The 132,835-nt window shown below is 32.8% G+C and overlaps 2 protein-coding genes across 5 annotated transcripts; one reads left to right on the top strand and one right to left on the bottom strand.

Moving 5' to 3' along the window:
• Positions 1–33,095: 33,095 nt before the first annotated feature.
• TGS1 (trimethylguanosine synthase 1) lies at positions 33,096–81,323 on the bottom strand. 3 transcript variants are annotated; one of them, XM_074278510.1, is made up of 15 exons: positions 81,195–81,323; positions 76,486–76,553; positions 74,463–74,629; positions 73,638–73,917; positions 73,089–73,196; positions 69,622–69,739; positions 67,309–67,395; positions 66,652–66,708; positions 57,491–57,665; positions 55,694–56,006; positions 53,718–53,873; positions 52,352–52,495; positions 49,766–49,982; positions 47,177–47,255; positions 33,096–33,865 (listed from the first exon to the last, which is right to left on the bottom strand). In XM_074278510.1, exons 1-15 carry the CDS (start codon positions 81,296–81,298, stop codon positions 33,707–33,709), a joined length of 2,232 nt encoding a protein of 743 aa, XP_074134611.1. In that variant the 5' UTR covers positions 81,299–81,323; the 3' UTR covers positions 33,096–33,706. The 3 variants fall into 3 exon arrangements, with proteins under 3 accessions (XP_074134611.1, XP_074134594.1, XP_074134601.1); XM_074278493.1 differs by having other exon boundaries at positions 73,089–73,917; XM_074278500.1 differs by lacking the exon at positions 66,652–66,708 and having other exon boundaries at positions 73,089–73,917.
• Positions 81,324–81,689: 366 nt separating this feature from the next.
• Positions 81,690–113,894, top strand: TMEM68 (transmembrane protein 68). 2 transcript variants are annotated; one of them, XR_012484238.1, is made up of 7 exons: positions 81,690–81,874; positions 85,161–85,546; positions 98,196–98,363; positions 102,337–102,530; positions 107,104–107,210; positions 107,687–107,826; positions 112,478–113,894. XR_012484238.1 is itself a non-coding variant. In XM_074278524.1 (7 exons), the coding sequence occupies exons 2-7, from the start codon at positions 85,222–85,224 to the stop codon at positions 112,580–112,582; spliced, it is 993 nt and encodes a 330-aa protein (XP_074134625.1). In that variant the 5' UTR covers positions 81,690–81,874; positions 85,161–85,221; the 3' UTR covers positions 112,583–113,894. The 2 variants fall into 2 exon arrangements, 1 of the variants encoding a protein (XP_074134625.1); XM_074278524.1 differs by having other exon boundaries at positions 107,104–107,164.
• Positions 113,895–132,835: the final 18,941 nt, after the last annotated feature.

The raw sequence follows: 132,835 nt of genomic DNA, 5'->3' as shown, positions 1-132,835 counted from the left end.
AATTGAGAAATTTCCCATCATAGGATAATAAACAAAGAACTGGAAGGGCTAATAGAGACCACCTAGTCCCACCCCTCATTTGAGAAAAGCAGAACTTTGACAAGCTAAAAGTGGTTCCATGGTGTGGTGCTTAGCATTCTGTTCTTTGAATCCAGAGATCTGAGTTTAAATCTCTGTGGGACTTTTAGGCAGCTATAAAGCATTGGGTGTGGAATAAGGAAAACCTAATTCAAATCTGGCCTTAGCCACTTATGAGATGTGTGAACCTGGATAAATCACTTAATTTCTCTCTCTCTCTTTCTCTCTTTCTCTCTCTCTCTCTCTCTCTCTCTCTCTCTCTCTCTCTCTCTCTCTCTCTCTTTCACACACACACACACACACACACACACACACACACACACACGTAATAGCTTTTTATTTTTCAAAATACATGCAAAGATAGTTTTCAACTTGTGTTCCAAAATTTTCTCCTTTCTTTCCTCCTTTCCCCCTTCCCTAGACAGCAAATGATTCAATATAAGTTAAACATGAGTCACATAATTTCTCTTTGCCTTATTCCATTGGAGAAGAAAATGGCAAACCACTCCAGTATCATTTGTAATTACATATTATTTTGTATTGTTTAAATTTCTGAATACATTCCTCTACCCTCCCCTTATCATGTCATACTCGTAACAAAGAATAAAAAAGACATCAGGAATAAAAGGAAGTTAGCAAAACTGATCAGAATGTGACAATATATGTAATATTCCAAACCTATATAGTCTCTTCCCTTGACAAAGGAGGGAGGGTGATGCATCTTCTCAGTTCTGTCTGGGGTAAACTTGACCATTATAATTACAGTGTTCACTTTCAGCTTTTTTGTTCCTTCAATTTATATTGTTTTAATCAAAGTGTATAGTTTTCCCTTTTTTTGCTTACTTTATTCTGCATCAATTAACACTTTTTTCTATTCTTCTTTGGATTCTTCATTTTCATCAGTCCTTCTTGTGCAATAATATTCTATTAATATGTTACATTTTTTTGGTCATTTCCCATTCAATGGACATCTACTTTATTTCTATTTTTTTGCTACCACAAAAAGTACTATGACTATCTTGATGCATCCACAAAAATAGACACATTAATCACTCTTTTAGCAAAATTTAAAATTGATTTCAAGAATGATTGAAAAACTTTATAATTCTACCATGAGTATTTGTTTTCTTTTGATAGAAAATCCTATTGAATATTTTTAAGACTAAAAGTATCTTTGCTGAAATTTTTTTTGAATTTATCTGCTTGTAGACATGTTTCACTGTCCCTTCCATATTTGCTGTACCAGTCCAACAGAAATCAGTTATCCAGCTAATCAAAATGTCTCTCTTATGAATTGTGCTTTGGATTTCTTATAAGGTTTTTGCTTGTCTGTAGCTTGACTTCTTTTACACATAGACTGATTCCCCTCAGGTTAAGGGTGTATGAGCCTTTAATAATTGTCATGGTTACTACATGTAGCCACTCATGATTGTATCAACTATGCAATTGCTTAGTTATTAGAGAGCTGGTGGTATTATTGTGTTTGCTCATGAATAAACAAGTTCCTTAAGGCTTATACTTTTGGCAAGAAAAAAAGAAAGGAGCATACCCATTCAAAATTCCAGTAGTGGGAGCCTGGAATCACTTCATTAAGATTTCTGGGCACATCTTACCTTTGGAAGAGTTTGTTGAAATATCTAAGGCTGATGAACCTTTGAGCACCAAATTATGATTTAATATACTAGCTAAGTCTGTACAACTCCCTAGGCAAAGTAGGGAATTTCTGCAATGATTCCCCTCCTATTAGCTTAATTTAAAATTCAAACTCTATTTTCTGCTATTGTATACTGCCCCTCTATTCAACAGCAAGAATATTGTGGGCAGTCATAGATTCTCAGTTATACAGCAAAGGCAAACTAATATAGTTGAACTCTGAGGCTTTTCATCTTAGTCACTGTAGATAAGTTCTAAATTGAAAATAAAAATTTCAGTTTACTTTAGGATTTTAAAGGAAGTTTAGAAATTTATCATGTGGAAATGAGAGAAAAATTCTGTACTTCTTTTTTTGTTTTTATGGTAGTAAGAAATGTCAAGGCTTTTAGCTTGCTGTTACTAGTATAGTTGTCTTTAATCTAAATGCCTTTTAGAGACCAACATCTTTGTGATAAATTAAAATAAATCTAACCCTCCCTTCCTTTAAAAAAGCAACAAAAAGGAAACTAGTTAAATAAAAAAAAGTTCTTAAAAAAAGAACAAGTTCATAAATCTAAATATCCCTCCTACAGAGGTAAGGACTCACTATTTAACACAAATTTTGAGGAAGATTGGACTATGAAAGTGAAGGAGCATTATTGTGCTCTAAAATTAAGAAAATAGATAATTTCAAAAAAAAAGATATCAAAATATGAATTAAAGCAGAGTGTATTGAGCAGAATCAGAAATCATTTGTGCTATAACATCAGTATTACAAAAATGAACTATTTTGAAGACTTTTATAAACTGATGAATGAAAAGAGCACAACTAGAAAAACAATTTATACAATAACAACAGCATTTCAAAAACAAACAACTTTGAAAGCTGAAAGAACTATGAGAAATCCAATGACTTCATAATTCCAGAGGACTAATGATGAACATGCTTACAGTGAGCTGATGGATTTAGGCTGCAGAATAAGACATAATTTTTGTTACATCCCCTAAGGGAATTTGTTATGCTTAACTCTGCACATTTGCTTCAAAGAATTTGGTTTTCTTTTCTTTTCTTTTTCAGTGATTTGTTGAGCAGGAGAGAGAGAAAATAGAGTTCTTTTTTTAAACTAGAGAAGTGGGAGGAATAGGTGGAGAATGTTGCATGTTTTTTCAGAGGAGGTCACTATATTATTAGATTTACTAATTATTTTGCTTTGTTATAAGAGACCTCATGAAGTAGAAATAATATGCAAAGGTTTGTAATATAAAACCAAAACATGAATAAGAATGTTTTTTAAAACTTAGCAGGGTCAGCAGTAGCAACATTCTTCATTTAAATGTATGTATGGAGGGTATTGTGGAAATTTTCACATCTTCATTCATTTACAGGAAAAAACATCAGAAATGTAATGCTAATGACCTAAATTTTTATATTCCTGTTATCATTTCCTGTAAATGAATATAAGTTATGAGAATAATATGTCCCTTTGGAACATAATTTATCTTTTATTTCAATATAATTTTTTTTAATAATCCATTAAAAAACACTAATCTGAGAATGAGTTTCATCAGATTCCCAAAGGGATCATGACACAAAAAGGGAATTAAGAACTTACCCTAAAGGTAAATGAGAGAACAGATTATCCATATAAATTCCTAGTCTTTCTGTTTTCAACCATTCTTCAGTTCCTGGTTGGCAACTGAACATTTGGATGCAGTGAGGCTTTCAAGAAGGCCAAGAATATGTTTTGCATGAGAAAACACCTGCTTGCAGTGACAACTAGATCTTAGATGGAAAGCATAGTCAATGAAAACTTTTGCCATCCCAGGAGGTTTCTCTTAAAGCAATGAAAAATTTGTTTTTAGGTTTATGTTTGCAGATACTGCATGGTAAATGAACTTGTTCACCCATATTTCAGCACTCTATTTTAAAATCTAGTGAATATTTTTTATTACCTTTATAACAAATTTATTTTTGAACACATTCTTCTTACTTTCCCCTATCTGGTGAGACTTTCATCCCTTATAAAGATTTTTTTTTAAAAAGTTGTAAAAAAATTACCATATTACCATAGTAAGTTTGATAGTTTATGTGACATTCCACATATAGTCCCTGATGTAAGTATTTTTTCTGGAATCAAGTTTACACAACATTACATTTCCTTGAACTTCTAATTAATGCATATTGTTTTCTAAATTCCAGTTCTGATTTTTTTTAATCAGTCCATTTTATGCTATACTCATTGCAGTAGAGTATCCACGAGGGAGAGAAAACCAGAAAATGATCAGAGAACTAGTTTCAGGCACACTTCATACAGCCACCTTTAACATAAGTCTCATAACTGAAGTCTGTTTTTCATAATATACTTTTAGATATCAGACTACCACAGAAACAATGTGGTCAGGAAGGAAGGCATTGACTTGGGAATGAAAGCAGCTGATAGTTCTAATCTCTCAGCCTCTAAAATTGCCTCATGAAATGAAGTCAGTTTTGTGAATTTTTGTGGCCTAAATTTCTCCCCTCAGCTTCATGATGGGGAAAAAGGCAACATGTTTAAGTGAATAGTTTGTGCGTTACAAGTATAAGTTTTTGCTTGAGCAATTCTGACAATTGTTCTTAATTCCCACTTTCTCTTAAGTATGCCTGAAATTCCTCCTTCCCTCAATTTAGTTATGTTTCTAACAACTGCTATATAGAGGCCACCAAATCTGGAGGCACTAGACAAATATTATGAAATAAATATCACTGTTTTTAAAGAAAATAGAAGCATACATTCTCCTTTGGCTTTTAAATTTATAAATGGTGCTAAAGATGGCAAATGAAGTTTTGAGAAAATGAGGTCTATTGGAAATCTATGTTTTTCTAAATTGTTTCCATATGTTACTTGAAAAATTCTATCTCAAAGTGAAAAAACTAATTTTGAATACTTGGCCTACCAGTGTCTATGATCATTTACTAAAAAGTTCTGGAATTCTATTTCAAATAGAGAGAGAATTTAAAGTCATATGCACATGACAACATTTCTTGTAATATTGAGCAAGTTAAAATGATGGAAAAGATCAATTGTTTTTGGAAAGTTCAAAGCTGTGATCTTTTCATGTGCTTTTATGAGGAGCAAGGAAGAGGAGAAGGAAAACTATTAGGATTGCTCCCTAGTATGTACCTTTTTGCATTGGTCAATTTCAGGCCTTAAGAAACAAGCAAAATCAAGGGCTAGTTCAAGAAAATAGATCTTTTAGGTCTGTTAAATTTATGGATTGGGATTTCTGTTAGATCTTGTACAAGAAAAAGATGACTTTGCCTTTTACCTCCCATTAAATTACTAAGTTTTAAAGAATTCCTTTGTTCTGTTTCTCAAATTATATTGCACACTGCAAATTCATTTAATAAATTTATTATTTTACTACTACAAGATTATATACAAGGACAAATACAACAATAAATAATATGTAATACCTTATCTTAAGGAAGTTACAATATAATATAATGGGATTGGTGGGGTGGGGAGACTGACCAGTGGGAGTTTGGACCTAGAGAAAAGTGCCCTACTTTTAGGAAACATGGAAAATCCCAGAAGCCTGCTTCCAGAAAGGTGTGAAGACTTGTAATGAAAGGGCCTTATTCCCCATTTCAGAGCTTGTGAAAATATTATTATTTCTAGTCTGTTTATGTTATAATGGAGAAGGGATACTGAAGTAGAACTGAGAAGTAGGCAAAAGAATCTTAAAGCAGAAAGAGAAGGAACAACTTTCTGTCATTTCTATCTGGCTGTAACTGAAGAAGAAAGAAAAAAGTACTGCTGTAAGTCTATAGGTAAGGAGTGGGAGTAGAAAAAGATAGAGACAGAAACAGATACAGAGAGAAACAGAGTCTTACACAGACAAAGAAAGAGACAGAAAGACAGAGACAGACAGAAGACAGAGACAGAGAGGTGGAGAATGAAAATTAATGGTAGTGTCCTACTTTTGCTTCCTGGATAAATATGAAACATAGGCATATAGCCCTGGTGTTGTTTCTGTGTCTGTTATGTCTATTCTTTCCTGCCTGACTAAAGTAAAATAGGATTGGCAATGAAACAGACTACTGTGATCTCATGAGCTGCAAAGTTTTGGAAAAGACACCAATTAATCTGGGAGTTCTTGCCAGTATTTGTAACCACTTAAGCCTGATCTACCAGGATAGCTCTAGGAGCCAATGGGAGTTAGTTCCACAATAAAATGAATGTACAACTCTGGGTTCAGTAAGAGAGAGCATTTAAATTTTATTTAGTAGTAGTAGTAGCAGTAGCAGTAGTGATGGTGGTGGTAATAGTAATGGTAGTGGTACTGGTAATAGTAGTCGCATGTATGTGTGTTTGTGTTTATGTGTGTATGTGTTGATGCTTTGTAGCAGCTACTATATTAGATAGAGTCCACTTTCTTAGACAATAAGGTAATATGAAGATATTGTGCTTTCTGGTATACTAAGGAATGCAGTTGGATCCTCTTAGGAGGAAGCAGCTGCCTGTCCTTCAAGGAATAATGATATGTATATACAAATGTTGTTAGAGGGAAGAGATCATCCTATAAGGGTTAGAAGAAGAGATTAGTAATGGTGGTTGATTGCTAAAGGGAACTAAAGCAGCTATCTGTTGACCTGATATCAATGATGTTGTGGTCTGCTATATTGTCATAAAGTAAGTATAGTAAAGTGGAAGAAAATCTCCCAGAATCTGTCAAACCTGCTAACTACTACATACTTCTGGTGATTCGTCTGTTATCAGAGAGATTTTGTAATAGCATACAGATACAATTTCCTAAAGGAAATCAACCCTGATCTCCTTCTGCCACATAATTCTGAGCCACGCTTGTTAACCATTGCTATTTGCCCAAGATAGGCATATTGATGAATTAAAAATAACTTTCCCTCCTTTTTATCATAAATTCAATAACCATGAACAAAAATAACTTTCCATATATAAAGAACAGGAAAAGAGTCTTATATATGGAAACCACAAATCTCTTTTATATACAGTTTGGGTCCCTTCCCCCATTTAAAAAAAAAGTGAACAACAACAACAACAAAACCCAACAAAACCAGATCATGATTTTATCTGCAAAGGTATTTCCTATGGTGAAGTCTACCTACCAATATAGATTAGCACCTGATCTGCACATTTTGGTACTGAAGTGTTCTAAGAGGTTAAGTGGGTTACCCCAGGCCACAGAGCCAGAATGCATCTGAGGCAGACTTGAAATTAAGTCTTCTAGGCTCCAGCAGCAACTCTTTATCTATGATGTCACACTGCCTCCAGTTTGATTTTTTTAATTACATATTAAATTTGATGTAGTAGTACCAACACTGACTTGTTTGTATGTATTCCTTCTTAATTCTCTTCTATATTAAAAAAGTTTCATCAAAGCTTATTTCTTTCCCTCTCTTTTTTTCTCTCTCTCTCGTCTGTCTGTCTTTTCTTTTAATTGGTATATATATTTTCTCTATTGTCTCATAAAATTCTTTTCCCACTTCTTTGTAAGAAATAAATAATCAAACAAAACCAATTTGTGTTGTATTGGTCATATCTGAAAATGTATGTCTCACTCTATGCCTACTCTTCATCACTTCTCCATCAAGAGAAGGGAAACAGGCTTTCTCAATAGTCTTTTGGAGTTGTAATTGGCCATCACATTTCTTAGAGTTCTTAAGAATTTTAACATTGTTTTCCTTCTGGGACACTAATATATTGTTGGTGGAGTTGTGAACTGATTCAATCATTCTAGTGAGCAATTTGGAACTATGCCCAAAGGGCTCTCAGACCGTACATACCATTTGATCCAGCTGTGTCTGGCTATATCTCAAAGAGATCATAAAGGAGAGAAAGGGACCCACAGGTGTCTTTGTAGTGGCAAGAAACTGGAAACTGAGTTGGAGAATGGCTGAATAAGTTATGGTATATGAATGTTGTGGAATATTATTGTTCTATAAGAAATGATCAGCAGGATGATCTCAGAGAGGTATGGAGAGACTTAGATGAACTGATGCTGAGTGAAATGAGCAGAACCAGTAGATCAATGTACACAGCAATAGCAAGATTATATGATGGATGTGGCTCTTTTCAACAATGAGATGATTCAGACCAGTTCCAATGATCTTGTAATGAAGAGAGCCATCTACACACAGAGAGAGGAGTGTGGGAACTGAGTGTGGATCATAACATAGTATTTTCACTTTTTGTTGTTCTTATTTGCTTGCACTTTGTTTTCTTTCTCATTTTTTTCTTTTTTGATCTGATTTTTCTTGCACAGTATGATAAATGTAGAAATATGTATAGAAGAATTGTGCACGTTTAACATATATTGGATTACTTGCCATCTAGGGGAGGAGTGGGAGGAAAGGAGGGAAAAAATTGGAACACAAGGTTTTGCAAGAGTGAATGTTGAAAAGTGTGCATATGTTTTGAAAATAAAAAAGCTTTTAATAAAAAATTAAATTGTTTCCTTTACAGCATTGTGGTCATTAGGTAAATAATTCTCCTGGTCACGTAACAACTATTCACATGAATCTTCCCAGGTTTCTCCGAATCTCTTATGTTATTTTTTATGGTACAATAATCAAAAGAAATATTTGTAAAATGCTTAGTACAATGTACTAAGTAGTACATAGTAGATGTTGTGATAAATGTTTATTCTTTTCCCCTATGCTTCCCCAATAACATTGTATCATATTCATATACAACAATTTCTGAAGCCAATCCCTAGTTGATAGGTACCTCATTAATTTCCAGATATTTACAAAAAATACTGCTACTATAAATATTTTGGATTGTATGCATCCTTTCTGGCTGTTTTTGTCTTCTTTGAGGTATCTTCTCAGCAACAGTATCACTAGTTCAAAGAACATTTAGAGTTTAGTAACTTTAAAGAATAGTTCCAAATTGTTTCCCATAAGTGGAAAAGTATCTGGGCTACTTGATAATTTCATGAACAGTGCCTTGGTATGGCTATTCTCCCACAAACCTTCTACCAATTGCTTTTGCTCCTTTTGACATCTTTGCCAAGATGATAAATTTGAATTAGAACCTCATAGTTATTTTCAATAGAAGTTTTATTAATGGTTCAGACCATTTTTTTTCATACAACTGTTAATTATTTGCATTCTCTCTTTAAAGAACTCCCCACTCATATCATTTGAGGAATGGGTCCTGTCCTTACATACTTTTATTGAGTCCTATAAATATCAGACATAAACCTTTATTGGAGAAACTGCTTCAAAGATGTTTCCCCAGTTAATTATTTCTTTTTATATTCTAAATGCATTAATTTTATTTGTGCCAAAACCTTTTTAATTTTATGTAATCAAATTATTGATTTTACCTCCTTTGATTCTCTCTCCTTTGGTTAGTTAAGAACTCTTTCCACAAAGGTAAAAAAGGCAGTTCTTTCCCTTCTTCTATAATTTGTTGATAATTTGCCCTCATATATCTAGGTTATGTGTTCATTTATTTATTTTTTAAAATAATAATGAGGAGATGCTTTATTATAGTGCTTTACATACATTTTCCCATTTGGAATGAATTGTTAACAGAATTAGTGAGAGGTACAAATTGTGCATGTTTATTTCTTTTTTTCTTTATTAAAGCTTTTTATTTTTCAAAACATATGCATGGATAATTCTTCAACATTAGCTCTTGCAAAACCTTGTGTTTCAATCCCCCCCTTTTTCTAATCCCTTCCCTACCGTCTCCTCTAGATGTCAAGTAATCCAATATATATTAAACATGGTAGAAATATATGTTAAATCTAATATATGCATACTTTTTATACAATTATTTTGTTGCACAAGAAAAATCAAATCAAACCAGAAAAAAAATTGAGAAAGAAAATAAAATGCAAGCAAACAACAACCAAAAAGAGTAAAAATGCTATGTTGTGAACTCAGTTTCCACAGTCTTCTCTCTCTGGGTGTAGATGGCTCTCTTCATCAATGACAATTGGAACTGGTTTGAATCATCTCATTGTTGAAGAGAGCCATGTCCATCAGAATTGATCTTCTTGTTACCATGTACAATGATTCTGCTCCTGATTCTGCTCATTTCACTTAACATCAGTTCATGTAAATCTCTCCAGGCCTCTCTGAATTTATTCTGCTTATCATTTCTTATGGAATAACAATATTCCATAACACTCATATATCAGATTATGTGTTCATTTAGAACTAACCATACTACATAGTATAGGATGTTGGTTAGTCTAAATTTCACTCAGACTATTATTATTTTTCCTCACAATATTTTTGAAATAGTAAGTTGTTGCATCAATGGTTCCTTCAAGATTTACTATATCTAATCTATTACATTAATCTGCATTTCCATTTAAAAAGTACCAAATTGTTTTGATAAATTACTGATTTAGTGTATATTTTGAGATTTTGTATAACCAGACTAGTAGTTTCCCCTGCTTTTCATTATTTTTCTTGAGATTAAAATTTTACCTTTTGTTTCTCCAGATGAGTTTTGTTATTATTTTGTATGCTTTTATAGCATTATCCTTTGATACATTGGTATGTTAATTTAGTTAACATTATAATTTTTTATGTTGCATGGCACAATCATGAACTATTAATAGCTCTCCGATTGTTGTCTTTATTTCTATAAAGAGTATTTTGTAGTTGTATACATATTATTCCTATGTATGTCTTTGTAAGTGAACTCCCAGGAATTTATGTATTCTACAGATTTTTTAACAAAATTTCTTTTTCTTTCTCTTTCTACTGGAATTTGTTGGTAAAATATAGACAACCTGGTGACTTTTGTGGGTTTATCTTATATTCTGCTACTTATTCAAGTTATTGACTATGTAAATTAATTTTAGTTAATTCTCAAAGTAAACAATTAAAAGACATCTGCAAAAAGGAGTAACTATCTCTTCTTTCCCTATATTATTAGTTTGTTTGTTACTTATGGGGTTTAAATGAGATCAATTTTTCCCCTTCTTTTTATGTCATAGGTATTTTCTCATAACAGTAAATGCACAGTGTCTGATTTAATTAATTAATGACATAATCTTGCAATTTTATTTGGTATATATCAATTACATATAATTACTGTTTCATTATTGCTATAAAATATATGACTATATTTGTGATTTTCCAATTTCTGTAAAATCTTTCAAAAAATTGTTTTCATGTTGTCTTTCTCATCAGATTGTGCCTCTTAAATACCGAGTGTTTCTGCCTTTCTTTGTATCTCTAGCATTTAACCTGATACAAAGTTTTAATAAATACTTGTTGAATTTAATTGATATAATTGATTATTAGTTTTGCATAATTTATCTACTAAATATAACATTTTTAAATGAATACTAATAAAATATCAGGATATTTTGGGACTAAAATGTTTAAAGATTTACTAAATTGAGAAGTGGATCACTGAGTAAAAATAGGGACATTATAAAAGTATCAGCAGCCACTATTTTTCATACCCCAAAGTAATCCCAGTTGTAAAATATTTGACAAGTGGTCATTCACATCCTGTTTAAAATTCTTGTAGAAGGTGAACCCTTCTACTCAATGCTTCTGATTCTGCCTTTTGAGGCTAAGGAATAAGTCTAATTTATCCTTCAGATGATAGCCTTTCAAATAATCAGACAGCCATTGTGTTCTCTTTATATCTTCTTTTCTCCAAACTAAACATGCCTAGCTCCTTCAACCAATCCTTATATGCCATGACTCAAGATTCTTTATCATCCTGGTTGCTAATTTCTGGTCATTCTCCAATTTGTCAAGAACCTTAAATAGTGGCAGACAGAACTCAGCACAATTCTTCAGATGATGGGGCAAAATATAGTGGGAATATCACATCTATATTCCTCAAAATTATCTCTCCATTTAAATACAGTCCTAAATTACCTTAGATTATTTGGCTGCCATATCACGACTGGTTAAGATTGAACTTACAATCAAATCTACTAGATCTCTTTGAGAATTCCCCCCCCCCCATCTTATACTTGTGAAGTTAATTTTTTTGTATTTGTACTCAAATACAAAATACTTTATAGTTACACTTATTGAATTTTATCTTTTAGAATCAGACTAATGGTTTAATCTATCTAGATTTTATATATATATATATATATATATATATGTATATAAAATCTATCTAGATAGATAGATTTTTGGATCTTGACTGTCATCCAGAGTGTTAGATATTCCTCTTAACAAACCCACTAGATGCTTTGTGATATATGCAAATTTATCCAAATCATTGATAAAATGTCAAACAACATAGTGGCCATAGGAGCCCATGAAGGCTCTCTTAGGATTCTGCTGTCATATTGACATTGAAGCATTAACAATTTACTCTTAAGTCTGATATTCTAATCAGTTTTAAATCCATCTGATTTATTTTAATGATTATATTTTAATTATCAACTAATGATTACATTATTATTCACATTTATGGAATAGATTACATAATATATCATTATTGTTCTTTATAAGAATAGCATGAGATACTTTATTGAAAATTTTGATAAACTATAGATAAACTAGCACAGGCTATTGGGTGATGGAGTGAATAGAGCACTAGGCCTGGAGTCAGGAAAAACCATTAAGTTAAAACCTTTCCTCAAACTCTTACTAGCTTTGTGACTCTGGACAAGTCATTTAACTTTGCTTCAGTTCCTTATGCATAAAATAAACTGGAGAAGGAAATGGCAAATCATTTCAGTATCTTTGCATCTTTGCCAAGAAAACTTCAAATGGGATCACAGAGAGATGAACACAGCTGAAACAGTTGGCCATAGCTGAAAAAATATATGCACAGTGTCTAATAATTTAGTAATCTTATTTTAAAAAAAGGAAATGTCGTTAGTTTGACATAACCTATTATTGATGAAGTCACACTGAGTTTTTTTTTGTGTGTGTGTGTGTGATCACAACTTTCTTTACTACATGACCACCAATCATATCCTTAATAATATATGCTAGAATATTCCCAAGAATTGAAGTCATGATCACCGACTTATAATTTGTATTGCTCCCTCCAGCCTTTATTTTAAATTAGGGCATTTGTCTCTAAACTTATGGTACATGTCACCTTACAAAATATCAAATGGGATCACAGAGAGATGAACACAGCTGAAACAGTTGGCCATAGCTGAAAAAATATATGCACAGTGTCTAATAATTTAGTAATCTTATTTTAAAAAAAGGAAATGTCGTTAGTTTGACATAACCTATTATTGATGAAGTCACACTGAGTTTTTTTTTTTGTGTGTGTGTGTGATCACAACTTTCTTTACTAGATGACCACCAATCATATCCTTAATAATATATGCTAGAATATTCCCAAGAATTGAAGTCATGATCACCGACTTATAATTTGTATTGCTCCCTCCAGCCTTTATTTTAAATTAGGGCATTTGTCTCTAAACTTATGGTACATGTCACCTTACAAAATATCAAATGGGATCACAGAGAGATGAACACAGCTGAAACAGTTGGCCATAGCTGAAAAAATATATGCACAGTGTCTAATAATTTAGTAATCTTATTTTAAAAAAAGGAAATGTCGTTAGTTTGACATAACCTATTATTGATGAAGTCACACTGAGTTTTTTTTTGTGTGTGTGTGTGTGATCACAACTTTCTTTACTACATGACCACCAATCATATCCTTAATAATATATGCTAGAATATTCCCAAGAATTGAAGTCATGATCACCGACTTATAATTTGTATTGCTCCCTCCAGCCTTTATTTTAAATTAGGGCATTTGTCTCTAAACTTATGGTACATGTCACCTTACAAAATATCAAATGGGATCACAGAGAGATGAACACAGCTGAAACAGTTGGCCATAGCTGAAAAAATATATGCACAGTGTCTAATAATTTAGTAATCTTATTTTAAAAAAAGGAAATGTCGTTAGTTTGACATAACCTATTATTGATGAAGTCACACTGAGTTTTTTTTTGTGTGTGTGTGTGTGATCACAACTTTCTTTACTAGATGACCACCAATCATATCCTTAATAATATATGCTAGAATATTCCCAAGAATTGAAGTCATGATCACCGACTTATAATTAGTATTGCTCCCTCCAGCCTTTATTTTAAATTAGGGCATTTGTCTCTAAACTTATGGTACATGTCACCTTACAAAATATTATTGAGAGTGGATTAGCGATCATAGCTACCAGTTCTTTTACAATTTATCATCTGGACCAAGTGACTTGAAATGATCAAGGACAAGTAGATATTTCCTTTTTCTTTTTTTTTTAAAGTAATATCTCTTTACTTTCAAAATATACGCAAAGACAATTCTCAACATTCATCTTTGTAAAACCTTGTGTTACAAATTTTTCCTCCCTTTCTTCTCCCTGCCCCCTTTCCCTAGACAACAAGTAATCCAATATATGTTAAACATGTGTAATTCTAAACATATTTCCATATTTATCATGCTGCACAAGAAAAATCAGATCAAAAAATAAAAAAAAATGAGAAAGAAAACAAAAAGCAAACAAACAACAAAATAGGTAAAAAATACTATGTTGTGATCTACAGTCAGTCCCCACAGTTCTTTCTCTGGATTTATATGACTCTCTCCATCACAAATCTATTAGAACTGGCTTAAATCACTTCATTGTTGTAAAGAGCCAAGGCCTTCACAGTTGGTTATTGCATAATGTTGTTGTGTACAATATTCTCTTGGTTCTACTTCAATATAAATCTGTCCAGGCTTTCTGATCATTTCTTATAGAATAATAATTCAGATTTTGGATGCAATGGTTTTGTTTGTGCAAAACCTTTTAAATTTAATATATAATCAAAAATTTTTACTTTTGCATTTCATAATTTGACATAATTTCCATGTTTTGGAAAAGCAGGTTTTAAAAACTTTAGAGGAAAGATAGGTAGGAACTCAGGAATAAAATGCTTTGGGGGAAAAAGTCTAGAAGAGAGAATCTATGCCATAAATTCTTTCCTTCTCTACAGATCTGAGAGGTAGACTATTCATTGTTCTTCTAATTTGTTTATATTATCACTCTTTATATCTAAATAATGAACCCATTTCGACCTCATCTTGATATAGGGTGTTAGGTGTTGGTCACTGCCTAGTCTGTGCCATTTTCCAATTTTCCCAGCAAATTTTGTCAAATAGTGAGTTCTTATCCCAGAAGCTGAGATCCTTGCGTTTATCAAACACCAGCCAGATTACCACAGTCATTGATTATTGCATCTTGTGAACCTAACCTATTTTATTGATCTCTATTTCTTAGCCAACACCAAATGGTCTTGATGACTGGCAGCTAGATATTTTCTTACTATTTCCTTACTTTTATTGGATAGCAAGTCTTTATTAGTAATTTTTGTTTTGTAATTTCCAGTATTAAGGTAATTTTCCTTTGCAGAGAAAATAGAAACAAAATAAGAATTGAGCAGCTCTGACTTCTCTTTGTTGTTGTTGTTGGTGTTAGTAGTAGTAGTAGTCCGAGTGGTAGTAGTGGTAGTAGTAGTGGTGGTATAATGGTATAATGGTGATATTAGCTAACACATCACATCTCATGTGTCAGACATTTAGCTAAATTAGCTAAAATCTCTATTATATAATTACATTTTTAAATGACCTAGGGAGGTAAGTGCTATTATTATTCCCACTTTACAGATGAGCAAACTGAGACAAACAGATGTTATATGACTTACCCAGTATAAGATAATAAGTATCTGAGAACAGATTTTAGCTTGGGTTGATCCTTCCTCCAGGTCAGGTGCTATATCCATTGTGCCATATATGTATTTCATAGTCCTCATTCTCTTTACCCTGAGCAAAATTTCTTTCATTTCTTTGATCCTCCTTTTCTTCCAATTTAGTTAAATGAACCTCTTTTGTGTTTTTTGTTGCTTCTTCACTAGTTTCAGTTCATTCTAAACCTCAGTTTTCTTCACAAAAATTTTACAACACTATATTTAAAGTATCATGTTCTTATGTAACCTTTGTTACCTCATCTTGCTTCCAATCATCTTTATATTGGTTGGTGAGTTCTCTGTGTATTTATATAGGTCTTTTCAGATACATATAATTTGTATTCCTCATTAGAACTGTTTTCTTTTTTAATTTAAAACTTTATTCATGAGCATAGATTCTCTCTTCTAGACTTTTCCCCCCAAAGCATTTTATTCCTGAGTTCCTACCTATCTTTCCTCTAAAGTTTTTAAAACCTGCTTTTCCAAAACATGGAAATTATGTCAAATTATGATCAGGTTTTCTTTCCTTCTCTTTCTCATATGCCAGTATAAAGTCATTGTTTTCTCCCAAGATTAATTACCATCATTTCCACCCCAAGAATAAATTTCTACCTGTTATCAAGAATCTGATCCAGAATAGAGTTGTGTTTTGTTAGATGATATTATCACTAAAGCAAGCTAAGAAATTATTAGTTTCTCTATTTTTGGCAGAATGAGAGTTTCAACAAATGTCTAAATAAGAGAAATTCTTCATCAATTTTATATTATCTCTTTCTCAAACCCTCATTTGTTTTCTTTTTCTGTTTAGGTATATTTTAGTATGTTACAATGACATAAATCACCTCTCTCTCCCTCCTGTGATATATATCCAAATACATTGTCATGTTTCCCTCTCTGATTCCTGCATTTCATACATGAGCTTACCCTTCTCAATATATACTATTGATATTCCTTGACAACTCTTCCCCTTTACCTCTTTACTTACCTTATTCTTTTTGAATAAAGTACACCCATTCAGAGGCAGAACCCAATCTTGAATTTCATTCCACCAATATACCTATGAAATCAAATTATTTCTCTTATATCAGGACCTCTAGTTCATATTACTTAATGACTAAATTTTGGGTAATCTGTGAGTAAAACATAAAGTTAGATTATTGTACCTCAAAAGGATGATTTTGGTCAAAGGATATGAACAGACAATTTTCAGACAATGAAATTGAAACTATTTCCACTCATATGAAAGAGTGTTCCAAATCACTATTGATCAGAGAAATGCCAATTAAGACAACTCTGAGATGCCACTACATACCTATCAGATTGGCTAAGATGATAGGAAAAAATAATGATGAATGTTGAAGGGGATGTGGGAAAACTGAGACACTGATACATTGTTGGTGGAGTTGTGAAAGAATCCAACCATTCTGGAGAACAATCTGGAATTATGCCCAAAAAGTTATCAAACTATGTATACCCTTTGATCCAGCAGTGCTACTACTGAGCTTATATCCCAAGGAAATACTAAAGAGGGGAAAGGGACCTGTATGTGCCAAAATGTTTGTGGCAGCTCTTTTTGTAATGGCTAGAAACTTAAAAATGAATGGATGTCCATCAATTGGAGAATGATTGGGTAAGTTATGGTATATGAATGCTATGGAATATTATTGTAAGAAATGACCACCAGGATAAATACAGAGAGGATTGGAGAGACTTACATTAACTGATGCTAAGTGAAATGAGCAGGACCAGGAGAAAGTTGTACACTTCAACAATGATACTGTATGAGGATGTATTCTGATGGAAATGGATATCTTCAACAAAGAGAGGATCTAATTCAGTTCCAATTGATGGACGGAATCAGCTACACCCAGAGAAGGAACACTGGAGAGATGAGTATAAACTGTTTGCATTTTTGTTTTTCTTCCCAGGTTATTTTTGCCTTCTGAATCCAATCCTTCCTGTGCAACAAGAAATTCGGTTCTGCACACATAAATTGTATCTAGGATATACTATAACACATTTAACATTTATGGGACTTCCTGCCATGTAGGAGAGGGGGTGGAGGGAAAGAGGGAAAATTCGGAATAGATGTGAGTACAAGGGATAATGTTGTAAAAAATTACCCATGCATATGTACTGTCAAAAAAAATAATAATTATAAAATTAATTAAAAAATGTAAAAAAAGGATGATAGGGTCAAAGGATAACATATGTCCTCTATGGGGAAGATTTCTGATTCAGGCACATGGTGTCTCTATGCTATATCATATCTCATCTCAATTCTATAATATCAGTAATATCACAGAATTAGCAAGAATTTGATCTAGAAACAAAGAGACATAATAGTGAAGACTGAGAGAATTGGTTTGTGGGCTTTTACTGGATTCAAAATAGTGTTTTATTTATTTATTTTTATGATGGTGCTTTATGATGGGCAATAAGCAATATGGTAATTTTGTTATTGCAGTTATTGCAGGCAGCTTGTAAAAAATGTTCAAATGAAGGAAATAATGCCTTCTGATTGTGAGATTTTCTAATTGTCTATACATAATATAGTACTACTTGAATAAAAACATGAATAAATGAATGAAAAATAATTTATGAAGACTCAGTATATGCCAGGTATTATAAAAAAGTTTAGCATACCAATAGAAAAAATTAGTCTTCACTCTCTACATATTTTTTTTCTCTTTTTATATTTGGTAGTTTTCTCCCAATGAGGAAATCCTTTTCACCAACATACTTTCTGTTCAACTTATGGGCTTTAGAAAGTTAGATTAGAAGATAAATGATTTGTCCAGGAACACACAGTTAATAAGAGTCAGAGTCTGAACTTGAACCCATGTCTTTTTTACTCCAAATCCTCCACTGGTTCTTAGTATCTTTTCATCTGAGAGGAGAAGACAGCATATCAAAGGGACTGATTTTAAAGAAAAACTATTTTGCTTTGAAAAATCATGGGGTAGCAAGTACAGCCATACTGTAGTTGACTGATAGTAATATTGATTTGACTACATTTCCTAAAGCAAGAAGTAGAAAGGTTCCATTGGAAAGATATGATCATAGGAACAGAGTGGCCACAGAAAAACATGGTAGGGAAGTGGGTTGGGTTAAGCATGATTAAGAGTCTGGGACTGGTTAGGTACAGTGAAAGGAATCACCCAGAAAATTGCAAACTGCACATTTTTAAAAGTCCTTACATTCTCTTTTTGAAGTGTAAATTGCATAGAGTTGGGGAAAATTAGGAAGTAAACTAAAAACCAGAACTTTACTTAATATTGATACTGACCTTATCAGAGCTATGAAAATACAACAATTTTTGATAAATTTTTCCAGTTAAAAATATATATGCCAACACTTCCTCATTAGAGGAATTTGATATTTCTATGTAATTTAATATTTTTAGAACTAAATTGGAAAGTCTTATGTAAAGACTCATGCTAATAGTGAATTTGGATATTGTGTGAGAAAGCTAATACTGACTGGGTGTTACTGTTCTCACAGACAAAAAAGGAGAAATGCTGTGTAAATGAAAATGAGTATAGAGAGGAAGTGTTAATTAAAGCATTGGGTATAAAAACTCCTGAAATGAAACTATAGTCCTGGCATTTATTCTGGTGAGGCTATTTGCGATGAGAATCTTTGAGATATTTTCTGACAGAGAAAATCAAAATATTATTATTAGAAGGTATCCATTAAGTTTTATCAGAGTGCCAAAGAGACTCCCATGTTTCATGACATATGTGTGACACAGTCCATGACACAAGATTAAGAACCTCTGATTTAAAGGGAAGGCATGCCATGACTGAAAGGATACTTTAAATATCATCTTTTCCTTGGAAGTCAGGATGATTGAGATGGGTGTGAAGATGGAATTCCTTTTATCATTTTGTTAGTGGTCTTACAGTTTTACATCAAAAGCACTGGGTTTCAGATTCTTTATGTTTAAAATATAGTTTCTCAATGTTTACTACTTTAAAATATTCTGGATTCAAAAGGAGAAAGTTTATATATTTGCAAAACAACTTTGTTGATTATCATTGTTAATTGCTATTCACTTAATGATATCCAATGATATCTCAGAGAGAAACTTTTCATCACATGTGGGATGTTTATATATATTCCAACTTGTCTTTTTTTTTCTCAATAGTATTTTATTTTTCCAATTACAGGCAAAGGTGATTTTCAATTCCAAATTTTTTCTCTCTCCCTCCTTTACTTCCTTCTTCCCCAAGATAGCAAGCAATCTGAAAGAAGTTGTATATGTACAATTATTTTAAACATTTTCCCATATTAGTCATGTTGTAAAAAAAAAATCAGAACAAAAGAGACAAAATCATGAGAAAGAAAAAGCAAACAAACAAAAAAAAAGTATGCTTCAATCTACAGTCAGTCTCCATAGTTCTCCCTCTGGATATAACATTTTCCATCCCGAGTCTATTGGAATTGTCTTGAATTGTTGTACTGCAGAGAAGAGTTAAGTCTGTCATGGTTGATTATCACATAATCTTGTACTATGCACAATGTTTTCCTGGTTCTGTTGACTTCATTTAGCATCAGTTTAGGTTTTTCCAGGCTTTTCTGAAAGCATCTATCTTGTCTTTTCATATCTTGTTTGTTTGTTATATTTTCATATCTCACTATCTATTAAAAGAGATGTGTCCCACCAATTATGGCACAAAGCAATTAAAAATTATTTCTTTCTGGAGACAATCACAATATGAAATAGAGGCATCTCCATCAATCTGACTGTTGCTTATAAAGTTTATATTTGTGGAGAGTTCAGAATTTAGTTGCTAGAGGGAAGCAGGGGGAAAGTTACCATCCTTTTTAAAGTAATCTGTTCAGGTTCCTTGATTTTCATAGACCCTATGTTGCATGGAGAAACAGTAATATAACAACTGAAGAGAAGAACAAAATATAGGTGGAGGCTCATGACCTATGGCTTTCAGTAGAAACTACTTCACAATATGTCTTCAATCCAAAGTAGATTTAAGATACCCACATATGAGAGTGCCTTTGTTACTACACAAATACAAGAAACAAGTCAAAATCCAGTTTAGCTGTGTCAAACACAATTGCTTTAAAACATTATTGGAATTCGTCATCTATTCTTCATCAACAAGTTGATTCCATATGAGTGGATGCAAAAGATAATGTTGGCAGGGAAAGTCTCTAGTTTCTAAAGGAATTAAAGTGAGATTGGAGTTCAAGGATTGTCATAGTTGATTTAATTCTTGTGTAGCAAGCACACCCCAAAACTGAGAATTCAATAGTCGGACAAAAGTAACTGAATCCTCTAAGAAAGTGCCTGCTTTTTCTACAATGCTGTGGACCAATGTATATGAAAAAAAAAAAAAAGGAAGGAAGGAAGGAAGGAAAGAAGGAAGGAAGGAAGGAAGGAAGAGAAAAAGGGAGGGAGGGAAGGAGGGAGAGACTCCTAAAGATAAGCAAGGGAGGCAGCTAGATGGTGCAATGGATAGAGCGCTGGCCCTAAAGTCAGGAGGACTTGTGTTTAAATTCCGACCTCAGACACTTAACACTTGGTAACTGTGTGATCCTGGGCAACTCACTTAACCCTAATTGCTTACCAAAAACAAAACAAAAACCCAAGATAAACCAGTCTTGCTGAGTAAATTACTTAGTGAATTCATCTTGCTGAGAAGGTATTCTAATTGACTGAGGCAAAAAATAAAATTGTGGAAGTAGTCAGTTGATAAGAAATCCACAGCACTTACTATGTGTCAGGCTTAGCTTATGCTAAGCAATGAAGAAACAAAGAAAGGCATAAATAGACCTTAACTTTATGAAGTTCCAATTGGGAGAGAGAACATATAGTAATTAAGATATGAATGAAGTAGAAAGATCAAAGGATAGTAATCTCAGAGAAGAGGTACTAATAGCTAGGGTCCCCTAGGAAAGATCTCCTGCAGAAGCTGGGCTTTGAATTAAAGGAAGCCTGAAAAACTAGGCAATAGAAGGGGAAATGGGGAGCATTCTACACATGGAGAGATAGTGGAAACTTTTGGAGATGAAAGTGTCCTATGTAAGGAATAGTAAATAGATCAATATGACTGGATTGTAGAAAGCATTCAGGGAAGTCAAGTATAAGAGGATTGGAAAGGGAGGAAAAAACAAAGGAATGAAGAACTTTAAATGCCAAACAGAGGACTTTATATTTGATCCTGAAGGTAATAGAAAGTCATTGAATTAGGATAAGGAGGTTAGACTTATATTAAAAAACATCCAAAACACACAACAAAAGCTGCTGAGTGAGACAGAGAGATCAATTTGAAGATTATTGAAATAGTCCAAGTGAGAACTGATGAGGGTTTGAGCTTGGTTGTGTGGGAAGACTTACTGAGAAGTGACAGAGATGAAAAAAAAATTAAAATAACTACAAACATACATAAAAGAAAACAAAAAGAAGTTCAGATGGAAACAGGACAATTTTGTTACTACCTTGTTAATTTAATAAACACTTAAAATGTATGTATAGTCACTGCAAATAGCAACAAATAGCATGAACTGATCACTGATTTTCTTTTAATCCCATTACAAGATTAGTACATCTTCCTTTCCAGTCAAACACTTCAATGATGGTATCCTTTATGACACTTTTCCTGTGCAATTCTTATCTATGTGTGCTTAACTAGCAATTTGAATGAGATGATAATTCTAAATGATAGATTAAAATTATATGCTTAACTTAAGAAAAATGAAATCTTTCTTTCTTTGTAATATGTTGAAGCTTACCCATTTCAATTCTGACCTCTAGATTTCCTATGAATGGTGGGCAGGCTCAAAACTTTAATTGTTTGGAGATTATAGTATTGTATCACTCAGCCAAAGAAAATATCACTAGAAGGATGCCCACATTAAAAAAGATAGGCTTTGGTAAAATAACCATTTTCCCAAGAAAATCCAGTTCAATTTTCCTATTCATTTCTGAAAACCAGTGGAAAGTCTAGTATGCTCCATTCCTATCTCCAGTGAATTTAGCCTATCTAGCTTCTACATACTTATCCTCCAAAACAAAACAAAATTTCCCCCCAAAACAAAAACAACAAAAAGCCAAAAAAAGAAAAAAACCCCTACCCTCCTCCCCCCAAAACCCCCCAAAACTTCTCTTTTTATTAATTACTTTTAAAGGTTCTATTCTTTCAGGGTACTGGTTCAAGACTTAGGCAGAAGGCTGAAATGCAAGAGGTTAAATCTCTAATTTCAAAGGCAATCCTCTCAGAAATGAGGTGCTTGACCTTATCTCAGCTGGTGTATGATCAACCATTCATAGTATGGGAAGAAGGATCCAGCTGTCATAGCTAATCAAGGGAGCTTGTCTTCAACATAACTACATTTTCTCATCTCCAGCACTCTGACATTCCTCTGGCTGTTGCTATTCATGGTAGCAACCTCCATCTCCCACTTTCTGAACCAGATATCTTCCCCTCAGGGCTTCCTTGGAATCCAGCAACAGCCTCAGTGTCACTGGGAAATTTCTCTCTCTCTCTCCAACTCCCAAAATACCTTGTGGCTGTGTTGTCACATTGGTAGGCAATCTCTGTGCTTAGAGGACGTGATTGGTAAAAGTCTTTCTTGTATACATCTCCTTGCTTCCCTCAGTTCCTTCAAGTCTAATCTAAAATTTCATCTATCCTGATTACATTTAATGTTCAAGCCTTCACTGTTTATTACTTTTAGTTTGTCCTGTATATATTTTGTTTGTCCATAAGTTGTTTATATTAAATTGCCAGCTCCTTGAAAGGAGGGCCTTTTTTTTTGTATCTCCAGTGTTTAACATAATATTTGGAATACAATAAGTATTTAATAAATACACATTAACTGATTGACTTTCACCTCTTGGTTTTGGATAGGACAGAGCAAGTCAACAAGATGATATAGATGGATTATGATCTGCACCTCTGGTGTCATTACATCATCTTTCCTCCAAATCCCCCCTCTCCACCCCCAGCATCAAGCTTTTCTAATATTATTAAAGGTAACACATTTCCCTGGGTTCTCATAATCTTATCATCATCCTCAACTTTTCTTTTCCTCTTATCCCTTCCCTACATTCAATCACTTTTAAAATTTTGCCATTTTTACCCTCAAATCTCCATCAGTCCCCTTTTCTCCATTAAGACAGCCATGACATAGCTAAGTTCAGGTCCTTATTTCCCAGTCCTTCTCAACTGGCTTATTACAATAATCTCCTTCCTGGTTAGTCCACCTACTTTAAGACTCTCCACTTCCCCCCATCCCAACCAATTCATCTTTCACACTACTGTCATCTTTCACACTACATTAAATTGTAATTGTTTCCATTAACTCTAGCATCAAACATTATTTCATCCATATCTCATCCTTTAAAAATGTCTTTTTTTGCATAAGCTTTATAATAAACATAATTTTAGTGCAGTAATAAATATACATAATTTTATAAATAAGTAAATATATACAGATTAGGGACACATGGTTAAAAATTATTACTGATGGGGTGCTTTGACAAAAAACCCTCTTAGATAAATCAAACCATTCTCCAATTGATAAATGGTCAAAGGATGTGAACAGACAATTCTTAGATGATGAAATTGAAACTATATCCACTCATATGAAAGAGTGTTCCAAATCACTACTGATTAGAGAAATGCAAATTAAGACAACTCTGAGATACCACTACACACCTGTCAGATTGGCTAAGATGACAGGAACAAATAATGATGAATGTTGGAGGGGATGTGGGAAAACTGGGACACTAATACATTGTTGGTGGAGCTGTGAAAGAATCCAACCATTCTGGAGAGCAATCTGGAACTATGCCCAAAAAGTTATCAAACTGTGCATACCCTTTGACCCAGCATTGCTGCTATTGGGATTATATCCCAAAGAATTACTAAAGAAGGGAAAGGGACCTGTATGTGCCAAAATGTTTGTGGCAGCTCTTTTTGTTGTAGCTAGAAACTGGAAGTTGAATGGATGCCCATCAATTGGAGAATGGTTGGGTAAATTATGGTATATGAAGGTTATGGAATATTATTGCTCTGTAAGAAATGACCAGCAGGAGGAATACAGAGAGGCTTGGAGAGACTTACATCAACTGATGCTGAGTGAAATGAATAGAACCAGAAGATCGCTGTACACCTCAGTGCTGTATGAGGATGTGTTTTGATGGAGGTGGATATCTTCAACATAGAGAGGATCCAGCTCACTTCTAGTTGATCAATGATGGACAGAAATAACTGCGCCCAGAGAGGGAACACTGGGAAGTGAATGTAAATTGTTAGCACTACTATCTGTCTACCCAGGTTACTTGTACCTTCGGAGTCTAGTACTTGATGTGCAACAAGAAAATGGTATTGGCACACATATATTGTATCTAGGTTTTTCTATAACACATGTAGAATGTATGGGATTGCCTGTCATCGGGGGGAGGGAGTGGAGGGAGGTGGGGAATTTTGGAGGGATGAATACAAGGGATAATGTTATGGAGAAAAATTGTTCATGCATATATACTGTGAAAAAAAATTCTAAATTAAAAACAAAACAAAACAAAAAAAAACCTCTTAGATGCAACTGCCTTAGGGTGATTAAAATAGCTTGAGGGAAAGAATCATTCTCAAGGAAAAGGGAATGGTGAAAGTTGTTATTAGAAAAAGGATAACATGCCATATAAAGCCACATTTCAATAGACAGACAAACCTCAAGGAGGTAGTAGTGAAGTGGTGGGAGGGATTCAGTACTAGGAATAGGTCGGAGAAAACATCAAAGATTATGTTGGGAAAGTAACAATTTGTGACATTAAATTTGTCTGCTCCATAATTTTATGGTAACACAGTGTTACCATAAAGGTAAATTACTTCTTCATTCTTCTAACTTCTCATTGAAGGCCCAGATACCCAAAGGAATTAAAACAACTTTTAAAGGCATTTGGACAAATAATGACCTATGCTCTGTGAGAAGCTAGTGTAACAACAATAACACTTTAGTATAGCATTTAGCATATTTAGTCTTTATTCTATCCTGCTTTTCATATTCCACTGGATTATGTGTTACAATTTTATGAATTTGAATGATGAATATATTCAGGCATTGCATTTTTAAGCCCCTAGCATAATGTATGTGTTATTGCCATAGTTTTTTTTTAAAGAATTATGGTAAATGGAAAAAATACTATAAAATTGGAAGAAGGGCAAATATCCCAGTTTTTGTAAAAAGAAAGAAGGTAAAACATCTAAAAACAGCTGGTGAACTTGACTTCAATTTCTAGCAAAATTATAGACCAATCTCCCTATAAATATTGATGCAAAAATCTTAATCAAAATAATAGCAAAGAGATTACAGGAAGTCATCCCCAGGATAATACACCATAACAAAGTAGGATTTATACCAGGAATGCAGGGCTGGTTCAATATTAGGAAAATTATTAGCATAATTGACTATATAAATAACCATAGTAACAAAAACCACATTATTATCTCAATAGATGCAGAAAAAGCATTTGATAAAACCCAACACCCATTCCTATTAAAAAAAAAAAAAAAACACTGGAGAGTATAAGAATAAATGGATTTTTCCTTAAAATAGTCAGTAGCATCTAAAACCATTAGCAAGCATCATATGTAACGGGGATAAACTAGAACAATTTCCAATAAGATCAGGGGGAAACAAAGTTGCCCACTATCACCATTGCTATTTAATATTGTATTAGAAATGCTAGCCTTGGCAATAAGAGAAGAAAAAGAGAATAAAGGAATTAGAGTAGGTAATGAAGAAACCAAATTATCACTCTTTGCAGATGATATGATGGAATACTTAGAGAACCCAGAGAATCAACTAAAAATCTGTTAGAAATAATCCACAACTTTAGCAAAGTTGCAGGATACAAAATAAATCCACATAAATCATCAGCATTCTTATACACATCACTAACAAAATCCAATAGCAAGAGATACAAAGATAAATTCCATTTAAATTAGCAGTTGAGAATATAAAATATTTGGGAATTTATCTGTCAAGGGAAAGTCAGGAATTATATAAGCAAAACCACAAAACACTTTCCACACAAATAAAGCCATATCTAAGCAATTGGAAAAATATCAAGTGCTTGTGGATAGGAAGAGAAACTATAATAAAGATGACAATACTCCCTAAACTAATATATTTAGTGATATACCAATCAAACTCTCAAGAAACTATTTTACTGAACTAGAAAAAATAACAACAAAATTCATCTGGAAGAAAAAGAGGTCAAGAATTTCAAAGGAATTAATGAAGAGAAAAGCAAATGAAGGTGGCCTAACTGTACCAGATCTAAAACTATATTATAAAGCAGCAGTCATCAAAACCATTTGATGGTTTTGGCTTAGCCATTTGATGGCTAAGAAATAGACTAGTTGATCTGTGGAATAAGTTAGGCTCACAAAACAAAACAGCCAATAACTATATAATATTTGACAAACTGAAAAGCCCCACCTTTTTGATAAGAATTCACCATTTGACAAAAACTGCTGGGAAAATTGGAAACTAGTATGGCAGAAAGTAGGCATAGACCCACACCTAACACTGCATACCAAGATGAGGTCAAAATGGATTCATGATCTTGACATAAAGAATGATACTATAAACAAATCAGAAGAACATAACATAGTTTACCTCTCTAATTTGTGAGAAGGAAAGAATTTATTACCATCAAGAATTAAAGATCATTATTGATCATAAAATAGATAATTTTGATTATATTATTAATATTGATTATATTATTAATATTGATTATATTAAGTTTAAAAAGGTTGTGTACAACAATGCAGACAAGATTAGAAGGGAAGCAACAAACTGGGAAAACATTTTTACATCCAAAGGAACTGATAAAGGCCTCATTTCTAAAATATATAGAGAGTTGATTCAAATTTATAATAGTTCAAGCCATTCTCCAATTGATAAATGATCAAGGGATATGGATAGACTTTTCAGATGAAGAAATTGAAACTATTTGTAGCCACATGAAAAGGTGTTCCAAATCACTATTGATCAGAGAAATGCAAATTAAGACAACTCTGAGATACTCTGTCAGATTGGCTAAGATGACAGGAAAAGATAATGACGAATGTTGGAGGAGATGGGAAAACTGAGACACTGATGCATTGTTGGTGGAACTGTGAACAGATCAAACCATTCTGGAGAGCAATTTGGAACTATGCTCAAAAAGTTATCAAACTGTGCACACTCTTTAATCTAGCAGTGTTTCTACTGGGATTATATCCCAAAGAGATCTTAAAGGAGGGAAAGGGACCCACATGTGCAAAAATGTTTGTGGCAGCCCTTTTTGTTAGTGGCAAGAAACTGGAAACTGAATGGATGCCCATCAATTGGAGAATGGCTGAATAAATTATGGCATATGAATGTTATGGAATATTATTGTTCTGTAAGAAACAACCAGCAGGAAGATTTCAGAGAGGCTTGGAGAGACTTACATGAACTGATGCTGAGTGAAATGAGCAGAACCAGGAGATCATTATATATGGAAACGACAAGACTATATGATGATAAATTCTGATGGACATGGCTCTCTTCAACATTGAGATGATTCAAACCAATTTCACTTGTGCAGTGATGAAGAGAGACATCTACACCCAGAGAGAGAACCATGGGAAAGGGTGGAACACAACACAGCATTCTTACTCTCTCTGTTATTATTTGCTTGCATTTTGTTTTCTTTCTCAGGTTTTCTTTTTCTTCCTTCTTGATCTGATTTTTCTTGTGCAACCAGATAACTGTAAAATATGTATACACATATTGGATCTAACATGCATTTCAACATATTTAACATGTATTGAACTACTTGCCAGATAGAGGAGGAGGTGGGGGGAAGAAGGGAAAAATTTGCAACAAAACGTTATACAAGGGTCAATGTTGGAAAAATTACCCATGCAATGCTTTGTAAATAAAAAGCTTTAATAAATATAATAATAATAATAATAATAATAATAATAATAATATTCACTTTTGGAAAAAAAGAATTAGAAATATCAACTTCCTGTGTAGGAATGAAAAGTTTAACTTTATTGAATCCCTAGTGTTTTCTCTTTCATGTTTACCTTTTTATGCTTCTTTTGAGTCTTTTTTGCATTTGAAAATAAAATTTTCTGTTCAATCCAGGTCTTTTCATTAGGAATGAATTAAAAGTTCTTTATTTCACTGAATATCCATTCTCCCCTCTTTCCATCTCCTGAAGGATTATTATATTGAAATATATATTTCAATGGGGAGACGATTCTTAGTAATTCTTGGTTCCTTTGCCTGCTGGAATTTCATATTCCAAACTCTATTCCTTTAATGTAGAAGCTGCTAAATCCTGTATAATCATGACTATAACTCTTATGATATTCACATTGTTTCTTTCTGGCCATGTGCAGTGTTTTCTCCTTGGGAAAAAAAGACTTGGGGTTCTGTAATTTCACTATATTTCTGGAAGTTTTCATTTTGAATTTTCTTTCTGGAAGTGATCAGTAGATTCTTTCAAATTCTGGTTTATCCAGGTTTTAGGATATCAGAGCAGTTTTCCTTGATAATTTTTTGAAATATAATGTGTGGACTTTTTGTTTTGATCATAACTTTCAGATAGTTCAATAATTTTTGTATCATCTCTCTTTGATCTATTTTCTAGATTAGTTGTTTTTCCAATGAGTTAGCTCACTTTCCCCTCTCCCCCTCCCATTTTTTCATTCTTTTTGATTTTGTTTAATTTTTTCTTGATGTCTCATGAAATCATTAGTTTCTACTTGCCCAATTATATTTAGGGAATTTTTTATTCATTGAGCTTCTCTTTTCTTTAGTGGATGTTTACACATCTTTTCCCATTTTTGTGCTTTTGTTTTTCCCTATTGATTTTTTTTTTTTTTTCAAAATCCTCTTGCATCACTCTCATTTCTTTTGCTGATCTTTTTTCTACTTTTCTCTGTGGATTTAAAAGTTCCTCTTCTTGGGACCTGAGACAAATTCACATTTTTTTTTACACTTCTCATGTAAGCATTTTGACATTGTAGTCTTCTTCTGAGTTTGTGTTTTGATCTTCCCTGTTATCATAGTAGCTTTCTATGCTGAGGGTCTTTTTTTTTTTTTTTTTTTTCCTGGCTTGTTTTTCAGGCCCTTTTCATTCTTTTTAAAGTTAAGTTCTGCTCCTAGGGTGTAGAGGCACTGGCTCAAGCTTCTTACACTGCAAGCTTGGGTCCTGGCTGCTAGCCTGCTGTACTAAGAGTATGGACAGCTGTGCAGCTGTCCTGCTATGTTGGGGCATGGCTTGCTGGCTTGCCCAAACACTTTCTGCACTAGATGGTGTTTCCTTTACTTGAGTGAAACAGATCTGGAGCTGGAATTTTTTTTTTTTTTATTCTTTTGTTGGTTCTGCTCTCCCAAAATTCATTTTGAGTTGTTAATTTATAGTTGTTTAGAGGTGAATTTGGGATAGTTTAGGTGAATTACTGCCTTACTCCACCATCTAGATTGTGTCTTCAAGAATGAATAATTAATGATGTTGACCTATAGTTTTCTTTTTGTATTTTATTTTCCAAGGAGTAGGCATTAGGGCCATAGTTGTCTTATAAAAGGATTCTTTCTTAGTTTTTGAGATTAACTTGTGAAAAGTGGATTCTGTAATTTAAGTTTGGTAGAATTACCCTATGACTCTATCAATACCAAAAGGTTCCTACCTTCTCAACCCCAAACCCCACTCCCCAGCCAAACATTTATTTTATAGGTAGATTGATTAATTTTCAGAAATTGATTTATTTAGGACTTCTATCTGGTCTTCTGATTTTGTTTAAGTATTTCCTATTTTTTGAAGGAATTACCCTACTTCTTTTGTGTTGTTTTGTTGAATCATAATATATTCTGAATATTCTTTTTATTCTATATCCTCCCTTCTCCCCCCCCATCATATTTCATCTCACTCATTTGCTATTTCATTAATTTTTCTTCTTTTTAATCAGATTAGCTAATTTATAAATTTTATTAATCTTTTTAAACAACTAAGTTTTTTTTATCATTTATCATTTATGAATTTGTTTTCAATTTATCTCTTCCCCTTTCTGATTTAATATTTTCTATTTTGAACATGTTCTAGGTGTAGTTTTTGATTTTCTAATTTAACAAATGCATATTTAGTTCATTAACTTCCCTTTTCTATTTTTTAATGTAGGCACTAGCTGAATCCTCTAAAATTTAGTATGTTGTTTCATCATTATCATATTCTTTTTATTGTTGTTCAGTCATTTTTCAGTCATATCCAATTCTTTGTTACCCAATTTGTGTTTTTCTTGGCAAAGACACTGGGGAGCTCAGTAACTTATTTAGGATATATTTCCTTCTCTAGCTCATTTTATTTTATTTTATTTTTTATTTTTCCTGAGGCAATGGAGTTAAGTGATTTACCCAGGGTCATACAGCTAAGAAGTATTAAGTGTCTGAGGCCATATTTGAACTTAGGTCCTCCTGAATTCAGGGCTGGTGCTCTGTCCATTGCACCACCTAGCTCCCCCTAGCTCATTTTATAAATGAGAAAACTGAGGCAGAGTTAAGGGACTTGCTCACATAATGTATGAGTCCAGATTTGAACTTGATTAGTCTTCCTGACTCCAGGTTTGACACTATCCATTGCACCATCTAGCTGCCCCACATTTTTTTTTTTTACTAGATATTATTTCTATGATGTTTTTTGACTCATGAAGATTCCATTCTTAGATCTCTAATTGGGTCTGTATCTTTTATTTGTGGTTCCTGAACCAATCTCTAGTTTTATTGCATTATGGTGTGTAAAGAATGTATGATTTCTGCCGTTTTCTGTTTGCAATCTCTATGCCCTAGAACATGGCCAATTTTTGTATAAGTTCTATTTCTACAGAGAAACATGTCTTTTATTTTGTCCCATTTAGAGGTTGTCTTTAAACTGTAGTTTTTCTAACTATTTGTTCAGCTCAATAGTTTCTCTTATTTTCCTTATCAAAAACTGATAGCATGACATTATCTCTTGTCACTGCTATTTTATTGTCTGATTCTTCTTGAGAGTCAGATGTTTTCTTCATGAATTTGGATGTCATGTCAGATGTTTGGAGCATATACATTTATAACTGATTATGATAATGTTTTGTTGGCTATGGTTCATTTCAGCATAATATAGTTTACTTTGTTTTTCATTTTTGAACTTTGATAGTATTTGATAGTATTATGTAATTTCCTATTTTTTTGAATTAACTTGACAATAAAATGATAAACTCAGCTGATTTGGAAGGAAGTATCTCATGGAATGCCCTAAAAACCTATTTTTGGTACTATACTAATTGACAAATTAGTTAACTACAAACTCAATAATAAAGTATTAGGTTATAATTTTTAAAAAATTCATCAAATTATAGGCCACCCTAGAAGCATAATGTTCAGCGAGAGGAAGAGGATTCTGACACTATTAGTCTCCTGCATACATATAGTACCAGTATCGGGTATCACATTTTAGGACATAAAAATCTGAATGCCCAGGAACCATCAACCTCACAGGGTGGTTGTGAGGATCAAATAAGACATTTTTTAAAAAATCCTATTTGACAGGCAATATCCTTCATAATCTGGCCTTTTGCCTTCCCAGTCTTGTTACATCGTAGTTTCCTCCAAGTACCCTGCAAATCACTGATTTTTCAATCTTGGATGACTCTCATCTTTACCAGTAAACCATTTCTGATGGCCTTTAATATAGTTCTTTCTGTGATTATCCCCAATGCATCCTGTCTTTATCTGTTTATAGCTGTTCTTTGGGAGAAGGCACTATTTTTTGCCTTTCTTCATTTCCCCAATGTGTCTGGTACATAGTAGGTACTTAATATATGCTCGTTTTGATTCTCCTCTTCTGAAATCTCATATTATTTTATTACCTTGATTTCATCCTTTACAACCTATTGCCAAATCTTGTTAGTTTTACCTTATACAATATTGTGTATATCCCCACTCTTAGACCACCTCAGTTTGGGCTCTCAGCTCTCACCTGGAATATCACCAACAATTGCCTTTCTTCCCATTTCATTGGCTGTTTCCTCCAGAATGAAATATTATGATCTCTATTTGGAATTCAAAGCTCTTTCTAACCCACACACTTCTTACCTTTTTAGTCATCTTATTCTTTTCCATGTACATTATGATCCAGCTATGTGGGTCTATTTAATGTTCCTTATATATGACACTTTCTCTCTTTTCTTACTTTTTTCACTAACTTTTCTCCCTCCCCACTCTCATTCCTCCCCCCACCCGAATTCTTTCCCTGATCTCCATGTTGTATTTTTAGCTTTGTCTAGAATTCAGTTGAAATCTCACCTTCTGTAGGGGATCTTTCCCTCTGTGTATACTTATTTATGCTTTATATACAATTTATTACTTCTCTGTTGGAATTGGCATGGACTAATCATTTTGGCCCTTCTTGGTAATAATTATCACGGAGCCTCGAACCTAGTACATTATAAGTATTTGTTGACTGACCATAAATGTCTCTACTTATTTATTCTTTGTTGTGATATTTTACAAATAATTCTTTGCTGGTCAGTTCTTCTTTGGTTACTGATTTTTTATGAAGACCAAAATTTCTCCCTGCATTTGCTTTACTATAAGAAATTAATAAGGAAGAACAATTGCTGTGAAGATGGAACATTTTATTTATAATTGGAAGATGTTTGAAAAATTGACGTTGAAATATTAGGATACAGTAATACTTCCATTATTTAAAATATTCTCCCTCAACCCACCAACATTTTAATCAACTGATTTAAAGATAATTTTCACTTGCTTATGAATGGGCATCTTGACACAATTTAAATAATAAAATCAGTTTTTCTGGTCAGTGTAATTAACCCCCTCCCAAAAAATGCAAAAAAACCTTTAAAAAAACCTGTAGTAACAAAAAAAAAAAAAAAAAAAAATCAGCTTTTCAACACTGCATTTAAAATACTGATTAAAAAAATAAAAGGCTGCTAAACAAAAGCAGACAAAAAAGCTTAAACATACTATAAGTATATATCTGTGAGGTACACAGGCAAATTGACCTTCTTTACATTAAGAAGTTCAAGATTCCAATGAATTCTCAGTATTTACTAAGTTATTTAATCTCAAAATTATTGACAACAGCACGTAAAAGAGTCAAACCCTATTTTATATGCTAGAAATAGACTCCTAGTTGCCAAAAAGAATTCATGATGGATAGAGGAATAAAATGGAAGTTGTCTGACTGGAATGAATTTAGCTGCTACTCTATATTTCCTTCTTTTAAGTCATTTTTAACTGGTATTTCAGATGCTGTTCTTCGAATCAAATCACCAAAATAAGCTGTGATTGTCTTCAATTTATTGTTAAGAAAGTTTTGCTCTATTTCAACTTGTCCTCCAGGTCCGGCTAAAGATGCCACCTAAAAAGGTAACAAAAGAAACATATACATAACTGGAATTTCAGAACAAATCTTTTGTTCATAAGATTTGCAAATTAGAAAGAAATTGCTCTTTGTGCCCTTAAAAAAAGCATGTCCAATACTCATTGCTGATTCTTAATAATTAATAGCTACTAATCATTTTCCATGTTACAATGTAATGGGTAAAGTTTTGGTTAGTCACCTTGTTGAAGAATGATACCATTAAGTCATTAGTATAATTCCTGCAAATAAATCACTAAAACATGGTGTAATGGATTTGGTGTCAAGAAGACCTGGATTCAAATCCTTCTTCAGATACTAATGAAATCTGGGGAATAGCACATAATTTCCTTGTGCCTCAGTTTTTTTCATTTGTGAAATGAGGGGAGTTAAACTTCATGGTCTCTAAGCCATGTTATCAGCTGTTAGTGTTCTCTTTCTTCTTAAATTAGAGATGGAGATCAAAATTGGATCTATTACTTTATTGCTACAGAGAATTAGTAGGTGAGGGAACCACCTCAAGTCAGTCAACAAGCATTTATCAGACCTGTAGGATACAAACACAAAAAACAGAAGCAGCTCTATATATAAGGAATTCATGTAGTATCTCTACAAATGTCAAACAATTTCTTGAATACTGAGAATTTAGGTGACTTTCTTAGTGCCACACAGCCAAGTATCAGAGGAAGGATCTAATTCAAGTTATTCCTTGCTTCCAAGACAGCTTTTGATCCATTATACCACGATTCTCAAATTATCTGATATTTATTTATAAATAATAGGTAATATAAGTGAAAATATTATAATGTAAATGAGTCCCTGAATCTTTCCATTGTGAATGACTTCCTAACAGCTGCTCTATTATTAGGGAGACTTCTGGGAAGCTCAGAAATGCTAACCAACTCCTACTAGTGTATAAGAAGATTGTCTTTTGACCCCCCCTCCCCCTCCAAGTTGTAAGACACTATTTATCAGCATATTACTTACTAGTTTTAGTGTGTGAAAGTCATAATCTTTCTGAGCTTCTTTCCTCATCTACAAAATGTGGACAATACCATTGCTCTTTCATAAGGTTGCTATATGAGGATTGACTGAGGCAATGTATTTAAAATACTTTGAAAATTTTAATGTACATGTAAACATTTGCTTTTTTTACCATGCACTATACCACCTATATAATAAACTAAGATCCTTGAAGGATAGACCTATTTAATTATTTCTTTTTATTCACAGTGCTTCTAATACTTAATTTGTTTGGACTGGAGATTTCCTCTCCCAATTTACAAGGGCAACTTTTGCAAAATTACAGTTTTAGAGATTTGCCTAAGGCACAAAAGGTTAAATGAATCACCGGGCCAACTCTATATTACTATTCCACATTGCTTTTCAACTTGAACAAAATACTTAAACATGTATCTACTTGAATTATATTTAGCTCCAGGGTAAGGCACAAAGAGACAAAACTGAATAAATACATCCTTACATGTCAGATTGAAGTTTCATGTAAAATACTTCAAAAATCATTTTATTATTAAATTAATTTAAAAAATAATTAAATTATTAAATTAAATATAAATATTAGCTATTATTATTGTTATTAAAAATAAAATAATTGAATGAAAGTATGGTAGCTGAATAAGCATTAGAGGTGTCAGCTTGTAGAAAACTGATAATTTGTGAATTTAGCCCTTTTATGAATGGATATAAAGATTTCATTTTTTAAATTATGTTAAAACAGAAATGCTTGGAAATTAGTTCTAATGGTGGACAGTTTATCATTGCAAGGCTTATCTGCCTCTAAAAAATTTTCTTATTGGTTTTTGAATGTCTGCAAAAGATCCTTCCCTGATAAAAATGTTAAATGAGGTCAGCATATCAAGATAGAAGAATGCACCCCCCCAATAGTATTTTGTTTTTTTCTCCAATTACCTATAATGTTTTTAATATTTATTTTTATAAGATTCTGAGTTTCATTTTTTTCCTCCCTCCTTTCCTCTCAATCCCCCCCAAGACAGCAAACAATCTGATATAGGTTACACATGTATAATCATATTAAACATATTTACACATTAGACATGTTGTAAAAAAAGAATCAGAATAAAAGGAAAAAGGAGAAAGAAAAAACAAAAACAAAATCAAAAGAAAAAAGTGAAATAGCATACTTTGATCTGTATTCAGACTCCATAGTTCTTTCTTTGGATATGGATAGCACTGGAATTGGAATCATTGTATTGCTGAGAAAAGCTAAATCTATCTTCTCAGCAATACAAGCTGATCATCACATGATGTAAGCAGAAAGAATGTTAAGGGCATGGGATAACGCAGGGATAACGCAGTGAGGAGCGCAAAGCAGCCAGAAGATGGCAAGAAGGCAATGAGTAACTTCTGACATGGGCAAGAGACACATTGATGCAGACCATTTCAAAAATTTGCCCCAAGGATCTGAGCATGTTTGATTATAAACAAGAGCATATACACATTTTTTTCAAGTGTGATGGCACAGCATCACTACACAGAAACAAATGAACTAGCTGGAAAAACTGTGATTGGTTGCATTTACAAAGAAATTATGGCTTAATTTGGTTTACCTGGATAGTAAGACTTTATAATTTTTTGTTTCTACACTTTGCAGAAATTATAACTAACCAACACAAAAATAATGTTAATATGAACTAAAAATAGATAATGAGCCTGAAGTGCCAAATTCCCATAGGAGCAATTGCTGGAAGGTAGAAAAAGTTCATTATACATTACTAGTATGTATATTTAAACCTGTTTAACTTATTTTAGGAGGGAAATAACCGGCAGTTACAGAAATAAGGAAGACATATATGACCCTACATTATATTCTCAACTTTTCAAAGATTGTAATTACACAGTAAAAGCTGCCAAACAAGAGGACAATCATGGAAAATAAGTTTAACTACAGGCAGAAATAAATGAAGAAAGGGAGATATGAAGAGTGCATATAAATACATGAAGAAAAGCCTACCTAGAGCACCATGGGAAAATGCACTAAATATTGTACTCAGATTAGGAATGATCAAAGTATCAAATGATAGGATCTTTAATACTTATAAGATGAAATTTTGGAAGCCTGATAAAAATAGTCTTAATGAACCAATGTTTTTATAGGAAAAAGTCTATGGCTAATAAAGAATTTTTAAAAAAAGAAAAAGTTTAATTTAAAATACAAGACTCTCAAAGATCCTTGTTAAAAAACAGATTGGTACTTAAAAACATTAATATAATGACCAACCCTGGTCCTAGAGGGATATGGGAATGCTATTTCCTTCCCCCCTCCTCTTTTTCATTAATAGAAGGATGGGGAAGCTATATTTGTAAAACACTTCATATATATACACTATTAGACCTATTGGATGTATTGGTTGGTTTTACTGAATTGTCTTTTTATCATCTTAATTTTTTTTTTAAATAAAGCTTTTTATTTTAAAAATATATGCATATTTTTCAACAATCACCCTTGCAAAATCTTGTGTTCCAAATTTTTTTTTTCTCTCTCTCTCTCTCTCTCCTAGATAGCAAGTAATCCAATATATATATATATATCATCTTAAGTTTTTGCTACAAAGGAAAGCTTCCTGGATAAAAGTATAGTAGGCAATAGTCCTTAATTTTTACAAAACTGTATGGTCATAGTAATACAATTTAAGGCATTATATATAATATGTTTGGAGTTGAAAGTTTTTCCACTTGCTACCTATGTGCTTTCCTTCTTTATTTCCCCATCTTTAAAAAATAATAGTGGAGAGAATGAGTGTTAGATTTTGTTGACTTCCAAGGATTCTTAGCTATAAATCTATGGCCTCTTTGAGATGATCTAGTCCAAATCAATAAAGAATTGTTTTACAGCAAACTTTTGCTTTTTACCAAGCTTCAAGTTATCCTTATCTTTCCTCTGCAGACTTAACTGACTATGTATTGTTTAGTTCCTTCCCCCTTTTCTTTTCCTTTTTTATATTTTAATGATTTTAAAAATACCTTTTTTTTTTAGTAAGTTGGTGTAAAATCACATGGAATATAAACTAACACATATGAATGGTATGTAGTCAATTATTTTTAGCAAAAAAAAAAAAAAAAATTTCCATGAGTTTGGAAAGGACTGGGAGCTCACCTGAGTTTTGAGGAAATTATTATGTAAGAGCAGAGAGATAGTTTTTAGCTTTAAGTTTTTTTTTTTTTTAAATGTGGGAATATCAATTTTTTCCACAAACTGGAACAAAAGAAAACACTGAACTTCAGTTTCTGATATGATCTAAGTATAGGATATAAAAGAATGAATGCAAGGGTTATGTGAAACAACTCAAAAGTACTTATAAAAAAGTAATCTGCAAGTGAAAAGTTGATGAGAGAAATGTTTTTTGGTTATATGAACAGAAGTGAAGATTTTAAGAAGAAAAAAACCTCTCCTATTTGAATCCTAAATAGTTGGGGGGGGAAAAAAAAAAAGTACTGTGCTATAAAGGCATTTTACTACCAGCGGCAGAAAAAAGGAGTAGAGAATAAAAACTATTTCACAAAAGATTATTAAAATCAAAATATGTAGGAATCAAGTTAGAAATAAATTTGGCAAGAATGAAATAATGATTATTTTATATTGTCTATAGACTTCATTATTACAACATCAGAAAAAATCTGAAATAACAGTTGTGCTTAGGAATGTACTGTTAAAAAAACAAAACAAAACAAAACAAAACAAAAAAGGAAGCAGAACACTCCTTCCTTTCCAATATTTCCTTCGAAACATGTAGCTAATAATTACGTAGGGGAAAAAATAAGCTGGAAACAGGAATTTCTGGTGAATCATTCTTTGGGATCCATGACAGGAAATGATGTTTCTTTCAAAATTTTCCTGATAACTTTTTGATACTACCTCTCATTTCTTTGTTCAAACATTCCTTCACAGATCAATAAAATGAGGGTATCTTGAAAGACAACATAAATTGAACTTATTCTCCTTTCCAGTGAAAAAGGCAGTACCACTAATATACATGGACACCTCCATAGTTGTAAAAGGAAGGTCAAATCTACTTTTCTCCTTATTTTCTGTAGTTAAGCATGTTAATATTGAATGATTTCATTGGTCAAAGAGCTTTTCTTTCTTACAAACTCCTCAAACTGGATACACCAAGAAAAAAATGTCTAATATTTAATAGGTTAGACCATGAGGAAACTTCTGGCTATTCAAATAGGGATTATATTCATCAAGAATAACTTTGAAGCCTCTCTCATCTCACTGGTATTCTTCTGACATTAGTAGATTTCAGTTACAGAAAATCCATTTACTAGCACTTGACCAAGAAACTGAATTTCAATTTTGGTACCCAGACTTACTATTTTCTTACCTTTTACCTTTTGAACCTCATTTCCTCACATGTAAAATAAGAAGATTGGCACAGATAAACTCTAAGATCCTCTAGAGCTATGTAACATTCCATTACTTTTAAATAGGGGTTCTTAACTTTTAAATGGGAATTCTTAAAATTTTTTTTTATCATGGACTATTTGGCAATATGACAGAGCTAATAAGCAACAAAGCCAATACTCAAATTTAGATAGTTTGATTCCAAGTTCAATAATGCTTCTGCTGTACTGTGTAAATAAAGCAAGAATTCTTAATCTAAGGACCATGAGCTTGTGGCATTTTAAAAAAATATATTTTGGTAACTAGATTAAGTAAAATAGGTTTCAAAAGCAATTCTATATCTTATTGTATGTATTTTATAAGCTTTATTACCAAAAGGGCCCATAGACTATCATATTTTTTTATTTGGGATTTTCTTAATGTTCTTATTTCACATTTTTCCCAATACTTTTCCACTTAGTCCAGCAAAAAAGCAGATCAAAATCTGACTGTTTCATTCTTCCATTTCTACTTAAACGTAGTTCAGGCATCAATTCATACAGTTCTTCTCAAGTTTTTCTGAATTCTTCATATTTATTCATGTGCCATAATTTGTTCATTCATTACCAAATGAGAAGGAACCCTCACCAAAGATTAAAAAATAATTTCATGTGGTGAACCTCTGTCAGAAATTGATCTATGTAATAATGCCCTTTCTGTTTTTCTTTCACCCTCCCAAAAATGTGGTTACCACCCTTTTCAGTATTTAGTCACTCCATTAAAATCATATGCTGATCTTTTATGTCTTTGTACCTTTATTAATAGTGGAACTGGGTAGATTTTATTACAGGTAGTAATAGGATTTTTCAGTGTCTTAAAAATGCAAAAGAAACTCATCCATTTATTACCATAGTAGTTTGCCCACCTGAAGAGAATAATCGGTGAGTACAGTTTGGATAATGCCAAGAAGATTGGAGGGCAAAAGTGTAAGACTACTCTATTTTTGTGCAGTGAAAAGTATTTCAGAATTTTTTTAAGTCATCAAAACAGAAAGCGTATATTTCTGAAAGGAGAGGAGGTGGCTTATTGTTATGTATAACAGTTTATGTTATTTATACTATTTTATATACATATTTTATATAAATTGATACTTAAAACAACTATGCAGCAGATACTATATTATTTCATGGTCATGAAATGAATCAGAAGTTAATTTTCTTGTCCAAGAGAACATTAAGAAAATCCCAAATAAAAAAAATGTTTAAAGTAGGTTATATGGTATGAATATTACTCAAATAAGAATTAGCTACAGAAAACATTCTTTTCAATTAAAGAATTTTCACTTAAGATTTTATGTGGTTACTACCTTCTTTAGGCCACTTCTGCATGGTGGGCAGAAGATAGTGATCCTAGGATGGCAGGAAGCCATTGCCAGGAAGGGTGCCTCTAGATAGAGGAAGTATCTGGCAGTTTCCTATTTGAAATAATTCTGAAAATTCAGTGTTTGTTTTTTTTAAATTTGAACTACTTATTTTTGCTAAATAGGCGTTAAAAGTGGTGTTTCTTCACAAGAAGCCATCTAAGACAATTACTGAGCAGCAGAACAATTAGTTTCAATTACTTAGCGGTAGAACAGATGATTTGAGGAGGGGGCTGAAAGAAAGTATAAAGCCAGTTCCTCTTTGACCTTCAAAGAATTCTGAAAGAGTGGTAGACTTGGAAGAGACATTAGAAATTACAGTAAATTTTCATCACTAATGGTAGTTATGTTCTTTTGAGCTACTGTGAACTCTAATCCATTGCTTCTTCTAGGAGAAATACAAGGTTAGGTTCCTGTGAGTCTTTGGTCAGAACATTTACATTAGCAGTTTCCGGAGTGGTCTCATGTACAGATTGATAAACTTCCTCTTCCTTTTTCTGGATACATCATATTATTGACTCACTAACATTGAACTCGTGGTCAAAGTACATACAAGTCTGGATGAAGTTTATCTAACACATGTATTTTCTCTGTAATACACATTACAACTTTCTTAGGCTTTGGACAGCAGTATATCATTATGCTGGGCGTCATTTTAAAAAGTAAAATCACTAAGAAAAAACATTAAAACATAAAAAACATGGCACTATATAAAAAGTGGTAGTGATTCAAATTTTTTGCACTCTAAGCAAATCTGCAAATGATCATGAAGGCAACAAAAGCATTTATTTTGGGGGTTAAAAATAAATCTTAATAAGTAGATGAATCTACAAAAAACCAAAACCTGAGAATAATGAGGAATGACTTTATTTAGTCTAGCATCTTCACTTTACATATGAGGAACCTGAGCCCCAGAGGAGTCCAGTGAGTTACCAAAGGTCACAAAGAACAGCTCATTCTACTCTTACTGAAAATAAAGCCTAATCAAATTTCATGGAATGAAACCCAAATCTCAAGTATCCAAAGACTCCTAGGGATTAAAAGGGATTTAGAAACCACTTTGTTACACTCCCTTAAAATAAGGGAATGTAATGGTTAAGAGAGAAAACGGTTCAGTTAGTTTCAGAGTATGGACCAAAAACTTAAGTTTCCTGTCCAACGTTCTTTGGTCAGGTTGGTGAAATATGACAAGGATCACTTAGGAGCACTGAACCCCTCAATTCTATCTAAAAACACTTTCCTTTCAAACTGACCTATCCCAAGAGCCTCTTCCGTGTCTAGATTAAGTTTTCCTGAATTTTGTAATGTGTCCAAAGCACAAAACACCCTCAAAATTGGTATGATCTGTTGTTTAGCCTTTATTTTTTTCTGCATGGTTATCTCCATATTATAAGCCATTTTGTAGGAACAAGTAGTCATGTAGTCTTATAAGTAAGTAAATAATATTTCTCTAATAGCTTAATGGGCAATATGAGAACTTTCTCAAATATGAATTTAGTTTTCCAATTAAGAATATTTGGTACTTATACCTTCGGAATCCAATTCTTAACGTGCAACAAGAAAATTGGATTTACACACATATATTGTATCTAGGTTATACTGTAACACACTTAATATGTATAGGATTCCCTGTCATCTAGGGGAGGGAGGGGAAAATTTAGAAAAATAAATACAAGGGATAATGTTATAAAAAAAATTACTCATGCATATGTACTATCAAAAAAAATTTTATAATTATAAAATTAAAAAAAAAATTTGGGAGGGGCATGTGTATGTGTGTGGCCAAATTTTGTTTGACTGTATGTTTATAATGGAAGCTCTACTTTTCCCTTCTTTTTCAATAGGGGATGGGGGAAGTGGGAGATGGTATTTTGGTTGATTGAAAAAATTTAAAAATTAAAGACAAGACATTCTTGAGACTAATGAGGCAAGAGATCCTATAGCAGAATAACAAATCACACTGTCATAATTTAAAATGCACTAATTTTGCAGCAATTTTGCTATTATATTTACTAGTAATATTATACTAATATATTACTAAAATAAAATTTATAATACTGCAAAGAATAAATTACTTAAATCCCTGAGAATTATTAAGATGTGTTCGTATTGAAACTTTAATTTCTGAATCACATTTAGAAATAAAACCAAATATTGTTGTTTTGCCTTTTTTTTTTAAAAGATTGTTCAGAAAAATTAGTTTAGACTAAAATTATATTAGAAACATGGGTGATAGAGGACTGGATATCCTACACTGCAAAATATGACTTTAAAATAATGACAATAAAACAAATTGTTTTGAATAATAATTTGGCAAAGAAAAATATCTAATTCTCCTACATCTTAAAATTACTCCTGTATATTCATTAGGAATTAGCATCCTTCTTCATACAGCAAAAAAGATAATACAAAACTTATTTAGGGGCTGGACAAAATTATATAGTCTTTGATACCTGAAAACCATGGAGACAGAATTCCTAAATATATTAGGTTGCTATTTATGAAACCAAGGAAATGGACTCAGCAAGTCCGAAAAAGCACTCTCCTTCCTCCTCATTTCCACCCCCCTCCAATTATCCAGTGCATTTAGAAACTTCCCTTAAAGCACAGTCACCAGCATTTACTCTATCTGTATAGCTGACTGAGAAGAAACAGACCATGGCTTCAAGAAATTTTGTTTTAAATTTGTTCTAATTTTGCACCATTGTATGGCAAAATGAGCATGTTATAGTACAAAAAGTAACTATCAACTTAAGTTTCTTAGGCAAAACAATATATTAGGAATGCCTGGTCAGTAATATTTCTGGTCTTAAAAAAATTAACTTGAGTTTTTGAAAGAAGATACTTAAAATTTGGATCTTAAAAGATTTTATATATGCATACAAAAGTACATACATGCAAAGTACTTCAGATCAAAGTTTCCTTCAACATTTATTTAGGTTACTTAAAAAATAAAATAGCAGTGAAAAGAAAAAAGCTTTGTATTTTTCCTAAATCCATGGCAGATTTAGTTTTAAAATCTCAGATTTTTTATGGTTTTTAACAGAGTCTAATATAAAGACTGGAATGCAAGCAAGGGTTTAAATAAAGCCACATGGTATTAAACATTTTGATAGGAATAGGATATGCATTCCAAGAGAGATTTTCTCGGCACTCCAATGTAGAAATCCCACCCAACTATTACTGTAAAATGGGAATTTGTCCCACAGTTTGGGTGTCCACATTTAAATATATACTTAAATTGAAGGTAGTGAGTTTGACCTAAATGTAGTGAAAACTATTAACTATCAATGTTAAAAGACTAATTTTGTTGCTATTTATAATCTATGGCATATTTCTGATAAAATATCTGTCTCACCATTCGATCAGAGCTGGTAACTGTTTCTTGTCTGATATATTTTTCTGATTTTTAAAAATTAGTGACTTCTATAGTTCTATCTACTACCTCTAGGTCTAAGCAGTGTTTGAATAGATAATAGGGGAAAGTAGGGAAAAAGTAAAACAGGGAAAGGAAATTAAGAAAATAAAATATAAACAGGGGTGAGAAGGGAGAAGTAAATGGCTAAGTAGCACGATGCCATTATCAACAATCTTTGGTGCCAGACAGTGGTAGCAGGGTTAAAGGTAACCTTTAATCCAAGACTAGAATAGTCAGATGATGTCAGTTTAAGTTCTAATACTTCCTGAGTACTACTGGGTAAATTATATCACTTTTCTGTTCCTTAGTGTCTTATTCAGTATATTTCTGAGGGAAGTTCTAAAGTAGTCTTGAGATAAGACAACAAAAACAAAATAAAATCAATCAAATAAAAAAAAATTATTTCCCTGATATATTTCTCTATTGGAAATATGATTGTTGACTCGAAATTAGGAGTGAGGCCATAGTAGTCTTCATTGATAATATATTCAACTATCATCAACCATTTTTCTTTACTAGTTTGTGACTTTTGAGATATTTTTCTTTTATGGTTGATTTTAATAAAGATGGGTTTTAGATATGGACAAATTAAAAAACAATTTCAAAATATTAAAGGGGATGAAATCAACATAATTTTAAAAGAAATTGTTTGTATGTCACATATGCAACCAGTGACATTTTTGGGGTAGAGGAAGAGAAGCAGAATCAAAGTGAATTCTTTCTACTGAAATTTCTCTACTTGAATTAAACCTTAACCAAAACACTTGAAAAAAGTATATACTTTCATCTATGCTTCTCAATGATTTATTAGTACTGCTACTCCCTCTAGAGGCAGAAAATATAATTAAACTATTAAGTCCTAAGGCTTTTTGCAAACAAAAACACATTTTTATTTCCCAACATAATTAACTAGTAATTCAAGTAAAGACAAATTACTATTTGTACTAATCTTTTCTCCCAACTGCAAAAGTTCAAATAATTTATGTAAAAATGATTTTGCATTGTTTAGTACTGTTATTACTACAATGAATAGAATATTTCCTAGAATTAACCTAGCATTCAAATAAGCTTATGCATTTTCATAACAAAATAGCATAGCAGACATTTTTAGCAAAGTTTATATAATCTCTTCTAAGATTATTTAATGTATATAGATAGGAATGAAATACCAGAATACATAAAGGGTCTTGCTAAAGCATTCAAGACCACAAAATTATTAGTGCAGTGCCCATGTACAGTATTTTGTAGTAGCATACAACATATGTTGTTAGGTAAGATCAGTTGTAACTGCTTTCTTGAAATTTTGCATAGCACTTTGATACTGAACTGAAGATATTCTTAAACTTAGGCTGAATATGACCCTACTATATGCTTAAGCTCTTTAAACTCCTTTCAACTCCAGATGAGTATATTTATTGGAAACAGCACCAAAAAAAAAAAAAAAAAAAAAAAAAAAAAAAAAAAGATTCCTGATCAGTTAAAAGTTTGACTAGATCAGAGGGTTCTTGACCTTGTGTGCCACAGAAGTCTCTGGCAGTCTTTGAAGCTTGTAGACTTCTCAAAATAATACATTTAAATGGAAATGGATAAAATACAGAGAATCAGAAGAAAATAAATTACATACAAAGATGTTTTCATCATCCAATTTCACAGACATTACTCTTTCCCCACAAAATGTATACAAGAACTCTGGGAAAGTTCACAGATTCAAGGCCTAGAAAGTCTCCAAAGTCCTTCTTTTTCTAAGATTCTGTCTGAGGAACAAAGTGGTTCTTAGTCAGAGAAGGATAATCACCTTACAGAAGGGTTCTATAGAAGTCATAATTATATAGCATTCAAAAATTTACAAAATGCTTTATACATGCCTCATTTTAATTTAAAAACCCTATGAAGTATGTAAATAGTTATTATCCATATTTTACAAATGAGGAACTAAGACTCAGCTAGATTTAAGTGACAGAAGAAAGAATCGAATCCCTGTCTTGATTTCAAGCTCAGTATTCTTTTCACTACACCACAATCTATTAACAATCAAGCAATAATCATTTATCAAATAGCAGTAACTAATAGGCACCAGACACTATGATAGGCACAGCAGATACAAATATAATAAATGATAAAATTACTACTTTCAAGAGCTCATTGTCCCAGAAAAGAACAAGAAACAGGGACACATCCACACACATACATGTGCATTTGTAGAATAAAAATAAAACAGTAAAAAGTATACAAATATTTACATAAAAGGCAGTTTGATGAGGCATTAACTAATGAAGGGGACTGAATCAGTAAAACTTCATGAGGAAGTGCTGCTTGAAGCAAGTCTTAAGAAAGATTTTATCAGGTGATGGTGAAAAGGGAACACACCTGAAGCCTGGGAGACAGCAATGCAAATAAATGGAAGTGGGATATGTAATGTATAAGTAAAAGAGAGAGGAAGAAATGAACAGTAGAGTATGAAATGTTATGAGTGTGGAGAAATAGCTGGGGCAAAGAACTAAAAGGACTAAAAGCTAAACAGGCAAGTTTATATTAGATTTTAGGGACAACAGAAAGTCAGAGGAACTGAAGAGAGGATGGCTATAATCAGATCTGTACTTAAGGAAAACCATTCTAGCAGCAATAAGAAGGAGGAATTGTTGTAATGAAGAAACTTGAGGGAGAGAGGACAGTTAGGAGGCCAATGCTATAATCTAGGTATGAGGTGATAAGGGCCTGAACTAAGTTAATAATTGTGAATAGACAGAAAGGGACAGATTTGAGATGGTGTGGAGATAGAAATGGCAAAATTTAACAACTGATGTTATATGTGAAAAATAGGAGAAAGCACATAAAAGTTTATCTCATCAAAAAAATAATGATCTGCAAGGTTCTTTTCAGTCTGGGATCTTATTAACCTCAGTTACATATTTACCTTTTTAAAACAATATGTAAAATTCATTATATATACTGCAATAAGAGTAAGTATACCTATAACAATGAATCTACAAAATCTAGAACAGAAGGTTGGGAGAATACTATCTTAAATGATAATCAAGGCATCTTTGAAACTAAATCAATAGTTAAACCAGAGACAGGCTCATCAACAGTCCTTCAATCATAACCTACCTGGTCAATATCAGCATTTCTTGGGAGGAAATATACAATATTGTTTGTGATCATCTGAGACAGTCTGAAAATTTCAAATGTTGAAATAAGTTAAGGATAAATAACTGACAACAATTAATTTCTACTAATTGTTACTTAATTAAGCCAGTGAAAAGATGGTCACCAATGTAGGACATGAGATGCTTTTAATTTTGAAATTTAATAATAAATAATAATTCATGAATAAAGTAAAATCTTACTATAGAAACAGTATCATCTCATTTTAAAAACAAAAATCTCTTCGAAGCCACCAGCATATGTGCTCATCCCTGCATGAATTCAAATAAAATTTTAAATTTATAACATTAGTCATAGATTGATATGAGAGGCTCAGTGGATAGCAGCTGGCATTAGTATTGGAGACTTGCCTCATACATGCTCATTATATGACTCTGGGAACATCCCTTAACCTTTTGGTTCCCTAGGCAAATTACAAATACAGAAAAGACACTAATTCCTTGTATGAATGAAATCATGTCTGCTTCCAAAAAAAACAAAACAAAACAAAAACTAAGAAAAAGAGGAGAAAAAATTAATAATGTTTCTTTGTAGAACTTTAATTTACAAAACACCTCTTTTATTTGATCATGCTTACAAGGAATTACTTCATTTGATTCTATCACACAGTTATACTCTACTAAGAGGCAGAGAATGATTTAATGGAGAGAATGCTGGGTTTGGGACTTAACAGATATGGGTTCTTATTATGCATCTGACATTTCAAACCTGTGTGACAATGAACAAATCACAACTTCTTGGTACCTCAATTTCCTTACCTGTAAGAGGAATAATGAAACTTGTAACTATCTACCTTACAAGGTTGTTGTGATGACATTGTAAACCTTCACAGGTTACACAAATGTGATTAGTAATTATCATAAATAAGCTAAGGTCCAGAAATATTAAGTGCTTTGTGCCTTAGTTGCTTTTGCCTAAGAGTTTTATTTTTTTAAGGGGAGAGGACAATATAGGACTTAACATCCATAATGCCCATAATCACTTATGTTAAAATTAAACATTAATATTAAAATACATATTAAAAATGACAAAATTATTCAAAATGCTACAAAGACCTGTTCTCAATGTGGCACTAGAATAATTTAATTAAAAGGCTACAGAAAATTTGAAATTACTTATTATCCTAAACCATAATTTAGAGTGTCACAACCAATATTACTATTTAAAAATGAATATGTCACCAGCCCTGAAGTCAGGAGGAGGACCTGAGTTCAAATCTCTCCTCAGACTTAATGCTTCCTGGCTATATGACCCTGGGTAAGTCACTTAACCCCAATTGCCTCAGCTAGGAGGGGAGAGGGCGGGAGAAAGGCTATGGGTATATGTGTATGTTATGGAAAGAGAACTGGTTCTGGAGTAAAATTCTACCTCTGATGTTCATTACTTATGCCTGCTCCTGGTGTGACTTTAAGCATGTCATAGGTACTCCCCTGGTCTCAGTTTCTCATTAGTAAAATGAGAGGGAAGAGGGGAAAAAGTAGATGATAAAGCCTTAAAAAATTCCTTCCATAAATGACTATCAGTGACTGCTCCTTTGCTCACTCATTGTCTAGGAAGAATAAAAGTACCAACAACCTCTAAGAGTCCAAAAAAAAAAAAAATTTCCTGTTTATGAAACAAGGCTATCTAATCTATTCCTTATTTCACATATAAGAAAACTGATGCTCAGAATAAGTAACTTGGTCACCTAGAGAGCAGGTGGTAAACCAAGGACCCCTGATTCCAAATCTATTATCCTCACAGAGAGCTTGCTGTTATATCACCAAACAAGTACAAAGCAAGTGAGTCACGCTGGGTTATTAAGTCTATGAGGCACTGTGGCAGGGCTGCCTAGGTTGTATTGATGGATCCCACAGGAAGCTAGAATTTCCAATGACAAGAACAGTGGTCCTCAAACTTTTTAAATAGGGGGCCAATTCACTGTCCTTCAGACTGTTGGAGGGCCAGACTATAGTAAAAACAAAACCTCACACTCTGTTTCCGCCCCTTGGCCCATTTGCCATAACCTGGTGGACCACATAAACGTCCTCAGCAGGCCGCATGTGGCCTGTGGGCCATAGTTTGAAAACCTCTGGACAAGAACCTTGAATTTCTGTGGTTTAATCTGTCAATATAGGATATCACCTACAAATAGTGCAAAAAAAAAAAAAAAAAAAAAAAAAAAAAAAGGGATACAAATTTGGAGCTAAAGGAACCGGTTTTGAAATCATACCTCTGCCACTCACTATGTATAACCTCTGGACTTCAATTGTCACTTATAAATTGGAGGGGCTGGATTAGAGAAGCACTGAAATTCTTTTCAGCTCAAAATCTATGCTCCTGTGAACTGACAGCTTCAAAAAGTGTATTACAGCTTCACTTGTTCCATTCCATTTAGGCAAGAACAAAACAAAACAAAAAAACCCAAACAAGTATATAACAGATATGACACAGAAAACTTGACACTTTTCTCCCAGAACACCTTAGCAATAAAATGTCAACATTTATCACCATTTATAAGTTAAAATCACAACAAAGACTTAGAAAGGATATCCATCTGGAGACATCATGGTTCTAATATCAAAGGTTTCCGCAGTAGCATAGTCAGGCCCTCCCCAAGGAGGACTGAGAAATACGACGTCTGCCTTTAAATCTGAGGCCAAGAGCATGAAGTCTCCACAGATGAACTCTATCTTATCTGCTACTCCATAAACTTCTGCATTGTTATGAGCAAGATCAATTTTAGTAGGATCAATATCGATGGCAATCACTGGGAAAAAAACAAAATGAGTTGATTTTATGAGCCTGGTGAAGTGACGTTTTATTTTTGCAATGATCTGAATAAATCCTTTAAAAGATTCTTATAGAATAAAAGAAAATTTTGCTTATAGTTAGATTATTCAGTTATTTAAAAGTAAGAACTGTTTGAAAGCAGTAGAGATAATAAGTACTGATTTTGGCCTGTGAATGAAGTGCTGACAAATGCTAAAAACTGAATCTCTACTGGAATACTGAAAATCATAGCCATGTGCAAAACTTCCTAAGTACACAAATAGGTGCATATAAATAAATGTGTATGTTGTTTAGACAGTTCTCTAAATAAGAAAAATACTGGCATAAATGCAAAAGGTATTTTCAACACTACTTACTTAAACACAAAACATAATTTTTCTTCAAATGCTTCCAATACCCCAGAAATTCAGCATATTCTTTTACTGGGGGGAAGAAGGAGAGAAGAACAAGATGGATAGATAAGCTCTCCTTAGATCTTTATTCTTCACACCAAAACAGTGTTACTACAAAGTATTAAAATACCCTGAAATTACATTCACTGATTATCCTTTTTCCCATTCACTCTGACACCAGGAGATGGAAAATTAAGAATAGGATTTGGATAATTCTTCTCTCAGTAGTCTTGGCTTTTTTTTTTTTTTTTTTTTTAAATTTCTCATGATGTAGGCCATCATTACACCTGTTCAACTTATGCTAAAAGGAACAGTCTGTAAATATACATCTGTTTAACTGGCTGATCTGAAGTTGATACTGAACAGATACAAGGTGATATACAAGGTGACAAAAATATTCAACTTATATAGAAGTACTCTCTCTCATATGGAATGTTCCTAAAACACCTATGAAAACATTTCTCAGTTTGCTATCTTTGCTAGATATTTCAGCAGGAATCAAGGAAAACTTAATTTTCTTTTGGATTGAACAATGAGTAAGGAAACAAAATTTTACGTCCAGAAGCTATCATTCTGACAGGTGTAAAAGTGACTTTAGCTGAGCTACTGAGAAAATCATTTAAAGCCATTGAAAGGTAATACTTAAAAGCATAGGAGTAAAAAAAAAAAAAAAAAAAAAAAAAAAAAAGCATAGGAGAAGTACAAGTCCCCTGGTACTGGTAAGGTTTTTACACAAGGACATCAGGTTAGTTTTATACTTATGATGTCATAGGCATTAAAATTAGGTACTGGCTTTATGAAGAGTCTAGGAAAAAAAATAGAGAATACAAACTGGGCTATAGAAATCTCGAGAAGAGCAGAAAAAAGGAATATGTGTCCAATCTTTTGAACAGACCACAGGCAAGCTTTATGAGTCTTAGCAAGTCATTCTGAGCTATGAAATCTTTTTTTAAACTAGATTTAAGACCACTAATCTCACTTCAGTAATCTGTATTGGTGTGAAATGACAAAGTGGAAAGAATGTTGGCCCTGGAGTCAGGAAGATTTAAGTTAGACTCATGCCTCATTTAGTGTGTGATCCTGGGAAAATCACTTATTCTCTCTCAGGCTGAGATTCCTCATGTATAAAATGGGGAGAACAGCACTTGTCCCATAGGATTGTTGCAAGGATCAAGAAAAAACTGTGTATAAAGTGTTTTGCAACCTTCAGTGTTATGTAAATGCCAATTAATATTATTAAATTTTGGCATCCCTGCACTGAGAAGAAATGACAAAGAACTTGGGTGTACCAAGATCCCCTCTTTTACCAGGAATCTTGATCAGATCACGGTAATTGTGATAACTAAGATCTCAACAGAAACACCTCTATTTATGACTGAGATTCAGGGATGCCCTTTGCATGAAATCCTCCTTCACTCATTACTCCTGCTTCCCAAAGCCTCTTCTATGACCTGTCTTATTTTAGGTTTTAAAAGCCATCCCTTGTGTGAAAGAAAGTCTAACAAAGGCTTTATACACTTTGGTTTGACTCCCTTAAGAAATCCCATCTAATTCTCCTTATTGTTTAGACATGAGACAATTAACTTAAATATTTTCCTAGGTATGTTACTATCTATCCTTTATAGAACTATCTAAACTTAATAAACATTTAAGACAGTTCATCTTTTGCTTAAATAAGAAAGTATTGTTTTAAACAAACTTTTTTGTGTCAAGGATGAATGATCATGACACTGAATTTCTGAATAAGAATATTTTATTATGCTTAGATTCTACAAAGCATCTGGTAGCAACATGGCTTTTTTGGTTAAATGTGGTTGCAAATATTTTTACTGTTTAAAATATGCTTCACTGTTAGCATTGCAGACTAACACATGAGACAGAGTAACAAAAGATGCCTACATTTGAATTGTTTGCAACAAACACAGAGATAGTTTTCTGTCTAGTAATTGGTTACCTCTTTTTCCTGTTAAGGCAAATTGAATGGCATTGCCTCCAACTCCACAAAATGCATCCACTATAATGTCACAGTTGAAGGACAGCTGGACCCGCCCAGCAATGTGTTCAGCAATCTTCTCAGGTGTAACTGAAAACCAGCCCTCTAAAGGAGAAAAAATAGTTCTTGTCAAGTTGTGCAAAACAACAAGAAAACCAGTGAAGCATAAGTATAAAGTTAAAAATAACTTCACAAAATATGAATTTAGTGATGAATTACTGTAACAAGAAGACACTTAAATGGAAAAAAAAGAGAAGACACTTAAATGGAAAAAAAAACAAAAAAAACAAACTCAAAGCCAAATGAAATAAGTTATATTAGCAAGGGTCTAGGCTAGAATTAAATTTTTCTGAGTTTCAGATTTGCATTTTATTTTTATATTTACAGAATCTTTTAAATTTCTTGTTTTGCAGTGACACTATCAGCTTTGTAAACAGAGTAATCAATTCCTACAAAATCACCCTTTTAGCATATAAACTTTCCTCTTCAATACCTCCTCTTCTCCCATACCACAAACACACAGCCTCAAAGTCACTGCTAAGAGGATTTGGGACTTTTTAGAGGACTTCTATAACTAAAACATTCATTTTGACATCTGTGATTTCTGAAGGTATATATACACACACACACACATATATATATATATATATATATATATATATATATCTAATCTCAAAACAATTTCTTATTTAGACAGAAAACAAGCTATAATTTTTAGGTAACTCAAACATTCAAAGTGCACAATAATTTGCTTGACTGCTCAGGGTTATGATGGAAGTCAACAAGTTTTGAACTCAACATTTTCAGTTGTTAACTAGGTACCAGCAAAAAGAGGCAATGACAGGGTAGCTGAAGAGATGGACCCAGAGTCATGAACAACTGGGCTTAAGTCGTGCCTTTGATAATCATAGCTCTATGAACTAATACTTCCTTAATCTTTCTCTCAATCATGAAAGTGACTGTTGCTAAATAATTCTCACATTGGTTATGGGAGTTTTCCTCATTCCAAGGAAATCACAGGTCCAGATCAAAAAAGAATAAAATAGAAGGTGAGGATGATCATATGTTCTATTTAATATCATTGTATTTTGTTAAAAACATGATAAATAGGGGCAGCTAGAATGGCACAGTGGCTCTGAAGTCAGGAGAACTTGAGTTCAAATCCAGCCTCAAACACTTAGTATTTCCTAGGTGTGACCTTGGGCAAGTCACTTAACCTCAAATGCCTAACCAAAAACAGAACAAAAACAACATTGTAAATAAATTATACAATAAAGTAAACCATCAATCTGATTCTTTACATTTTATCAACACGCTATTACCTTACCTTTGTCCAATTTAATCCCATCATCAAAACGTGAGAATAACCTATATCGCTGTGCCCAATACTTGGCCAACTCAGGAACAGCAGCAATCTCTGGAGGGAGGAGATTTTGAGTTTTGTTCTTTTTCTTGCTTTTCTTTTTCTTCTTTTTTGCTTCAACTATAGCAAAATTATCCACAATATTAAAAAAAAAATTCAAAAAGATCATTTATGACAAATATGGTACATGAGAACAATCCAAAGTAATAGAACAAAGTATTTTTTATTATATTACTGTTTATAAAAAATAAAATCTGCTTTCCTTAACTAACTTAAGGAAAGTTAATTCTTTTCTTGGCTATCTTGAATAAACAACATGTGTATTTGTATGATTTTGTATCTTTTGTAAAGTCTTTGTGGGAGGACGTAGATAAGGCATGGTAGGGAATGGTATATTGCTAAACAGAATTTTTTTTTTTTTGGGGGGGGTATTCCTAGTGCTGGAAAGCTTAGCACAGGGAAGGATTTGATTATCTGATTAGCTGAGCAGTGAACTGATCTAACAGTTCTGAAATGAAACTAAACTAAAATGATTGAAATGTCAACATCTTCTGATGAGAGATTCCAGCCTTAGGCATATACTCTATCCTCAGCATGGTGCCTGCTACAGATTTCCCATTATAATCATGGGAATATATAATATATATATAATCATATGGCCTAGACCATAATGGGAAATACTACAGCATAAAAAACATGAAAATATTAAGAAATCAAAACAGCAAATTTAGATTTATATGAACTGATGCAAAGCAATGTAAAACAGAATCAGGTAAACAACATACATAATTATTATCAAAATGTAGATGGAACAAATAAGCAGACTGTTGTTATAAATAATTATAATAACAGAGTTAGCCGTAGAGACGAATCGAGAAATTCTTGAAATGCAGAGGTAGGAAACTATGGATAAAGCACACTGCTAATTGAAGCCCTGCTTTTTTTTTTCCTCCCCTTGTTTTTCTTCTTTAAAATAAAGTTTTTTTTTTTTTTTTAAACAAACTTTTACAAGTAGAAGCTACTTTCAAAAGCATGACAGATTCTATTTGCCAGTGTTACCATTTTCATTTGTCCCAAAGAAGGCTGAGTGAAGACTGCAGAGTAACAATTTTTACCAAAATAAGCTAATAACCATCTATTTTTGCTTTTTCCCCTTATTTTTTTTTTTTTAAATACAGAAAAACAAAAAGGCAGTAATCCTGCTGGAGATTTATCCATATTATATTGATCTAGCTATAGTTTTCCCCATTGTCTTCATGATCAAATACAAAATCCTGTTTGACATTCAAAGTCCTTTATAATCTAGTTCCCTCTTATCTTTGCAGTCTTCGAACCATTACATACTTCTTGATCAAATGAAAATAGCCTCCTTGATGTTCCACATGTACCTTTCCTCAGCTCTGGGATTTTTTCTCTGCTTGTTTTCCATACCTAGAATGCTCTCCCTTCCTTATTATCTCTGCCTACTGGCTTCTTTTAGTTTCAAATAAAATATTTTTAAAGGAAGCTTTTCCCCGACCTTTCTTAATTTTAAAGTCTTCCCTCTTTCAATTATTTCCTATGTATCCTCTGCATAACTTGTTTGTATATTTCTTTGCCTTTTATCTCCCCTATTAGGCAGTAAGCTCCTTGAGGGAAGGGATTGTCTTTGATTCTTTTTATATCCCCAAAGCCTAGTACAATGCCTAGAATATAGTGGACACTCAATAAATGTTTACTGACTGATAAAAAAAAAAAAAAAAAAGTGAATATCAGGGAAATATATTTGTCTTAAGTATCTTATCCACCTCCAATAAAGTCCAATACTCGAACACAGAGGAGAGATAATCCATGGTTTATGGTATGAACTGTGCTGGTGCAAGGAGTACCCACATGAATGTAAACATCAGTTCTCGGAAAAGCATAGTAAATATTTTACTAATGAGTACATTTGTTCTTACCATCTGTTTCTACTTGCAGATAATCTGGAATATCTAGAGTAACTAGTTGCCTTTCAGAAACACATTTCTGTTCTGTTATAGTTGTTCTGTTGTCATCTTTATTTTTTTCCATTTCAAATTCATTGTTTGAAGAAAATACATCACACTTTTCAGGTTCCAGATTACTGATCTCAAAAGGGTCATCATATTTTTTAACAGATCTTTCTTGTTCTTCTGAATCACTGCTTGTGCCAGTCTCTTGTGCATCATCTTGAGGGTCCTGTGATGGTATCTCCTCCACTGGTTCATTAACCCATTTGAGGAATTTTTCCACCTGCAATTTTGTCACAAATATGCTATAAAGATATAATTATAGTAATTCAACCACACATAGAACATTTTATTTTGCATTATTGATATCTGAATTGCCCACTATTTCAAAGACTAGTAAAGAATTCTAACATGAATACTTTAAAGACAAGTGAACACCAATTCATACAACAATTCACTGAACACACCATGACCTATTACAGATCTCTAGTTGCTAAATCTGAGTTGCTAAAATGGCCTATTATGAAAATAATTACTACAGAGTAATTATATAGTGCCATCTTGCTTCTTATTGGTACACAAGGATGTGACAGGAAGATCTGGACATCTAAAGTTTTTTTTTTTCCCCCTCTCCCCTTAAAGACATGTAACAGTTTTATTATCCATCAACAGCCAGGTTTCCAGTCCTATCCACTTCTACTCCATCCTTCACCCTAGATCTGTAGATAAGAGGCCAGTGATCACCACCAACTACTGACCAGCTCATTAACTACAGGACAGGCAAACCAGCAAAGGACCATGAAGGAGAGGAAGCAGACGAGTCAAACCACTGCCATCATTTTAACCACTACCTTCCCTGAGGCCTCAATGGCACAAGACTCTGAGCCCAGCATTACTCCTGCAGCAATCATTCAGGGAAAAGTCCCTATGGAATTATGACCTAAAAACTGCCTTGGCAGACCGGTCAGCCCATTTCCTCAGAAGCCATAAATATTGAAGTCCAAGAAAATAAAGTTCTTATTAACACAGTTCTTGGCACAGTTAAATGATTCTATATCATAAGGAAATAAGGTTTAATTTTAAAAACATTATTAAAGATGCATTATAAATCATTAGCGATTTTTCTATCCACCTTGCAACCTCCTATATGAGCTGTTTTTTCTATTGGATTAATAATTCCTAAAGAACAAAAATGGCTCAATCTTTCTACAAGTATTTTGAGTGCTTATCAATGCTTTTATATTCATTAGTTCATTCTAGAAAGAAATGATGCAAAACGTCTTACTATCAAAGGGAATATGACAAAATTTGGGTATTTTGTGTATATTTTGTAATCACTTATCTAGCTACATACGTCCTGGTATAATGGAAGCAGAGATAAAGCATTGTATTGTATCCACAATGTCTGGCATATGGTAGGCTAACTTATTGACTGATTTAAAGAGTGAAATCAGTGATATGGTAAGTTGAATGAATACTGGTTTCTAGAAACTAAAAAAAGACAAGGTAAGGTAAACCCTTAAGCCTCAAGCTCAAAATTTATCCCTTTTTAACAAAACTATTATCCCTGACAGTTGGATTAATCTTCCTACTAGCAAATAAGTCAGACTGAGCAGAGGGGAAACAAAACAAAAAAACTGGAAATAAATTCCTCAAAAGATGTACTGGACCAAGCCACACATTAAGATGCAAAACACCTTTTACTGAAACAAAGGTCTAAATACCTGGATAGATAATCTAGCTATATAAATCACAATTTAGTTATACCTTACTCAAAGTCTTACTCTTCCGGGAAGACGATCTTTCTGACTCTTCAGGAAAGAAGATATGTTTGTTTTTTGCATTTACTTGTCTGCGCATGTCTAGAAATTGTGTTTTATGTTTCACATCTTTCTGTATGTACTTAACTTTTCGATGACTAAAATTTGAAATTCCACCATATCTGCAAACAAAAATCAGGACATTATCTGGTTAAGAGGTTGTATTAGGACATAATATACAGGAACTATTTAACTAAAAACTTTTTTATCTGTATTTTTTCCTATAGCTAACATTTATGTCATATTTTAATATTTCCAAAGCCCTTTAAATATTGTTTCTCATTTGACCAGAAATAGCAATTTTGTTTTTTAATCTTGTTTTAAAAATAAGACAATACACAAAAATATTAAAAATGCAAACAAGACTTATTGGTTTCAACTTATTTTTAAGGTCTAGTTTGTTGATTAAAAAAAAAAAAAAAAGCAAAATTAAATATGCAAGTTGGAATATTAATATTACCTAAAACTAAGCTGGAGGACTAATCATGGCCCTTTAAAAAAAAAAAAGAAAAGATGCAAACAAAGTATCAAAACTAATTAACAACAAAATTCTCTAGTTCTTTAGTGTGAAGACATATTTAAACATTTTGCCCTACAGCACTAATATCCAAATCTGGTTTCACAAAAATCCAGGAATTTATCTTTAATAATTTCAAGTTGTTACAAAATTCTTCAAGTAAAATTAATCTTAAGTCACAAAACAGATGTAGTAAATTTCCATTCATCCAAAATATTTGAGACTCTGCTATTCTCTGGTCTTTCCTCCCCTAAATGATCAATTCTCTGAAATTCTAGGATTTCTTGAATCCTCTAATCCTAGAATATCAACATATTTATTTTAACACTTCTAAGAAAAGATCACTGTTCCATGTGTTATCTTAAAATTTCTTTTAAGACCATAATAGAAGTCAAAACACATTATACATTCAATAAATACATGCTAACTGATTTCAGCTAATCTAAACCTTATTACAGTGATTTAATGTAGGCTACCACTTCCTGTTCAAATGTTATTAATAATCAGTTTTATTATTTGGCCTATATGTTTATACTTTTTTTTTTCCTTTTAAAGATATGTTAGAGTTGAGTCATATTCAGACCAAATCAGTTTACTATTATAAAAGTTAGAATAAAACTCAATAAATTTGACATGAATTATGTCTTATGAAACAATATTCTGAAGTTGGTTAAAGAGAAATTTTAGATTTTGTTTTGAAAAAGTATTCAATTCTTCAAGAGGTTAGTATAACAATTGAAACAGTATTACCTCTGGAATCAGAGGATAACTTAAGTTCAAATTCAGTTTCTACCACTTATAACCTGGTATGACCTTGGGAAAGTCATCTGACTTTTGAGAACTTGTTTCTTTAACTACAAGATGAGGGAGTTGGAATTGATAGATTCTGAGATTCCTCCCAGTTTCAAAGTGATCATCTTAAGTACACGAAATCTGAAATAAGCAGTGACAGTCATTATGATAATAGCTACAATTAATGTAGTGCTTTACAATTTACAACATGTTTTTGAAATGTTATCTCATTTGATCCTCATAACAAGAAGAAACCAAGACTTAATAAAGATAAATGACTTGCCCAGGTTTATAGCTTATAAGTGTTTGCGGCCAGATTTTAATTCAGTCTTCCAGATTCCCAAGTCTAGAAGTATCTATTATACACACTAGCTGCGGGAATTATCTTCATTCCATAGCAATATGAACTTTCTGCTCATTTTAATTTGGGTTAAACTTTAGCATGAGGCCATGCTAAAGAAAAGACCTCTGAAAAGAGACCATGCTGCCAAAGCCTCCACCTCTGAAAAAAAAACTTTAGCATGAGACCAAGCAAATAAATAATTCAGCACACGTAACTATTTAAACTACATACCAATGTTGCACAATTTTCAAGTAAAAAAAAATCTCATCCTTAATTATATTGTTATAACAAATCAGAATATAATATATATCTCTATAAACAATACCAAAAAAAATTGTAAAAGTTTAATATGTAGTGTTCTTTAAAATAAGAAGCCTGTTTGCCTTAGCCTTAACAAGGCAGTACTATGACTTTATTTAATCAGAGTTTTGCTAATATTGAAATAGTTTTCCCTTTACTTCATTCTCTGCTTCATTGAATAATATAAGTCACTATATTTATTTGCCATCTTCCTAATTTGTGACATTCTATTTCCAATTGTAAATGAAGGATCTGATTTCATCAGCTTGGGATAACGTGTTAGCATATTAAAACCCATAAATATTCGAATAGAGATGTTCTAATCAGTCATTTATATTGAAGATTTTTGTGGCCTTTCATTCTCTAAGTAGGTATTGCTGGTATCATTACCCTCATTTTACAGATAAGGAAACTAAGAATCAGAAGTGATTCACCTATAGTAGAACTAGTATGTATCCAAAGTGGGAACTGAACCCAGATATTTCTCATTCCTATTCAAACACTCAACTTACTATCTTATTAACCAGAGAAATATTCATTCTTGCCTACTCTTTGCTAATTCCTTTTTTTTTTTTTTTTTTTTTTTTTTTTTGGTCTTGGTGCTATAGCTATTATTTCAAGAAACAATGAAGACAATTGGCATTTTTTAGTTTAGTCACCGCATTAGTACCTAGTGTCTCTCCGATACTGCTAGTTTTTGATTTTAGAAAGATATTTTGTAATGTATTGCAAAGGTCCTTCTATTCATATACTTTTCAATGTTAATGAATATTGTAAGTTATTGAAAACTTTAAATGTATTTATTGACATCATCAAATGTTATTGCTTTGAACAAATGTCAAAACTTAGTTTTTTTCTGGTAAAACCTATTTACCAGAATACTAGTTTATAGATAGTTCTTAGCTGTTAATAAGATTTTTGTTAATCGGTGAACTTTATTTATTGTTCGTCATCAATCTCAACTCTATTTAGTTTTACAGAAACAGAACAATAATTATAGCAAATTTTCTTTTTTTCCTTTCCCTTTAGTGTGATTAGTTCCTTTTGGTAATGTGGGCCTTTTCTTTAATTAACTAATCTAATAATAATTTCAAATTTTTGGTCTCGAAAATAAATTTTTCCCTAATTTATTTTGCCTTTTAATGATAAACAATTTCCCTTTTATTAATAAGTGTTTAAAGATATTAATTTACACGGGATCATTGTGTTAGTTACATTCATTCCATCAATTTTGGTAAACTGTATCACTTCTATCAATGCTAATTGTTTTTTAATCTTTTCCATATTTGGTCTTTGCTCATATTTGCACACATTATTATTTATCATTTTAAAGCTCTATTAATGTATGCTTGTTTAGTTTATTTTTTTATTACTATTTTTACTGTATTATTGGAAAGTAAAACAAGCGTTTTAAGATTTGTACCTTCCTTTAGATGAATTTAGATGAATGTCCTAGACGTATCATTTATTTTGATAGGAGAAAAAAACAAAATCTCTAAGAGCCAAATCAATTGTTTTCATATAAAGCTTGTCAAATCATGTTTTTTCAACATTTCTTTTAAATTTGTAAGTTCCTCCTTGTTTATCTGTTTTAGTTGTCAATTTGAATAACAAAGTATCATACCAAGAATCCCCTACTTCTAATGTTTTTTTTTTCAATGTGAAAAATTTTTTAAACCATTAAGCTTTTCCTTTAAATACTTAGTAACTATGTCATTTGGTACATATATATTTTATACTTGTAGTATTGCTGCATATGTCACTAATGAGTATGATATAGTGTACCAATTTCAATACTATTTTCACTTCAGCATTATAAAAAAATACTGTAACTTCTTTGTACAAAGATGAAGCAAATCAATTGTACTCCATTCTCTTATTTTAGATGTATAGTTTTATATATACTTTAGGTGTGTTTCCTTTAAATAACAACACTAAATTTTATTTCTTATCTATTTTGGAACTAGATTCTTTTACAGAGATAAATTAAATCCATTTATATTCAAGTTGTAATTTTTGTTCGGGTTTCACTATAATACTTGTTACATAGTTGTACTTTTTTTTTTTTTTTTTTTAACCAGTCTAAGATTAAGAAAACAGTATAAATTCTTGACTCTATGTATTTTACTGTTTCTCCCACCAGATTAGTAAAAGAAAAATAATGGTCCTGAGATCATTCTCAAAGCTTTTTGCCTTTTGTCAATTCTGTAGCACTGATTGTACCTTAGAACAGCTCATTCCATCATCATTCCATCATTTTTACCTGTAGAACCCACATTAATTATGCAATTATTTTTTTGTACCTTTCTTTAAAAGTATTTCCCTTAAAGGAGTTTTCTCACTCAATTCCTAGCCACTAATTTCAAGTGTCCTTCTTAAAAGATGGAACATCAAATAAACAACAGCCTATCTATACTTCCCAATATGTAAAAAGAAATTTATTTTCTAGGATAAGAAAAGTTTTTCAGTTCCCAATCCTAATCAGACCACTTGGGGGGGGGGGGGGGGGGGAGAAACAGACTGGTTTTAGTTTGAGGAGACTAATAAACTGGAGATCCTCCAGAGGAAGGCAGTTAGGGTTAAGGCTTAACTTCTTTTAACACAGAATAGGTTGAAGGAACTTTGAATGTTTAGCTTGAAAAGGACACTTTATGAAAAACTTCAAATATTTGAAGAACTATTATGTAGAAAAGAGAGTCTTATTTTGTTTTTTCACAGGGCAGAACTAGGAACAAGTAATGCAAATTCAAAAAACATTAACATTGGGAAAAACTACCTCATAATTGAAGCTGTCAAAAATGAAATGGGCTGCCTGGACAGAGGGTAAATTCTCCCTCTGAAAAGATTAACCCAGAGAATAGTGACATCTAAAATCCAATATAAGTATTTTGAGTCACAATTTTCTAATTCCTAGCTTTATAGTTGTTCAACTTGTTAAGTTTCTACTTCATAGTTGGTTTCCATGTCAAAGGCCCTGATATGGTCTTGGCTTCTTTGCATTAAGGTCTATCATTTCTGTTTACACTTAAAAAAACAAACAAAAAACTCAACTTACTAACTTACTATGCTCATTTTGCTAAATAAGTAAATCATAGCTTTTTTTTTTTTTTTAAACTAAATTACACCCCAGCTTCTACTTTCATGTCTTACTCTGGGTGAGGAATCTTTTGCTACTATAAAAGTTAGTTTTTTTATTTATGTGATTTAGTCTTTACTGGTTGCTTCTGATTCTGTCATAGTCTAAACTCTATATTCTTGTGTGAATTAAATTGGGAATAAATGGAAAATATATTCCTGATTCTATGAAATTATATTTTGCCTTTTGTTGTCATTATTTTCAGGAAAATTTATTGCACTACTTCTTGAAATATATTTAGATTTTGTTTCTTCATAATGAATTTTATCCTTGTGCTTTGCTGTTTCTATTTGTAAAAGTCTAAAATCTCACTAAAGTTGTGCTACTTTCAAATTTTGTATACTTTTAAATTTATTTGTCTATTTTCTGTGAGGCGACTTTTTTCTGAGGATTTTAATTGCCTTCCCCCTTTTGTTTTTTTTGGTTCTTTTCTTAATTATTTACCATCTTGTAGTTCTGAATTTCTAAATTCCTTCAGTATAACTCTTATCAGAAGCCCATCATTTTAACATAATTCTGAAAATTTATATAAAATTGATTGTCAAGGCTTTTCTGAATTAATGATTTTCCCCTCATTAGAACATATGTATTCTAAAAATTATGTGGAGTCAAATTTTCTTTTTTAATTAATAGGCAAGTCAGAATATTATTTTCCTTATCGCTTAGGAATTATATATATGTGTATAATATGTAATAACATAAGATTATACATATGTGTTATGTATACAAATGCACAAATATATGTATACATAGTGTTTCAAGTCAGTGCAGTTTAAAATCTTTAAACTAAGTCTTTTGGGATACCATATACATGTGTACATACAAAATGTGCATGTATATATACACTAAAGTGTTTAAACTATTAATACTTTCTCTTCTAAAATTTCTCATGGTTTTGTATTCTTTAATTCTAGATTTTCCTTCTCTTTCACCTCTCTGTATGAGTTAATGATCTATGAATAAATATTAAATGAATGACAGCTTTTATTTAAAGTAAACCCTGCTGTGAATCTACTTCTATTTTACTTTGTTTGAAATAATTGTGATTGTTTTCATTTAGTTGTTTGGTTGTGTCCAACTGACACCCATGGATCAAAGTACCCATGGAATTGTCTTGGCAAAGATGATGGAATGATTTGCCATTTCCTTCCTTAATGAATTGAGGCAAACAGAGGTGAAGTGATTTGTCCAGGATCATACATAGTAAGTGTCTGAGGATGAATATGATCTCAGGTCTTCCTGATTCCAAGGCTGAGCCAGGTAGCCTGAGCTAAGTAAACTTTTTATACATGGATTAGTAGCTTCATTGACTGAAGATGACAGAATGAACAAATTCACCCCAAAGGGTTGCCTGATACTGTGAAAAGAACATTAGTTTTGGTGTCAGAGGAGTCAGGCTTACCTTCTACTTTAGCCATATATTACCTACATGGCCCTGGGAAAGCCACTTAGTTTTCCTAGACTTCACTTATTAAATGAAGCTGGACTAGGTCTCTTTGCAATTCTGTAGCTATGTTTTCTGAGGCATGAAATAAGCATGTTTCAAAAGAAGCAACTGAATGCTCTAAGTAAGTAAATTTTGTCTCATATGTACATGCCATTTTTGCTGAGTTCCAAAGAGAACAAAGCATGACAATGATCTAAAAGAAATGGTGACATTGTGGATACAAAGACAAAAAGTAAAACAGTCCCTACCTTTGAATAGCTTATATTTTGCTGGGTAACACAATGTACAATACACATGTATGTGTGTGTATATAATGTTGGACTCAGAATGAATTCTTCTTTATTCTAGTACTCATAACTAGAGTAATGAAAAAAAGCTTCCTATAAAAATTAGGGTATGAACTAAGCCTAGAGGTGAGGAGATAATATGCTGCTAGCATGGGTGACCTCCTGTACAAAGTTGCAGAGTTAAGGAAATGGAATGCCAAATAGACCACTTCAAATGAAACAGTATATAAAGAGAGTTATGTGATATGAGCCTGAAAAAAAAAAAAAAAAAACCAAAAAAGTCCTAATGGCAGAGGAGTCTTTACATGCCAACTTTAGTTTATAGTTTATCCTTGAGGTACTACAAATGTTTGTTTACATTCAATCAAAAGTATTTATTAGGTCCTACTGTGTGCAAGATATTGTGCTAAGCACTGTTGATACAAAGAAAGGTAAAAAAAAAAAACAAAAAACAAACAAACAAAAAAACCCCCAAAAAACCAAATGTTTCCTTATGGAGCAGATAATCCTATAGAGGAGACAACATGTAAATAACTAAGCACATACAAATTCAAGAAAAGAGCCAGTAAATAAAGGAGAGATTTGGGGAGAGAGACAGAATAGATGGAAAATAATCCCAGAGAGGAAAGCACTAGCAGCTGGGGGATAGAAAAAGGCCTCAGAAGGTGGGATTTGAGCTGAGACTCAAAGGAAATGTTCACCTTCCATTTAATGTCAGTTTCTCTCTTCCTTCTGTCTATCCAAATCTTATCCATCCTTTAAGGTCCAGGTATTTCTTCACAAGGTCCTTTTTTATGAATTCCAATAGTACTTCTTGCTCTTGCTTTTTGGCACTAATCATATACTACTCAACACTTTTTTTGTGTATATACTGTCTTCCCAATTTTATTGTTGTTTCCTAGGAGACAGAGATAATGCCTTAAATTTCTTTTGTAGTTCCCTCAGCACCCAGCAGTTATGTTCATAGTGAGTGATCAATATATGCTTAGTGAATAAATGAATCTGTAGTTCTATAATGAAATTAAATAAAAAATGGGACATTTATAGTTACAGACATCTGGCTGTGATATCTGAGGTCTATTCCCACATTTTACAGATGAGAAAAAACCCAACATCTCAAAGAGTTCTTGAAACGCCTTAAAGTACAAGTAAAAATAGATCCTCCCTTATCCCATCCACCCTCCACATATGGCTGCCAAACTGATATTTCTAAACAGAGGGATAAAACATGTCATTCCCCAACTGAAGAAGGTGCAGTGGCTCTAGAATAAAATACTATCTCCTTCAATTTTTGAATCCTTCCTGATTCTAGCTTATTTTTCAGGCTGAGAGAATCCCCACCCCCCCAAAAAAATAATAGAATGTTGTACATTCCAGATGTCACTGATGTATCGTTGCAAAGGCCTTATTCAGTAAATTCACTACCTACTCAACTCATAGCACAAAGTGCTTAGGGTCTCTGAAGTCTTGGCTCAAGTACCACCTTACATGAAGCCTATCAGATTCCCCAAAGTTACTAAGGTTCAAAACCCCATGCAAAATCACTCTAAATTTATTTTGTGTTTATATTTTTGTACAGGTTGTTTTCCCCCTACAGAACCTAAGCTCCTTGAAGGTGGGTACTGTTTTGTTTTTCTCTTTGTATCTGCAATGCCTAATTTGACACATAAAACATGCTTAATAAACATTTAATGCACAATATGAGTGCATTACATTTAAAGTAGTTTGTTACATTTAGATTTACAATTATGTACACTAAAACACTTTAATTGGATCTCTATTAACAACTTATCAATTAATACCATTTTGTATTCCTCTCCTCTCTTTTCTCCCTTATCCCTTTAATTGTGTACATTTTTAAATACTTGTAATCGCTTATAACTTCTGTGACCATTTCTTTATGATATTGTACAATACATATTTCTGTATTTCTCATGTCATCTTGAGTGCATTATAATTTTTACATTTTACTAAATTATAGGTGAGTTGTCAATTTAAAGCTCAAGATATCAAGTATCTGATCAAACAATTATTCACAGAGCTAGAAATAGAAAGTACCTTTAAAAATGACTTAATTCAATTCCCTCAGTCTTAATAAAAGAAAAATGATTTGCCCAAGGTCAAGATCACGAAGTTGAGAAATCGAGGAGCTGAGACTTAAATCATATATATGTGTATGTGTGTACGTATATGTGTCTGTGTGTGTACACAATACACTAATATCTCAGTCTTTGTCAACAGGTTGATTCTATTTTTTTCTCAATTAAAAATAAGACTGTTACATACCTTTGAATAGGCTTTTTAAACAAGTTCTTAAAGTATATATCCCCTATAATGGAATTCCTGTGTCAAAGAAAATATTTTCACTATAGAAATTTGTGGCTTCAAAGAATCATATAAATAGTAGCTATTACCACTATATTCAAGTACAAGACTATAATTTTGTTTTCTTTTTCCTATTGTGGCTCAGTGCTTTCCAAGGGGATCTAAACTAAGACTAAGCATGCTAGGGTTAAAAGTGGTTCCTTTTCAGCACAGCAGTCATAATCAGAAAAAGGGGCAAGAATTATTGGCAAAATACATTAAAGACCTGGAAGTTCCTCTCTAGATACAAGATTATATTAATAATGTATGAAAGGGTCCACATTCTTATACTGTATTAAACAAGTGGCTTTGAGGTCAAGAGAATTCTTCAACTTGCTAATTAATACCTTTCTTATGATAATTCCTAAGACAATCTCACAAAATTAAAGTTAGACAAGAAAAAGAATTATAACTTGTTTAGGAGAAAGTCTCAGATCCACATCAATTTTCATTAAATGGATTCGTTGTTTAAATCACCAAGTCTAAAATGTAAGGAAATACATTAATATTGACCCAATCAAATATGGATAGAAAACTTTTCTAAAAGATAGAATATAGAAATCACAAGTAAAAAATTACTTTTGTCCTGAACCATGCTGAAATCCCAAGAGAGAGCCGTTGTCATCAAAGTCCACAACTGGATTTTCCTCAATATCTAGTTCATGGCTACAAATACAAAAAGAGAAACATTTTCCATTAACATTGACTGACAAACTCCATCATCTCCATCATTATCTTTAACAGTTTGGAGTAATAAAAACATAAATGAGCATTTACAAGTTCTTTACAAATCACTTAAAATACTAATATCAAGATATATACAAAACTATATAATGTTCCTTCTTTCACCAGATTTTATTCAATGTTCTAATGGAAAAGTTACCACTAAAAAGCATTTATAATACCTCAAAGCAACTTTTTTCCTGTTTTTTAAAAATAAAAAGCAGTTTAATAACAAAAAAATACTAAAATAAACAACAACAACAACAACAACAAAACCAAATCTACACATATGAACCCATGGGATGAAAAGCTAAGGGAAAAAAAAAGATTACAAGCAGTAAAAACTAGGAGTAACAATAATAATCCACTTATCTGATATATAAGCTATTGATTAACTTCAACCACCAGAAGCAGTCAAGAAACTTTTATTTTAGTAATTACTTTGGAGACAGCATGGTTCGAGGGACAAAGTTTTGGATTTTGAATCAGAATTCCTGGGTTTGAATCTCACCTCAGAAACTTATTAGCTGTATGATTCTAAGCAAGTGAATTTGCTTCTCAGAGCTTGTTTCCTCTGCCTGAAACTTAGAGATCATACTTTCATTTTCTGTACTTGCATTTCTCAACACAATTGTTAGAAAGAAAAAGTTCTGTAAAGCTTTAAATCAGTATAGGATATTATGACACCAAAACAGATATCTATGAATACATTTAGCTTCCTCTAGCAGAGCATTATATTTTCTTTCTTTTTTTGTGAGGCAATTGGGGTCATGTGACTTGCCTAGGATCACATGGCTACTAAGTGTTAAGTGTCTGAGGCTAGATTTGAACTCAGGTCCTCCTGACTCCAGGGCCAGTATTCTATCTCTGCTGCATTATCTATTTGCCTCCAGATTGTTATATTTTCTGCAACTTATAGTATTAAAGAGTTGCAAAAGGCCTGAGACTTTAAGAGACTTGTAAGAGTCATATATCTAGTGTGTGTCAGAAGAGGAGCTTGAACACTAATCTTCCTGATTGATATTAGCTCTATATTTACTGTATTGAATTGTACTAATATACTGTAAAATTAAATGCTTTGTAAAATAAAATAAAACACTCCTTATAGGGAGGAAACTGATCTTATCACTATGTATTTCCTTTGGAATACCAACATTAATTTGTTTTTCTATTCACATCTAATCAGTAAATTTGTGGATTCCATTTTTTTAATCTCTTCACTTCTTGTCTCCATTACCATCACTTTCCACTCTAGACTATAAAATAGTTTCTTAACTGATATTTCTACCTCTATACCACTCCATTCACCCTTTATATCACATTGCTAAAATAATCTTTGTAATCTACATATTCTATAATTCTAACAAATCTAGATTGCTTTTTGGTATCCTTCTCAAAACATATAACATTTGCTTTTTATTCATGGTAAACATACCTCAAACACCTTTCTATCCTCTCCTATTTTTGAATATTATCCCTATTTTAGAGCTCTAATTCAACCACTACTTTCATCATTAAGGCCTTTTCTGATTCTCTAATCCCTATTTTCCCCCATTAAGATTATGTAGCTTTGCAGTTCTGTAATTCTTCCTCTAATGTATCTGTGCAGTATTTTATATAGATAGTTCTATGTGTGTTTTAACACTCTACTAGATTATAAGCTTTGTAAAAGGAGACACTGTGTGTGTTCTAAGCTTTGTATCCCTCCTAGTACATAAAACAGTGCTCTACACAATAGAACTTAACATATTAGATGGATAAATCATACTATTCTCGACCTCTTCGTTATACAGACTAGTATGAAATAGTATGTATATTCTTGGCCAAATTACAACCTTCTTGCACTTTGGTTCCTTATAAGTAAAATATGTAGATTCAATCAGGTGATACTTAAAGTTGAAGGTATATTTCTTTTTATTAATTTTATCTGAAAAATAACACTATCCAAAAATATAACACTTCATCTCTAAAATGAAAGTGAATTTTCTTTAAGACTCCTTTCAGAAGATAAATCTTATCTTCCTACTGACAACATAAACTCCTTAAAACAGAGACTATGACTTTTAAAATTTCTCCTCCACAGAACTAGTAAGGTGTTAAGTTCACAATTTATTTAATGCTTTTCTGATGGACAATTATTCTGGAAGTATTTTTGGTGAAAAGACTTACCTTCTCTTCAATTTAGCTGGTTTATATTCAGGTGGCTCCTCCTCACTCTCATCTCCATCCTTATTGTTGCTGTATGACACTTCTTTGTTTGGACTCGTTCCAGAAGTCTCCTGTGAATCTAGACCAAGAGAGATTTTACAATCCTTGTTCTGACAATTCTTCTGTCATTTTAAAACTTGACATAAATGGTTCAGTGTCTTTCTTGCAGTCACTTCATTTCAGTGCCCCAGATAACTTCCTATCACTGTAAGTTATAGAGAAAATGCTGACCAGGGTGCTGCAGTAGAAAGAATTTATTCACATGATAGTTAACCAAAACAAGAGAGGAGAATGGCATGCCAGACCACTAAGGAAGCCAGGAAAGAATTCCTTGAAAGAAGGAATTATTTTAGATGCCTGCTATATACTAGTGACTGTGATAAATTGTTTACAAATGTCATCTCATAACCCTAAAAGGTAGGTACTATTACTATCCCCATTTTACAGATAAGGAAACTGAGGCACACAAGTTAAGTGACTTGCCTAAGGTCAGTCAGCTAGTGTTTCAGCTCATCTTGACAATAGGCACAGTGTTCTTCTCACACTGCAATAAATCATACATTAATAATAAGAAAATACTGTAAATTTTGAAAAATTTTATATTACAAAAGCAAGAGAAAAATGAGGAAAAGGTGCTGTTTAGAATTTCCAGATCTGATGTAAATGATTCCTTCAGCAATTCACTGATCAGTCAACAAATCTTTAATAATACCTAGCAAAACTCTTAGAAACATTGAAGTTTACAGTTTACAGCTCCAGGAGTCTTAAAATTAAACACATGCTGTCATCTTATAGATGGAAAACAAGGTTCACAGAAACAATGTTACTTGTCTATGGTCATACACAGAGGAAGGGACAGAAATGAGATCAAAGACCAGATTTTCCCTGCTCAATACTACCTGAGAATCACAAAAATGTTCAGCTGAGTGAACATCTCTAGGTTCATTCTGGGAGTGGTGTTGGGGGCAAAAAATCTTGATACATCAGAATTGTATTCAAAGGTACCAAACTAAATCTAGCTTTAACACTTGAAGCTAGGTCTCAGGGAATTCAGATGTTTTTAGGAATTCTCTATATTGAGGATGCTGTCAGCTGAGAGGGCAATGATATCAATCTTTATTATAAGAATATCCCTCTTCTCTTCCCTCTACTTGTTTCCTTCATCTTGCCAATGGTATCAAAAGTAATCATGAATTCTTTACGAAATACTTATATATAAAAAGAGGCTGACAACTTGTTTTGTTCTGAATCATTTTTAGTGACTAAATCATAGGCAGCACATTGTTAACAGGTAACATATTGAGAATTGTAAAAGGGTTCTTAGAGGCCACCCAGTCCAACTTCCTCATACCTGTGGTATATAGACATAAAGTGACTTTCTCAGAATCATATAAAAGGTAAGCTGATGAACTAGGATTTGAACTTAGTTACTCATAATTATTCATTTTTAATTATGAGCTTTTATTGTTGTTATCTTTCTACCCTAAAATCCTACTTGAATGGCTCCTCCTAGTAAGGAGAGGATGCTGGTGACCCCATCAAACTGATTTGAGATTTAGGGTCACCATTTACTAGATTGTGATTTTTTTTTTGGGGGGGACACCTATGAATTCATTGGTATAGGGAACTTTTAATGAGATAATTTCTTCTACCGAATAGATCATATCAGCAACCATTGTGCAAGTTACAATCTTAGAAAATTGCCTGAACAATTAAGTGACTTTCCTCAAGTCACAAAGCCAATGGCAATCAAAAAATACTTAAAATAAGTACTTACTAAATGCCAGGCATTATGCCAAATTCTTTGGATACAAACAGAATTTAAAACAAACAAAAAAAGCCCTCCAAAACCAAGTCTCAGCCCTCAAGAAGCTTCCATTCTAAAATGGGAGATACCATGAAAATAATTAGGCATATACAAGATACATACAGGACAGATGTAAAGCATCAGAAGATCAAAAAAACCAAATTAAATGCCAAGAAGAGAACTTTATACTTAATTCTATTAGTAACTACATGCTACTGAAGCAGAGAACTTTATACTTAATTCTGTCAGTAACTACATGCTATTGAAGCTTACTAGGCACCAAAGGTAACATGGTCAGATATAGGTCAGCTTTAGAAAAACTACCTTAGTAACAGTAGAAGATGCACTAAAAAGATTTATGGCGGAGAGATCAGTCAGAAAGCTACTGTAATAGTTCAGGTGAGAGGATATGAGGGCCTGAACTATGATGGTGGCTATGTGAATGGAAAAAAGGGGGCATATAACAGATGTCATGAAACAAGAAACAAAAAAGATTTAGCAATGGACTGTTTGTGAATTAAGTGAGATCAGGAGTCAAAAAATTTTTTTAACCCTAGAGGATGGTAGAGTTCTGACAATAATAGGAAAGAGTAAAATGTTTGGAGGGAAAGTTTTTAAGTTCTGTTTGAGATGGGTTATAGGATAATCAGTCTGAGATGTTCAAAAGACCATTGCTGATATAGAATTGGAACTCTGGAAATAAGACTAGGGAAAAATATAGATTTAGAAATCATGTGCATAAAAGAGGATAATTGATCCAACCTGGGCTGATGGAATCACAAAAGGAGATTGTATACAATGAAAAGAGGGCCCAAAAATAGAGTGATAGCCACAGTGAAATGTCAGCGACATAAATGAAGAACACTAACTAAAGGAGAGTGAGAAGAAATAGTCAGATAAATAAGGAGAACCAAAGGAATCATAAAAGCCTAAAGAGAAAACAGTATCTAGGAGATGTTTCAGCTGTCATATGCTACTGTGAGATCAAGGATAAAGACTGACAAAAGGCTATTAGATGTGGCTGGTAAGAGATTATTGGTAATTTAATCCAGGTCTTTTGCTCTTCAAGGCCAGATCTCTATATTCTAACTCCAAACCATAAGGTCTAATATTGATATACATGAATTGCATGATTCCTAGGTTACAATAAACTGGACCTTCAAAAAGATACCAATATTTGTTTCTTAAAGGTGATGAAAGTAAAAATAAGAAATCATTACAAACTTTGTTTTAGTTCATGAAAAATGATACTTCAAGGATGCAAAGGAAAGATAGGAAGCTCTGAATACAATATGTAGTATTATATAAGCTTTCTTGAAATGGAAATTTGTTTCATGTTTTGAATCCTCTCATGTTTTGCTCTGTACATGACAATTACTTTTCTTTTTCTAGTTTGTATTTAAGTTTTAAATTGAAGTTTTAAAAAATATATACTTCAATCTGCCAAAAAAGAAAAAACAATGGTTAACACAACAATGAAAAAATTTTTAAAGGATTAAACTGTTTCTCAGAAAGAGTAGTAAGTACCATTTTTAAACTACATAATAATATTTTCATGGTCAATTCTTGTGTTACATGTGTTCATTTGACAAATCTACTTTTTAGCTAATTATCCACTGACCTGCTTGGCCGGCACTTTTATTTCCTGACAAAGTCCTTTTCTTAGTTGATCCATCACATGGCTCACATTCATTGGAAAGAGTGCTCCGTTGTTCACTGTTAACTTCACCTAGACATTGGTAATCACCACAAATTACAGCTGAGTTTAAGCTGTCATTCTCTAATTCCACTGAATTCAGATTTATGTTGCTAATTCCATCAAGTATTTCCTCATGATGCTTATCATTTGTACTTTTTTTATAAATTTCCTCACTCCTTTTAGTTACTGAAACTACGTCCAATAATGATCCCCTTGTAATGTTATTATTATCTTTCTTATCCATTTCTATTTTGGACACACAATTATCCATATCACAATTTTGTGAACAATCGAAAGTCCATCCTTGACCTTCCCAATATTGAAACTGTTCCAAATAATACCAGTAAACATGACTATAATGCTGTTCCCATTTTTCCTTTGTCTCAGGAGAATTCCAAGGTTCAATAGGCAATATTTCACCAGGGTGATTTTCTTGCCAGCTCTGCCATAACAATCCTTCTCCATACTCACTCCAATACTTTTGCCATTCCTCTGTAATCTCTAATTTTGGAGGTGATACATTTTCAGTAGATAATTTTCCATCTTCTACTTCTTTCTCATTTTGAAGTTCACATGTTTTGGTCTCCTCATGTTGCTCAAAGGCTAGAGATGCATCATCTGATATTAAGTGGTCATCATCTTCATGAATCTCTTTCCAGGATTCTTGTAGAATTTCATCTGAGTATTTCTTTTGAGATTTTTTCTTTTTCTTTTTAAATTTAGTTTTTCTATTTCTGGAATTCATGGACACCTAAGTAACAGTGAATAATGAGAATTTTATTATGAAAATGTTAACATGTTTCTGTTTAGAAATGATAAATAAGACATTTTATATTGTAAAAAATCATTTGTTAATTACTTATAGGCTTAATTAAAAAAAAAAAAAAAGCCAAAAAATCTTGGAAGATTATTTTAGCTCTGGATCTCACACTTAATCAGTACCCTCTATTCCTACTCCTGAAGCTTTCCCTTTATTTGGAGATTTCTTCTCAAAAACCTTTCTAAGAGAAAACTACTGCATTCCTCTAGGCTTCTTTATCAGGTCCCCATCTCCTGGTACCACAGCTTCCTTTTGTTCCTTTTGTGTGTAGTGTTCTCCATTAAGTTTTAAGTTCCTTAGGGGTAATGACTATCTTGTCTTATTTTTTTTTTTAATACCCCCAGGGCTTAGTACAATGCTTTGTACAAGTAGGCAATTTATAAGTGTTTATAAAAAGACTTAGGAAAAATTCACCATTCCATTCTGTGTCTCATGTTTATGACTAAAAGTAAAGGAAATAAATAATCTAATATTACCTCAAAATTTTTGTGAGCAGACAGACCTCCAAATTGAAGGGGTAGCCCCATACTTCTCATCAGTTCAGCTTCTGAATCTAGTTCAACGTCATCTGATCTCAAAGCATTTCCATTCTCCGATTCTACCAGCCCATGGGAATTATATTCCTTCTCTTCTGTGGCTTGTTCTACAGATAGAATTTTTTAAAAAGTTATGGTTACATTAAATAAATGAACATACATTTAATTGTGTGCACTTATACAACTATGTTCCAAGTCATATTCTCTGCCTGACTTGATCATACTGGCAACTTGAATTTTTTACACACATAATTTTTTTTTTTATGCTATGAAGTTATCAACTCATTCTCAGGAAATATAACCTTTTATGAATAAATCTAGAGAAAATAAGACTATAAAGATATAGTTTAGTGGAAAGAATGCAATCCTATAACTTTGGATGACAGGAAACTGAGGCTTTAATGTTGGATCTGCCACTAATGGTGGGGCTTTGGGAAAGTCACAATGTCTAGGCATAAACTTCTTTACATATAACATAAGCATTGGACTAGATCATCTCTAAGGTCACATAAATTACTCAACTCTCCAGGAACAAGCAATTTCTATTTATTAAAAAAACATTTCATATAGCATTTAAGCTACTATATATATATATTAATAAGAAAAAGAACATTTAACTGACATAGTGATAACACAGTGCACACCAGCAACTGTAATGACAGTGTGAAGATAACTAACAATTTACAAAGAACTTTACACTTACAACAACCCCATGAGATAAGTGCTATTATTACTATCCCTATTTTATAGATGAGAAAACTGAAGGTGATAAAAATTTTGCAACTTGATTAGTGTTACAGATTAAATGTTTAAAGCTGCAAACTGAGGGAGGTCTCCCATTTCAAGTTGAATTCTTTCTCCTTAGGCTATATTAAACATTACTAACAGAGTAAATAATTTTGACTTCGAGTTCATATAGTTTAAATCTACATAAATATAACAACTCTGAAGTTTACTGATGTTATTGTTTCTTTGAATTGGGAATCTAGACATGTTCTAAAGAAGCAATACAATATAGAAAATTAAAAGATAAAATAAAGATAAAAAGATAATTAAAAATGTAAAAGATAAAATAAAAGTAGTTTTCACAATTGGTGTGTCTCTCCATAGAGATTAAACTTTATTAACAATAATTCCAATTGGTGACTTAGTTATTTCAAACAATTCTTAGTAATTTATTCTAGTGGTAGATGCAAAGAATTTTTAATTTTTTCATACATATTTTTCATATAAACAGTTTGCAATCTCTATTCAAATGACAAGTATACCTTTTTTTTTTTTTTTAAAGTTCTGGTCCATTTTATCTGTGTAGGAACTCCCTAGTGCCCTTAAGAGAGGGAACTGAGATTAAAATATTGAAGTCTCGTTCTATTGAAAAGTTGAACTAAAGTCTCTCTCAGTCCAAGGGCCTTCATCTATTTCATATTGCCTCATACAGAGTTTATAAATACATACTTATATATGTATAACATAGCTGTACATCTATACATTATCTTAACTAATAAGGTAGGAGCCTACTATAAAATAGTATGCATTCAATTTTTTATAGCCCCACATGTGGCTAATATGTACCATAATTCATCACCCAAAAGCGCCTACATATTTAATTTTCAATAGGTTAATTTATTGTTTGTTAATTGCAGATGTTCATTCCAATTTTCAAGGGGTGGTAAATTTTGCTTTACCAAAAGACTCCATCTAGTGGTAAAAGAGGATAACTGCAATCTATATAATGGTTTGGGGGAAGGGGGAGCAGTGGCAGAAAGGGGAGGAGGAGGAAACAGGGCTCCAAAACAGAAAAACCCAATTCATTTGTTTCTGAAACACTTTTCAGGAGAAGTCATTGTGAGGAGCAATACATATGTGTACATATACACAGAAAAATACCACATAATAGAAGTTAAAATCATATGAGTAAACTATAGCTAATTTGCAAAAATTAAAACCATATATACATATATACCTGTATTACTGGTATCAGTGTCTTTAACATAGAACCCCTTTAATCCTAAGTAGTACAATTTTCGATCTCTGTAAAACAAGATAAACAAAACCATATTAATAACTATTGTATGAAATAAAATTATGAATCCAGAGAAATACTTGCTTTTAAGATGTAGTTCAAACTAAGATTTTACTCTTGCCTCCTGCAGCTTCCCTTTTAATACCTACAACGTTGATTTTGTTCATGCAAAAGCTTTTTAACTGAATTAACCAAAATTATCTATTTTACTTTGTATGATTTCCTTATCCCTTGCCTAAGACTTATTTCCCTTAGCTACAGTTAGGAAATTTACTACTATCCATTTTCCACTAATTTAAAAAAAAAGAAAAAAAAAAAGCTAGCTTTATAAAGTCAAATATTAATTTGGAACCCAGTGGAATATATTAGAAAATACTGGTCTAAACCTTATCTACCCATTCTCCCTACCTGATTCCCAGTTTTCCTAATCTTTCTTATAAAATACAAAGATCTCCAGTAGTTTATATTCTCAGGTTAAAGAACATTGGGGTTTGTAATGTTCTTCTCTAAAATATGTTCTCTAGGAGCAGATTTCTTGGGGAGCTTGTAGAGGCAGCCTTAGTTTCAGTTCAGTTCAATAATCACCTCATATTCAGCTAGGAGTTAAAATCCAAATCTTTTATTGTTTCCTTTTTAATTCTTGTCTCTTTTCCTGGGGCCCGGTTAGATTTAATAAAGGCCTATCTCTCCTTGTTTCCTAGAGCTCTGCTAGTAGTTTGTCTCTTCCAGATTCTGCTTCTAGCTCCCTCTGAATCCAAAGCCTCCAGCCAGCACAAAAGTGGAAAATGGAATGAATCCGACTGCCTCTGAGAGTGGGCTTGTGGGAGCTCCTCCTTATATATGCTCTCTTAAAGGTGTGAATCTTGTGGAATTCTAGTAAGTACATTTCTGAACTAGAGAACTGTGAAGTACCATGCTAAATTAGATAATTGTCTCTATCAATTCCAGTGACTTAGTACCTTGTAAGAATCAAAACAGGGGTTATTGGGTTTGGGTATAATAGAATCTTGCTTATCAATTTTCTTCCACTGACCTACTTTACTATTTTTTGACCAGTAGCAAATGGTAATGGATCATTCATCCTGTAAGGGAAAGAACAAACAGGACGGTCTGCCTAGAAAAATAAAGCATCTATGAGAGTAATGTACAATACATCTGGAAAGATATGATGGAACCAGATTGTGAATGGCTGGCTACTAAACTTGACAAATGTATCTTAGAGCCAACAGGAAGCTGCTAATGAAGCTTCTTAAGGAGAATGAAAGGGTTAGATTTAAGATTATTCCTTTGGCAACTAAATGTATACAGCACAGAACAGAGAGACTGAGACTGGATGGATTCTAATTCTGACTTAGGAAATTTTTACCAGATTTGGTAACTATATAAGGAGGTGACAGTGCTGTAATTTGGAGGATTTAATCCAGGTTATAAACCTGAATAATTGGAAGAATGATAATGCTTTATAGAAATAGGAGGCTCAGATGAGTTTAAGAAAAATGAAAAAAAAAAAATAAGAAAAAGAAACATTAAAAATTTAATAAAGAAAATTTAGCAGGAATTTCAAATATTCATTGAGGGAGAGGGTGGAAGAGAAAGTTCTTCTAAATATCTTTTAGACATGAACAAAAAAAATTTTCAAAACTACTTGAAGTGATGAAACAAGGATTCAGATGGGTCAAATACAAACAAAATAAAAACTTTTACAAAATACAACCTATAAAATAGCAAATGGATTCCCCAAGTAAAATAATAACTTGTTTAGGTACTCCAAATATAATGAAGACAATCTTTAAAATATTTATACTGATTTGGAAAAAAAGGTTTTAATAAATCAAGTTTTTTTTTTTTTTTTTTTTAAGTCTTTAGAAAAACTCACTGAAGACTCATAGGCAATTTGGGTATAAGTCCTGTCTCTGATGCAAACTAACAGGTACTCTGCTTAACAAGGATTTATTTTTGGTATAGTAGATATGTCTAGAAATTGTATTTGAATAGAGTCCAGAGTAGATAAACTACCTGTTTTCCCTTAAAGAGCTTTCCAACTCTTGCCAACTTTTTGTTGAATGAAAAGGAACAAAGAACTGCCATTCCTGGGATATTCAAAAAAGATAATCACAGATTGTAAAGGCAATTTCTAAAAAGAGGAGCTATAAAAAATATTTTGAGCAAAGACAACATTATTATAATAAAAACAAAACATCAATTGAAGCAGATTGAACTGCCAGTGATATCTCTATCTCATCTATCTCTGAAATGAAACTGATAAAATTATTCGTTGTAAAATATGCATTCATCGAGGAAGAGATTAACATCTTTTCTAAAAGTAATAATTTCTACATTTGCTTGCCTCTGAAAAATGCTAAATTTAGAAAATTATTAATTTTCCCAATAGAGTATAAGTGCTCTGAATAGAACTAAGACAGTATTAGGTATATACATAGTACCTATTTAATAAACATTAATTGCCATGAATTTTTGGAAAGGTTATATATTTATTTAGATGTATGATTTGAGATACAAATGCAGTATTGGCTCAATGAAAAGAGTGGAATTAGGGAAGCTGCTGTTCAAAGTCTTTCTCTGATATTTATGACCAGCTCTGTTACCCAAACAAATCATTTAGCCACAATATGCCTCAAGAAACTCACTGGGACTTAGTTACTAAATCTCAGATCCTAATCTGAGAGTTCTCTAATGAACAAAATTAGATTCTTTGTACATGACTTCTGAGAATTAGTTTCTTTTCCCTTTAAACTGAAGATTTAGAATAGAAGTCCAATGCAATCCTCTCCATTGTACAAGTAAGTCCATTGTACTGAGGACCAAAGATTTGCCTAAGTTTGTGTTTAAGTGACAAAAACAAAGTTCAAACCCACATCACTTTACTCTTAATTCAATTAATCAACAAGAAAATTTATTAAGTACCTACAAGTGGCAAGCACTATTCTAAGGATAGGAAGAGATATATATATAGACCTATATAAAGTATGTGGTGTGAAGAACATATAAAATGTACTTCTGTAGATATATAAAGAATTCAAAAGAACTACAAAGTAGCTAATTAGCTAGCATTTAAGCTAGCACTAAAGTTCACAATGAACTTCACATATCTCATTTGACCCTTACAACTACCCTGTGAAATTGATACTATCATCCCCATGTTGCAGATGAGGAAACTGGGGCTTCAAGAAGTTAAATGATAAATACAAGATACAAGATCACAAAGCTAGTTAAATGTCTGAAGCAGGATTTGAATGGAGACAGAGAGAAATATCATTGGTAAACGTGTAGAGATTAGCTGAAGTTGGAAACTAAACTACAAAAGGCTGAAACAAGTCAGAGTAGGGATCAAGAAGAGGCAATGAATACAGACAAGTTTTCCTGGGGGTTTGACTAAGAAAGTGCAAAGTGATATAAGACTAGGACTATTACTGGAAGGTATGAAGAATCTACTTAAGATTTTTTTTTTTTTGCTTTTTTTCAAGGATGAGAAACTTCATGTTTAAAGGGTAGAAGTCAGTAGATAAGGAGACAAGATGCTAGGAGGGAGGAAAGGATAGAAAGGGGTCAATTTGATGAAGATGGAAGAGATATAGGGTGATGAGGATAGGTTTTGGCTAAGGGATTCATTTTCAAAGAGTGGAGTAAAGAAAAGAGTAAGGATGATGTCAAGAGGTTTTAAAATGAAGGGAAGATGAGGGGGTTGTTCAGTTGTATTTGACTTTATTTGAGGTTTTCTTAGCAAAGATACTTAAACCGAGGCAAACAGGGTGAAGTGCCTTGCCCAGGGTCATGTAGCTAGTAAGAATCTGAAGGGCCAAATTTGCACTCAGGAAGAACAAAAAGTGCCCTATAATCTTTATAATCTTTACTCGATAGCTTTTGAGCCTTAATATATCTCAATTTTAAAATCACACGATTAAAAAAGTCTAGCATTAAAAATTCTTTAAATCTTCGGGCTGAAAAAATATTTTCTCATTTACAGGCACGGCACTACTTCTGTTTCCCATTGCTAAAAGCTAAACTACATTTGTATGTGATGTACGAACCATGAGGCAATGACATATTTCATTTCCCTTTTTCTAATTTGTTTTCCTCTCCACAATGCTAGGGGCAGGAAGGAAAGAGGTGTCCTGAATGGTACCAGGCAGACCCGAGATCCAATATGACCTAAGACCCTGACAAGTCACTTCACCCTATTTGCATCAATTTCCTAATCTTGTAAAATGAGCTGGAGCAGGAAATGGCAAGCCCCTGAACCAAGAAAACTCCAAAGGGGGTCACAGAGAGTTGGACACCAGAGTATTATCCGTTCAAAGTCAACACCTTTAGATAATACGTTTTAAAGCTCCATAGGTTAATTTCGGTCAGCCGGATACAAAGATGATATATACATATATATGTATAATATAAACATATTTGTTACATATTATCCCAGGAAGCAGTTTAGAGAGTGGCAGTCTCCAAGGCGGGATTACACATCGCGTTTAAAGCTGCCTGCGGCCGGAAGAATTCTCCATGCTTTAAAAATGCTAATTTCTCCCATCACCCAGTCAGAGGAGCTCAGGCATGACCCCGGCCACTGCCCGTGACTCCGTCAGAATCACCCGCAATTTTTTTTGGCACAGGACAAGCACATCTCTACTTACTCCACAAACGCCCTCGAGCAGAGGCAGAGGATTTTTAAATCTTCCTCCAGGTCTTCGATGAACAGGACCATTTCCGCCACGAGGCTCCACTTCCCGCACAGCATCTCGCCGCGGTTCCCGCAGAGCTCAGCCTCGGGACCCTTCGGAGCTCGGGCCCCTAGCCGTGCGGCTGCGTGCCCGCCCTGGGGCTCGTGCAGAGGCTGCCCCAGCGGAAATGAAGAGGTAAGCTTAGGGGAGAAAGGGAAGGTTCAGGCCCTCCCTGAGTGGGGTTGGGTATGTGTGTGCCTTGGAGGAAGGGTCAGGTTTGCGGCTAAAGCCGAAGTCTCGGCAAGCGACCGCTGAAGGGGAAAGAGAACCTCGTAGGGGAGGGTCAGGCCCCCCTCCCCAAGAGTCGCTCGGCTAGAGCTCGCGCTCAGACCTCGGCGTGGGAAGGACGCAGCCCCGTGGATCGCGGCGACTGCAGCAGCGAACATCGGCGCGCGCGCGCCCACCTCCAAACCGGAAGTGGCTCTTCGACTCGAGGACGCTGAAGAGGGAAGAGGAGGGGAAGGTGTTCCACCGAACGCCGTCCACGTTGGAGACTCAACTCGTGTTCCTAATTAGCGGGCTTGGAAAAACTGCTCGCTTAGCTCTGCGGCTTGCACGGCCAGACTGCCTGAAGTGCGTATCGGATGGCTGAGGTAAAGGAGATGAATACTTGCCCCGTCTTTCCCCATTTCTTTCTTTCTTGATTGGAAGATGGAGGCTGAGGACTGGGCCGGCACCTTTCAGGGTTTGGTGTCGTCCTCTTCCCTTTCCCCTCCCCCTCGGGCCAAGTTGTTTATCCTGGAGGTGGGGGGGGGGGAAGAGAGGCTCTTCCTGTCTTAAGGCCGTGGGGGAAGGGCCGGAGGCCTCCTGTTTCCTGTCTCGAGATCTGTGGAGCACCGGAACTCTTCCTATTCGGGCCGGTGGCCTGGGAATTGGAGTTTGTGTTGCACATCCTCCTTCCAGTCTCCTCTTCTCAGGGCCTGGGTCATTGACTAATTTGGGCCACTCTCTCTCCACCCCACCAAAATCAATAAGTTAATCAGTATTCACTATGCATCTATTATGTGCCCCGTGCTAGGCACTAGAGATATAAAAAGAAGCTAAAAAGGGAGTGGTTACTTCGTCATCCTGTCCTCACCGTGATTAAAAAAAAAAAAAAAAAAAAAAAAAAAAAAAAAAAACCCAACCCCAAAACGTTTTTGCTTTGTCTTCAGTATTATGTAACATAATATGAATTATGCAACATACTGGACTTTTATTACAACTCTGAACCCAAAATACTTATTACTCTTGAAAAGTTGTTAAGCGCCTACTGTGTGCTTCGTGCTAAGCACTGAGGATACAAAAAGGGAAAAACAGCCCCTGATGGGAAAGAGCTTACAATCTGACGGGAAGAGAAAGTCCAAATAACTGTATACATGACAATAAATAAAAGATCATTAACAGAGGGAATGGACTAGAATTAAGATTGTTGGGAGAAGACTTTCTGTATAAGGTGAGATTATAGTTGGTAGTTAGAGAGCATAGGAGTTCCAGGTATGAGAGACAGCCAGAGAAAATACCATGAGCTGGGAGATGGAGTGTTTTGTTCTTCAATGACATCTATTCTGATTCTGAGACATTGCTTATTTGTAATGTGGTACAACCTATTCATTTCCCTTTCTCATATCTTAGGGGCATATAATGTTCTATGTCTTGCAGCCATACAGCAACATCTCTAGATTGACATCTAACTCCTGGGGAGTTCTATGTAAAAACTGAACAATCTAAAAGACAACTAAGACAATAGAAATACAGTGTTGTAGGTTAATTAGAAAGTAATTAAGGACTTATAGGATATTAGAGCTAGAAGAGGTCTTAGAATAAATAAAGAACTTAACTGCTTGCTATGTGTAAAGTGAGATAGTTGGGTGGCTCGGTGAATAGAGGGGCTGAGCCCAGTGTCAGGAAGATTGATTTTTTTGGAATTCAAGTCTGGCCTCAGACACTACTTGTGTGACCCTGGGCAAGTCAATTAACCCTGTTTGCTAAGTTTTCTCATCTGTAAAATGAGCTGGCTGGAAAAGAAACCGGCAAACCACGCTAGTCTATGTCAAGAAAACCCCAAGTGGAGTTAAGAAGTTATATGTGACTGAAAAACAATAATGTACAAAGTACTGTGGGATACATATTGAAAAGTAAGACAGTGCCTGCTTAGGAACTCGCCTTCTAAAAGGAGAGACAATGGTTAGGGAATGTTTCCACTGTAAGTCAAGTGGAAAAAGTCCTCAGGGTTGCAGCAGCAAAGCAGAGTTTGAGTCTACTTTGTGATGTTTCTTCTTGAAATTTGGACTTTTTACTAAATTCTTTCTGTAGATTCAGTGGTTCTCTACTTAGTTCCCAGATACTACTTTTATATTCCTTTTTCCTGCTACTTGGAAGGCTTTACTTCTCTACCCATTGTTCTTTCATTTGTATTCTGTCCCTGGATAATGAAGTCATGAAAGCAATTTTAACTGGAGTACCTGGGCAGTCCTTGATTCTTTGATTCATGAATAAATGAATCATTCTTTGATTCATCAGGTTTTCTGTATTCCTGATCTTATTTGGTGCTTTTTCATTTATGAAATCAGTAAGTATACAATACTTTATTCTGCATTAGATATGTACAATATTAAGAAGTTTGTACCCTGAAATCAAGTGATACAAAGAATTGATATTAAAGATTCTTAGAGCATTGAATATCTAGGATGCCATTGTGACAATACAGTTAAGGCAAGAAAAATTATATAAACTCCTTAATAAATTTCATAGCTACTCAGAAGAGTACCCCAGTTATCTACACAGAAAAAAAAAAAAAAAAAAAAAAGGAAACACATAAGACTCTGATAAAACATTACCTCTCAAAAATCTTTCATGATTTCCCCAGCTTCAAAAGTTACTTTGTGTAATGTCCTGTTGTCTCTCAATTGTAATCCTTCTTGGGAGGAGGTTTCTTTTCTGTGAATCCTTTTCTCTGTGAGCAGGTTTCTTGGGAGGCTTCTGGAGCCTCCAGCCAGAGTGAAGGTAAAATCTAGAATCCTCTTCTTCCTGAATCCTGGCTCTGAATCTCCTCGAGCTTCCCTGAAGTTCTCCAGGGAAGTCTTGTTCTTATCCCAATCTAGACTGCCTCTTCTTCTAGTCTGCCCTGCTCTTTTATCCTCTCAGAGAATGGGTACTGCAGGGGCTTGTGGGAATTACTTATAGCCAATGAATTTGCTCCTTTAAAGTATTCCTTCAAAGGTGTAGACTCCCTTAAAGATTTGAAGTAAAGATGTGAATTCTGAGCTAGAGAATTGTTAAATACCAACTTAGCATTTAGTAAGAACCTAACAACTTTGCATTTACGTTATATATAAAGTATATATTTATATATAACATGTATACTTTTGGACATGTTATACATGTCCTTTTTATCTTCCCTATAACTTCCTTATGGGACAGCCCTATTTTTCTTTTGTTTTTGTATCCCCAACACTTACAATAAAGTTCAAAAAGCATGAAAAGTTTTAGTTATAGGCAGATAATAAAGAGGTTTAAAAATCAAACAGTAGAATTGGAACTTTTTTTCCCTGAAGCAAGTGGGGTTAAGTCACTTGCCCAGGGTCACACAGCTAAGAAATATTAAGTGTCTGAGACCAGATTTGAACTCAGGTCCTCCTGATTCCATGGCTGGTGCTCTATCTACTGCTCTACCTAGCTGCCCAGAATTTGTATTTGAAATCTAATAGAGAGCCACTGGACTTCTTCGTAGGAAAATGGCATATGCTAGCTAAATCTTTAATAGTTTCAACTACCATTAGTTCCTGATACTGATGAAAGAAGTAAAACTATTTGATTAGTACTTAAGGAGGCTAAGTCATTGTCTTTCAAGTGTAAAATAAATAAATAAATACAACATTTTCCCTTTTTTCTTTTTAGGTACAAGAACCATAAATTGCTGTGACTATGAAGAGAGTGCCTCGTTTTTACTTAGAAAAAAATGATAGAGAAAAATCACACTTGTTCTGAAGGGCAGGATTCTATGCCCTATATAATTTGTCTGGTTCACATATTGGAAGGATGGATTGATGTCCAACAATTAGAGGATTATTTGAATTTTGTTAATTATCTTCTGTGGGTATTTACTCCACTAATAGTCTTGATACTCCCTTACTTTACCATTTTTCTTCTTTATCTTACTATTATTTTCTTACACATTTACAAGAGGAAGAATGTATTAAAGGAAGCCTATTCCCATAATTTATGGGATGGTGCAAGAAAAACTGTAGCAACAGTATGGGATGGACACGCAGCAGTATGGCATGGTAAGCAAAATTATTTTTTTGTGTTTTCCTGTACTTGTATTGGACTATTATTGCATTTCATTGATTGGGAGAATGCTTATAAATTTGAGGGATAAGATTTTTAATTTTTTCTTTCATTTATTTGCATGTATTTTGCAAATTTGTATTTCTCATAGAATAATTTTCTTTAAGTCATTGTATCCTTTAAAAAAAAAAATTGAGCATAGTTTTTGATACAAGCAAGATGAAAAGGCAATACTTTAGATATCAGAATTGCCTGAAAATATAGTTATTGGAGAATGCTTTGACAATGTTATTTTTATTTTTTACTTTATATTTGAAAGAAATTTAACTTTTCCCCTGAATGCATCTTTTAAAAAAAGGTATTATTAAATAAATAAATACTATATTATAATATCAGCATTTCAATTACATTCAATTTAAGGTGCGTCCCAATCTTTCTTTATATGAAGCTTTATACAGAAACAAACATATTGATGAATCGGCTATGTATTCTTATTTTCAGTCAGTCAATTACCAGAGTCAGGCAATAGTGTAGACTTTTACCTTATGATTGCTGATTTTGCTCATTTTATATCACGAAAGCCTATCATTAGTGAATTTTAATTTTGCTCATCTATTTTCATCACCTCTGCTTAGCCAATTGCTCCCTATTGTTTATAGATTTTTGTTGTTATTATCAACCTTTGCAAAAATCCAAAGAATTGAAAAATTGTAAATTTATACTTCCTATCTTTTAAACTAAGGAGTTGTATGCATCTTTCACAAAGAATATTAGATGAAACCTAGATTTTGAAATTACATTACTAGCATATGTGATTGAAATATAAGGTTGCTTATATTTGCACCCAGTGAGGTGACATTGTCATGACCAGATTTGTCCCAGACAGTTATGATGTGAATCAGTTTGCCCTCTTGGAAGTCTAATCCAGCTTTAGTTTTCAAAGCCAAACCCATTGGTGCCTAGTTGACATTTAAAAAAAAAAAAAAAAAAAAAGGTTGCTGAAGAGATAGGGATAAAACTATAGCAACTTTCAGAAGTAATTGTAAGATTACAATTTCCATAAAGTTTAATTCCTGATCTGAAGGTGAGTAAGGACAACAGTCTTTGCCAGGACTTTTGGAATTAGAATCTTGGACTATATTCTTTGGATTCTAAGGGGGGTATCCGTCAAGATAGTACCTGTGTTTGATTTGTCTGACACATACCACCTCCTATCTCTTCCTCTGAATGCCTTGCTGCTTCAGCTCATATTTGCAATGGAGACTTTTTTATAATATAATACTCCCTTTCAATGATGTTTAGTTGCCCATTATTATTATGTAGCCCACTGTGGGTGGATCATTAAAAATTTTAAGTAAATGTTTATTTTATTAGAAGTTAAAATAATGCTTCTGTCTAGTTTTCCACATTTGTTTTTATTATTGTAATGTGGAGAAGAATGATTCAATTATTTATGCATATTGTATCATAATTGATACTTTTCTAAGAAATGCTCCATATAGCTCTGTCCAAAAGAAGTAAATTAGTTAAAATTCACTGTTGTTCTGTGCTCATTATATGTATATAATTTTTTGCTTTCTCTTTCTTAAGTACTGTGTAACATAATATGCATACTACATCTTTAATTATAACTCTGAAGCCAAAGTGTCTATATTATGGCTTTTTTGCGGTGGGGGGCGGGGAGCCCAAGTAATATCTGTGTAATTGAATAGCTTTTAAAAAATTTTTCCTTGCAGGATCATAGATTTAGATTTGGAAGACACCTTAGAGTTTATCAAGTCTCATTTTACAGTTGAGGACACTGAGATACAGAAAAGTTAAATAATTTGGCCAATGTCACTTAGCTTAGACAAGACTCAAATCCAGGTCTTCCTAATGTTGAAGTCAAGCATTTTATCTGCTATTCCCAGCTGCAACTCAGTTTCTTAGTACAATGTTAAATTTAATTTGAAAGTTATCAACACTAGGCAGTTAATATTCTTAGATGTCTTTGATCGAGCTTAAATTCATGTGTGTGTGTGTGTATATACACACACACACACACACACACACACATACACACATATATACATATGTAAAACTAGAGGAAAAAACCTGTTATTTTTATTCAGGATATCTGTGAATTAGTTAAAATTACTACTGTTTCTTATAGACATACTATTTATTAATAAGATTTTTAAAAGACATTAATACCAGAAAAATGTCTCCTTTTGTATAACTTAGGACCCTTTAATGAATTACGACATTTGTATTGTTTTCTTCACACAGGGTCTCAGTGTCATTATAATAAATGAAATATATGTAACTTTCAGCCTTTTTTTTTTTTAGTGGAGGAAAAGTTCAGTGTTGAGGAACTTGGATATTCTTACTAATTGAATTATGGAGTTCAATTGATAGTTCATTTATTTCATCCATAGACTAATTGTTAGTAGCTTCAATACAATAAAATCTACAGTATTAAAATCATACTAAACATTTATCTTTCTTTGATAAGACGTAAAACTTCAGGATTTTATGCCTCATAACCATTATTATGAGAATCATTTATCATTTTACATTGTAGCTAAATAGAAAGTAGATGATCTGGGCTGAACCACTAATTTCATCCATTTTGCATGGTAAATGCCAAGAGATGATAACATTCATGTCTTTAGTTAAGAACACAAAACATGATTTTTAAAATTTTTAGCAGAAGTTCTCTGAAAATCCATTCATTCATTAAATGACTAATTTTTCATCTACTTTGAGCAAAATACTAATATGAAATTTAAAGGTCCTTATCCTCAAGAGGTTTATGGTTGAGATAGGCATATTAGTAAATATTTTTTTCTTTAAAATCAAGGAGTATGTGAAAATGTGCGATAGAGCTTAAAAATCCTTCAATTTGAAAATTTTGGTATGAATTTAATTCTGACAATTTTTTACCTTTTAAAATATCCTTTCATCCTCAAAGATTTTTATTAATTTTGTGGGTTCCCACCCTTTAATTATCATTCTGACCTACATACTACAACTGGGAGAGTGAGGAGGCTCTTAAAATCAGAGATTCAGAAGGGATTTTAAGAGTGATGATCAAGAACAACCAAGGAAATGCTGGCTCTCAATTTTAATTCTCAAGTACTTTGGGATGAGGCAACCCTAATCCATCAGAGAGTAAGGATATATTAGGCAACTTGACACATTGTAGGAAATTTCAACCATAACCAATAAATTATTTAATATTTTCAAGACTCCACAACATATTTATATGATGTATTAGAAACTGTACTGCATTTGGAATGGGAAGACCTTGATTTGAGTTCAAGTTCTCCACTTGACTATTTGTGAGACTAAGCATGTCACTTTGGGTTTCAGGTCACCATTCAAAAAGTTTAAGGGGTTGGAATAGAGGATCTCAAAGGTCTCTTGTAACTTTACTTCGATGATCCTATGATCTTTTCTATGCAGATATGTACATAAATAAGTGAGAATTTCTTGTTTAATTAAACTTTTATTTTAAAAAAATTGAAATTTAAACTAAAAGCAGAGAATATTTTCAAATATGGAAAAAAGAGCTCTTATTTTTCCGAAGGGATCATGAGTATTTCAAAGGTCAGTTAAGGAGTAAATCTAATGCTCATAGTCCAAAAGAGACATGAGTTCACATGTCACAGAACCTATGATGTCCAGGTTACCAAATGTATTGATGGTTATTTGCAAATCATTGTCAATGATCTTTAAAAGATTATGAAAACTAGGAAAGGAGCCACATGATTGGTGAGGGAGGGAAGCAGGTATTTGCCTAATTAAAATATATATATATATAAGAAGAGAGCAGAGTCTGTGGAATCAGATGATGAGTTTGATTTCAAATTGGAATGGAAAGTATGCATCTATAAAAGGACATAGTGGTCATCAGGAATCTACATGATTCATTAAGTTTTAATCAACATGGTTTCATTAATAGCTAATGAAGTGCTATAAACTTTGCAAAGAACTTTACAAATGTAATTTCATTTTGTCCTTTCAATAGATCTCTGAGGTAAGTTCTAATATCCCCATTTTCCAGATGAGGAAGCAGACTGAGCGTGGTTAAGTGACTTACCAAGGTCACACAAGCAAATAAGTATCTGAGGTAGGATTTGAATTCAGCTCTTCCTGACTTAAAGTCTAACAATTATTCTACCTTGCTGCCTAGCTCCTGTCATTAGTTAACAACTTCATTAGTGTTCTGCCCCTTCTCTCACTAACGGAGTCTTTTCAGAATCTCCTTTTTGGAGATTTATATTCAGAGTAGCTATCTGTCATTCCCTAGATTTACCCTCTGCCCTAGTGTTTTCCTTCTCCCATTAGTGTATTTTTCCTACAACCTCCATTTTCAGAAAGGCTCCAGCCAGCCATGCTTGAGTTTTAGGACTTAGCCATCATGCCTCAGCCTTAAGCCCTTTTTTTCCAAATGTAAATTCTTCTACCACTTTCATTCTGGGGAAAAGCCTAAAGTAAGTCACTTAGTTACTGAGTTGGCCACTGGGTCTCTTTCTGCCCCTACTTCTGAAGTGAAGTATCTCCTTCCTCCTCCCCACTTGCCCCACTTTTCAGCCATATTTGAATGGAAGCTTGAGGACTATCTTGCTTTGTATAGAGATCCCTAGTACTTGGCACATAGTAAGCACTTAACTAAATGGTTGTTGACTGACTAAAAAAGATTTTGTGACTTACAAGCTCAATGAGTGATGTAATCATCTGATAAGTAATCTGCTGTATTGAGAGACAAAAGATTCAAGATGAGGTGGTGAATAGACTATATCAGGAATAGTATTTAATTATTGGAATTACTTTTTTTGGAAGGGCATTGACAGGAACAAACAATGCTACTCTTCCCCCTATACACCTAACCCTTTTATATTTGTTGACATTCCTTATTAGAGTGCCAGGTCCTAGAGGGAAGATTATCATTTTATAGTGTCAACCATGTACCAAGAACTATGCTTAGTATTGTTTTTTGTTTCTTGTTTATTTTATTATTATCCCCATTTTTACAGATGAGACTGAGACAAATGGAGGTTAAATGACTTGCATGGAATCACACAGTTAATAAGTATCTAAAGCTGTATTTGAGTTAAAGTCTTCTAGATTTTTCAATCTGCTGTGCCACCAGCTATCTCAGAAGCCTGGGATTGTCTTAATTTTATATTTGTGTGCCCAGTGCTTAGCACAGTGCTTGGCACATCGCACTTAATAGCATCTTTCTCATTGATTTTATTCATAAACTGGAGGGGCTTGGGATAGTGGTAAAGGGCTTCATTCATCCAAAATGAAAATTAGTGGAAGAAATGCATATTTTAGTCTTCAGTAGAGAAAACTTAGTGAGGAAGTGATGGTCACCCTTTTAAGAGGTTTCAGATGGAACAATATATAGACTTGTTAATTTTTGGATCATATGGCAAAACTAGCATTTTATAGCTATTGAAAGGCAGATTGGGATTTGAAGTGATTTGTTTACCTCAGAGCTTCCCCCTCACCAAAGATATTCTGACAAAGTCCCATTTGTTATGAATGTTTTAGAATGGATTGAAGATATGTGTTGGACTAAATGTCCTCTGAAGTAACTAAAAGTCAGAGTTTCTGTTGCCCCTGGATATATTGTGATTTGGTGCTTCTTAGATAAGAACGATAAGTTTGTTTGTTTTGCCATTCCTTTTTGTGAAATTTAGATACAATTTAGTTTTTCTTAGGAAAAAAGCAGAAAAGCTTTGAGGAATGTCCTAGATATCTCTCTTAGAGTATATCCTTATTTCTCAGAAAGTCTATATAAAAGTAGATCCTTTGTGTAATTTCTATTCCTCTATATTCAAAATCATGTGGAATAGTCCAGAGAAAACTGAGTTCCTTAAATTGTAATAAGATCACAGAAGATATGATGTACTATTGAAAAGATAAACTGAATTTTAAAATAAAATTACTTACAGTTGCCATTATTGCTTATCTATTTGTATTATTGTTGATGAGGTCTAGAGGGAACTAAAATGATAAGGTATAGATTTGTGATAATCAAATGAAATTGAGGTCTAGCTGCAGGTTGGGGGTTCAGGGAGTCAAATGGAGCTCCCCTGTATCCCCTCAGGATTTGGTGCAAGGATAGGGAGTTAAATGAAGTCTAGTAGCAGTACAAGAATCCCCTATAAAGGAATTTATAGACCTGAAAACCTAGATTGATAAAAGAGTTTTATTATGGGCATTGGAAGTAAGGTTAAAGTCTGGTTAAAGTCTAGTTAAGGAAATGAGTGAGGGTAAAGAGATGAGGGCACTGGAAACAGTATTCTAGTGGGCAGAGGCCCTTGGCATCCCAAGCATGGCATAGCTGGCATGTTTGAAACCTCTGCAAAGAGAAGACTCCAGCTTGGCTCTTTTATAATGAGAGATTTAGCTAAAGGGGCTCCTGGGTGTATTCCCAAGTTGGCTCAGATCCCATGGGGGCTGGGAGAGCCCAAGTTGTCTCAGTTACAGTAGAGGCTGGGACAAGCCCAGATCTCCTATTGGAATTCAAAAGAGTGCTTTTGACCAAGATTTGTGAATCAAAGGTCCTAGCATCTTGAACTGATAATGCATCATGAGGGGTTGAGAATCAATCTGAAAGTACTAGTTTCTTAAAGGGACCACAACCTGCTTCACTATATCCATGTTACTTTGAGCCTCCAGTTTGAAGCTGCTTAAAAGACTGGAATCATGATTACTATAATTCTTTGTTAGTCTAAACTTCAACAATTTAGTTTTAATATTCTTTTCAAAAATGTTTCAAGTTCAACAAAGACTTGAAACATTTTTGAAAAGAATATTAAAACTAAATTTCCTTGTCTTTAATTTTTTTTTCTGTTAAGTTGTGAGCAAAGTAATGATAGGGTAAAATGAAGGAGATTGTTGTAGGACCATTATTAAAAGAAAACCTTTTTAGTATAGTAGACATTCAATAAATATTGGTTAATCAATTAGTATCCCATTGCAACACTTTGATTCTGTTTTATATTCTTGGGGAATGGAGTATTTTTAATATGTGACCTTCTCTATTCAGTAAACTCTAGTGGCTTCCTAATACTTCCTGGATAAGATATCAAATCCTCTGACTTATAAATGTTTTATAACCTGTACCCTTTTTACTTTTTCAGTCTTCTACTTTACTCTCTATCGACCTTCTCTGCCATCCTGTGATACATGCTTCCTTGCGGTTTCTTGAACATGACACACCATTTTCCAACAAGTGTTTTTACTGGTTGCCCTGGAAATCTCTTTCTCCTCATCTCAATATCCTGACTTCTTTGGTGTCCTTCAAGTCTTGGCTGAAGTCCCATTTTCTGTAAGAATCCTTTCCTGGGTCTAAACTCTTAGTTTCCTCTCTCTAAGATTATTTTCAATTTATCTTCTAGGACATATAGTTCTTTGCTTGTTGTCTTACTCACTAGAAATGGGCATATGGAGAGCTAGTATTGTTTTGATCTTTCTTTGTATCCTTCGTACTTAACACGGTGCCTGGCACTTAATAAATACTTACTGACTTCTCTATTAAAGAAAATTTTCCAGATAAATGAAGCTAGCCGAGGCTCTTTTTGTAGGACAACGCAGTAGCTCCAAAATATATTTGATGGTGTTTCCTTTTTTCACTTTGGGCATTTCTTATTGCTCAGTTAATTGGCCAGTTCCCTTTCCATCCACTCCCCATCTTAAAAATCTGATTTTCTTGTAAGAATTGAAGAGGAAAACATAAGCTAAGTTTAATATATTAATAGCCTTAATTTACTAATAAATCTATAAACTGCTTTAACATTGCTTCACTGTTGGTGCTGGGGAATAGGGTACTTTGGCTTTTGTATTTGCTCTGTTTTTTCTTACAGGTTGAAGGCTATTTCTATATAAGTAAGACTTTTTGGGGATTTCAGATAGCTTTGTGTGTTTCATGCTTGTAAATTAAGTCTAGTTCTGCTATAATGAAAGAAATAAAATGTTCCCCAGATAAATTGTATTAAGTGACTTGCCTGAAGGTTATATAGTTAATATTAAGTGTTGATTTGAACTCAGATCTTTTTGACTTTAGAACTGGTGCCATATCATACACATATGCATACATATATGCTTGCCAGGTAGCTGTCTGAGGCAGTTGGGATTAAGTGACTTGCCTGAGGTTACACAGCTAATAGGTGTTAAGTGTCGGACACAGATAACTATGGATGAAGAAAGGGAAAACACTGTCAGACTTAGTTGATCATCTTTTCAATATGATGACTTCAGATTGCATTACAGATTTTTTAATCATTATTTCTCATCTCTCTCTGCTTGATAAGGTCACTTGAAAGTAAGATTGCTTTAATTCATATACATTGCCTTTTTCTGAAAATTACACAATTCATTCCAATGCCTCTCTGAAGGATATTAGTTTCTTCTCTTTTAAACATTAAAAAAAAAAAAAAAAAGAAAGAAGGAAAAGCAAAAAAAGGTTAATAAGTATTCAAGGTCATATAGTCAGGGAAGAGCAAAACATAGAATCCAGAACTTCCTTCTTTTAATCTACTATCTTATACTTCTAGATTTGGAATTCACAAAAATAGCATATTTAGGATAGAAAAGAGAATTCATTGTATAGTAATGGCAGAAGTTTCTTGATGAACCATTTTTTTTCTTTGATTCTTTGTATCTTTGAGACTGAGTTGTTTGACATACTAGACATTTAAAACAAACAAAACAACTCATTCTTTCCCCAAAATATATCCCTTGTTTTAACCTCTATCAAAGCCTTTGTAGTCACTCAGCACTTACCCTTAAAGTTGACCTTACGTCTTCACTGTTCTTCAGTCCCTTTATTCAATCACTTGCCAAATCTTATTGAATCCACCTTCCAATTTTCCCATTCATGGACAATTTTCCTATATTAGGTCTTGCTACTTCTTAACTCTACTGTTACAATAATCTCTTAGAACAACTCTGTCCTTTAAAACGTCTTCCATACACCTGACAAATTGATATATCTAAAGCACAAATGTGACTATTCAGATAGCATTAGTGGCTTCCTATTTACTCTGGCATAAAATTCAAATTCTTTTTGACATTTAAGTCTCTTTTCAGTAGTTCCAGCCTACTTTTGTAGTCTCTTAGGCTTTCCTGCATTCTCAAGTTCCAGCTAAACTGGAGCAAAGCCAAAGTTCTTGTTATGCATTCACAGAATCATAAGAGTGGGATAAAGTACGTAAGTGCCCACTAGTCCACACATCAATGAAAGACTCCTCATTATATTGTACCTTATTAAATTTCCTTGTCTATAAATGGAGATACAAGGCACCCACTTTACAGTAGGGTTGTAAGAATCAAAGGAGGCAGCATATAAAGTGTTTAGCAAACCTAAAAGTGCTATAGAAATGCTAATTACTATCATTGTTATTATACCTGAAAAATGATGATTCCAGTACTTTCAAAAAACTTTCAAAGAGGAAACCCACTTCATTTTGTGGCAGTCCATTGAATAGTATAGCATTGTTAGGAAGTTTTTCCTTTTATCAAGCAAGAGTTTGCCTCTCTTGCTGTTGCTGCATATGTGCCTTTGTATAGCCTTTCTTCAGTGCCTAGAATGTGTTTCCTCCTTAACACCATGTTTTAGGGTTCCTAGTTTCCTTTAAGTCTGTTCAAGTACCATTTCTTACAACAGACTTTTCTTGATCCACTAACTTGCTAACCTCTACTCCTAAACTATTTATATACTTTTTGCATATGTTTTGTGTTTACTTCTCTGAGGATATCTTTGCCCCTATAGAATGTAAGCTTTTTGAGGACAGAGACCATTTTTGTTTTTTATCTCTAACATATAATACAATATCTGGCACATAATAGGCACTTTCTGAATGCTTGTTGAAGTGCATTATTCCTTTTCATTTTTCTTTGTATGTAATGGCACATACACAGAGATTCCTGTTCTAAATTTTAGACATTTTGGTTCTGAAAAGCATATTAGGAAAAACAACTTAATGATTCACCTTATCTATTCTTTTGTTTCCTCTTCCCCCTTAAATTGTTTTAGGAAACTGAAGAAGAAATTTAGTGGTAAAGTTTATGTTTGATGATGGAAGAGGTTCATAAATAGCAGCTATTCTTGTTTACCCAACTCTCATAGTTTTACATTAACAAGGGAAAAAAAAAAAACTCAACTTCTTGAGAGCAGCTACAAGCTTTTTCTCAGAAAGTTAAAGTAAGATTAGTTGAATGATAAAGTGAAACTATAGTTTAGATATAATTTCTTCTCTATTATGTCTTCTCATTTTCTCTGTCTCTGAACTTATAGGAAACCTCTACTACGTTGTGCAGGAATCCAAAATGGTAGGATACGTTGCTTCTTACCAACTTTCCAATATCTTCAAGTGATAAATCATTGAGATTACAGCAAACAAAATTATTCAGGAATAAAGAATGTTCTTCATTTATTCTTATGTTGGATAGGGAAATCAACCAAATAGTCTTTCAAATCTGCTAGAAGTCCTTGAAGACTAACAATGATATCATGCATTGCAACATTATTGAAATAAATAGCTTCTTACATAGTTGTACTTAATTTTTAATGTGTTGCTCGAATAAATAAAATTTTCTCATTTTTGAAGAACACCTTTCAATATAATAAAACTGCATTTGAATGTTAAGCCCATAAAATAAGGATTTTAATGTTCATCTGATTAAAATTTTTCGTTTTGTATTCCTGGGACTTGAGTATAAGAGATAAACATTTTTCACACATTAGCAATGATTTGGTAAGTAAGAAATTTGGTGACTAAGGTATTTTCTGAATTGTCTTAATTTGGCAATTAATTTACATTGATTAATCTTCAGGATGAAATTATGTCAGAGTTGATGTCATTTCTTTTGTCCCTTTCCGTTTTTCTTTTTTTAATTACTTTTTAAAATTAGGAATCATTTGTTTTAATTGCATTCCACATCTATTCCTCAGTCTTTTTTGTTTGTTGGGTTTGTTTTTTTTAAAAGGAATATTTCAGCTCCGAGGAGTCAGTGGTTTGACTCTACAAAGACAACTGACTCAGGGAAACCTCTGTATTAATAGCAAGTTTTTTCCTGTATGATAAAATAAAACCTATTTCATTTTGTGTAGTTTTATTTGGTGTTTCATGGCTAGTGCCTAACTCAAAATGAAGATTTGAAAAAAAGTCTTTTTAACAGATTGTTTTCTGCATCAAGGATAGTGATATACCACACATGGAGACTGATATCATATGGCACCTAAGAGAACAAAGACAGGAAAATTAGCCAGATTGGACCAACTTTATTTGGAGAAGATAGTTCTGGATGCAAGACAATTGTGAGGATACTGAGGGACTAAATGTGTCAGAAGGAGGGAAAATTAACAAAGGCATGGAAAAAGATCTGAGACGTTAATTCAGAAAAAAGGTAACCAGTATATATGAAATCTTTATGAGAATCGTCTGTGTACAAAACTAAGAACCCTCTTAAAGGATGTATTAGTAGAGAACACAAAGGCTTTCACAAATAATTTACCATCTCCTGTTTAACAGAAAAATATAGATAATAGAAGATCCCATTGCTAGTTGTGTTTGCTGATTCTAGTAATAGCATTTGATTCAGTAGATAAGACTTCATTTTATAAGCTCCGTCTACCAAGATCATTCAGGGTTCCTTGGAGGGCATAATAGAAATAACTGCCCAGTAACCTTCTAATGATAAAGGAAGCATAAAATATAGGCATATATATTTGTCAAAGATATTTATTTGCCACTGTGCTAAAGGAAATCCGGCACAGTTCAGGTCAAGGAGAAATTCTCAGTGAAGTATTTGGCCCTTCAGATACTTCAGTTTTTAGATGAAATTGTGATGATTGCCACAAGTTCTAAAACATTACAATCTCCTAGAAGAGAGCTATAATCATTCAAAAGATTTTGGCCTTTCTATCTATACAGAAGACTAAGTAACTAAAGAATCTCTTGCCCAGATTTTAACATGCATAAATGGATGGATACTCTATGGTATCTATAGTGCTTGCCCAAAAGTATCTATATTTGGAACAAACAATACAGCTGGACAATGAATTGGGTCCCTTGTTGAAAAAGAAGCGAATGGGCTGTGCTGATTTCAGGAAATTTTAGAACTTTTACTGACCTTAGGCTTTTCATGAAAGCAAAGGTCCATTACATTTTGCCTGTTAATGACTAGATTTTAGAGAGACTTTGAATAAATACTGCATGGAAAAGCACATGGTAGGTGTGAAGAGTCCACAACACATATACAATGAAGAGCTCCTAAGAAGTACTATAGTAAAAGGATGACATAAGATGTCATTCCTATATATTGGGAAAAAAAAAATAGATTGGTCATGTGGCAATAAGTAGGAAGGATAGATGGACATCCTGAATGCCCCTTTGGAATCCTCTTCATGTCAGGAGAGATCAAGGAAAGCCTCCAGCATGTTGGGAATAGCCCTTCCCCTCTTAATAGTAAACTTGGGATGACATGGAGAAGACTCGTACTATATATCTTAAATAGTTTAAAATATTTTTTAAAATGAATTTTAGATTGACAATTTAGTTTATAATTTTCTTAAATAGTAGGATTTTAATTATCCTGATAAATGTTATTGTTAAATTCAATTAGCTTTTTTTCCCCTAACAGGTTATGAAGTTCATGGGATAGAAAAAATACCAGAAGAAGGACCAGCACTTATTATTTTTTACCATGGAGCCATTCCTATAGATTATTACTACTTTATGGCTAGAATCTTTATCCATACAGGCAGAACCTGCCGAGTAGTAGCTGATCATTTTGTTTTTAAAATACCAGGTAAATTTTAAATTTAATTTTTAGAATATTGAGTTTCAGAGTCATACTGATTTAATAATATGTAAATATCATGATATAATAAAGTTAGCAAGGTAACAATTTAAATTATTGTTTTGTTATAGACCCAACTGCATAAAGAAGTAAGTTTTGATAATTTGGTGCAAAGTTTAAAAAGCTAATCTTTCTCTGTAAAAACCTAGCTTATTTATTGATAAGAGAAAATTTTTTGCCAGATTAATATTGCTACATTGAATATTATTTTTGCTTTTGAGTGAAGCTTAACAAATTATATTGAATTGACATGAATAAATTATTATTCCTAATAATATCACATTTATATAGTGCTTTTATAGCAGTTTTCCAAAAAAAATAATTTTTTTTTAAGAATTGTTAAGTAGGTTAGTTCAAGTTTAATTATTCTCATTTTACAGATAAGAAAGCAGGTCCAGAGAGTTAAGTGAATTTGAATTTCTCACAATCATAGATACCTTTTGTCCCCTATAGAACTGAACCTATTATGTAGGGAAAGAGTAAAACAAATTATATAAAACTGGTCAAAGAAAGCATTGCAATTTCAAATACAATATTTTGATTCCACCAGAGTCAGAATAGTTTTGCTAGGGTTCTTAGGATACCAAAAAAAATCTTTTTAGAATGATTATATTTAATATTATTAGGCAAGTGAATTTGCATCCTGTTTTATTGAACAGCATTATATATTTGTATTAGGTTTTTGCAGAACTTAAGGATAGAAGACTTAGGAAGATGTCCTATTTTTATTTGTCTCATTAGCAATGGATCTTTTTGGCTTACCAAAATAATAATATGGAAATCTATAGATTTGATGTTTTTATCATTTTTGTAAAACTGACTTAAAATATTTTTAAGAGAATCCTCATATTTTACAGTTATTTCCTACCAAAGTATTAAATGATAATAACGGAAAATTTTAATGTTTTTTTAGCTTTGCAAAGAACTTTAAATACTTAATCTCATTTTATCCTTATGGCAACCTTCTGAGGCAATTTAGGCAATATTATGCTCATTTTGCAGATGTGGTTACTTAGGTTCAGGTTAAGAGGTTTGCCTCTGTTCACACAGTTATCAAGTGTCATAAGCAACATCTTAACCCAGGAAAACACAGTACCTTTTTTTTTCCTTTCCTCTAATTATATTTTCTTACTTCTTAACATGATATATCTCTAATACAATATAAGTACTTTGTCCAAACTTTTTAATTTATGACTTTGTAAAATCAGCCAGGGATAACTAGGTGGTATAGTGGATAAAGTGCTTGATCTGAAGTTAGGAATCTTCCTGAGTTCAAATATGACCTCATACACTTAACCACTTGTGTGATCCTGAGCAAGTTGATTAACTGTATCTGTCTCAGTTCTCTCATCTGTAAAATGAGCTGGAAAAGGCAAGATAAACTACTCTATTATCTTTGCCAAGAAAACTGCAAATGCAGTCATGGAAAGTCAGATAGGATTAAAATAATAGAACCAAAACAAAAATCCTCAGCCTAGTGTAGTTTTCTGATTATACTATAATATGTGTTACATATTATAAATTATGTTATGTGTTATATATTATACTTTATAGTATATATATAATATATAATTATGACATATAACATATTTTATATGCTATAATAAGTGGAATGGAAGTATTTTTCTGACTTCCAGTGCTAGCTCCTTTTCCCGTTAAACCACACTGCCCCTTATCTGCATAAAATGTATTTTAATAGCTTTGTAATTCCTTGCTTACCTTTTTTTTTTTCCCCCTCCAGTTTAGAGGCCAACCTTTATATTATTATTATATTATTATATTATATATTAAAAAATACTTCCATTTTGGGAAACTTATCTATGTTTTTAACATAGCAGAGTTCATTTCTTTATGTTAGCTGGATATTGATTTATAGAATCTTATCCTATCATAATTAAAGTTTCATGCTGCTGGTTTGGAAATAACATTAAAATTTAGATTGAGCCATTTTCTTTCCCTGGAAATATTCTGTGGAAAAATGATTTTAAGAAATAATCATTTTCTGTTTCATCAACCTGATAGATTGCCTACTCTTGGATTGAGTGGTTAATTTGGAATGTCTATTCATTAAGACATAACATCTCTTTAAATGGTTGTTTAAACAAATTATTTTGATCATAATAATGTAAAAATCTTTTCTGAAGAAATTCATTTTATTCTAATACATTGGTTCTTGAGATAGATTTCCTCATGTAAAATGAAATAATTTACAATGCAGAATCACTTTTAAGTAGCCAAAATGAAAATGTTCAGTATTCTCTATAATCTTAAAATAAAAAACATCCTGCACCCTAAATTAATAATTACAGTATCAAATTAAATGGTGTTTTAGCATATGTAAAATATCTAAGTTGCTATGGGTCATATTTATGAACGTAAATTTTTAAAAGTCTATATTTTAACCCTTTCTGAGTAATTCACAAGTTTCTGAATTTAAATCACTGACATTCTTTGGACAAACAAGAAAAAGATAACTTATACATTTATGAAACAATCCCTGTTTAGTCATCCCTTATGAAATTGTATATAGTTAGAAATAACTTCAGTTAATCAAGAAGCATTAAACATCTAATATGTATTAGTTACTGACCTAGGTGCTAGTGATACAGTAACCTTTCCACTCTCTCCATGTACAAAATGCAGTAATCCTTGTCCTCAAAGAGTTTTTTTCCCTAGGGAGAAAAACACAAATGTGCATGTGCACGCATATATGTGTAAAAGGTCATGGAGAATAAATACAAAACAAATATAAGATAGTTACATAATAGTAGCTAACATTTTTGTAGCTATTTAAAGTTTGCAGGACACTGTGTGTGTGTGTGTGTGTGTGTGTGTGTGTGTGTAAAATCTCCTTTGATCCCTCCCTTCAGTAACCATGTGATAGACACTTTTCCCATTTTACAGATGAGGAAACTGAGGCTGAGGAAGTTTAAGAGAGTTGATTACAACTAGTAGTTATTTAGGCAGAATTTGAACACAGGTTTTTTTGATTCCAAGTCTTCTTTTTTTCCCTAAGTTATCTAAATACTGGCTAGTTAAGAAAGGAAGTAGTGCTTAAACTATATCTTTAAGGTAATGAGTGATTTTGTGAGGAAAGCTCATTTAAGTCACAGGGTTGGCCAGTGCAAAGTTAGAAAGTTAGAGGGGAAAGAGGTGAGAGAGTATCATTTATTTTCATAGACATCAGAAATCTTACTAGTCTGCATAATTTTCTGCATTTTCCTAGCATTAAGAAAATCATATATTTCACAATTTAAATTTTCAAGTTTGTTTTAAATGTTTATTTATAGCTCTGTGCTTTCAAGTTTTAACCAGATCTAAGACGTGACTGTAGTATACTATTAGAACTTTAAAAGTGGAAAATTGGGACAGCTATTTAGGGCAATGGAAGGATCACTGACTCTGAAGTCAGAAGGATCTGAGTTCAAATTCTGCCTTAGACATTTAATACTTCCTAGCTCTGTGACCTTGGACAAGTCCCTTAACCTCAATTGCCTCACCAGAAAAAAAAAAAAAAAAAGAAAAAAAGTGGGGAGTTGATACTGACCTAACTTCTTGATTCCAATGGAATCAAGAATCAAGCTAGTGGTTTGAAATTTATTATTATTATTATTGGCTTTTCTTAATTTATTGTAGCATAAAATCAGTATCAACACCTGTCAGCAATGGTAGATTTGCTGTTGCTTTTTACTAGCATGGAAATCTTTTTTACCCTCCTTAGATTTGTTTGAGAAAAGACACTTTCAAATATTTAGTTGAAAGCTTCTACCAAGTTTGTACAAGTCTCAAGAGCATTGATTGGGGGATGTTAAAAAAAATTAGTACAGAATTATAGTGAATCTAATTTTACTTTGTGAGGCTTTTTTTTAAGAGCTGAAACAAGAAATACTTCTGATCTAGTTTAATTCTTACATTTTAACAGGGTTTAGTCTTTTGCTTGATGTATTTTGTGCTCTACATGGACCAAGAGAAAAATGTGTTGAAGTACTGAAGAGTGGCCATTTGTTAGCTATTTCACCAGGTGGAGTTCGAGAAGCTCTTCTTAGTGATGAGACCTACAGCATAATTTGGGGAGATCGTAAAGGCTTTGCCCAGGTTGCTATAGATGCAAAAGTGGTGAGTTGTGTTTACAAAAATTATTATTAAAGTGAAATTGTGTGGATTTTAAATAGTTACTTTTTTTTTTAGTGCAATAACTTAAATTTTGTAAAATTGTTATTTTTTTAAAAAATATGATTTTTATAGTTGTGTTGTGAAATTATTCCTTAAAAAGTGAGAAGATCATTTCTTAAACAGTCTGGAAAAAAAAGTCTGGAAATTTGGCCACTACAAATAATAATGTTTTTTACAGTCCCAAATCTAGCCTTTCCCTCTAGACAGTAAAATGTTTGTTCTTTACTCTTCTGCAGCATGTTATTTTATTTTGAGGTAGAATTTGTGTATGTGAGTGTGTGTGTGTGTGTGTGTGTGTGTGTGTGTGTGTGTGTGTGTGTATAGAATTTAAATTAATGGATTCATACTATTTGATACAAAGGATTTCCAGGAACATCAGTTTTCAATCTGCTACCAGAAACAAGTAGAGCCTTTTCTCTATCCTTGATGGCTGTTTGTGGAGAATTAGAGCATCTTTGAATACATCACTTTTTATTGTAGACAGTTTAAAATGTACACACTTAAGACACAATTTCAGGTTAGCATTTGACCCACAGATAAATAGTATAATTATCTGAAAAAATACTGCCAAAAAGACGAATTCACAATGTACTGCTATTCTTTTAAAAATGTTTGATTATCTAGTACTCTTTTAAAAGAAGAAATATTTGTAAATACTTTTAAGATAACATATTTTTATTATTTTGTCTAATTTTTAGTGTATTTTCCTAAGGCACTCTGATTGGCATAATATGAATTCTTTTCTCCAGTGATCATATTTACCTATATAAGCAAGAAGCCAAATGGTCAACTCTCACATAATTTTTATTTGTGAATTGTGAACAACTAACATTATTAAGGAAAAAAAAATATATAGATTTTGTAATTTTAGGTGTTTTTGAAGGTTTTTTTTTTTTTTAGCCTTTATATTGCCAATTAATAGTATTTTCCATTGCCCATGTTTTATATCCTAAGAATCATTTGTTTCATTACAGATTCTTTTCCTTTGGGTTTCCATTCATTGATTTAGTTTCAACTTGTCCAGTAGAAAAAGAACTCTTTTTATATTTAAAATAGTATAGTTATTTTTTACCTGTAGCTTCATATAGTTAGAGCATGGTGCTTGTGAAGTCAAGGTTCAGTTTAATTTAGCAAAGAGCTTAAGAATCTCATGTGGGCAGAAATCTATTATAGGAACATTTTCTTCAGGAACAGTTAAAGGTTTAAAAAATGAAATTGATCTCTTTCCACATAAAATTTATATTCTATTAAATTCAGTCTTATTATGGACCAGGTAGCTTCATATAGAGAGAATCTTGGTTCTATGACCATAAACTTGCACTCCAAATCTGGCTGGCTTTCTTGCCAGTAGGAGTCTTTTGTTATATAAAAGAATACAGAATAAAAATGAGTAATTGTCATATGTAACCCATCATTTCTCTTGGAAAAAAGAAAGTAGATGCCTTTCATAATTAATATTTAGGTGTATTATACATAAACACATATCTAATATATACACGTGCATATGTAGATATATGTAGAGGAAACATACCTATAAACATACATGTATATAACATGATACCAACAACATTTGTAATAAAATTTAAATCACTAGTCTCTTTTCTCTTTGGTGTTTGTAGGCATGTAACGCTTGATAGTATTTAGTGTTTTTAATTTAGTGTTTTAAATGTTCTTAGTGGCCAGGAAGATTTAGTATAGTTGCTCTAAGTACTTTAATTTGCAATTAGGAATACATAATGACCAGTTACCATTTTTCTTATTAAAAAATAAATAAAAAAAATTTCTGTTCACATAATGCTGAAGGAATTTAATTTTTTAATGATTTTTTTGATAAGGTTTTACTTAAATTTGTGAACTCTGAGGTGAAAAGAAAAAGAATAGCCGCATACTTACACAGAAATTAATAGTGCTTCATATTAGGGCTATTCATTAAGAGCAATAAGAAAAGCTAAAAACCCAGCAGCATTTCAGAGATGCCAATTTTTAAAGTAATTTAACTAAGAAAATTGTTTTTTTTTTTTTCTATATTAGCTAAAAATGATGATAGTTAACTTGGATTTGAATTTTTTTTTAAGCCAAAGCATTCTTTTTAGTTTCTCAACCATTGAAGTTTTAAGGAAAATGATTTTCTTTAAATAGAAGTATGAATAAAACCTAAAAGAAGGAAATGATGAAGAGTAAATTGTTGAGTATGTTTTAAATAAGTGAGTCAACAAGACTGGTTTGGGGCAAAACTTCATTGAACTTCAGAAACATTCCTTTCTGAGTGATGAAAAAGTTTCTAGAATAATTGATTCACAGAATAGTTTTACTAGTTTGGATTAGCATCTTCATAAATGAATACAAAAAAACCCCCAGTTTTCTGACCTACTGAAAGATAGGTAGGTGACAAATATAATTAATGCTTAAGTTACAAATGAGGAAACACAGGCACAGAAATGAAGGGATCTAGATGTTCATACAGCAAGGTAAGTAGGTGTTACAACAGAGAAGAAAATAGAATTCAGGATTTTATACACCTGGTATTTATGACAGAGTCTGACTGCTTAACATAGTGAATCTCTCGATCTCTATAATTTAAGGGACTTTTCTAACCGAGTGAAATCTCTCCTTGACACATGTAACATTACAAATTTCATAGAGGTCCTTTCTTCAATATACCTTCTTGATCCATGAACTAAGGCAATTAGAGATATTGTTAAAGAATTAACTAGATTTATATTGTAAAATAATGACTATGTTTGAGTAAATGAAGTTTCTAGATTGATCAGTTCTAGATTTAGAGTATCTTCATTGAAAAAGATTGTAGGAATTTTTGATGTGATGTAGATCTTCCTAGAAAATTTCTTAGTGGGAAATTTTGTTATTTTGGGAAAAATATTAAGAAGACTTTGTGTTTGAATGTAAAAAACTTCTTCTAATCAGAGTAACTTAATTGAAAATTACAAGACCTTAAGTCAAGAAATGTAGGTCTGAAATTCTTATTGTTAAAACAAATTGTAAAACTAATTTTTTGTAACTTTAATACTCCAAACAAGAATACAACCCTAAAAATCTTTTGCAGATTAATTAAAAAGGCAGGATATTTATTTTCAAGCTAGTTGACTCAAGAACTATTCAGTACACTTAGTTATCAAATAGAGTGATGTTTTAGTCCATCCATAACCTGTCCTTCAGCTTTATCCTGACCTTTGGAAGTGGCCCTACCAGGTTCAATTCAAGTGTATGTGGCTGAAACATTCTTTAACTTTAATTGGACTTAATAATTGCATTACTGCAAAGCATAATTTTGCCTCTACCTTTAAAAAAACATAATTTTGGCTTTTGTTAACATGTTTTTAGTATTTTAGAGCAAAGCTCATTTGGCTCTAAAAGACTAAAAAAAGAATTCAGCTATGCAGTCATGTGGGGATAATGCACAAAGTCAATAATTTACCACAAATTTTTAGTTCTTAGTTTGCTTTTTGATAATTAATAAACATTTTTGGCTGCCCTAACCCAATCATTTTATAAGTAATTTTAATTGGCAATCTAGTTGGTCTCCTTGTCTTGGTTTCTTTTTAATCTTAATGTCACATTGTCCCTCTCCAGAGTCTTTAAAATTAAAGACTCCTTTTAACTTGTCACTCTCCTTAAGAGTCTGCATATGGTCATATATCTTATTTGCCTAGAAAGGTAAATCTGCTATAAACAAAATTATAGAATGTATTTTAAAGATTGTATTGATTATCTGTAATACCGTTAGTTCAGGCAACTGTGTTTACTATATCATATAGGAATAGGAGGGAACCTGCTACAAAATCATAATTGATAGGTACTCTAGAGAAAAATCATCTTTGCTGATGTATTAATTAACATTTTCCATCCAATTTTTCTCTACATTTTGTACTTGAGTCACACTACTTATTTATGAGATAATTCATCTATCACTTTATATTTTCATAAATTTTATTATCTAACATACATTATTTATTTATGTTGGCTTAGATTTTAAAATCCTAACCAAAGAAAAGCTTTGCTTATTTCATAAATTTGATAGATCTTTTCAAGTTTCATTATCTCTCAGATTTATTTAATTTACCACATGGAGGGTAATTTTGTCAAAGTATGACCTGTAATCATTCTGTTCTTGCTTCCTCAGTGAGCATATGGAGTTTGGGGGTGTTTTTTTGGTCTTCCATGTAAGCCAAATTAATTTGCCAATTTCCACTGATTATGATGAGATTAATTAATTGATATTTTGAATGTCAAGAAGCAATTGAAGGATGTTAGCCAAGTTATTAAAATATATTTTGTTTTTTACCACTAGAGGGCAATATTTCTGATTTAGAGTTTTGTTAGTAAACTGAACTTGTATTGCAGAGATGTGTTGTATGATCTTATCTTGTAATAGTTTGGTTTTTTTTGTAATTACAACATAAATGCTCCAAAACCCTAACGATAATTACAATTCATTGATATCCATTAAACTATTTAGCATTTTTATTATTTATTGATGTTTCTTATTTTCCTTTAGCCCATCATTCCTATGTTTACACAAAATATTCGAGAAGGATTTAGATCACTTGGAGGAACAAGTAAGACGTACATCATATTAATTTTCTCAGTTGAATATTTTAAAAGGTATTTTTTACATTTGAAAACTGTTTCACAAACACTAGCAAATTATTATGTTGTATAATAATTGCTTTAAATTTAAATAGTAACTCGTGATAGGGATTACTGTTTCTTGAAATTTCCAGATTTGAATAATGGCATGTTATACATGTTAAGGCATATATGTTGTGGGTCCTAAAAATCTCATCTCTAGTTTCTAAGGGAAAAAAATGTATATATATATATGTGGGCATATATAAGTAGGCACATCTATTTATATATGTGTACCTATATGTTTTTCAAATTGAGATCTATCATGTAGTTTGTCTTCTCACCTTAATTAAGAGAATTCTAAGTTTCAAACAAGAGCTTTGAGTTACTATTGATTTCACATTTAGCAATTAAGAAAGTTGTTATATACTCCCATTTATCAGGAATACTTAGGAAGTTATTTTATAAACATTATTTGCTTATTTACATGATATCTGTTTACTTTAAAACAGGTTTATTCAGATGGCTTTATGAAAAATTCCGGTATCCATTTGCCCCTATCTATGGAGGTTTTCCAGTCAAATTACGTACATATTTAGGTGATCCTATCCCTTATGATCCAATGGTGACAGCAGAAGAACTAGCTGAAAAGGTAATTTTAATTTACTTTTTTATTTTAAAATCTCAATACATATTTTTGTCTTTTATTTTATATTGCTTATATAAGAGGAAAATGTCATAGTTTGTCCCTTCCCATTCTAGAAAAATATATATACAACATAAAAAGAAACACATATCACTAAATGCTTTGAAAAAAATGCATGGGTTAACTCACATTTATTTTTAGCTTCAAGGAACTGGCTTCCCTGAATAATATTAGGACACATACCCAATTTGAGAAGCTCTTTCTTAGTTTTCTGGTAGCTTATACTGAGGGGAAGGATTGTGTACGGAGATAATTAGTTAGGAAAGATGAATTCTTAACAATTTGGGGGGAATCAGGGAAGTTTTTATAAAGGACATCTACCTAAGTTAAACCTAAAGGAGATTAAAGGAGTCTGAAAAGTGAAGATCAAGAAGGAAGAGCATTTTAGTCATGGGGGATGACTTGTATGAATGTAAGTAAGTAAGAATGAAAGTAAGATAATGTATTGGGTTTGGGGAATACCTAGCAGTTCAATCTGGCTGGAATGTATAGTTTATAAATGATATTCTAATTAATAAGGATTATAGATTTAGGTCTACAAGGAGCCTTAAGTCTATTCTTACACACTATTACCACCACCAAAATACCCTTTTTTGGCTAAATGTCAAAGGCTGCAGTGAGGTCAAAAATAATGACTAAAAAGCGATTGGAATCAGCATGCTAAAAATCTTTGGTAATTTCTGAAAGAGCAGTTTAGGTAGAGTGACAATCAATAAACAAATTTTTTAAATGATGGGAAGGAAACCTCAAATGAAGAAGATTATTTCCAGGGGTTTGTTAGTGGATTTATCAGTGAATTTATCCCATGGGAAGCCCTTTTACCCAGAATTATATCCTTTCCCCTGGAAACTACCTACTCTCTCATTCCTACCCTTTAGAGCATCCCGTGTGTTCATTAAAATGAACTTAGAATCAGGTAGAGCTATATTGTAATCCTACTTCTGACATGTAATTGGTTAAGTAACCATGAAAAAACTACTTTTTTGAGTTTGTTTGCTCAAAGTAACATTACTAGGGCTACTCCAGATGGGTATTGGGCTCAAATGCAATTATACTGTAAAACAGCTTGAAAAATTGTAGCATATTATTTGCATAGCAGTTATTATTATCCTTCTTAGAGTCATGGAATCATAAATTTAGAAGTTGAGGGAACTTCATTTAGTATATTTTAATTTTGTAGTTAGGGAATCTGAAATCCATAAATATCAATAATACTTTGTTTGGACTCACTGAGATAAGTGGCAGGGCAAGAAGTCAAAACTAAGATCCTTTGACATCAAATCCAGTATTCTTTCCACTGTAAGTGTAGCACACTGCTAAGTCCAGTGATTTGGATTCCTTGGCAGTAATGGGCTAGTGTCACATTTGTTAAATTTTTTTTTTTCTCCCCTTTTGTCACTGTCTTCTAAATACACCTTTATTGCTGTATTGCTGTGTAGCATACACTTATTTGAATTGTCTTACTGGATTCTAACAAAAGTATTCTCTCTTGGGGTGTTAATGAAGTTTATTGTGCTTTTTCATCTCCCGTTTGGCCTATTTATTCAATTTAAGTGAGTCAGAACCAGTAAGAAACAGCTAAAGCTTATAGTTAAAACAAAACATAATTTGAAATTATTTTCAATTTAGTTCAATGTAGCAATCTGTATACCCTAGTCTGTTCAAAAGATTTGAAGGTGGCATAGCAGTCAAGAGACCTGAGTTCTTTTTTCTGACTTTGCCACTTAACAGAAAATTGTTTTATATGTGTTTTATCAGACTCTTTCCTAAGCAGTAGGACTACAAAGACAAAATGAAATGGCTCCTCATTTCTAGGAGCTTATACTGAGGGTAGAAACTATGCACACAAATAATTAAAGTAAGGAAGTAATCAACTTTGTTGGCCATAGCATTGATATATATTAGCTATAAAAGTATAGAATATTTGTGATCCTATCACTAAAATGTTGCCATACTAATGATGAAATTGTGAGTCTTTTGATACAGGAAAAAAGTTGAAGTATATATTTTTGTTTTTATGAAAACATAGTGAGGAGAAGTAACTACCAACATATTAACCTAATAAGTACTTGTATGTTATTTTTTTTGAGAAAAATTTATATGTCACTAAAGTAACAAGCGCTTGAAAATAATTAGCTTTAAATAATTAAAATTTCACTTGATTACTTGCTTATACTGTTTCAAGTTATTCAAAAAATAAACAGTGATCTAAGCTTGGGCTTAACTATTAAGATTTCAAATAATTACAGTCCAGAGTAATGAAGCTTTCCTTCAGAAATGACTCTTGCAGGGGGAAAAAAAAGAGCAGTTATCTGGGGAGGCTTATGGCTGAGAAATTAAAGGGTTGTATATATAATATGAGATGAATTTATAAATGTTTTGTTAGAATATAATTGTTAGACAGTCTTTGAAATCAAGCCAGGGAGATTGGGTTTGATTCACTAGGCTACAGGAAAACTTCATCCCCAAGATATTTAGAAGATTAATCTGGCAGCAGCAGCATGAAGGGGTAAGAATTCATGAAAACTAGAATGGCGATAGTCATAATAGTGGGAAGAGAAAGAAAAAAATAGGAATGAAAGGTTTTGCAGAAGTAGTATTGCTTCTGTATTGCACTCTATATTGGAGTGAGCATATCTCACTTTGTTCCAATGTCATTTTAGCCTTCATTCTTTTCAGGTAGCTTTTAGTTGGTCTCTCCGCTTCCTGTCAGTCTTTGTCCCTCTAGTATCTTATTAGATTGTTGTTATTATCATTACTCTTTCATATTTCACATTTTTGTTTGTTCTTGGGTTGTGGAGTTTTTTTAAGGTTTGCAAAACACTTTCCTCACAGTGGCCCTATGGAAGAAATTAGTATAAATATCATCATTTCTATTTTTACAAATAAAGAAAGTAAGGTAACAGGAGATTAAATAACTTGCCTAAGGTCTCCTAAACCAAATGAGAGCTGGGACTAGAGCCCAGGTCATCAGCCTCTTTTCTTTTCCCCCTCTTCTCACTGACTTCTAATACCACATCCTAGATTTCACTCTATCAGCAGATGGCCTCACCTTTTATTTTACTGGGAAAATCAAGGCCTCTTCAACTTTACACCCCAAATTTCCTGTATACTTTTATCCATCTTTTTCACTGAAAAGACTAGAGAAGGAAGTTATCTGAGGCCAAAAAGAAGCTAAAGAATTTCATGTACATAGCAGTCCAGACAAAACACTGTCTTGAAGTGATAGAAAACATGTGAAGATTCATTACTTCAGAATATACATATATACATATACATATATATATATATATATATATATATATATATATTCCATTTCCAAACAGATATATATATATATATATATATATATATATATATATATATCTGTTTGGAAATGGAATTAGAGCCAGAAGAGCAAAAAACAATTCTTGGGGAGAGGATAGGATCCAGTAAATGGAGCAAGAAGGGAATTTTTAGGAGCATGAGGAAGCCCATCAGAGTGAGAAAATAAGCAAGGAGAAAAGTGAAAAAAGCATGGCAATTTTTTTCAAGTTTTATCACTGAAAGGGAGGAGAGAGATGCTATCTAGCTACTATTCCATTTCTTTTTTTCACCTCAGTACATTCCTGTTTTTTTCATCTAGTCAGCTTAAGTGGCCTAGTGAATACAGGACTAGGTCTGGAGTCAGGAAGACCTGAGTTTAAATCTGGCTTCAGACACTTAGGTAAATCATTTAACCTCTTTCTGCCTCAGTTTCTTCATCTCTCAAATAGAGATAATCGTGGCATCTGTCTTCTAAGGTTGCTAGGAGGACAAAAGTGAGATACTGTTTATAAGGTACTTTGCCAACCTTAAAATTCTATCTAAATACTAGTGAAATAGCTAACTAGCTGTAGTAGTAGTAGTAGTAGTTGTTGTTGTTGTAGTGGTAGTAATCATTGTTAAAAGTTTCTAATAGTAAACCTCTCTCAAAAGTATTCCCTTAGTCCTGGTTTTTCATCCATCCTTTTTACCCCTTAAGTTAGACATCATTTGAGGTCTCTCCTAAGGCACATGTTACTCTATTAACCTAAAACCTTTCTTTTGGGAGCCAGTTGCATATAATACATGCTTAATAAATGCTTGTTAAGTTGGATTTAAAAAAAAAAAAATGTGTTTCCAATTTCAAAAGAGTGAGTGCTTTGATTAGGTCCCAGGAAATGTTGATGTCTGCTAAATGAAGTTGAACATCAGATACTGACTTTAATCATGAACTATTGGATTGTATTTTAAATATATCGAGTTGTGCCATTCATGTTTTTATGGCTTTAATGGATTTAATATGAAGCAAATGGTTTTGGAAAACAATCTTAAAGAAAATAATTCTTTAAGAGAGTGATACTAAATTGAAAATTATTCAGAGCCTATTTGTGGTTTAAATAACATTTTTCTTTTCCATTTACTAACTATAGAACCATTAAAAAAATTTGTTTCAGGATAATTTTTTAAAACCATTTTTTGTAAAACACTTTTAAAAGAAAATGATTGTTGAGTTTTCTTATGAAGGTTTATAAAATTAATAAATTAATAAATCTTATGAAGATTTATAAAATTAACTTTTTTATTTTCTTAATAGACAAAGATTGCAGTTCAAGAGCTAATAGATAGACACCAAAGAATACCAGGAAACATCATGAGTGCCCTGTTGGAACGTTTTCATAGAAAACAAGAAGTCAACTAGAATTTTAAAAATATATTAATATGGGTTTGAATCCATCATGTTATATGCTAAATTTTTTAATTGTTGTAGTTTTTATTGTTTTAAAAATCATGTTAAAAACTATTTTCACAAAACCTATTTGTTAAAAATTGTGTTGTTTTTAATCTTATTTTTGCATTGAGAAGTGTTGAGTTCATAAGTAGCTGATCAGATGCCCAATAATTCAGAACATGGTAATACTGATTTATTTATAAATCTCTAATAAGGCATTGAAAAACACATAGATTAGAATTAGGCTTCTGAGTAATATTGGATTTGATAAAATGAACATCCTTAAGTTATGTGTCTAATTTCCACATTTTTATTGCACTCACCTAATTTTGAGAGACAATAAAAGCTCTTGATCTAAATATAGGTACTGAAGTTATAGACATAATCTTTTTTTTTTTTTTTTTTTTTTTTTTTTTAAATTTATCTCCCTCTGATTCACTATGTGACTTTGGACAAGTCCTTAATTTTTCAGTGCCTCAGCTTTTCCATTTTTAAGATGGGCATAGTCCTTTTTCTATATAAAGACATAGTGAAAAAAATGAATTCTTCTGAAGTGCTGTATTTGTGTTCTGTAATTACTGTAGAACATAAAATAATTTAGCTTATTCATTCCTCTCTATTTAACAAGTGATCTTTAGTTTAATTATAAATATTTAAAATAATTTCTATAAGCATAAAGTCCAAATTGCCAATCAAAAACTTTTAAAAAATATAGTGGTGTTCTTTAAATAAATGAAAAAGAAACTGGGAAATCTAAGCTTTTTCTAAATATTGCCTTTTAGTATTTATTATATTTCTTTTAAAAGTCACAGAAACACACAAGCATATGTTGTGTTATATATACTAGGTCAACCCTGTAACAGGGTATTTAATAGCATAATAGTAAAATTACAGTCAGGTACAACATTTTATAAATTTAAAGGTCTGTTTTAAATAAGTAAAGATAGAGCTAACAATATCTATCTTTTTGCACAGTTATAGATAGGGCTTGCTCATTTTTAGTATTAAGCAATAAAATGCTTTATAGTTTGAACAGAATATACTTGAATAATTAATGCACTCCAAAAAAAAAAAATCAGCGTCTAGATTTGTGGTCTCCGTAAAAACTTAATTTAAAAAGTATTCAAACAAAAGTATAAAAAAATCATGTGCAGTATCATTTCTTTTTAGATGCTAATTGTACTTCTAATTTGTATAGATTTTATATACATGTCTATATTTATGGCCTATGTATTGTATATAAAAAGAAACCAACTTAAAAATAAAATTGAAATTCCAACAAGTGTTTCTAGTGTGTCATGCTCTTCTTTTTGCACTAGGAGTTTGAACAGAATTATAGTTTGGACAGCCAAACTATATTGGTGCAGTGGATGGAGTATCAGGCTTGAAATTAGACAAACTTTTCCCTTCAAATGTGGCCTTATACATTTAACTTAGTTGTGTGACCCTTGAAAAGTCACGTAACTCTTTTTGCCTGAGTTCCTCATCTGTAACATGACCTGGAGAAATTGCAAACCATTCCAGTATCTTTGCCAAGAAAACCCCAAACAGGGGCACAAAGAATACGACACAACTGAACAACAATTATAGATTTATTCTCATTTTTATATTTAACACTAATAATCATGTCACTTTTTTCTCATTGTCACAGAAGTTGTCGAAAAAGGTAATAAAATCTCCATTCTAATGTGATAAAATATATTTTTATTTAATTTGAGAGAAAAAAAAAAACAAAACTCATTACTCATAGGCTTTGTGATACATTCAACCTTGAGCCAAGTTTGGCCCATGCTTAATAAAAAATTTTTGATTAAGTAGTTACATTTCCAGTAGAGGAAGAAAGATGGCACTAATTTTTGGCTTTTAAGACAGAAAGTAAAATGCTATTTCATCAGTATATGAAGATTTTTCTATTATATGTAAATTTTACCTATTCTTATTATGTACTTATTCTCTTTTGTGTTATTTTTATGTTTCTACTATGATTAGAACCACAGATTATCTTTGAAATTAGATTTAGTAGTGGTATTGATTGTGATGGAATATTTCTGTACTATAAGAAATGATAAGCTCATTTAAGAAAAACATGAAAAGACTTGTGCAAAATAATGAAGAGTGAAATAAGCAAAAGTGAATACAATTATGTATACAGTCACTGCAATGTTTTTTTAAGAAGGACTTGGAATGAATAAGCTATTTTGAATATTGTAAATATCCAAATTGGCAGTAAAGTGAATATGAAGAAAAATGCTATCTGTGTCCAGAGAGAACTGATAAATAGAAGTATATACAGAAAAATTTTACATGTTAACCTAATTATATCTAAATGTGACCCGTCTCTATGATAGGGAGGGGAGGGAAGAAAGAAATGTATGTGATAACTTCGTTATATATTTAAAAGGAATACCATATTGTACCTAGTCGATTTTCAGTTTAATGTGTAGTCATCTTTTTTTAAAATTAAACTATGTTATGGAAATGCTTGTTTTATTTCCTAAATTAAAAATAAAATAAGTTTTGAAAAGAGTCACAGATTATCTTAGTTTTAAAGGAATCATAAAACTATCTGACCAACCCATACTTGAACAAGACTTTTCTCTGGAATATACTCAGTACTGAGGATTTTTATTTGTTCTCACATCTTACCAAGACTACAACTCAACAATTTCCTTGATTTTAACTGTTAGCTTTTAAATCCTTGTTTCAGAAAGTAGAATATAATTGAAGAATGAATAGGAACCAAAGTATGAGATAGCAGGGTTCCAAGTCATGTTAGAGTAGCCTTATTTCCTTTTTGAATAAGGTAAATAGATTTAAAAAGGCAATATGCTATAGTGAATGAGTCAGGAAAATCTATAATGGGCTGCTACCTTCAACATTTAAGTGTATGACCTTATATGTCACTTCTATTTTCTAAAGGAACTTTAAATTGGGGAAGATAAGTGAAGTACTTACACACAGGATTGTTGTGATGTTCAAATGAAATTATATATATATATATATATATATATATATATATATATATATATATATATATATATAGTGCTCTGTAGTCTTTTGAGTGCTACATAAATAATTAGAGAAATAATGTAGAGTTTACCTAGATTTTTAGCAAAGAATTTATTAAGTATTGATTGATATTTTTCTGGAGACACTGGGATAGTGAAGAGTTTTGAGTTCATATCTTATGAAAATTATTTGGACTAGTTAGCAAATGACATAACTAGCTATCTTCAAAGGCTGTAATATAAAAGAAGGATTAGACTTTTTTATTTGGCTCTTGAAGGAGCAGGAGCAATGGTTAGAAATAGCAGAAAAGAAAATGTAAGGAAAACATCACAATTAGATTTGTCCCAAAAAGAAAGACACTGCTTTGGGAGGAGGTGGATTGCCCTTGAGGTCTTTTATCAAGTCAAATGACCTCTTGTCATCTGTGTTTCAGAGGGCAGCCTTTTTTCAGATCAAGAATGAATCGCTAGTTGGCTTCCCTTCTAACTGGAATTTTATGATAGTGTTTGTAAATGGGTATGTATATGTATGTGTGTATATGTAATATACATCCAAATAAGAACAAAAAAGTGTTTGTATTTACAGAGATCTTTGAGATCCCTTCTAAATTCCCAAATTCTGTGATTTTTGAAGGGTCCCATAACCAAACGGAATATGTGTGTGTGTATGCACATCTAGTGTATAAATACATACACATACAAGAAATATGGGTACTCATTCAACACGTACACATACATACCACATATAGATATGTGCATATATATCAGAGGCTTCACATGGTCATGGACACTGTTAGATTCAAAGAATTTCAGGTTTGAAAGTGACCTCAAGAAGTCATCTAGTCCACCTTTTCCCTGCCAAGAATCTACAACATATTTGAGGGTAGACCTCTAATGAGGGGGAATCTACCCCCACCTGAGCAGCCCACTCTACTTTTGTATAATTGAGAGGAAGTTTGTCCTTATATCAAAGTTTAATCTTCCCTTTTGCGATCTAGACCAATGCATTCCTGTAGTGTTATCCTGGGAGGACAACTGAGCAAATCCAGTCTATCTTCCTTGTAATAATCTTACAAATAATTAAGAAAGTCATTCCTGAAATGGTGCTTAGATCCGAACCCAGTACTGACATCTGCAGAGTAACGTGAGATAGCATCTTAATCTTGTTGTGCCACAGTTCCTTTTTATTGTTCTGATTCAGTTTCCCTAATTGTCCTGCCTCTGTTTCTCTGAATTGTTCGGCCTCAATTCCTAATTGTTCTGTTCAATCCTGCAACACCACCCCTTCCTCTTAATCACATGATCCAGATAAGGAGAAAGACCTTCTATCTTAGACGTCTTCAGAATGCCCAGTGCCTTCCCCCACTCTGTCAGAACTGGATTTATAATCCTGTTCCTGCTCTCAGTGCTCTGATTCCTCCTCTGCCTCGGTCTACCCCCTGTGTCTGGACCACATACATATATGTCATTGAGAACTCACATTGCTTGCTGGATTCTTGGAGACAATAATCTCATTCAGCCCTGCGACCAAACCATTTGATCCATTTGATCCCAGTAAATCTCTCCCTTTCAAATAAAACATTAAAAACTCTAATGCCTATCTTGCCTCGGTTTCTTCAGCATTATAATCTTAGGTTCTGTGCCTCTTAAAACAAATTCAGAAACCTTTATCTTTGTTGCTGTTATTTCTCATAACACTTGATTTATAGTAGGCTTGTAGTTTGCTAAAAGCCTTAGATCTTATTCAGACAAACTGCTATTTAGCCACAACTCCCTTTTATAATTCTGATGCCAATTTCTTGATCCTTAGCAAATTCCATCTTATTTGATGAAGTTAAATGCCAACCCTGTGTTCTAGCCTGTGGAAATCCTGATTCTGTCTTATGTTGAGATGCCCTCCAAATAGTTCTTAGATGGCTTGAAAGAATTCAAGGAAATTCTCTGCTGGTCACAGAGCTTTATTAGTACAAATGGAGAAGCAGGCCAGATTCAGGATGGTTCAGCTAAGATCTAGCAAAATAACTGAGGGGTGGGAATGCTTTTTGGAGAGCAGCCAAGATGGCTGACAGATGGTGCAGGTAGGGAATGAGGATGTGGGTCTGTGTCTACTTTCAGGAGTGAGGTATGTAATAAGGTCAAAGAAATAATTAGATATGGGGCCAGGACAAGAAAATAGCCTGCTGTCAGGGACATTTCCTTGCACCCCAGGGTGCTGCAAGAGCGAGTCACAAGATCCAAATCAAGTTCCCAAAGGGTGAGTCACAAGGCCCAAGTTAGTTCACAAAGGGGCTCTGAGTTAGAGGCTCCTGAGTGAGGATGTCAAGTTTGTGTCATCTGTAAATCTGATAAACATGTCATTTATGCCTTTAATAGAATTGTTGATTACATTGCTAATTAATCTAAGACATGGACAGACACCTTGGAGTGTTCTACCAGAGACAGCCCTACCAATTTATATAGAATCATCAGTGGAACAATCTCTGGGTCCAATCTTTCAATCAGTTCTAAATTTATTAAAAATTATACAGTTAGTCTTTACATGTCACAATGTCATTTCTCCAATGTGGTTTGACATAAATTAAATGGGAATTTTTTTGGAGTTTTGTGGAATCCACAAACATGTGCAGGCCAGCAGAGGACACAGAGCCTATGACCAAATACTTATCCCAAATTTTACAATAAGGTATTGTAAATATTTCATAAAAGAAAAAGAAAAAATTGAGATTTTTTTCCAGGTCACAGGGATGCTATATATCCTTAACTTTTAAGATGTGTAAGGGAAAACTACAATTATTTAGTACATAGCTGTCCATTTTTCCCCACCAAAAATATTGAAAGGCTTCATAATTTTTTTTTTGCTATTTTCAGGTAAATTAAATATATATCCTGACCTACTAATTAAATATTTTTGACAAAAAAGAACATAAGATTAATCTGGTGTGACTAGTTGTCATTGCTTCCCTTCCTACATGTTCACTAACATCCTTCTGTTTAACAGTGAAATATTAACTTAAAAACTTGAAAATTCAATTCAATGAAATAATAAACTATGATTCCAGAAGATTCATGATGAGTTGTACCACCTGGTTCCTGACAGTGAGACAATGAACTCAACTACAGAATGAATTATTGAAGGACAATGTGGGTATTTGTTTTGTTTGATTAAGCACATTTGATACATCTCTTTTTCTTTTAATTGGGGGAAGGAATTGGGAGGGAAAAGACTAGGGATTGAATTACCAAAATGGGGGAAGAAAAGGTAAGAATAAAAGATCTCTAAAATATTTTAAAATGCCCTGAAAAGCACAGAAGGAAGATCAGTAGAACCCAGACGAGTAATTTCACAGATAGTTTTGAAAATAATGTGGATTTTGGAGAGTGAAACCAGTTGAATGTGTTAGTGTGGCTTTAAATTTGCAATTACCATTCTTTTGTAAGTAAGAATGGAAGAGGAGGGGGAATTCAACATTTGGAAAGACTCGTTTTATTTGATGTTTGTAAAGTTAATTATTGTAATTCTATATTGTGCCACAGTTCTCTTTTATTGTCCTGACTCAGTTTCCCTAAATTGTCCTGCCTTGGTTTCCCTGAATTGTTCTGCCTCAATTGTTTTGTTCAGTCCTGCAAAACCACCTCTCCCTTTTAATCATCAGAATATTTGATAAGAATAAAAGATTTTATATTTTAGAATATCAGGATCCCTCCTCCCATCCTGTCAGAACCAGACTGATAGTCCCTTCCTGCTCTCAGTTCTCTGGCTCTGCCCTTGCCTCAGTCTATCCCCTGTATCTGAGGCACTTGTTGTCATTGAGAACTCACATTGTGTGTAGGATTCTTCCATAGTTTTATTCAGCTCTGGGACCAAACCATGGATCCATCTGGTCCCAGTAAATTTCTCCCTTTCAAATAAAATATTAAAACTCTCTAATCTCTATCTTGCCTCAGTTCTCCGGCATTACAATATGTATATGTCTCACACATACAACATTCCAGATTTTTTCCAGTAATCAAGGTCTAGTTTATTGACTTTATTGACTTGTAGGTTTTTTTTTTTTTAAATCAGGACATTTTCTCCTCAGTCCTTTACTAGCTTGTCTTTTCCATTATCTACCCATTTCCTCCTTGTCATCATCTTATCAAAATTATGTTTTCTAAGTAGGAGCCATAAATCCGTTTTTAATTAGGAAGGAATTGGAAAAAAAAATAATAGGGAACGTACCCTATTCACCAATAGCTCCTGTTAATCACAGATTACTAAGCCATTGGTAGGAAAGATAACTTCTTTTGCTAAGGTTGCATCCTGCCTGGATGCTGCTTTTCCTCTGGGACACTGAACTTTGTGAATACTAAGCTGCTCCTTCCACCTGCTCTACTTGTCTTTAAGGTGCTGGGTTTTTTGCGTGTTTGTGCCTCATTTGTGGGGCAAAATAGCAAAACCAACCAAAAATCAAAACCAAAACCAAACCTAGCGCTCAGTTCTAGTAAGTTACCCTGAAACATACTAGGACATACTGAGGGGAATACAGGGTAAATAAGAGTGTGATGACATTTGCCCTTCATTCCTACTGCTGTTCTCAGATCTCTCCCCTTAAATGTGAGAAAATCTAAAGAGAAACATCACATTTATTTGTATTTGATACATACATTTACATCTAAATACATTTTTCCTAGCTCATTATGTTTTTTAATATTCACTTTTTAAAATTTGAATTTAAAATTTTTTCCTCTTTAGCACATATTCTCCATCCATTGAGAAAGCAAACAATATGATACTCATTATTCATGTGAAGTCATGTGAAAGATATTTCCATATTAATCATGTTGGAAAAAAAAGCAGAAGAAAGTAAAAAAACACATTTCAATATGTACTTAGTTCACCAGTTTTTGAGGTGGGATAGATTTTTTATCATTAGTCCTTAGGAATTGTCTTGGATTATTATATTGATCAGAGTAACTAACCCTTTCTTAGTTGATGATCAGTACAATGTTGTTGTTACTGCACATAATGGTCTGGTTCTGCTCACTTCACTTAACATCAGTTCATATAAATTTCCACAAATTTTGTTCTGCTATTCCTCAAATGGTAGACATCTCTTCCATCTCTTTTTTTTCCCCACAACAACAATAATACTTTGCTAATGGTTTTAGGTAAAACAAGAGACTAGTGGTATCAGTAATATCACATAGGAAAAAAAATTTTTTTCTTTTATGGTGTGGCCAGATTATTTGCCATGATGGATAGAGAACTGAACATGATACAAAGGAAGACAGATCTAACCCTTATTTAGCTGTGTGACCTAGGCAAGTCACACCTCATTTTTCTCAACTGCAAATGGGGATAACAATGCCACCTACCTCCAAGGATTGTTGAGAGGATCAAGTAATAATAATAATAATCACTCCAGTATTGACCTGTATTATTTTACACTGTTGTTCCTCCTTTTCCTCCAGGATACTATTCTATGTTCTCAGTTTCAAGTTATATTCTGATATTTCTGAAGAATGTTTCCTATCTCACCTGTGGTCACTCTACTTCAGTTCACCATACAGAATCTTCTCATGTTCATTGATGGATAGAACTATGTGCTGAGAGTCAGGACTGGGATTCAAGTCTAGTCTCAGATACTTGTTAGCTTAATAATGTGACTGGACAAATCACTTTGACCTCTTTCTGCTTCAGTTTCCTGAATTGTAAAATGAAGAAAATAGCAACACTAACCTCACAGTTATTAGGAGGAATAAGTGCTTAGTAAAAGTGCTCACAAAGTGCTTAACACATTTCTCTATTCACATACCATCTCATTTAAATTATAGTGAAGGTATCATTATAGTCAATCCAATCACTTGAAATTTTGGTAGAAATTTGGTTCTGTCCTCAACAATGACCTTCTCAGGATAGAAATGGGATAATTTTGGGTGGAAATGAATGAATCCAAATTTACAAAAAGGGAAAAAAAAGGTGGATTAATTGTTCATGTGGAGAAATTTGTAGTATGTAGCATGTTGGATGAAATGTCTGTGATGAACTTTTGAGAAATTATCAACAAGAGTATCCAAGAATGCTGTATATGGATGGGTTGTGATTTACATTGTTGGAAGGAATTCTTGAATCAGTGAGATCACAGATACTATTAAATATAGTTGAGTAGTATTTTAAAAGCTGTTTGGCATAGAATACTTTAGATATGGTTTTGGTACTTTTTTTTTGGTTACCAAATAAAACTTTATCAATGTTTCTGGAAAGAAGGAAAGATAAAAGGTTAAATTATTGAAAATTGGGAGATTCTGGAGATTAATTCTGGGAAAAAAGTTTGTTTCCTTCTATGAATATTTTCACTAATTGATATAATATCCATAGTATTATTCTATGTAAACTTCTTTTTAAGGTTTCCAGGACCCAATAATTTCACAGTTGATTACAATGCAATGTTCCCCCTTTAATCAAGAACTAATTAGTGCAATTTTTCCTTTAAAATGTTTAGTTTTTCACCTAGGAGAGGAACAGCTGCTCGGTAACAGATTCATTTCCAAATGCAACTCATCATGCATCTTTTATGAAATCTATTTAGTTGGGCACATGTCAACATATAGAACATCTTTTCTCAGCCTTCCATAGTAGCAGTGCCAACTAATAAAAATGAACAATTCTTAGAGTTGATTTATAGGAAACATTATTTCTCCCTAAAGTGTTTTTTTGTTTTGTTTTGTTGTTTTGTTTTTTGTTTTTGTTTTTTTGGTAATGATATTTTCTCCTCTGGTTTATCTAAGACTAGATGTTTTTGCCATTGTACTCTGGAAGAATCTCAGGACAATTTGACTAAATTTCACCCCAGATGAATTGTTCTGAAAGTCAGCATGGTTCCTTTAGACAAGAAATATATAAGTACTTTACTTTGGTTCCAGTGGAGAGCTTCTGAAAGCCCTCAGTGGGGCTACCTTGTTTTTACCTGAAGGCTATAGAGAATGTTTTTATTAAATTAATTGTTTCTTTGAACCTTAAATGGTCCAGTATGGAAAACACTGGTAATTAATCTTTAGAAATAACATTTTTAAAAAATTACCAACCTAGATAGTTATTTGGGGCTAATTCTAACTTATTAGCTACTATATCCAAATAATTGGTGTTTTTAAAAGCATTGGCATATTGTAAAAACAAATACTTCAATTCTTTAAGGAATTTGTGATTCCCATATTGATGTGAAACTATCCTTTGATGATAAAGGGAACCAATCTATATGTCATTCTCTTTTTCTATTGTCTATAAATTATCATAAATTAATTAAACTAATAGACTCAATGTTCTGGAGATCTTCTAAATCTTGTAACATTCTGTGCATATGGACCAAGGTCACTACACTTATTATAACTTGCCCTCACTATATATTTAGCCCATCCCCTTTTCTGATCATGTAATTCATAAAGAAAGTTATTATGTCTATTCTTATGCATAAGCCATTATTGGCAATGGAATTCTGTCCAATTATGCCCAAAGTATGCTGCTCTTTTGAGGTACTTTCATTTTTGATTCTTTAATCATTCTTATATTCCAGGATCCATAGCTACTAGTATTTGAAAGATGAATTTTTCTGTTAAGGATTGTTGGGATCCTTGAAGGTTCTGCATAATTTCTATAATATGATCCAACATGCACTCATTCTCCTATTCAATTCTAGAATTAGCCTCTTGGTCCATGTACAGTCTTTGTTCAAGACATTATATGTTGATGGTAATATTAACTCAATGAGCCACCCACTTAACTGCTTATCACTTTTGGATAAGATGTATTTTTATCCATTATGATGTTCCTATGGGAAGATTGTAAGTCTAATCTCTTATGAATAGTCATAGATACTATTGAAAGAACTCTTATGTATTCAGGAATTTGATGGAAATAGTGAAATCTCATTCAGAAATAGGCCCTTCTGGAGAGCCTCTGATCTATAGGAACTTCCTTTTGCATTTGGAATTTGTCCAGGACATTTTCTATTACAATAATGGAGAATTCTTGAAAATGTCTCTCAGTTTGATAATTCATTTAATATTGATAATTATTTGCTTTTTAAATAAAATTATTTCTCTAGTTATCTCTACTAATTATACTTAGTTGCTACAAATAAATACTAAAGTTAAAAGAGAAATGAAGTTCAAATAAATTAGGGGCCATGTTAATGTCTTAAGTGTATTGTATATTACTTGTTGCATTTTGTTTTGCCCCAGTTTTTCCAGCAACTTGTTAGTTTACTTTGCAACAGATTTCTAAAGGCATTTCTAATTTTAGTTCAGTATTATGCAGAATTCAAGTAAAACCGCACTTTGGGGAATCACAGTCTTTATCTACGATCTGAGAATCCATTCTTGAAGTGTCAAAGCAAGCTTCTGGCTTAGAAATGTACTGAATTTTCCATATTTTATGTGAAATGTTTAAAGAGCATTCAATTTCTTTTCTCTGAATCTAGCTCACTAAGCCATTTTCTTATCTTCAGTTTGACTTTTTGAATATATTTGTAATGGGAAAGAGAGCCCTAAAGATGTACTATATCTTGTCACTGTAAAGGAATATCCTCAATATGAATGTGATCTGGAGTTCTGCTTAGATTGTTTAGCATGAAAAATTTAATCAGGACCCAATATCATTGTATGGATAGACAGTCAGTCAAATTTGTGGACCTGTGTGACTAAGAGCCCAAATTCTGAATGAGAGTAAGCAAACTTGAAAGGACTTCTATCTTGTCTTTATTTTTTTACATATAAATGAAATCACATTGTAGTGTAATTCTCCCTCCAGTAAAAATGGAAAAATTAATGAAGATTTCTACTTATAATTTTGGTCTTCCTAATAGCCAAAATTTTTGAAATTCCCCCCAAAATGAGGGGATGATGATGAAGTCACTTTTTTGGGACCACTGCTGCTAGTAGTTCCTACTAAACTCTTTGATGTCTGAATTTGAATTTTTTTTTTCCTGAAGCAATTGGGGTTAAATGACTTGCCTAGAGTTACAGCTAAGAAGTGTTAAATGTCTGAGGCCAAATTTGAACTCAGGTCCTCCTGACTTCAGGGCTGGTGCACTATCCACTGTGCCACCTAGGTGCCCCAGGATATTTTCAAAATAACATAAAACTGGAAAATAAGATGGGCTAGATACTTGGAATGAGTAAAGGATAACTGAAGGACAGCTTGAAAGGATTAAGGAAGTGGCAGATATTAGGGATAAGAATTTTTTTAATGTGTTGAGTTTCCAAGATTATATATATTAAAAATATATATGTTTAGGGGCAGCTAGGTAGCGCAGTGGATAGAGCACTAGTCCTGAATTCAGGAGGACCTGAGTTCAAATATGGTCTCAGACACTTAACATTTCCTAGCTGTGTGACCCTGGGCAAGTCACTTAATCCCAGCCTCAGAAAAAAGAAAGAAAAAAAAAAAGAACCTTTCATTTTTTTTTTTATTATATATATATATATTTTATAATATTATCCCTTGTATTCATTTTTCCAAATTACCCCCCCTCCCTTATTCCCTCCCCCCGACGACAGGCAATACCATACATTTTACATGTGTTACAATATAGTCTAAGTACAATACATGTGTGTGAATATCATTTTCTTGTTGCACAATAAACATTAGAATCAGAAGGTACATGCAACCTGGGCAGACAGATATTAGTGCTAACAATTTACATTCCCCTCCCAGTGTTTCTTCTCTGGGTGTATCTACCTCTGTCCATCATTGATCAACTGGAAGTGAGTTGGATCTTCTTTATGTTGAAGATTTCCACTTCCATCAGAATACATCCTCATACAGTATCGTTGTTGAAGTGTACAGTGATCTTCTGGTTCTGCTCATTTCACTCAGCATCAGTTGATTTAAGTCTCTCCAACCCTCTCTGTATTCCTCCTGCTGGTCATTTCTTACTGAGCAATAATATTCCATAACTTTCATATACCACAATTTACCCAACCATTCTCCAACTGATGGACATCCATTCATCTTCCAGTTTCTAGCTACAACAAAAAGAGCTGCCACAAACATTTTGGCACATATATGTCTCTTTCCGCTCTTTAGTATTTCTTTGGGATATAATCCCAGTAGTAGCGCTGCTGGGTCAAAGGGTATGCACAGTTTGATAACTTTTTGGGCATAATTCCAGATTGCTCTCCAGAATGGCTGGATTCTTTCACAACTCCACCAGCAATGTATTAGTGTCCCAATTTCCCCACATCCCCTCCAACATTTGTCATTATTTGTTCCTGTCATCTTAGCCAATCTGACAGGTGTGTAGTGGTATCTCAGAGTGGTCTTAATTTGCATTTCTCTGATCAGTAGTGATTTGGAACACTCTTTCATGTGAGTGGATATAGTTTCAATTTCTTCCTCTAAGAATTGTCTGTTCATATCCTTTGACCATTTATCAATTGGAGAATGGTTTGGTTTCTTATAAATTATGGTCAGTTCTCTATATATTTTGGAAATGAGACCTTTGTCAGAACCTTTGTTTTAAAAAAAAAAGAACCTAAAAATACATATGTTTATACACATACATATATGTGTGTATAATTATTGAATATAAAAGATTACATCTATAATGGGCATATATTATAGACATATAATGATATAAATATATATACACACATATAGATATATATGTGTACATATATCTATGTGTGTGTATGGAAGTTCAAATAGTCCAACTACTTCATTTTACAGATGGAGAAACTGAAGATCAATCAAGTCATTGACACAAGATTATACATAAGAAGCAAAGCTGGAATTTGAACTCAGGTTCCAGGACTTCAAGTTCCAGGCAAAAGCTCAGTATCATTTTTACTAGACCATGCTACCTCCTTCATCTTATTCTTGATTCTACACCATTTCCTTCTTCTAAGATATATGGATTGCTGGACAGCTTATATTCAAATCAATATCTGATTACAAAGTCTAATTGTGTCATCTGTAAGTAAAGCAGGAATCTTCCATTTTAATTTAGCTAATAATTATATATTTGTATATACCACTGGTCAACTTTTTGTTGTTTAGTCATTTCAGTTGCTTCTAACTCTTTGTGAACCCATTTGGGGTTTTCTTGCAAAGATACTGGTTTGCCATTTCCTTCCCCAGAATTGATCATACAATGTCCCATAAAATACAATCATTTAGTAACCTTATTAGGTGTTACTAAATAGTGGTCCAGAAATGGCTTTTCATTTGTGCTTTACTGAATCATTTTTTTTCCTTGCTCTTCTTACCTCTTATTCAAATGGAGTTTTCTTGATATCAAGAGGATACCTAATAAAATCCCTGTGAGGAGCTTTTGAGAAGCTGTGGACAAGCAGCATTTTGGATGGAGAGGCCTGGATGTGTTGCTATTTACATCATTGGAGGGAATATTCATATTATATATAATAGGTCACCAGAGTATTATATATTATATAAAAAACTATGTTTTTCTTTAAATTTCTTTTGGAAAATGTATTCTGAAATAGGAAAACAATACATATAATAACTACAATAATATAAATGCACCCATATTTTCTTTTTTCCCTTTCAGAAAAAAAAAAAGTAGGGCTAGGTTTAGGTTTTACTTTAAAGAAATGATGAACAATGGATCTTCCATCTTTCCAGATATAGGAGTATGAAACACCATAAATAATATTAGATTGGTTGATGTATTGGCTAGTTTTGCAGAACTTTTCCCTCCCTTCATTCTTTTTTATTCTTTGTAATGAGGGATGGCTCTCTGGGTAGGGGAGGAGGAGGGATACATTTGGAATTGAATGTGATATGAAAACAAAATATATTAATAATATTTTGCTTTAAGAAAGCAATCAGCTGGGTGAAGAAAACATCCACTGTACGCCTGCCACCTATAACTTCTTTAATATCTTCTTCTCCCAAACTGGTAGGAAGATAAGGGTTAAAAAGCTAAATCTCACTTGTAAGGATGTATTTATTTATTAAATCTAGGAATTTAGATATTTTTTTTTTGTGAAAAATAAGATGAACAAGGAGAAAAATGCAAGTGAAAAGTCATTTCTTTACTACTACATACAGTCTTAAAAATGCATATACTATATTTTAAGGAACATTATTAGTTCATTGGAATATATATGTATATATACATGCACACATATGCTTGTATATAAATATATAATGTTTTATTTACAAATGAAACAATTAGCCTTTATAATAAGGATCATATCATTAAAGAACATATTCCAGTTCTTGAAAGAATACAAGGAAGAGTGAAGAGTTAGTTTCATAAGGATTAAACCAAAAATAGTTAAATGTAATCTTCCCTCTACTAGAGGAAGACAGTTATGAATGGATTTCATTAAATAAATCCTGACAAGACTGTACTATAGTTACTGCTGTGGGTGATCAGTGATAAAGAACTCCTATATTAGAATGGTGATAAGTAAAAATTTTGTTAGTTATAAATAGCATTACTAATAGACTAAAAATAAAAAATAGCTGTATGATTGATTTCCTTAGAACATGGCTTTTAGATCCTCCCCCCCCCCCCAACCTGGGAATGAACAGCAAACATATTTCTATTCAGATTAAGAGTATCTAGCTATCATTTTAATAATTTATCACTTAGTTCTTTGGCAAACTCACAGGGCAATTTATTGTCATTTGAGTATTTTGTGAGCTTCTTATAGGAATACACATTAAAACCATTAATATTTTTATAGCCTATGAAATATTATTGCTTATATTTAATAATAACATAAGTTAAATGTCATATTCTAACAGGTTTCAGTTTTGTGCCTAATACATCGTACTTAGCATAGTGCCTTGTAAATAGGAGGTATTTCATAATTATTTGTTTAATTAAATTGAAATGAACAATCAAAGAAAACATTAAAAATCTGAGGCTTCAGAGAAAATGAACTGATTAATGAAATTGGAAAACACAAAAGCTTGTAATGTGTGGAGATTTGCCTAGGGGATGGATAGTGGTTAAACTCTTTGGTATGTTTACTCATCTGTATTTAATCATCACCAATTGCTTCGTGTCATTAACCTGTTCTTATTTATAGTAAAAATCAGAAACTGAAAAATCTCACTCTGGCCTTGGAGGTTAATGTTCTCCATCTAACACCAGAGGGAGCTCCAGGAAAGTGTGATGCTCCTGGTCCCCCAAGACCTGGAAACTTCTCTCCAAAAATCCCCGTCTAGATGACAGATACTTGGCCTGTAATCTCCAAAATTCTTGGAACACATATCCTTAGTACTAAGAAAGTTTGAACTCACATACTCAAAATGTTTCTATATATCTGCAAACTATAGACATACTAATAGGCTATAAAGCAAATAGAAATTTTAAAAGATGGATGAAGATGAAATAAATATTCTACAATATAATTTTAATTTAATGGTGCATTTTATGTAATATAGTAATTTATACTTTCATTAAAATGCTTACTTTTTATTAGTATGTTTGTATATGTATGTATATATACTTATATATACATATGTATGTATATAAGTATATTTATATATATAAATACACATATAAGAGCAATGTAATTATGTGCCATCATTTTTCAAAATTTTGGTTTAAGATTGTAATAGCAATCCAAGCTATTTTTAAAAAATACTTGGTTTTCATTTTAATGGTTATCATATGGTAAGATTCTTCACAAAGATTTGAGAATACAAATGGAAAAGATGCATAGTTGGATATAATTATTAATCCTGATACAGTTTTTTTCAATCCCTTTTATTAGGCATATAAAGATTTTTGTAAAATAAAGCTAGTGAATTTTTATTCTTTTTGATAGCAATCAGTCATTCTTGTAGACAAATCAAAAAGTATTGCATTTTTAACCAATCAGTTCAAAACCCACTGAAATGCTTCATTTGGAAGAATTAAACAGCTTTGAAAATTCTGTGTCCGATTTTAAAAAAAAGTATTTCTGTTGCACTTCCTATAATGCCAAATGTCATGAGGAAGAAGTCTATTACCATTATGAAGTCATCATAACATCCTTAGCATGAAAAAAAAAATTCGACATTGATAATATCACTGATTTCTTGTAGAAGTGGCCACTTTTCCATATGGAAAACTTCTTGGTCATTAAAGAAGGGTATAGTGTCTCCTGTGGCCTTGGAACATCACCCAAATCTGAAGGCTCCTGATGCAGGAGTTTCACAGTCAATATGGCCTGAAGCTACTAAGAAGCTCCTCTACCTCTAGGCAGCTTAGGCCTTAGTTCTCTGGGCCAATCAAACCTTGGGCAAAAGTATTCTTAAGTTTTAGCAAAAGACCTAACCTGACTCATGTAGGGGAGAGGGGATGGAAAGAAGATATGCTGTTTTATCAGAGAGACCATTTTATCAATTAAGACTTCTCAGATGATGGACAGAAACAGCTACACCCAGAGAAGGAACACTGGGAATTGAATATAAACTGTTTGCACTACTGTTTTTCTACCCAGGTTACTTATACCTTTGGAATCCAATTCTTACCGTGCAACAAGAAATTTACACACATATATTGTATCTAGGTTATACTGTAACACATTTAATATGTATGGGATTGCCTGTCATCTAGGGGAGGGAATAGAGGGAGGAAGAGGAAAATTTGGAAAAATGAATACAAGGGATAATGTTGTAAAAAAAAAAAAATTACTCATGCATATGTACTGTCAAAAAAATTATAATTATAAAAAAAAAAAAGAAAAAAGACTTCTCAGATGGAAATGTTATTTCCCTCCTTAAAAGCATTTTGACTGGACCTCACCATTATACATATCAGATGCCTTGTATCATATTTATTTGAATATAAGTAGAGTTTATACATCCACATGTGTATGTGTGTGTATTTGTAAGTGTGTGTGTGTGTGTGTGTGTGTGTATTTATATGGCTTCACATTCCCAAGTTCTAATACAATACTGGACATTTTAGTGAGTGCTTACTAAACACTTTTTGGGTTGAATTGCTTTTTATTGGTGTGAGATAGGGAGGTGGGGGGAGGAGGAGGTTCTGCCAGACTGATATTGAATTTACAAGACTGAGTTTTGTTCTTTCAGATACGATTTTTAAAATTGTGCTTTTTCTTAGAGTTGATATAGAGTAGGTGTATTGCAAATAAATTTTTATTTTATACTTAGTCAGATTCCTATGATGGTCTATGTTTTAGAATTTCAGTGGAAGTTAAAACTATTACATAGACTCATGAAACAAGAAAGCATTTACTGATGCTTCTTTTCTCCCACCAGTTTTTATGACCATTATGTTATCATTTTAATTTAGGTTCCTAACTTTAATTTTCTTCCTACTGAGTTCTCAGTCTGTAGAGAAGGTCAAGATTACATATTGAAGAGAGTAACAAAAATATTCTTTTTCTTTCTTTTTAGGATCAAAGTATCATAATAAAATTTTCATTTCCTTTTATGAGTCTTATTATTTAGGGTTCATGGCCACTTCCCCATTTTAAGAGGTTATTTGGTTGGCTGAAACATATCCCAAGGGATACTAAAATTTAGTGAAAAACCCTCAAACATTTCTGAGATAAGAAACCAAAAGAAAGGCCAAGTTTCACAAAGTAATTCGACTTGCTTCATTTATGGAATGTTCTCAACTAATTCCAACCTCATGATTATCTCTTGGCATGTAAATTTCCCTTTTCAATTATCCTGCTGTTAATCCTAAACCTCATCCAGGCACACCTGGAAAAATAATTCTCTTAACTTTAAGTTTATAAAACTTTGTTTTTCCTTCCCCTGATTGATGTGAGGTTTTCTCTTCCTTGGCTATAAAACAAAAAATATTTTTCTGTCTCTCTAACATGGTTGAAAACTATATAAGCCTAATTGGGTTTTAGAGTTATTTTTCTAATCTCTGAACCCATCTTTAAGCATTATAAAACCTAGGTTTTAGCCTTTAGAATCTCTGCATGATGATAGAGTTACTTGGATTTACTTATCACAAGAATTTGGTGGGAATATTTTTCCAATATTAACAGCTATAGCAATCTTATTCAGACCAGTGTTCTTGCCTACTACTTTGCTTGTTCTTTTTGGGTCTTAGTAAGCAACCTTTCGCAACTTCCTTAAAATCTCTTTAAAATGGATAATTGGAATAGAAAAAAAGATATGGGATAAATAAGTTAATTTCTGAGTTACCTTTAAATTAATATAACCCCAATCCTGTCTCAGGTGGTTTGGGAAGATTGCTATTAGATAGCCCTCTGCCACAGCAGGCTATCTAATTGGGCTCTTGATTGGATGAAAGACCTGTGGGCCGTGACACAGATTATAATTTATGTGAGTGACAATATTTTAGGAAAACTTTGGAGAAAGAAAAATAGAAAGGAGTTCAAAAAAGAGGAGCAAGAGAAAAGGGGCAAGATTTTGAATGATAGATGGGGCATTTCCTCAGAGTCATAGACTGTAAAGTTCTGATTAGCTTTCTGGAGGTCTTGGGACCAGCCTTCATTTCAGCAGAGTAATCACCATGAGAATAGTCTGGGATAAAGTCCAAAAGTCTTTATTGTCTCCTTCACAGTCTGTCTCCTTTGCCTGGGGCCCGGCTAGTTTTCTAGAGGCCCTCTGGAATGAGTCTTGGTTTCTGTGGGGGAGACAGAAGGACCACAAGGAGGGCCTCAATCTTGAAGTCTGTCTCTCCTCCCAGATTTCTTAGCTTTTACATACTCTAAGTACATCATCATAGGTGTCAATCTTGTAGAACTATACTAAGTACTAGAGAATCATTATCTTAATTCTACTGAGTTATCACCTTGTTGTAGGATTATAACAATCAGAGTTCCTGTCCTTTACAATAGACTTGTGGAGAAAGCCACATGTCTCATTTCCCAGAGCCTGCAAGAATTGACTTTCTTGGTTAATTAGACAGATGGATGGCATAGTAGAGCAAGCTCATAGGTCCCCTTTTCTAACATTGCCCTTACTCTGGTGCAGATCCATACCTCATGTCTGGACTATTGCAATAGTCTACAGGTTAGACCAACCATGTCTCTCCTCGCTGCAGCTTAGATACCACCTGGCTGTCAAAGTGAGCTCCCTAAAGCTCAGTTTGATCTGTCATCCCTCTACTTAATAAACTTCAATGGCTCCTTATTTATTCCTCAATCAAATATAAAATCCCTTGTTTGAGTTTCGAAGCCCTTCATAACCTGACCTTCCTTTCAATCTCTTATAACTTATGCCCCCTCATATATATGTCTTTATATATACTTACACACATCC

Source organism: Sminthopsis crassicaudata, chromosome 1, assembly GCF_048593235.1.
Source record: "Sminthopsis crassicaudata isolate SCR6 chromosome 1, ASM4859323v1, whole genome shotgun sequence".
Taxonomy (NCBI): domain Eukaryota; kingdom Metazoa; phylum Chordata; class Mammalia; order Dasyuromorphia; family Dasyuridae; genus Sminthopsis; species Sminthopsis crassicaudata.
This window is presented reverse-complemented; position numbering and strand designations above follow the sequence as displayed.

Bases quoted from the DNA above. Each gene is read 5' to 3' on its own strand.
- TGS1 (XM_074278493.1), bottom strand. From the start codon at position 81,298: ATGCTGTGCGGGAAGTGGAGCCTCGTGGCGGAAATGGTCCTGTTCATC. The intron at 67,396-69,621 runs GTAAGTCTTTTC...TTGTATTTGTAG, and splicing joins CCAGCTAAATTGAAGAGAAG to CCATGAACTAGATATTGAGG. The intron at 52,496-53,717 runs GTAAGGTAATAG...TTTCTCCTTTAG, and splicing joins TGGGATTAAATTGGACAAAG to AGGGCTGGTTTTCAGTTACA.
- TMEM68 (XM_074278524.1), top strand. From the start codon at position 85,222: ATGATAGAGAAAAATCACACTTGTTCTGAAGGGCAGGATTCTATGCCC. The intron at 85,547-98,195 runs GTAAGCAAAATT...TTCCCCTAACAG, and splicing joins ACACGCAGCAGTATGGCATG to GTTATGAAGTTCATGGGATA. The intron at 102,531-107,103 runs GTGAGTTGTGTT...ATTTTCCTTTAG, and splicing joins TTGCTATAGATGCAAAAGTG to CCCATCATTCCTATGTTTAC.